The 139,785-nt window shown below is 42.4% G+C and overlaps 13 protein-coding genes across 17 annotated transcripts; 7 read left to right on the forward strand and 6 right to left on the reverse strand.

The window, feature by feature from the left end:
• The first annotated feature begins 5,694 nt into the window (after nucleotides 1-5,694).
• Nucleotides 5,695-9,873, forward strand: LOC308412954 (complement factor H-related protein 1-like). The gene is made up of 8 exons (XM_080907685.1): nucleotides 5,695-6,388; nucleotides 6,482-6,658; nucleotides 7,559-7,738; nucleotides 7,820-7,996; nucleotides 8,426-8,512; nucleotides 8,674-8,715; nucleotides 8,836-8,997; nucleotides 9,086-9,873. The coding sequence occupies exons 1-8, from the start codon at nucleotides 6,334-6,336 to the stop codon at nucleotides 9,352-9,354; spliced, it is 1,149 nt and encodes a 382-aa protein (XP_080763811.1). The 5' UTR covers nucleotides 5,695-6,333; the 3' UTR covers nucleotides 9,355-9,873.
• An 11,570-nt stretch (nucleotides 9,874-21,443) lies between these two features.
• LOC308413051 (complement factor H-related protein 2-like) lies at nucleotides 21,444-31,267 on the forward strand (the record flags this gene model as incomplete). The annotated part of the gene is made up of 6 exons (XM_080907836.1): nucleotides 21,444-21,536; nucleotides 21,618-21,797; nucleotides 22,155-22,331; nucleotides 22,414-22,590; nucleotides 26,083-26,124; nucleotides 30,999-31,267. The coding sequence occupies exons 1-6, from the start codon at nucleotides 21,482-21,484 to the stop codon at nucleotides 31,265-31,267; spliced, it is 900 nt and encodes a 299-aa protein (XP_080763962.1). The 5' UTR covers nucleotides 21,444-21,481.
• Nucleotides 31,268-33,789: 2,522 nt separating this feature from the next.
• Nucleotides 33,790-43,975, reverse strand: zbtb41 (zinc finger and BTB domain containing 41). Its single transcript, XM_080906611.1, has 11 exons — nucleotides 43,688-43,975; nucleotides 41,934-43,175; nucleotides 40,804-41,011; nucleotides 39,602-39,671; nucleotides 37,882-38,029; nucleotides 37,418-37,547; nucleotides 37,190-37,285; nucleotides 36,914-37,020; nucleotides 36,673-36,778; nucleotides 36,438-36,526; nucleotides 33,790-35,821 (listed from the first exon to the last, which is right to left on the reverse strand). Exons 2-11 carry the CDS (start codon nucleotides 43,141-43,143, stop codon nucleotides 35,190-35,192), a joined length of 2,796 nt encoding a protein of 931 aa, XP_080762737.1. The 5' UTR covers nucleotides 43,144-43,175; nucleotides 43,688-43,975; the 3' UTR covers nucleotides 33,790-35,189.
• Nucleotides 43,976-45,115: 1,140 nt separating this feature from the next.
• LOC308412431 (protein crumbs homolog 1-like) lies at nucleotides 45,116-52,420 on the forward strand. The gene is made up of 8 exons (XM_080906784.1): nucleotides 45,116-45,249; nucleotides 45,491-46,462; nucleotides 47,631-48,181; nucleotides 48,312-48,477; nucleotides 50,151-51,060; nucleotides 51,145-51,186; nucleotides 51,297-51,419; nucleotides 51,538-52,420. Exons 1-8 carry the CDS (start codon nucleotides 45,201-45,203, stop codon nucleotides 51,788-51,790), a joined length of 3,066 nt encoding a protein of 1,021 aa, XP_080762910.1. The 5' UTR covers nucleotides 45,116-45,200; the 3' UTR covers nucleotides 51,791-52,420.
• Nucleotides 52,421-52,920: 500 nt separating this feature from the next.
• On the reverse strand, nucleotides 52,921-57,623 carry LOC308412432 (sentrin-specific protease 5-like). 3 transcript variants are annotated; one of them, XM_080906787.1, is made up of 12 exons: nucleotides 57,394-57,623; nucleotides 57,217-57,305; nucleotides 56,192-56,817; nucleotides 55,877-56,089; nucleotides 55,698-55,803; nucleotides 55,475-55,622; nucleotides 55,315-55,362; nucleotides 54,281-54,358; nucleotides 53,955-54,092; nucleotides 53,796-53,879; nucleotides 53,658-53,708; nucleotides 52,921-53,574 (listed from the first exon to the last, which is right to left on the reverse strand). In XM_080906787.1, the coding sequence occupies exons 3-12, from the start codon at nucleotides 56,556-56,558 to the stop codon at nucleotides 53,458-53,460; spliced, it is 1,350 nt and encodes a 449-aa protein (XP_080762913.1). In that variant the 5' UTR covers nucleotides 56,559-56,817; nucleotides 57,217-57,305; nucleotides 57,394-57,623; the 3' UTR covers nucleotides 52,921-53,457. The 3 variants fall into 3 exon arrangements, with proteins under 3 accessions (XP_080762913.1, XP_080762912.1, XP_080762911.1); XM_080906786.1 differs by having other exon boundaries at nucleotides 55,877-56,814; nucleotides 57,394-57,622; XM_080906785.1 differs by having other exon boundaries at nucleotides 55,877-56,817; nucleotides 57,394-57,622.
• Nucleotides 57,624-59,195: 1,572 nt separating this feature from the next.
• LOC308412599 (alpha-2-HS-glycoprotein-like) lies at nucleotides 59,196-61,269 on the forward strand (the record flags this gene model as incomplete). Its single annotated transcript, XM_080907085.1, has 7 exons — nucleotides 59,196-59,393; nucleotides 59,754-59,861; nucleotides 59,952-60,033; nucleotides 60,150-60,304; nucleotides 60,398-60,493; nucleotides 60,625-60,696; nucleotides 60,820-61,269. The coding sequence occupies 7 exons, from the start codon at nucleotides 59,196-59,198 to the stop codon at nucleotides 61,267-61,269; spliced, it is 1,161 nt and encodes a 386-aa protein (XP_080763211.1).
• A 1,247-nt stretch (nucleotides 61,270-62,516) lies between these two features.
• LOC308413052 (alpha-2-HS-glycoprotein-like) lies at nucleotides 62,517-64,924 on the forward strand (the record flags this gene model as incomplete). Its single annotated transcript, XM_080907837.1, has 7 exons — nucleotides 62,517-62,600; nucleotides 63,493-63,600; nucleotides 63,691-63,772; nucleotides 63,889-64,043; nucleotides 64,137-64,232; nucleotides 64,364-64,435; nucleotides 64,559-64,924. 7 exons carry the CDS (start codon nucleotides 62,517-62,519, stop codon nucleotides 64,922-64,924), a joined length of 963 nt encoding a protein of 320 aa, XP_080763963.1.
• Nucleotides 64,925-67,383: 2,459 nt separating this feature from the next.
• On the reverse strand, nucleotides 67,384-70,808 carry LOC308412600 (uncharacterized protein). The gene is made up of 7 exons (XM_080907086.1): nucleotides 69,349-70,808; nucleotides 69,018-69,185; nucleotides 68,816-68,937; nucleotides 68,574-68,739; nucleotides 68,139-68,254; nucleotides 67,932-68,067; nucleotides 67,384-67,521 (listed from the first exon to the last, which is right to left on the reverse strand). The coding sequence occupies exons 1-7, from the start codon at nucleotides 69,620-69,622 to the stop codon at nucleotides 67,508-67,510; spliced, it is 996 nt and encodes a 331-aa protein (XP_080763212.1). The 5' UTR covers nucleotides 69,623-70,808; the 3' UTR covers nucleotides 67,384-67,507.
• A 132-nt stretch (nucleotides 70,809-70,940) lies between these two features.
• Nucleotides 70,941-76,850, reverse strand: LOC308412601 (profilin-2-like). Of its 2 annotated transcripts, none has more exons than XM_080907087.1 (3): nucleotides 76,480-76,842; nucleotides 75,058-75,250; nucleotides 70,941-72,742 (listed from the first exon to the last, which is right to left on the reverse strand). In XM_080907087.1, exons 1-3 carry the CDS (start codon nucleotides 76,606-76,608, stop codon nucleotides 72,645-72,647), a joined length of 420 nt encoding a protein of 139 aa, XP_080763213.1. In that variant the 5' UTR covers nucleotides 76,609-76,842; the 3' UTR covers nucleotides 70,941-72,644. The 2 variants fall into 2 exon arrangements, with proteins under 2 accessions (XP_080763213.1, XP_080763214.1); XM_080907088.1 differs by lacking the exon at nucleotides 70,941-72,742 and adding an exon at nucleotides 72,749-73,067 and having other exon boundaries at nucleotides 76,480-76,850.
• A 3,126-nt stretch (nucleotides 76,851-79,976) lies between these two features.
• On the forward strand, nucleotides 79,977-103,173 carry LOC308412714 (TSC22 domain family protein 2-like). 2 transcript variants are annotated; one of them, XM_080907248.1, is made up of 3 exons: nucleotides 79,987-82,577; nucleotides 101,138-101,189; nucleotides 101,343-103,173. In XM_080907248.1, the coding sequence occupies exons 1-3, from the start codon at nucleotides 80,716-80,718 to the stop codon at nucleotides 101,700-101,702; spliced, it is 2,274 nt and encodes a 757-aa protein (XP_080763374.1). In that variant the 5' UTR covers nucleotides 79,987-80,715; the 3' UTR covers nucleotides 101,703-103,173. The 2 variants fall into 2 exon arrangements, with proteins under 2 accessions (XP_080763375.1, XP_080763374.1); XM_080907249.1 differs by lacking the exons at nucleotides 101,138-101,189; nucleotides 101,343-103,173 and adding an exon at nucleotides 100,840-101,128 and having other exon boundaries at nucleotides 79,977-82,577.
• Nucleotides 103,174-106,485: 3,312 nt separating this feature from the next.
• On the reverse strand, nucleotides 106,486-111,510 carry LOC308412872 (UAP56-interacting factor-like). Its single transcript, XM_080907519.1, has 9 exons — nucleotides 111,299-111,510; nucleotides 110,995-111,132; nucleotides 110,718-110,881; nucleotides 108,277-108,425; nucleotides 108,064-108,136; nucleotides 107,894-107,949; nucleotides 107,655-107,729; nucleotides 106,967-107,093; nucleotides 106,486-106,879 (listed from the first exon to the last, which is right to left on the reverse strand). The coding sequence occupies exons 1-9, from the start codon at nucleotides 111,369-111,371 to the stop codon at nucleotides 106,778-106,780; spliced, it is 957 nt and encodes a 318-aa protein (XP_080763645.1). The 5' UTR covers nucleotides 111,372-111,510; the 3' UTR covers nucleotides 106,486-106,777.
• Nucleotides 111,511-111,543: 33 nt separating this feature from the next.
• Nucleotides 111,544-116,680, forward strand: cpdp (CPD photolyase). Its single transcript, XM_080907518.1, has 10 exons — nucleotides 111,544-111,754; nucleotides 111,935-112,251; nucleotides 112,365-112,513; nucleotides 112,826-113,008; nucleotides 113,243-113,401; nucleotides 114,024-114,222; nucleotides 115,369-115,521; nucleotides 115,664-115,785; nucleotides 115,870-116,029; nucleotides 116,121-116,680. The coding sequence occupies exons 1-10, from the start codon at nucleotides 111,732-111,734 to the stop codon at nucleotides 116,267-116,269; spliced, it is 1,614 nt and encodes a 537-aa protein (XP_080763644.1). The 5' UTR covers nucleotides 111,544-111,731; the 3' UTR covers nucleotides 116,270-116,680.
• A 4,294-nt stretch (nucleotides 116,681-120,974) lies between these two features.
• Nucleotides 120,975-124,549, reverse strand: LOC308383843 (neuromedin-U receptor 1-like; the record flags this gene model as incomplete). The annotated part of the gene is made up of 3 exons (XM_080862001.1): nucleotides 120,975-121,300; nucleotides 121,535-121,768; nucleotides 123,853-124,549. 3 exons carry the CDS (start codon nucleotides 124,547-124,549, stop codon nucleotides 120,975-120,977), a joined length of 1,257 nt encoding a protein of 418 aa, XP_080718127.1.
• Between the last annotated feature and the right edge of the window lie 15,236 nt (nucleotides 124,550-139,785).

Below are 139,785 nucleotides of genomic sequence, written 5' to 3' on the forward strand. Positions count from 1 at the left end.
TAGGGCTTTGGAGTTGACGTCACACCACAGTGCATTGTGGGATCGCGGCGCCATGTCAGAAGGCCACAAATCAAAACAAACACACTGTGTTGGAAGCGGGACTGCCAGAACCTTGCTTAAAATCAACGCAAAAGACAAAGGGCTGTATCGCGACCGATTGCGCCCAGACGCCAAGAGATGGTACTTAGAAAAAATAGCATGCATCGGTAATGTGGACCCATATGAAATAAGGCAGTGGAGTGGAAACCCAGACAGCCTACCGCCGTTGTCCTATCCCGATATCTTCGCTTACCCGGTCTGTGGAGTCAGCGCATACACGGCGAATCATTTTCGGAATTATAAATTCCTGGAGACACACATCTAGTTCACAAACGGTTGGGTACAAGATTTGGCCGTTTTTAAGCCTCCATGTTGTGAGTACGTTGACCATATGACCAAGATACAGCCAGGTTGCCAGCTGTGCGTTGCCATGTAAATAGTTTGCATTTCATGTGTATGTACTTGCTAAGTACAGGTGAACAGATCTTGAATAAAAAAAATAAACATACTTTTCTGTTTCATATTTCATATGCTGGTTTGCCTGCAATAATGCCAAATAATAAGCTACTCCGTCAACATGACGTGATTCTATAGCATCACACATTACGGTGTTTTATCTAATTATCTATGACCTCAGCGCATTCAAAATACACTAAAAGCCTATTAAGAGAGATATGAATTTATTTAGAACTCATCGGAAAGAAAATGCTGCGAGCAAAACAACAAAATAATTTTAAAAAAGAAATGTTCATTTACCTGTTACTACCACACACCAAATCCGGTCATTGGTACTTGCTGGCTTGTGTAGCCACTAGGTAACAAAAGCTCAACACTGCCCCTAGCATCCTAGAGCACTTCTGTTGTCTTTTGTACGTGTTTTGAGTTTTTATGTGCTTCTGAGTTTGTACGTGTTTTGGAGTTTGTACGTGCTTCAGGGTTTGTACGTGCTTCAGAGTTCGTACGTGATTTTAAGTTTGTATGTGCTTTGTCTGTAGGGGCCACCGTAAATATACTTTTATTTATTCACTCCACATAAAATGTAATAAATAAATCATATAATACAAAAATCAACTATTCCCAGTTCAACTTTGAACTATTTAAATTTTCAGCTTTTTCCTTTTACAAATTTAAAGTGAAACAACACAAAACACTGCAAACCACAACACAATTAAATATAAATTATAATATGAAAACAAAAAGAACATGCATATTCTCTGTCATATGGACCTGCATAAATAAACTTTCTGAATCCTTTATCATCTGCAACTGAAAATAGTTGTGGATGATTACTATACCTTTCTAATGTGACGTTGTTGTCCCTGGCTCTTTCTCTGTCTCTCCCTCCTGCTCTGTTCCTGTGCTACTGAGTGTAACTACCGCCCCTCCCCCCTCTTCCCAGCGTAAAGCACAAGGCTCATGCTGAGGGAAAAAAGTGCGAGAGAGAGGGTGAGAGAAAGAAAAAAAAACAAAAACCCATGGCTCGCGATAAGGACCCGGCTCTAAGAGCCATTTCGTTCGCGACCGACCCATCACTAGTCAAAATCTCTATCGTTGGCCAAATTTATATCGTTTCTATCGTATATCGTTTATATTGCCCACCCCTACACTCATTGTGTAATTAGGATTGGCTTATGTGACAGTACATCACTGCAAGCGCCAGGCACAAAATGCACAAGAGGCTTACATGTATCTAAATCCAGATTTTATACCGAAATTTTGTTAACCATAATGAAAATATATACTCCTTAGCATAAATTAACCACTGGATGTAAAATAACATATACAAAAGAAAAAAATCTGAATCACATTTAGTGTTTTAATTCAGTGTCGCAATCATTCTATGACTGAGTAGTTTATAAATCCAGCAGTTAGCAGCACTAACTTCAGCTGCTTCAATTCATTGACATTTGCAAGCAATCCTTGATACACAGCATTTCAGTCAGGTTAAGGTCTGGACTTCCATTCTGTAGATTTGCTGCTGTGCTTGGGGTCATTATCCTGTTGCATGGTCTAACTTAGGAGAAGCTTTAGCTGTCAGACAGACGGCCTCAGGTTTGACGCTAGAAAACTTTGGCATACAGAGGAGTTCGTCAACTGCAAGGTGCCTCTCTCTTGTGGCTGCAGAACAAGCCCAAATCACCACCCTTAAACCAGCATGCTCTACATTTGGGTTGAAATATTTGGACTGTGTTTGATTTTTGCTGAAGGTACTGCTGTGCATTATGGCCAAACCTCCACTTTGGTCTCATCTGTTAAAAAGACGTTTCTCCAGACGTCTCCTTCAAGGGCCCAATCACTTGTGTGTGTGTCCGTCCCCAGCTACTCAAGCAGTTGGTTTAGTTCAGCTCTGGTTTCTAGCAGTCGTCACAACATGTCAAAAGTACTGTTCCAATGAGTGGTACAATCCCAAAACAGAGTTTTGCAACACCTTTTGATCATCTCTTACAGCATGTACCAGTTTTCTTGCTTTAGTTATGACTGAATCAGCAGTTGGGTGTTTCATAGCATCGTTCATTGTGAGTTGGAGTGTGCGGTAGGCACGGCTTTCTGTGGAACTTGCTGTTCATCCCATCTTCTTGCAGCTCAAGGTATTAAAAAAAAGAAAAACAGTTAACATTTAAAGATTATAACATTATGAATGTAGAAGCAACAGTCTAAAAATGTTATTCTATTTCCACTTGAGGTATTTATTTCATTAAATAAAAACTACTTGTTAAACTATGGTCATTAGTTCCAGTTTATTCCAGATTATGCTCCAGGTATCTTAAGTAAGCGGACCTGTAAGCGGCAGAGGAGAGCAGCTTGATGACATCATCACCCGGGGCAGAAGAGAGCAGGTTGCTGACATAAGCAGCTGATAAAGATCTGTGGCTATTCATAGTCCACCAAAGTAATTAAGTAATAAATTTTAAAAAAGGAAAAATTTGAAAATTCATGCCTTTTCAATATTTTCAATATTGAGTATATAGAAACTTTTTAGTGGGCCCAGAAAATATATGGGCTCAAAATGTGGTCATAAATATTTTGTACTTGTAAAAAAGATTTGTATGTGTAAAAAGAATTTGTGTGTGCGTAAAAAAGATTTGTGTGTGCGTAAAAAAGATTTGTATGTGTAAAAAAGATTTGTGTGTGCGTAAAAAAGATTTGTATGTGTAAAAAAGATTTGTGTGTGCGTAAAAAAGATTTGTGTGTGGACTTAGAAAAAAAAACCCTGCAAGTTACAAGTACGGATTTTGACCCTATTTTTCTTCCTTTCATCTGATTCGTCAATGTCATGTCAATCACAAATGTAACAATCCAATCAGAGAACAGATGGGTTTGGCTGTCGGAGGGGCGCTTTTTTGAACTGCAGGTCCTTGAAGGGTGATACAGTTTGAAGCTGGAGGATCGCTATATAAATATCTGATAGCAGCTAGGTCCCCTAACTTTCAGTAGCTGTTGAAAGGAAAAAGTTGTGGTATATCAGTGGTTAGAAATACCATTATTACTTTAGGATTAGTTTAACACAAAGTCAGGGTTGACCCAGGACCATTGCTGTGAGTCACAGTGCGCAGCATAAAAGTCCTTTCACATCGGACGCAGGATGTGCTGCTAATGCTAACTGCTAACTAAAAGCAAAGGATCCAGAATTTGTTACGCTGGCTGCTGGGCTCTGTGGGTTTTTGCAGCAGATCTACCTGTACTAGATGCACCTGCTCCTTGTCTTTTCTATCTCTGACTTTATGTCCTCTACAAGAGTTTGTTTTTTTTGCTAGTTCTTCAAATGTTCAATAAAAACATGTATGCTAATTCATAACGAAGAAAGCTTTGTAATGAAGACTGTCATTTCCAAAACACTGCCCGCCCCCACCCCGCGGTCCGGAAAACGCTGGGTTGGCATGTAAAAGGGCATTTATTCCCTTCAAAGACCTGCAGTTCAAAAAAAGCGCCCCTCGACAGCCAAACCCATCTGTTCTCTGATTGGATTGTTACATTTGTGATTGACATGACATTGACCAATCAGATGAAAGGAAGAAAAATAGGGTCAAAATCCGTACTTGTAACTTGCAGGGGGTTTTTTTCTAAGTCCACACACAAATCTTTTTTACACATACAAATCTTTTTTACGCTCACACAAATCTGTTTTACACATACAAATCTTTTTTACGCACACACAAATCTTTTTTACGCACACACAAATCTTTTTTACACACACAAATCTTTTTTACACATACAAATCTTTTTTACGCACACACAAATCTTTTTTACACACACAAATCTTTTTTACACATACAAATCTTTTTTACGCACACACAAATCTTTTTTACACATACAAATCTTTTTTACACATACAAATCTTTTTTACGCACACACAAATCTTTTTTACACATACAAATCTTTTTTACGCACACACAAATTCTTTTTACACATACAAATCTTTTTTACGCACACAAATCTTTTTTACACATACAAATCTTTTTTACACATACAAATCTTTTTTACGCTCACACAAATCTGTTTTACACATACAAATCTTTTTTACGCACACACAAATCTTTTTTACGCACACACAAATCTTTTTTACGCACACACAAATCTTTTTTACACACACAAATCTTTTTTACACATACAAATCTTTTTTACGCACACACAAATCTTTTTTACACACACAAATCTTTTTTACGCACACACAAATCTTTTTTACACACACAAATCTTTTTTACACATACAAATCTTTTTTACGCACACACAAATCTTTTTTACACATACAAATCTTTTTTACACATACAAATCTTTTTTACGCACACACAAATCTTTTTTACACATACAAATCTTTTTTACGCACACACAAATTCTTTTTACACATACAAATCTTTTTTACGCACACAAATCTTTTTTACACATACAAATCTTTTTTACACATACAAATCTTTTTTACAAGTACAAAATATTTATGACCACATTTTGAGCCCATAGAAATAGGACAATTTCTTTGAATTCACAGAAACGTTCTTGTTTTATAATTACTGCACAATCTGGGCAACGAGCTAATTTAATCAGCCAATTTTCTTTGGTCATTTTACACATTTATTTATTCCAATTTATGCTCAAAGAGTATCACTGAAATATTTATTTCATTACAGCAGCATTTTTTTATTATGTGGAAAAACTTAGTTGTACTGTTCAAATAGTCGTTTGTTTTTCTTTCTTACGACGTCTCAGTGCTTTGATTTTTAACTAAACTTATTTTCACCGATGGACAGTTTCACTGGTCGAGCCCACTTTAGATCAGTGGGCTATAGTGCCACACAATGTAAGATGAGTTTGACATCCCTGAATTAGACTCAAACACACTTCACAAGATTAATGTTGGATTCTTTTAATATGTAATACTGAATTTAATAAACACCGGCAGCCTTGCAGAGCACGCTGACAACAAACTAATAGTAATTAATAAAAATGATGCACAGGTTTTAAGACGCTGTAACAAAGCCTATATTCATCAGCATAGCGATGTGTCAGGATCTAACAATTTATATAAACTGCTGTCCTGTGATTCCCCTGAGATGTCACATTTATCCAGAGAAAGCTCCGAGCTCTCAGCCAGCTGTCAATAGAGTGAGAATAGTAGGAAACTAAAACTCATATGTAATTCATCCATTACTATTTTGTTTTTTTAAACAGCTGTCCTTTTACTTAATTTTACTTCAATCTACCCAACACATGTCCCTCAAAAGAAAATATAGAGAGCATGCAAGGATCAATAAGAACTGAATCTTTCACCGCAAAACAAATATCATGATAACAATATTACTGAACACAGTCAACATCCTTTTTGCTTGTTTTGTTTCTGGCTTTAGGATTCAGTCTTTGCTGAACGTCTGTGCGTTGACGTGGCTGCTGTTTGATGTTTCACAATGTTGAACTCTGATTACGGCTGTCCGGGAAGTCAGTTTGAAATCTGGACTGTAAATAACCTCATAGATTTTTGTACAAAAACATTATCTGACAAATGCAGGAGGAAAGAAATAAATACAAGCAGTTCCAACTGAGCGGTGTTTTCTTAACGTTCACTATGTGTACAAAATGTGTGTCTGCGTACTTTGTGTGCATTTGTCAGGACCCCAATTTAAGCTTTATACATTTATAAAATGTGCACGCAGTGTCTATTTGTGAATTGATTTCAACAGCAGCCAGAATTACTCAGCCGTTTGTTTACTGTTTCCCAACTTTTAGGCTTTGATGACTAATTATTAACTGGTTCAGAAGAACAAGGTTCTACTCTGCTCTGCTTTGTGAATTAATTCCTGCAAAATGTGTCTCAGGTCTCTTGGATTTGTCCTGATTTTATTTCCTGGAGTGCTTCTCGGTGAGGACATTTATTTATTTATTTGAAGTTGTTGGTTATATATCTAATGTGCGTTTTTATGGGGCTTGTTTGTTTGTTTTTATTGTATTTCAGCACAGCGCTGTGACGCTCCCAGGCTTCATGCTTATTTTATCCCCGAACAAGAGACTTACTCTGACAGAACCACGATCACTTATTCCTGTGATAACGGATATAAACCTGTAGTGGAGGGTTGGTGGGCAACCAGTACCTGTGAACATGGGCAATGGTCTCATGAACCACAATGCATAGGTAAGTGTTACATATATATGTCTATACTGGGAATGGTAAATGTGCTTAAAAACTTAAATAAATATATATATATTATTAAAAGATTGTGTAATCAGTTGTCTCAAAACATAAGAAATAAGCTAAAAATCAGACTGATCAGCAAATAAAGACAATGTTCAATCTTATGTCAGGATGGTGAAGCTTTCATTTTAACTCTAAAAAAGTTATAAACTAAATAAAAAATAATATTATGAGGTACAGGACATACAAATCAGAGTTTGGGACTCCTAATTCTCTTTGAATTAACCGTTCATGCAGGGACACATTTTGCTGTTTGTGGAGTTTTAAAGTTAAATACCACAAATCACAGAAGTCCAAGCCTGTCAAGAATCATTCTGCCACGAATAAAAGAAAATTGCATTTCTTCCAAGAAAATACGTGTTTGTTAGGTTTTTTGTTTTGTTTAGTTTTTGTCTGTTTGTTCTTTTTTTGTTGTTGTTTTGATTTGTTTTGTTTTGTTTTTTTCCCCTCCACTGTGATTAAGTTGTATTGTTGTTCATGTTGTATAAATAAGAAAACCAATAAAACATAAATTATAATTAAAAAGAAAATACATGTTGCTTGTCTTCATGGTTAAGATGGGAATTTGTCATTGATCGTGACTTTTATGAACACTTACACTAACCCTGAACCCCAACAGTTAATATTGTTAAACTGTTGATGGTGACTTTTGTCTGGTTTTCCTCAGATTTAAAGGAACAATTAAAAAAAACTTTCTTCCAGTAATTCCTTGAATTAACTCTTCACAACGTTTAATGCGACATGTTGCTGTTCGCAGTCAGAAAGTTTTAATTATGAATGTAAAAGTTACTCTGTGAAATCTCAAAGTGTTGATGGTGACTCTGGTCTGTTCTTCCACAGATGAAAGCAGCTGCCTTCCACCAACTATTCCCAATGGAAAGTACCCTAAAAACTCAAATGGCTGGTATGAGGATGGAAGTACACTAACGATAACATGTGATGGAGGATTTGAGCACCAAAACCAGATCAACACCACTACCTGTGGAAATGGAAAATGGTCCTCTGCACCAGTCTGTGAGAGTAAGTCTGCTACATGTTTGACTCCAGTTAGCTGTTCAACACTTTTTTTCTGCTTCTATTCATGACTTTTTATTTTTACAGGAAGTATGAGTGCATGCAGTGCACCTCCTAAAATCCCCCATGCAGTCATCATTCATGGATACCAGGAAGTGTTTGCAGCAGGTTCAGAAGTGCAGTATGAGTGTGAAGACAGATACACTGCACACACCGAGAAATCTGTTTGTATACAGGGAAACTGGACAGCAGTGCCAACATGCAGTAAGCTGACTGTTTAATGAGATCTGCATTTATGTATTTACTTTTTATGAATTGGCAATAATCCACAGTAAGTTTAAAAACAACTGATTACATGACACTTGTATCAGTGCACAAATGAATGAGAATGTTTAGTGAATGATCAGGTGGTCAGAAATATAATAAATAAAAAATAATAAGTAGTCTGCAATCAATCGAAGTTTACAGTCTACAAATGATGCACGTTTAAACAGGAAGTGGACTGTCAGTGTCTGTTTACAGTCTTTTCTGCTGTTCATAGTGAAATTTAATAAAATACAAAAAAAACAGATATTTAATACATATTACAGTGACTTTATCCTTTTATTTTTGGGTGTTTTTGAGCAGTAAAAGTTCTTGGATGCATATGTAGTGTGTGTAGAATATGTGATGTATTTTCTGTCTCTCTGACAGAGATTGAAACCAGACCAGGTGGTGAACATACTGAATCAACAGTTACAGAAACAGGAGACGGCAGTGTGATACAGCCAGGACATGGAGGTAGGTTATGATTTACATTATGTCTCAGTGGGGGTTAAAAGTTCTCTAGCATGAATACCTTGTTAACATAAAAATGACTGACAAACTTTATAAAATAATAATAGAGAAAATGTTCAAATTGGCCTAATCTCAAAGCAAAATAACTGTTTTGTATCTTTCAGGATCTTCAAATGAGAGAGACACACGTCTTCGTTATACAACAAGTAAATAAGTACATTATTTTCTCCTTGAATTTATTCATGCTGACCAATCAGAATGTTAAGTGCATTACCTCAGCGACAGTTTGGTATGTTTTCAGAAATATTCCTGCGTTTTCATTTCAGTTCAAAGTTGCGGAAACATCCCTGTTATTGAAAATGCTGTTGCTCAGCAAACTTCACGATACTATTTGATATACCAATGCCAACGTTTGTACAGATTAGTGGGTCCAGGAAGAGTGAAGTGTATCAGCAATGGCACGTGGTCAAACTTACCTGAGTGCAGAGGTATAAACACATCAATGATAATCATTTTTAAGGATCTCTTAAAGCGTTGGGGAGAAATTTTAATTTAATGGTTGTTTCTTGTGTCCAGCTAACTTCTGTGCTGTCAACACCAATGACAATCCTGCATACAAATCTGTGGGAACTGTGCACATAGAAAATGGTAAGGAAGAGAGAGTGGAGTGTGTGAAACCACACAGCTGGTCGTTTGAACATTATTCTACGGTTCGATGCATCAATGGAAGAGTGGAGGCAACTAACTGTAAGTATTACTGTAAACTCTCTATGTTTGAACGTGTCAGTCAGAAAAGTTTTCAGTGCTGTGTTGCCTACATGTTAACACGTTTTTATTACCTATAAGAAAGAAAACTTTGAAATAAATAAAACAACTGAACATGAATCGTTTTAATAACAACTACATTTTAAAAGCACTTAATGTCTCTGTGTGTCGTCATATCCAACCAAGCTTTTACAACTTTAAACTCCTTTAAACACACAGAAAAAAACTGCAGCAACTCTGCTGATTCACTGATTCGTTGTTGCCTTCATTACTTGTCACCAGAAGTACTGCACAGGCACCTGTCACACCTTGTAGTGTATGCTGCTGCCCTGACAGCTTCCCTTTCCCTGCACTAATGCCTGTGATGTGGAAATTATTAAAATGAGTAACAGATATACACAATAGATCTTATAGACCCAATGAATATGTATTTCTTTAACATACACAGGAAAGCTTTAAACAGAGTTTACTGTGTGATCACCTTTAACGAGGCTGATAAATATGTTGTTTACTTTGTGCCTCGTGTAAACACAGGGGACTATTTTGTAAACAAACATATCCACTTCTATAGAAACTTTGTAGAAACTTGTAGACATGTAGAAAACTGAACACACCTCATCTGCAAATGTTAAGTAATTGAAGTGTTCACACTGAGCTTCTGCATCACTGTTTACAGGTTGTAACAGGGTGGAACATGCAGTGGTGAGTGTTCCTCTTTAAAAGAATTGCTGTTATTGCTCTGATCTGTCATTTAAAGAGCTTTCATATGAAGAAACACATCTTGGTTTTTTGTTTGTTTGTTTTTTTGGTGGGGGGGGGGGGGGGGGTTCTTGTTTTTTGTTTTTACACTTGTAATTTATTCACAAAATATATTTTCTTCTAACCAGAGGTGCAAAACACAGCCGTAGCTGAGGATTTGATCACCACCTTGGAGCTTTTAAAGGAGACACCTGACATATGATCACATCATCACATCTTCATTGTCATCTTGAAGAGTGTGAGAGAAAATGATTTGTGTGCTCATATATGAAACAAACACCGGTGAACTGAATAAAGTCTCAGTATTTACTATCATTACTCCTGCTGCTCTTGATTTCAGGGTGTTCCTGTTCAGGGTGACAAGTTGCTGAAAGTTCTCACATGTGGTTTTCTTTTCTGGAGCCTCCAGACAGTCATACACCTACAAACTCACACATTTCTTTTTGCCGTTTGTTTGTTTTTGCAGTTTTGATTTATTGATCATGGCAAAAAGTTTGAGAAAAACTTCATCACTTTTTACTAGGGATGGGTACCGGTGTCCGGTGCCATGATGGCACCGGTTCTGACATAAACGGTAGTAACCAGACCGAAAAGCAGCGCACATTTCGGTGCTTTATTTCGGTGCTTTTTTTTCCTGAGCTGTGATACACTTTAGATTCTAGCCAATCATTTTACGTTTCCGAGGATAGTAGGCGGGGCCAGGTACGTACGTTCTGTTAGAGCAGAGCTACAGATTAAAAATGTCCAAGGCGAATCGGTCAAAAGTCTGGCTGTACTTCATAGCAAAATATGCAAACTCAGCAGCCTGCCACAAGTGCTTTAAGCTGATACTGTGATACTGTCAAAGGAGGTAACACCTCAAATCCGATGAAACACCTGGCGACGCATAGCGTTTTTTTTAAAAGCCCAGAAATGCGCCGTATTTGATAGCTTGCTGCGAGACCTCACACCGAGCACATCTACTGCGGGTGGGTTGCCTGTTATGCAACATCCCCCAAAAACACGAAGAGGAGAGTCCTGGCCCCTAGCCCTGCCAGTGTAGCAGAAATGATGACGGATGATGGTGGCAGCAGCCGTTCTTCTCTGCGTGAGTAGCTAATTTACGTTGAGTAGGCTAACCACGTTATTACATTAATGCATGTAAGGTGAACTAGCAAACATCATCATAGCTACATGCGGCTGTCCTCTTGTTTGATGGCAGATACTCCCTTCACCCTGGCTAAAAAGGCTAAAATGACCAAAGAAAAAGTGGAAAACAGTTAAACATGAGAGGTTTAGGACAAAGTTTGTGTTTTTTTCCATTGTTTAAGCGCTGCTCCCAGCCAAGAGTGATACCATATATGCCCCATAGCTGCAGAAAAGGCTAACATTGTTATATTTTTACAAAAAACAGCTGAACATGAGAGGTTTTTGGACCAATTTTGTGTTCTCCATTCTTTAAGCACCGGTTTGAGCACCGTTTAAGCACCGGCACCGTTTCAAAAGTACCGATTTGGCACCGGTATCGGATAAAACCTAAACGATACCCATCCCTACTTTTTACAAATGTGAAGAATGTTTAAACTATCGAATTGTCAAACAGTTCTGACCAAAGTTACGGGAAAAGCCTCATAAAAATAATAACTTTGTTTTTATTTCTTTACTGTTTTTAACCCTTTAAAGCCGGTCGGAGTGGGCACGCTCTGTTTTGCGTAACTATTTTTAAATCCTGGTAGCACTGCAACCACTTAAGCTAGCGCAATAATTTTTTTTCCATACATCCACGTGAAATACTATGAATACTTTCCAGATGCAGTGTATGTATGACCAACAAATTTTTAAAAAAAGCAGCCTAACACCCACAAAAGCAGATAGATCACTCATTACAGATTTTCCTTATTCAACTTATTCATAAGCTTCATAACAATGCCATGTGTTTACTTCCCCATCGTGCACAACCAGACGAGCCCAGACATATCTGACAGTTCGACACTTTACACTATTTCCTTTGCTTCCTTACCTGAGTGAGTCCTGAAGTGCATTTCCAGACTTGACTTTCACAGCAACTTTCTGCAGTATTTATTTATGCAGACAACAAAAGAAAACAACACTTGCCAAAGTTACAGGCTACTCTGGAAAGGAGAGAGAGAAGCCGGTGACAACAACAACACCACTCCACTAGAGAACAAGCCCGTGGTTTGTATAACATACTTCTGCCAGACTTTCTCTCCCAGATGAGCACTTCTGTAGTGGACTGTCAGGTTATCATGGCATCTAATGCACTTGCCACACTCCTCACACTGGTGTGCTTTCTCACCTGTAATAGAAATGGGTACAGTTAAAATACTGTTTTTAAGTGTTTTAACGCTGTACCATGTGACTGTGTGGAGGCAAAGCCACGAAAGTAACAAGTAAAACTAGAGAATAGCACTGCCGTCCCTTCCATGCTCACCAGAGTGTATTTTCTGATGTTGGGTCAGGTGATCGTGGCGTATGAAGGTTTTCCCACAAACATCACACTCATACCGCTCGTCATCATGGTGGACTCTGAGGTGAAGCCTGTCCAAGGAACATCCATCCATCCATCCATCTTCATCCGCTTTGTCCGGGGCCGGGTCGCGGGGGCAGCAGCCTAAGCAAAGAGGCCCAGACCTCCATCTCCCCAGCCACCTCCTCCAGCTTATCCGGGGGAATACCAAGGCGTTCCCAGGCCAGCCGAGAGATATAATCTCTCCAGCGTGTCCTGGGTCTGCCCCGGGGCCTCCTCCCGGTGGGACATGCCTGGAACACCTCACCCAGGAGGCGCCCAGGGGGCATCCTTGTCAGATGCCCGAACCACCTCAGCTGGCTCCTTTCGATGTGGAGCAGCAGCTGCTCTACTCTGAGCCCCTCCCGGATGGCCAAACTTCTCACCCTATCTCTAAGGGAGAGGCCAGCCACCCTTCGGAGGAAGCTCATTTCTGCCGCTTGTATCCGCGATCTCGTTCTTTCGGTCACTACCCACAGCTCGTGGCCATAGGTGAGGGTAGGGACGTAGATCGACCGGTAAATTGAGAGCTTCGCTTTTACACTCAGCTCCCTCTTCACCACGACGGACCGGTGCAGCGTCCGCATTACTGCAGCTGCAGCCCCAATCCGTCTGTCGATCTCCGGCTCCCTTCTCCCATCACTCGCGAACAAGACCCCGAGATACTTGAACTCCTCCACTTGGGGCAGGAGCTCATCCCCGACCCGGAGTGGGCACTCCACCCTTTTCCGGCTGAGAACCATGGCCTCAGATTTGGAGGTGCTGATCCTCATTCCCGCTGCTTCACACTCGGCTGCGAACCGTTCCAGTGCGAGCTGGAGGCCCTCACCCGATGAAGCCAACAGAACCACATCATCTGCAAAAATCAGAGATGAGATTCTGAGGCCACCAAAGCAAAAGCCCTCCGCCACTTGGCTGCGCCTAGAAATCCTGTCCATAAAAATTATGAACAGAACCGGAGACAAAGGGCAGCCCTGGCGGAGCCCATCACCCACCAGGAACGAGTCCGACTTATTGCCGGCAATGCGAACCAAGCTCTTGCAATGGTTGTATAGGGATCGAATGGCCCGTAGCAATGGGCCAGACACCCCATATTCCCGCAACACCTCCCACAGGACACCCCGAGGGACACGGTCGAATGCCTTCTCCAAGTCCACAAAACACATGTAGACTGGTTGGGCAAACTCCCATGCACCCTCAAGTATCCTGGAGAGGATAAAGAGCTGGTCCAGTGTTCCGCGACCAGGACGAAAACCGCATTGTTCCTCCTGTATCCGAGGTTCGACTAACGGACGAACTCTCCTTTCCAGCACCCTGGCATAGACTTTCCCAGGGAGGCTGAGGAGTGTGATCCCCCTGTAGTTGGAACACACCCTCCGGTCCCCTTTCTTAAAGATGGGGACCACCACCCCGGTCTGCCAGTCCACAGGTACTGCCCCTGATCTCCACGCAACATTGCAGAGGCGTGTCAACCAGGACAGCCCTACAACGTCCAGAGCCTTCAGGAACTCGGGGCGGACCTCATCAACACCAGGGGCTCTGCCACCAAGGAGTTGTTTAACTGCCTCAGTGACCTCGCCCCCGGAAATTGGCGGGTCATTCCCCTCATCCCCAGACTCTGCTTCCTCCTCGGAAGACGTGTCAGTGGGATTAAGGAGGTCCTCGAAGTATTCCTTCCACCGCCTGACAATTTTCTCAGTCGACGTCAGCAGCGCTCCACCAGCACTATACACAGTGCAGGTAGAGCACCGCTTTCCCCTCCTGAGACGTCTGACGGTTTGCCAGAATCTCTTCGAGGCAGTCCGAAAGTCTTTTTCCATGGCCTCTCCGAACTCCTCCCAAACCCAAGTTTTTGCTTCAGCCACTGCCCGAGCCGCTAATCAAGCCCGATAGGACTCCTTCTTCAGCCTGGTGGCTCCCTTCACCTCTGGTGTCCACCATTTGGTTCGGGGATTACCACCACGGCAGGCACCAACCACCTTGCGGCTGCAGCTCAATGCAGCAGCTTCGGCAATGGAGACGCTGAACATGGTCCATTCGGACTCAATGTCCCCAGTCTCCCTCGGAATGCTGTTGAAGCTCTGCCGGAGGTGTGCGTTGAAGATCTCGCGGACTGGGGCCTCTGCTAGACGTTCCCAGCACACCCTCACTACGCGTTTAGGTGCACCAGGTCTGTCCAGCGTCTTCCCCCGCCACCTGATCCAACTCACCACCAGGTGGTGATCAGTTGACAGCTCAGCCCCTCTCTTTACCCGAGTGTCCAGAACATATGGTCGCAGATCTGCTGATACGATTACAAAATCGATCATCGACCTACGGCCTAGAGCGTCCTGGTGCCACGTGCACTTATGGACACTCTTATGTTCGAACAGGGTGTTCGTTATGGCCAAACTGTGATTAGCACAGAAGTCCAATAACAGAGCACCGCTCGGGTTCAGATCAGGGAGGCCGTTCCTCCCAATCACGCCCCTCCAGGTCTCGCTGCCGTTACCCACGTGAGCATTGAAGTCTCCCAGCAGGACAACAGAGTCTCCAGGTGGAGCACCCTCCAGCACCCCCCCCCCCCCCCCCCCCAGGTACTCTAAGAAGGCTGGGTACTCTGAACTGCCACTCGGCGCATAAGCGCAGATGACAGTCAGGACCCGTTCCCCGACCCTAAGGCGCAGGGAACAAACCCTCTCGTCCACCGGGAAAAACCCCAACGTACCGGCAGCAAGCCGAGGGGATATTAGGATACCCACCCCAGCCCGCCGCCTCTCACCAGGGGCAACTCCAGACTGAGACAGAGTCCAGCCCCTCTCCAGGAGACTGGTTCCAGAGCCCAAGCCATGTGTAGAGGTGAGCCCGACTATATCTAGCCGGTACCTCTCAACCTCACGCACTAACTCAGGCTCCTTCCCCACCAGAGAGGTGACATTCCATGTCCCTATTGCCAGTCTTGGCAGCCGGGGGTCAGTCCTCCAGGGCCTCCGCTCCTGGCCGCCACCCGGCACACAATGCACCCGACCCCTATGGCGCCTCCTGCGGGTGGTGGGCCTGCGGGAGGATGGGCCCATGTCTCCTCTTCGGGCTGTGCCCGGCCGGGCCCCATGGACTAAGGCCCGGCCACCAGACGCTCGCCCTCGGGCACCCTCCCCGGGCCTGGCTCCAGGGCGGGGCCCCGGTAACCCTATCCCGGGCAGGGTAAACTGTTCCCTCGGTGTCCTTTTCATAAGGGTCTTATGAATCGCTCTTTGTCTGGTCCCTCACCCAGGGCCAATTTGCCATGGGAGACCCTACCAGGGGGCAAAAGCCCCCAGACAACATAGCCCCTGGGATCCCTGTGACACACAAACCCCTCCACCACGATAAGGTAGCGATTCAAGGAGGGGAACAGTTTAGCCAATATAGAGAACTATAGCTATAACTATAGCTATAAAAACGGCATATTAATAATTGAGAGTTTGAAACTTTTGTCATCATCAAGCCTCTCCAAAAGTCACTGGACTCACCTGTAGCAGCTGTCACTATGGAAACATCAGCCACAGATACCACAGAGGTCAGGTTTCTCTCCACCCTGAATCATCAAGTGCTCCTTTAAGGTTGTCATGTGATGAGAACATTTCCAGCCATGTTCCAGTTACTCTGGTATGATGATTTTATAAATGTTCAGTTTGGCGCACCTTAAAGTCTTCTTTCTGAAAAATGGGAAAAACACAGATTTTGCCAAATCCTTCCGCCTCATATGAATTTGGTAAAAACAAATGTTCTTACTATACACCTGGAAACATTTTTAGTTGCTAGGCAGCCACGCCAAACCTGTTGGGATGCTGTAAACTCAAGTAAAGGAGAATCTAACTGTGCTTTCTTATATTTTCCCTCATTTTCCCTGACATCTGTTTCTTAACAAAAACACAGAGCTTGTAGAGATCTAGCTGACAATCAGAGAATCTCTGATTTTAAATCAAACACACATTAACCAGAAAACCTGTGCTTCTACATGTTTGATGTTTCGTAATGGTGACCTCTGATTACAGCAATCCGGGAAGTCTCTTTGAAATCTGGGATCTGTAAACAACCTCATAGAATTTATCCAAAACATTTTCTGAGAAATTCAGGATCAAATGAATAAACATGGACTTTTTCTGCCATATAAAAGTGAAATACTGAAGTGTTTTCTTGACAATGACTGCGTCTCACGGTCAGAAGGACTAAATATTCACAGTAAATGAGACAACAGGAGTAAAAAAAATATGAGTCTTTGTGCATTCATTTGTCTTTATTTTAGTCCTGTCAAAATTAACGCATCTGGAGTGCAGAATGACTCAAAATTCCTGAAATGTTTCTGTCAACGCCTTTCGGGCAGTTTGTCCAAACAGAGTTACCTTCGCACATGCGCAAATGGGCAGTTGATCTGGTAGTGACGGGCAGCTGAACCAATCAGCTCAATATGGAAAATGATGAACACACATTGGCCCTCTCGATGGGAAATTTGAGTATTAAAAAAATAACAAGACGGAACAGTCGACCAACGTAAAGTATTATTATGCACATTGTGCAAGAAGGAATTTTCTTTTCACTAAAGCACCTCCAGCTTAAAATATCACATTGACGCAACGCATACGTTAGCCGGGGATGCTGCTAGGACTTTGGTTAACGCGTCACTCAGCTTGCTACAAACCACTCACGGAGCATCGGGGACTCAGTAAGTCTACCTCGGAAATATTGACTGACACAATTGCCAAGTGGATTGCAAGAAACTGCATGAATGATGCATTGAATGATATTTAATCGTGATTAATCAAAATGAATCCACAGTAACCCTGTGATGAATCTGATTAAACATTTGTTTGACAGCACTAATACATATTATATATTAGTGTAAACTAACCTATTAGTATATAGTTTTTTTGTTTTTGTTTTTAAAAGTTGTATTCCACAGGCGAGAACCTGTGCTACAGTTTTCTTTTATTGGTTTGGCGCAGTTTTCACAAGCAATTGGTACATTTTCAAAACTCTTAGTACTTATATCACAACAGATCATCAAAAGTGCTCCTTTTTCAAACATTTCAGCATATTTTCAATTGTGTCAGTACAATACACATAATGACAAAATATCCTTTTCACTACACAAAATAAGTGTTTCATCTAAATAAATGTTTCGTTCACAGTTACTGCCTTTCAAAATGTTATCACTATAAAATTTTTGATTTGCATCTCTTATTATTCAGTTTAATACATTTGTCTGTCATTTAATTCAACTGATCTTAATGTTTAATCAATGAATCATTCATTATGTCCATGGATTTTCAACTTGACTGATTGTTGTCTGGTCATTTGTAAGTTACACATAAGTTACACATTGCTGCAAGAGCTTTCAATCTAGAAACACTATAATTGCTAATTGTTTCCCCTTGATGATCACAATTAGTTACCATATAAGTAGAACTGTGTTTGAGACTTTGCACTGTTCAAATATGGAGCAGGATAGACTCGTAGGGAGAGGAAACCTTCATCGAAGAGGTGGTGGTGCTCCTCGACAGAGAGGTGGTCTTCAGAGAAATGTAGGCAGAAGACAACGCACCATCATCTCTAATGAAGTCCGGGCCATCATTGTTGACCATGTGGTTAACAGAGGCTTTACCATGGCTGAGGCTGCCAGGTTGGTACAGCCTAATTTACAAAGGTCAACTGTCAGCTCTATCATCAGAACTTTTTGCCAAGAAAACCGGTATGTCTGCTATAGCAACTTCACTTCTAAAATATAGTACTCTATTGTATAGATGAACAACATGTAATTGTCAGTTTACAGTAATGTAATTTGTAATACTTCAATATTCACAGTATATGATTGTCCTCAGAATTAACAGGAGACAACCTGGTGGTGGTCGCCCACGTGTTTTGACTGACCAACAGGAGTTGGCTGTGGTGGAAATGGTCAGGGCAAGGAATGACATGCGGCTAAAAAAACTAACTAAATTATCATTTTAGTGGGTGATGGAGCTGGACGCTGCTGTGAATCATCACAAGTATATTTTTGTTGATGCGGCCGGTTTCAATCTGGCAAAAACTAGACGCAGAGGACGTAATCCTCTATGCTGTTGCATGCTGGGGGAGCAGGCTGAGGGTCGCAGATGCCAACAGACTTAATAAACTGATCCGTAAGGCCAGCAATGTTGTGGGGATGGAGCTGGACTCCCTCAAGGTGGTGTCGGAGAGGCGGATGCTGTCCAAGATAAAGACAATGTTGGATAACACCTCCCACCCACTCCATGACATGTTGGTCAGTCACAGGAGCTCGTTCAGTGAGAGACTGAGATTACCGAAAAGCACCACTGAACGACACAGGAAATCATTCCTGCCTGTGGCCATCTCCCTGTACAACGCATCCACTTAACACACTGTTTGCTGCTACAACTACACATGTTTCTTTTCCAACTATTTATTTATAAGTGACTTATGTATGTATGTATGTATATATATGTATATATTGTACTATTCTTAGTTAGCGTATTGTCTGTCTTGTCTTAATGTTGGTTTAAAATGGAGCACTGTAACAAAAAATAATTTCCCCCAGGGATCAATAAAGTATTCTGATTCTGATTCTGATTCTGATTCTGATAACCTTATTGGACAAAGGGCTACCATCCAAGTCCCTGGACAACGTGGGGGAAACATCTCTATGTGTGCAACTATATCTGAAGATGGTGTGGTAGGCTGTAGACCAGTTCTAGGGTCATACAACACTGAACACCTGATAGTTTTTTTTTTTTAAATGAACTGGAGCAGGCCTGTCAGGGAGAAGACATTGTCTATGTTGTTGTGTGGGACAATGTCAGCTTCCACCATGCACAGCTGGTTCAGGAATGGTTTCAAACACATCCTCGCTTCATGACCCTCTATCTTCCACCATATTCCCCTTTCCTCAACCCAATTGAGGAATTCTTCTCTACATGGAGGTGGAAGGTGTATGATCGCCATCCCCATGAGCATGTCTCCCTTCTTCAAGCCATGTGTGAAGCTTGTGGTGATATAACTGCTGAGCAATGTCAAGCCTGGATTCGTCATGCCAGGAGATTTTTCCCACAGTGCCTGAACAACGAAGACATCCACTGTGATGTTGATGAAACTTTATGGCCCAATGTTAATGACCAGCTTGATTAATTGTGTAAAAGTGATTAAAAATAAATAAAAATATATTTTGCTTATGTAAATTACTTGGTTTTTTTCTCCCTTTTTCGTGTGTGTATAATTTTTTTTTTATGTCTGAACATAAGTGTAAAATTTTCTGTGTGAAGTTTTACAGTTCAGTTACACTCATTCATCACCAAGGACAATTTGAAACGCTTACCTTGTATTATTTGCTCCTGAATGAAATGATTGGTAAAAGTACTAAGTTGAAAAAAGATCTTACTGTTTTGTTTGGGTGATTAAAGCAAATGTTCTCAAAATATATCACAATGATCATATGTTCTGAAACAATGATTAAGTGGAATGAAAATATGTGCAAATACAATGAAATCATGACATCAGATTTGAAAGAATGACTAGTGGTGTTACAAATGTGATCAAATGTGAGTTTTGTACTGAGAGATTTGAAAATGCACACTTTAGTTATGAAAATAGTACCAACCAATTAAAAAAAACTGTAAAAGATTGAAGAAAACTATACAAATTCTCTTTGAATTTAAGCATACATTCTTTGTGTTTATTCTCCATTTACTTCATTAGTGCATGAATTTTAGTTACAAGTTTAAATATAAAGTTGAAGAAAATGTAATTGTGGCCAGGCTATTGATCAAGTAATTGCGATTAATTACAGAAAATTGTGGGATTAGTTTTTTTTAATTGGTTTGGTCTGTGAGAGCCAGAGATTTTCCTTGTTTGAGGTGACCAAATACTTATTTTCCACCCTAATTTACGAATAAATTCTTTACAAATCCTACCATGTGAATTCATGGATTTTTTTTTCACATTCTGTCTCTCACAGTTGAAGTGTACCTCTGGTGCAAATTACTGACCTCTGTCAACATTTTAAGTGGGGGAACTTGCACAATCGGTGGCTGACTAAATACTTTTTTGCCCCACTGTATATATATATATATATATATGTTTATATATATATATATATGTATGTATGTATGTATGTATGTATGTATATGTGTATGTATATATACACATATACACACACACACACACGAAAAAGGGAGAAAAAAAACAAGTCATTTACATAAGCACAATATATTTATTTTATTTTTATCACTTTTATACAATTAATCAAGCCGGTCATTAACATTGGGCCATAAGTTTTCATCAACATCCCAGTGGATGTCTTCATTGTTCAGGCACCGTGGGAAAAATCTCCTGGCAAGACGAATCTAGGCTTGACATTGCTCAGCAGTTATATCACCACAAGCTTCACACATGGCTTGAAGAAGGGAGACATGCTCATGGGGATGGCGATCATACACCTTCCACCTTAAACTGAATAATAAGAGATGCAAATCAAAAATTTTATAGTGATAACATTTTGAAAGGCAGTAACTGTGAACGAAACATTTATTTAGATGAAACACTTATTTTGTGTAGTGAAAAGGATATTTTGTCATTATGTGTATTGTACTAACACAATTGAAAATATGCTGAAATGTTTGAAAAAGGAGCACTTTTGATGATCTGTTGTGATATAAGTACTAAGAGTTTTGAAAATGTACCAATTGCTTGTGAAAACTGCGCCAAACCAATAAAAAAAACTCTAGTTACATTTTTTTAATCTATTCACAGCAATAGTTTATTTATACAACATGTCTGAGAAATATGGACCAGAGCCAGAGTTACTCAGCGCAATGTTTACTGTGTCCTGACTTCTTAGTTCTTTGGGGGAAATTCCCAACAATTATTAACTCGTCCAGCAGAACACGGCTCTTTACTCTGCCTTCACATCGTGCTTTCATTGCTGCAAAATGTGTCTCAGGACTCTTGGATTTGTCCTCGTTTTGTTTCCTGGATTGCTTCAAGGTAAGAAGATTCAATTCTGTTATAGTTTGTAAATGTGAGACTTATGTGGGATTTTAAACAATTTTCTTTATTGTACATCAGCACAGGGTTGTGATTCTCCCAGACTGGTTCATGGTAACTTTCTCCCCAGACAAGAGACTTACTCTGACAGAACCACGATCACTTATTCCTGTGATAACGGATATAAACCTGTAGTGGAGGGTTGGTGGGCAACCAGTACCTGTGAACGTGGGAAATGGTCTCATGAACCACAATGTATAGGTAGGTCAGTCCCGGGAATGGTGAATGTGCTTTAAAGCTTCAATATAAATTCTGTTCTTAAAAAATGTAATTAGTTTAGATTTGCTAATAAATAGACTCATCTGAGAAAAAGAACAATGAAATCTGATTGTTTCAGTAAATAAATATAAAAAGCAATAAAATCCAATTGCAGGATGGTGAAGTTTAATTTAATGTTTTTGTGCCAAGTGCAAAAAAATTTATTTATAGTAGTTTTAAAGAATTACAAATCAGGAATTTCAGTCTCCCACAAGGAAAAATAAAAAAATATCTTACAGTAATTCCTTGAAATAACTATTCACAAAGTGTTGATGGTGACTCTGGTCTGTTTTTCCTTAGATGAAAGCAGCTGCCTTCCACCAACTATTCCCAATGGAAAGTACCGGCTGGTATACGGCTGGTATGTGGATGGAAGTACACTAATGATAACATGCGATGGAGGATTTGAGCACCAAAACCAGTTCACCACCATTACCTGTGGAAATGGAAAATGGTCCTCTGCACCAGTCTGTGAGAGTAAGTCTGCTACATGTTTGACTCCAGTTAGCTGTTCAACACTTTTTTTTCTGCTTCTATTCATGACTTTTTATTTTTACAGGAAGTATGAGTGCATGCAGTGCACCTCCTAAAATCCCCCATGCAGTCATCATTCATGGATACCAGGAAGTGTTTGCAGCAGGTTCAGAAGTGCAGTATGAGTGTGAAGACGGATACACTGCACACACCGAGAAATCTGTTTGTATACAGAGAAACTGGACACCAGTGCCAACATGCAGTAAGCTGACTGTTTAATGAGATCTGCATTTATGTATTTACTTTTTCTTATTTGGCAATAATCCACAGTAAGTTTAAAAACAACTAATCACATGACACTTGAAGGAATATAGAACATAATCCAGGAAGTAAATGCACCAGTGCATGAATATGATTGGTGGAAATCATCAAGTGTTCAGAAAAATAATAAACATTTGAACTCTGTAGTCTGCAGATGCAGAATGTGTCATGTTTACATCCTGTTCTGCTGCTAATAATCAAAGTTTTAAAAAGTAAATATATAAATATAATCCTAAAACATTAAAAAAACAATAATTTCATTGAAAATTATCATAATTTTTTGAAAGACTGAAAGAGAAAACGTTGACATATTCTGAGTTTTTTAAATTAATGAAAACTTCTCAAAGCTATGACCTGGTTAGGGGCTCTGGTGGCTCTTAGATGGTGTTTTCCTTGTGGCTGCGTACAGAGGAGATGGGGGATGGTCTGTGCTGGCGGACGTTGGTTACTGGCCTGGTAGCCTGGCTGCCCCTGGGTGGGTTCAGGACAGGCGTGGAGGCTTGGGGGTCTGGGTGTGCTCCACCCCCGGGACTGGGGCTCTAGCTGGGCCTTGGGGGCTCGGGTCCTGGTAGTTGTGTTGCTGGGGTTGTGGGTGGGTGGGTGCATGGGGGTTATGCCCCGGTGAGGGGTCTGGGATGCGGGGCCTCCCTGCTACTGCAGATAAGGAGGTGGTCTGCTTGCCTCCACCCCAGAGAGAAGGGTTACATCTCCTGGGTATGGTTTGCCCCTCTGGGGGCAGGGGTACCCGGACCTGGGATATAGAGTATGTTTGGGGAGTGTGAATGTGTGTACAGTGTCTATTTGTGTCTGTCTCCACGTCGGGTGAGTGCCGAGTATTTGTTTGTGTATATGGGGGTGGGAATGCACGTTTGTGTCTGCGTGCGCCTGTTCATCTGTGTCTATATGTCAGCTTGGGTCTTAGACTCCACCTCTCTGGGAACATCTCAGGCTCTCCGAGGTATGGAGGCCTATCTCCCCTCACCACACTCCCTACCAGTGGCTGATGCCCTCAGACGTTGGTGTGTTGGTGGTTCTTGGTGTCTGGCGCTGGGAGCACACGTATGTACCAACTCACTCCTGGTGGCCGATTGGCGGGGCCTGGCACCTGTGACCCAGCTGGGCCTGAGGCTCGGTCCTCTCTGGCACAGCTGGCTGCCAGCAGAGCCCGCGTGCACATCACTGCAAGCCCCTCTGGCCTCTGCTCCGTGGCTGCTGGGTGACCTGTCGTTTGGGGCTCTCCTCAGCTCTTCCCAGGAGGGTGGCGCGGTTGCCCCCGTGGTGGTCCTCCTTGGGTCCTCGTACTCTGGGGCCTGGATCTCCTCCATACCTGCTTCATGCCCTGGGGGACGGGGCTGTGGCTCCCCACACTCTCTAGCAGATCATTACATGGAGAAACCTTTTGAATACAAATTCAAATTTCATTTGTCACACACACACACAACCATACACAGTATGACATGGGGGTGAAATGCTTGTAGCTGTACAATGCCCGACCATTAAATGACAGAAGAAAGTTTTACAATATTTACAATTTACAGTTTACTACAAAATTTACAAATTAACTTAGGAATTTACAGTAAAGAATGTGCAAATAGCAGAAGAGATTATAAAGATAAGGATTATAAATTATAGGAATTATAGGATTATAGGAAATGTGTGGTGGTGCGTGTGGTGACGTGTGTGAGAGTCCAGTCTTATAGTGACGTGTGTGGGAGAGTCCAGTCCTACACCTGGTTCAGGGCCCGAATAGCCTGGGGGAAGAAGCTCCTCCTCATTCTCTCTGTTTTGGCCTTAAGGGAGCGGAAGCGCTTCCCAGACCTCAACAGTGAGAAGAGTCCATTGTTGGGATGGGGGAGGTCCATCATAATCTTCCTAGCTTTGGACTTGCACCGCTTGGTGTAGATGGACAGCAGGTCAGGGAGCTCTGATTGAATGATGCGTTCTGCCGAGCGCACCACCCTTTGCAGATCTCGTCTGTCCTGCTTGGTGCTGTTCCCAAACCAGGTGCAGATGTTTGCCGTCAGGACGCTCTCGATGGTGCAGGAGTAGAAGTTCTTGAGCACCTTCAGTGGCAGATGGAAGTCTCTAAGTCTTCTGAGGAAGAAGAGACGCTGACGGGCTTTCTTAACCAGGGTGTTGATGTGGCAGGACCATGACAGGTCCTGAGTGATGTGGACACCCAGGTATCGGAAACTGTCCACTCTCTCCACTGGCGTGCCACTGATGATGAGGGGTTTGTAATTCCTCGCCTGCTTTGTAGTGAAGTCCACGATCAGCTCCTAAGTCTTGCTGATGTTTAGGAGGAGGTTATTCTCCTGGCACCAGGTCTCCAGGTTCCTAATCTCCTCCAGGTAGGCCATCTCGATGTTGTCGGAGACCAGGCCCACAACAGCAGTGTCGTCAGCAAACTTGACAATGGAGGTGGTGTCGGATGTGGCTACACAGTCATAAGTGTACAGTGAGTACAGCAGGGGGCTTAAAACACAGCCCTGAGGCACTCCAGTGCTGAGTGAGATGGAGGGGGAGACTTGTTTTCCCACCCTCACTGATTGGGGTCTGTCTGTGAGGAAGTTGAGGATCCACTGACACAGTGATGAGCTGAGTCCTAGATCCGTCAACTTGGTGAAAAGTTTAGAGGGAATTATTGTGTTGAATGCTGAACTGTAGTCCACGAACAGCATCCTAACATAATTCCCTCTGCCAGTGTCCAGGTGACTCAGGGATGTGTGGAGCAGGTGAGATATGGCATCGTCTGTGGAACGATTAGTCCGGTAAGCAAACTGAAGTGAGTCGATGGTGGCAGGAAGTGAAGAAGTGATGTGATCTCTCTACAAGCGTGCTGATCCACACAGGTGTGCACACAGGTGTACACACGGGTGTTCACAAACACAAACTACACCTTTCTTGGCTGCTACCTCAAAGCACATTGTGCACTGTCGATCTTGCGTACTGCACAATAACATGTAATATTTAGTATCTACTGTTAGCTAGTTTATTGTGATGGTGTTGTATTTATTATGTTGCTCTGTTTTGTTTGTTGTCTCTTCTGTTTTTTGTTTTTTATCTCCATACAGGTGATCCAGGTGTTTTGTTTGGTTTTTCTTTTTTTCTTCTTCCCCCCTTTCTCACCATCTCTTCTCTCCTCTATTTTTCTTTCTCTCTCTCTCTCTTTCTTTCATTCTCTCTCCCTGTCCTATCCCCCAGTCATGTCTGTCCCGTCTGTAACAACCGAAAATCAAATCAAATAAATACATAATTATAATAAAGGTCAGTCAAATGGACCAATATGGCAAAGCCATGATGATCCACTTGGTAAAGTAAATCCACTTGGCATCTTTCTTGGCCTTCAGACAACAATTCTGATAGTTAATGATCCAAATGGGACAGGCAAAAAGAAAGAAAGAAAGCAAAATAACTGTTTTGTATCTTTCAGGATCTTCAAATGAGGGAGACACACGTCTTCGTTATACAACAAGTAAATAAGTACATTATTTTCTCCTTGAATTTATTGATGCTGACAAATCAGAATGTTAAGTGCATTACGTATAAATGATGACACTGGACGCAGCGTGTTCGGGTGATGTGTTCCAACTTTACTCGTAACCCCGGAAGCTCCCCCCACACACAGCCTTATGGGAACAGTAGTCTACCGCTACACCTCCTCCTTCTAGCTAAAGACATACTTCATAACGTCTCAAACAGCTCACTAGAACAGAAATGGGGAACATCATGAAACATGAAAATTATACACATCCCTCATTTGTTCACTTACATTTAAACAAAACACATTATTGTAAACATCTCTGACAGCTTAACCCAGCTTTGAATAGGGCATGAATGGATAACTTCAGAGAATTACACATCCAGTCTTTCAGGAGGTCTCACCACTCGACCAGATCTGGTAATAGTCCCTGTTGGTCTGAGGTGGCTCCTATTTCTCCTCAGAAAACCCCTGTCTGTCTCTACCACATAGGATCTGGGAGCACTGGCAGGTCCAACTACTGCTCCGGTAGTTCCTTCCGTGGTAATCCACACTTTCTGTCCTGACGATAGTTCCGGAAGTGGTCTGACTCTATGTCTGCGGTTGTAGTGTTTTGCCTGCTCACGCCTCCCCTCCTCATCTTTTTTTCGAAAAGCCTGTAGGTCAGGCCACCTTGGCACCAGCTTTGCCACAGCCTGTGGCAGCGTGGTCCGCAGGTGTCTCCCCATAAGCAACTGCGCCGGCGAGAGCCCATGTTCCAGTGGGGTGGCCCTGTACGCTAGCAGTGCTTTGGTGTAGTCACAGTCCTTTTTCCACAAGTCTTTAATGGTACGAACAGCGCGTTCTGCCTCCCCGTTGGCTTGGGGGTACCTAGGGCTGCTCGTTTCATGTGCGAACTGGTACTCTTTGGCAAAGTGCTTGAACTGTTCTGATGAAAATTGTGGCCCGTTATCCGATACCACAGTCTCGGCAACACCATGTCTTGCAAAGGCTTCTTTTACAGCATTAATAGTGACCTCTGCAGTTGTGTGTCTCAGTTCAGCTATCTCAATGTACCTTGAGAAAAAATCAATAATCAGCAGGAAGTGTTTCTTTGACCACTCGAACAGATCCATGCCGACTTTTTGCCATGGGCGGTCGGGAACAGGAGTTGCCAGCATTGGTTCACGGCACTGTAACCTATGTTTTTGACATGTTTCGCACCTGTCTACCATTTGACGTATTTGGGTTGAGATGCCCGGCCACCACACAGACTCTTTTGCTCTGGCCCTGCATTTTGAAACGCCCTGGTGGCCTTCATGCAAATGTGACAAAACCTCCGCTCTCATTTGAGGTGGTATCACAAGTCTCTCCCCTTTCATGAGAAGACCATGGACTAGATTGAAGTCCATTCTGTATTGCCAGTATCCCTTTAACTCTGGATCTAGTTTACCTTTTTCTGGCCAGCCTGTCCCACATTGATACACCACCTTTCTACACAGGTCATCCATTTCCTGCGCCAACTTAATCTCCTCCAGCCTTTTATCTGTTGCTGGGAGATGGGAAACTACACCGTCCACGAAAACCTCCACCTCTTTTTCCAGCTGAAGATCCCCAGCAGAAGGAGGCCCTGCCAGCGGTGCTCGTGAGAGAGCATCAGCAGTGACAAGGTTTTTCCCTGGAACATGGACAATGGTGAAAGTAAAGCGCAGCAGCCTGAGGCGGAATCTCAGGATGCGTGGAGGCAGGTCATCCAGGCCTCTTGTGCTCAGAAGAGGGACCAGGGGTTTGTGATCTGTGATTAGAGTGAACTGTAAGCCCATGAGGTAAGATGACAGTCGTTCACACGCCCACGTTACAGCTAGTGCCTCCTTTTCTATCTGCGCGTAGCGTTTCTCTGTGTCTGTGAGACCTCTTGAGATATATGTGACCGGTCGCCAGGAGTTGTCAGACTGTTTCTGAGTGAGAACAGCCCCGACACCGTATGGCGATGCATCTGCAGCGACTCGTGTATCTGCTGAGTTGGAGTACTGAGCGAGCACTTCTGGAGAGCTTAATATCCCTTTTAGTCTCCTAAATGCTGTTTCCTGTGGCTCCGCCCATATCCAGTCATTTCTGTCTTTTAGCAGTTCCTTTAATGGTGTGGTGATTGTGGCTAATTGTGGCATAAACTTGGCAAGATAGTTGGCCATGCCCATGAGACGGCGCACATCTTCCACACTCTGAGGCTGCGGCAGCTGCTGGATTGCTGTTATCTTGTTGGGATCAGCCTCAATGCCTGTTGCTGACACTTTGTGTCCCACAAAGATTATTTGACTTTTAGCAAACTCACACTTCTCATTCAGAGTGAGACCCTCCTTATGAAACATTTGGAGCACACAGTGCAACCTCTGGTCGTGCTCCTGCCTGTCTCTGCCGTATACAAGCACATCATCGGCGTGACAAATCACCCCTTCAAAATCTTCCAGCATCTGTGACATTCGCCTTTGGAAATGTTCCGGCGCCGATGCAATGCCAAAAGGAAGGCGGTTGAACTGAAACCTTCCAAAAGGCGTGATGAAGGTAGTGAGTGGCCTTGACTCTGGCGTGAGCGGAATTTGCCAGAATCCAGACCGGGCGTCGAGCTTTGTGAACACTTTAGCATCTTTCATCATCGCTAGTGTTTGATCTACTGCTGGGAGGATGTGTCTTTCTCTTTTGACTACTGTGTTCAGGGGTGTGAGGTCCACACATATTCTGGGGGGCTTTCCTGCTGGTCTGGGGACCACTACCATGCCAGAACACCACTCTGTAGGCTCAGTGACTTTGGAGATAACACCCATTTCTTCCATTCTGTGCAGCTCATTTCTCACTGCATCTCTGAGGGGAAGAGGAACACGTCTTGGGGCAGATAGGGCTATTGGTACAGCTCCTTGCTCTATCTCAATGTGATAAGGCTCCCTCAGCACGCCTAAACCTTTAAAAACGTCTGGGTATGCTGCCCTGAAGTCTGTCACCGATTCCTCTACTGTGCTTACTCTGTACACAAGACCCAGAGCCTCACACGCTGGCCTGCTTAGCAGTGGCTGTACTAGACCTGACACAAGGTAGACGTCTTGAGAAACACTGCGCCCTTTTACTGCTAGCTGTGCCTCGAAGCAGCCTTTAACATTAAGTGGGTTACTGCCCGGCCCTAGTAACTTCTTTCTGGGTCTCTGCAGCTTACCATCCCTGTCTGGACTGTACAAACCCTCTGGAATAGATGTAACATCCGCCCCTGTGTCAAGTTTAAAATATACATTTTCCCCATTTAACTTGACCTTTTGCACCCAGGGCTGTGACCTCCCAGTCTCTACTTCACCCAAGAACACACAATCCTCGCTGTCTGCATCTTTCTGATTTTCTGTCACTTCGCGTAGTGCTGTAGCTTCACTACTGCGACAGACCGCAGCAAAGTGCCCTTTTTTCTGACATTTTCGACACTGTACCTCTTTGGCTGGACATTCTTTCCATGAGTGTTTGTTCTTGCGACCACAGCGGCCACATTCCTTTCCACTTTGTTTGATTGGCTTTTGTTCCTTCTTCTGCCACGTCTGCGTTTTCCCGCGTGTTGTATTTGTCCGTATTGTGTCCATGTTCAGTGTTTTCTCCACTGCCGCGCTGCTGTGAAGTATTGATTGTTGTTTCTTTACCGTTTCGCTCTGCCTAACTTTCTCAATGGCTTTAGCAAGAGTCAACTCTGAGTCCATTTGCAGCAGCTCGGACAGTCTTTTGTCTTTTATGCCAACTACAATTCTGTCCCTTATGAGTTCGTCTTTGAGTGCTCCAAATGCACAATTTTCTGCAAGTTTGTGCACAGCAGTGATGAACGACTCTGTACTTTCCCCTTCCTGTTGCCGTCTGGAGTTAAACTGTGCTCTTTCAAAAATTACGTTGTGTTTTCCTACGTAATGTTTGTCAAATGCCTCTTTGACAGTTGCATATTTCTTTTTATCTGCATCGCACAGTGGTAAAACTGCCAAAACATCATCAGCAGCGTCTCCCATAGCGTACAGGAGTGCATTAACTTGATACTCGTCTGATTTGTTATCAAGAGCAGTTGCAATGCGAAATCTTTCGAACCTTCTGATCCACTTTGGCCATTCGGCAGGATGAGAAAAGTCAAATGTTTCTGGGGGTGTTATTTGTACCGTGGTCGCCATCGTGACGTGTGGATCCCTGGCTTCCTCGCGTTCAGAATCCAAGCTTTCCGGTGCGCCGACCTCGTCTCCTCCTTCCGACATGTGAAGCTCGTGCTCGACCGCGCGCGCGCACGCGCCCTGTTGCTAGCGCCGGTCACAGCCTCGGCCACGCTTCACCTGCTTGCCGGTCTTGTTCGGGTTATCGATGCGAAAACTTCTCTCGCAGTTAACTGCACCGTACTGTACTCGAAAAAGAAGAAGAAGAAAAAAAAACTGTGGAGACCGCCGTTCGCACTTCTGACACCACGTATAAATGATGACACTGGACGCAGCGTGTTCGGGTGATGTGTTCCAACTTTACTCGTAACCCCGGAAGCTCCCCCCACACACAGCCTTATGGGAACAGTAGTCTACCGCTACACATTACCTCAGCGACAGTTTGGTATGTTTTCAGAAATATTCCTGCGTTTTCATTTCAGTTCAAAGTTGCGGAAACTTCCCTGTTATTGAAAATGCTGTTGCTCAGCAAACTTCACGATACTATTTGATATACCGATGCCAACGTTTGTACAGATTAGTGGGTCCAGGAAGAGTGAAGTGTATCAGCAGTGGCATGTGGTCAGACTTACCTGAGTGCAGAGGTATAAACACATCAATGATAATCATTTTTAAGGATCTCTTAAAGCGTTGGGGAGAAATTTAAATTTAATGGTTGTTTCTTGTGTCCAGCTAACTTCTGTGCTGTCAACACCGATGACAATCCTGCATACAAATCTGTGGGAACTGTGCACATAGAAAATGGTGAGGAAGAGAGAGTGGAGTGTGTGAAACCACACAGCTGGTCGTTTGAACATTATTCTAAGGTTCGATGCATCAATGGAAGAGTGGAGGCAACTAACTGTAAGTATTACTGTAAACTCTCTATGTTTGAACGTGTCAGTCAGAAAAGTTTTCAGTGCTGTGTTGCCTACATGTTAACACGTTTTTATTACCTATAAGAAAGAAAACTTTTTAATAAATAAAACAACTGAATATGAATCGTTTTAATAACAACTACATTTTAAAAGATCTGAGCACTTAATGTCTCTGTGTGTCGTCATATCCAACCAAGCTTTTACAACTTTAAACTCCTTTAAACACAGAAAAAAACTGCAGCAACTCTGCTGATTCACTGATTCGTTGTTTCTACCTTAATTTGTTGTCACCAGAAGTACTGCACAGGCACCTGTCACACCTTGTAGTGTATGCTGCCGCCCTGACAGCTTCCCTTTCCCTGAACTAATGCCTGTGATGTGGAAATTATTAAAATGACTAACACATATTTTTTCCTATCTGCTTTTAAACCTGAAATTATCCCTGGCATTTCCACTTGGCAATTTCTAGTGGAATCACAATAGATCTTATAGACTCTATTAATATGTATCTCTTTAATCAGAATCAGAAATACTTTATTAATCCTGAAGGAAATTATGGGTTACAGCAGGCAGCGTGCTGGTTGGCATGCGCACTCACAAAGGAACCCTCCGACCAAACATACTTACACAACATCACATTGGGGAGATAGGTCAGAGCGGTAGGCTGATAAGAAAAATAACGAAAATACACAACATGAAGTAAGAGGAGGACATAAAAGCTCCACCCAGACTGAGCTCCTGAGGGGAGAACAGTTTGAGAACAGAAAAAAACACCTCAGCACAAAAGCACATGAATTGTAATACACCATAGAAGCACATGGCAAGCAACAGGGGTGGGTAAGGGGTGAGAGTAAGCCAGTGTAGACAGCGCATCAGGTCCTGCAGCATGCGCTGGGCCCAGACCCGCCGTCTGACCTCGGCCTTGGAGATAAGCATCCGAAGTCGTTTGGAATACAAGATGCGGGACACGGGATGGGGACGAAGAGTCTAAACAGAGTCTGTTATCAGAGAGAGTGTTTTTGATGTTCAGCTCCAGCTGTGAGGCCACAGCTGGCACCGATATGGTAGACGCATGAAATGATGGTGGTTTCCTTTAGTGCAAACAACTGCATGTCCGTCACTGGTCTCTCAATCTCCCGTTGGAGAGCCGTGAGCTTCTCAGAGATGTTATCAATTTTGCGCTCAAAGAGCATACTCTAAGTGCCCACAACAGCATCAAGCTTCTCTTGATCTTATCCATGCTGCGTTTGATGAGCACATTTTGAGAAGTCACAACTTGTGCCACGGTTTCAATCACAGCGGGCAGCCTTGTGGGGCTTTGATCAGCCATTTCCGCTTTCTTCAATTTCCGATAAGCTAGGGCCAAGCCAGCTCCGATCAGCAAGAACCCCGTTATCATGCTTCCGAAAAGGTAGATGTCTTCAATGTCCTCAATCGACAGTCCCGCCAGGCACACGACCCTCTAGTTCCTCCACCCATCCATCGTGTATCCGGCGGGGAACGTCCCTCCAGGACACTCGGGCTCACCCGAGCCCAGGCTTCTCATTGAAAGGAGAGTGTGAATTGCATTTAGGGACCAGTTGATCAAATCTATAATTCCTCTTTAAGGTTTTAACATATGCAGAAAGGCTTTAAACAGAGTTTACTGTGTGATCACCTTTAATGAGGCTGATAAATATGTTGTTTACTTTGTGCCTCGTGTAAACACAGGGGACTATTTAGTAAACAACCATATCCACTTCTATAGAAACTTCTGCCTCATGCAGTGATTTTAACAGTATCCCAGTAAAGTCGATTAAACAAAATATTAAACCTGATAAAAACTGTCAGCAGCTTGTAGACATGTAGAAAACTGAACACACCTCATCTGCAAATGTTAAGTAACTGAAGTGTTCACACTGAGCTTCTGCATCACTGTTTACAGGTTGTAACAGGGTGGAGCATGCAGTGGTGAGTGTTCCTCTTTAAAAGAAATGCTGTTATTGCTCTGATCTGTCATTTAAAGATGCTTAAATGCAGAATCACAACTTGATTTTTTTACACTCGTAATTTATTCATAAAACATATTTTCTTCTAACCAGAGGTGCAAAGCACAGCTGTAGCTGAGGATTTCCTCACCACCCTGGAGCTTTTAGAGGAGACGCCTGACATATGATCACATCATCATTTTCATCTTTGAGAGTGTGAGAGAAAATGGTTTGTGTGCTCATATATGAAACAAAAACACAGCTGAACTGAATAAAGTCTCCTCCTCATAAAGACTCCTGCTGCTCTTTACTGTTCTTGTTTTTAGTGTTTATATCTGAAGAGCATCGATTTAAAATCAATCAGTTCTCGTTATAGGAAGTTATAGGAAACAGTAAAGAAATGAGAAGAAGTAATCCTTCTTCTTCTTTTCTTTACTGTTTAAAAACACAATTATTTCCCAAATATCAAAACAAGTGTATTATTAAGATTATTGCACATTTCATTACACTCATATGCAGTGAATCTTTTTCAACATTCACCTACGGTAATGTTATAAAAACCACGCTGTTGCCTTCCTGTTAACACACACCTGAATGCTCTAGACCTGCAAAAAGCCAAAACCTCTGCTTTGATAGATGTACTTCACAGAACCACATAGTGCTCTGAAGACTCTTTTTTTCACATGACTGTACAGCATTGAAAACACAAAAACATTGCATATGTACAGGTTTTAGTGCGGTTTATGCTCCCACCCAGAATAGGTCTTTTTCTGGGAAGGTAAATGGTAAATGGCCTGTATTTGTATAGCGCTTTTTAAATATGCAAGGAAGGCCTTGCATATTTCAACAGGACAACACTAAACTGCATCCTGCACCATCTTTACAGCATCACTTTGTAGTGCAGGAGTCTGGGTGCTGAATTTGCCTGCAGTTTAACTGAAGGGAAATATTTGAGACAAAACCAAAGACAAAGACGCAACACAGCTAGAATCTTATATCAGACAAATCTCCCAGAGGTTCCAGCTGCTGGTCTCCTCGGGTTCCCAGATGTTTACGGACATCCGAGGAACTGAAGGAGGTCAGGGGTATATTTGCACCAACCAGGTGATTTCCAAAGAGATATTAACTGAAAACTTATCTTTAAAAAGACTTGTCTGTTGGTGAGTCTTCATCTGTAAAAGAAATGCAGTGTATGCCTAATTATTGCCCTCAAATAAAGAGTCATTATATGTTATTCATTGTACACTTGTTTTACTTTATTTAACAAGCTTGAAATTTGTTCATGAAACATCTCAACTTAAAACCAGATGTGTAACTAAAGCTAAACAACAAAGGTTATTCACACCTACAGCTGTTCAAGCTCACAAGTGGCTGAAAGCTCTCCCTTTCACCTACATTACTCTAAATCATAAAACTACATCAAGTTTTTAAAAAGAAATCATTGTGCTTGTTTTTGACAAATTGCACACATGTATACTGCAGTCACAGTTTAGAATTCCTCTAACCACCAGCGATTATTATTTTTATTAGAAGTTTATTGTGTATTTGGTGAACCAGCATTAATTATTAGAAGTTAGAACCGGCAAACTGTTTGTACTAAAAATAATTACATGATTTGTCTATCAAAAATCTCATCATTCATTTTAAAATGAATCCGTTAAAAATGACAGTGACCGTGCTAATAAAAACTCTGATATGAAACGGTAAACACTTCAGTAACAGCAAAAAATCCTGCCTAGACTTGGACTTGCTAAAGTAATGTTTAAAAATGTTTCATTATTACCAGAATGTCTTTTTTTAAGTTTAAATTAAATTTACAGGTTTTTATCTTAAACATGTCACACAAATCCATCAAAATCTGGTTGGATTTATTTTTTTTGTCCTAAGTTTAGATGGCACGTGAGTCTGACTGCGAGTCACCGCCATGTTAAAATACAAACACACTGCAGAGGTGACTACGTCTTTGGTTCTCCCTACATGATTTCTGTGCCAAGTTTGTTGCGCTTTGCCTTTAAGCTCCAGTTTTTTGCCAAGGAGCGTCAGTGGGCATGATCAGAGGTGGCCAAGTTCTGCACAGAGGAAGATGAATCGAGTCCAAGCAGCGTTCCCAGGTAGGACTGCTCTCGGTGGTCCAGCATCTGATCCGACCTCACGGGGTGGACGATGTTGCCCGGTTGAGGTGTGAGGGTGTACTTCTCTAAGAAGGCCATGTCCGTAGCCTGGTAGCCAGAGTTTTGCTGCTGTCCTTGAGTCTGCAAGCTAATGACTGTGTGAGTCTGTGAGGAGTGAGGTGGAGGCCTGTGAATGGTCAAGTCGCCCTGCGCTCCTCCAGCCATCTGGATGGGAACTAAAGTGACGGGAACGCACACGTTTGTAGGAGCGGGGCTGGTTTGGTGGCTCGACTTGGGCTCGGCATGGTACGTCTTTGAGCTTTCCTCAAAAGTAACCGACACTATTTTTTCTTCACCGATCGAGCTGAGGGGCTGCTCGGCAAAGCGCGTGCTGTGCACGTGGTCGACGTGGTACTTGAGCTTGTCTTTTCTTTTAAAAGTGGCGCTGCAGTGGGGACAGTTAAAGGGACGGACGTCTGAGTGAATCACCATGTGCTTCGTCAAAGTCTTCTTGATCCGAAATGTCTGATGGCACTCGGGACATCTGTGCGGTTTCTCACCTGTTACACATAACACAGAAAGACAGACATTCACGTCTACGGCACCTTTAATTTAATAATAATCATCTTCTGTCCTGATGGACCCTGCATCAGAACACTGACTGTCAGGCTTTCAAGACCCCCCGACTGTTTGTAGAGGCGTCTTTTGTTATCACTTCTCCAAACCCAAAAAGTCTTTATTTCATGGTTCTTCTAAATGTTGTCTACTCGACACAGCTCATACAAATGAAACTGTTAAACAACAAATGCACAGCTGTCAGCAACAGTTAGTGGTCTTGTTATAGTTTCTGCATCCAGGAGTCTGCTCAGATCTGTTTGTGTCAAAGTGACTTAAGTTTTATCATGAGACGGTGAGGGCGGAGCTTACAGACACATCCACGGGGCTTAAAGTGAGATTCAAAGAACAAGAATGACTACTCATCCAGATATCTGTGTCTGCATCCAAAACAGAATATAATCTCCAGTTGAAGCTGCTCATGTTTAAAGGATTCAGTTTATAAAAAAAGAATAAAACAAGCCTAAAAACACTCATTAAAGATCCACTTCTTTTCTGTTCTCATACAGGAAGTATTTTCATGCAAATGTAGACTTTCCACTAACTCATTTGCTTCCTTACCTGAGTGAGTCCTAAAGTGCATTTCTAGACTTGACTTTCCTTTAAATTCTTTCTTGCAGACCTCACACTGATGCACAGCAGTTTTATACCTGAGAGGAAAAAAATCTGTCATTAACACACAAAGGGAACGTTTACCAAACCTCCAGGCTACTCTGTAAAGGAGATGCAGAGAGAAGCAAGTGACAACAACAACACCACTGCACTAGAGAACCAGCCCGTGGTTTGTATAACATACTTCTGCCAGACTTTCTCTCCCAGATGAACACTTCTGTAGTGGACTGTCAGGTGATCATGGCGTCTGAAGCACTTGCCACACTCCTCACACTGGTGTGCTTTCTCACCTGTAATAGAAATGGGTACAGTTAAAATACTGTTTTAAGTGTTTTACGCTGTACCATGTGACTCTGTGCGGAGAAAAAGCCACAAAAGTAACAAGTAAAACTAGAGAATAGCGCTGCCGTCCCTTCCATGCTCACCAGAGTGTATTTTCTGATGTTTGGTCAGGTGATCGTGGCGTATGAAGGTTTTCCCACAAACATCACACTCATATCGCTTGTCATCATGGTGGACTCTGAGGTGAAGCCTGTCCAAGGAACAGTTTTCTCATTAAAGACAAGTCTACTATGAAGTTATGTTCATAAGGTCATAAGATACCTTTATTAGTCCCACAAGTGGGAAATTTCATAGTAGAAAGTTTGAAACTTTTGTGATCACCAACACCAAACGGCGTCTCCAAATCTCACAGGACCCACCTGTAGGAGCTGCCGTGACGGAAACTTTGGCCACAAATACTACAGAGGTGAGGTTTCTCTCCACTGTGGATCCTCAAATGCTCCTTTAGGGTTGTCCTGTGATGTGGAAACTCAAATATGATCATCTATGACTATTTTTTTAAATAAATAATCATTGCCGTATAACATAGTGCACTCCCACATAAAAACGGGCCATGTGGGAAATGTAACAGGCACAGACAGGTGTACCTTTCTCTAACTGATTTCCCACAAACCAAGCAGGTCCACTTTCTTTTGCCTCCATGTGTGCACTCGATGTGCCTCTTCCTGTTGCCGGTGTCATTAAACTGACGACCACAGATCTCACAGGGGAAAGGACCTGAAAATGAGGCAGGACGAAATCGAGTAGATCAATTGCTACTTCAATATGGGTTACAAAAGTACACCCTGGCACATTCAGATAACCATTCACTCTCACATGAACAAATACAGTCAATTTAGAATCACTAACTTAACCTAAACTAACCCGTCTGCATGTCTTTGGACTATGAGACGAAGTTGAAGCACCTGGAGAAAAACGTTAAAGGTTTGGATTTAATATAGTCTGAAAACATGAAAAACAAAAACTTTATCTCCTGAATATTCTCTATTTAAATACTTATCTGAGATTCAAAAATACGTTTAAATATATAAGTGAAAAAAATAGTTCTCACCTAAGTGGAACTTCTCTTGGTGTTTCAGCCTGGCAAACCTGGATTTAAAGTATTCATCACAGAAGGAGCATTTAAAAGGCCGGTCTTGGCTGTGCAGGATCATGTGCTCCTCCAGATGAGGTTTGCGAGTGAAGGTCTTGAAACAGATCTGATGCAGAGAGTTCAAAGGTTACAGGTAGGATTAATTCATCATTACAGCCCATATAAAAGTCATGGGTGTAAACACTGGTTATTTCACAGATATACTAATATAAAGAGTTTCTTTAAATATTGACACAGGAAAACATTGATCAATGAGCTTAATCCATTATTATAACTTTACCACAAGACCACAAACTATCCAGTTTAGCCTACAGCTGCCATCCTGTATAAACTCTGAGCAATAAATTATTATCATTTAGTCTCTTATAAAAGACATTTCACAATAAGTTGTGTAACATGTAAATTTCCATTTTAACAAATGTTACTTGCTGAACAGTCCTTGTCTTTGAAAATAATCTGTCACCTTCCTCTCCTCTCCTTCTTACATCTTTCTCCATTTCTCAGATTAAAACGATCACACACTAACTTTTTTCTCTTCAAACACAACAACTGTTGGAGCAGCAAACAAGAGAGACTGTGTGGCAAACGGCACAGACACTTTGTGTTTGGTGACACCTGTTGAGCTGTCTGAAAAGCTGCATTTGAAATGACATGCCACATAAAAAAATGTATGAATTAAAAAACAAATCATCTTTGTTGATCCTCACTCCTCCTCCGTAGGCCTAGCAGAAGGCTTGAAAATAAGTACTGTAACTTTATTGACATTTGCATGCATGAATGCATGACAGAGACGAGAAAGGAAAACGTGTTCAAAGAGTTTGCAAGTGGGACCACAGTGGTTGTGCGTTCTGGTCTGATCAGTATCTTACCACATCAGCTGCAGACTGCAGAATGAAAAATTAACTCATTTGATAAAGGGAGGGAGAACCTTCAGTTTTCAGGCCCCTCTTCTGTGGAACCAGCTTCCAGTTTGGATTCGGGAGACAGACACGATCTCTACTTTTAAGATTAGGCTTAAAACTTTCCTTTCTGCTAAAGCATATAGTTAGGGCTGGACCAGGTGACCCTGAATCCTCCCTTAGTTATTCTGCAATAGGTGTAGGCTGCCGGGGATTCCCATGATGCAGCTGCTTCTTCAGCCACCTTTCTCACTTACTATGCGTTAACAGACCTCTCTCCACTGAATCATACTTGTTATTAACCTCTGTCTCTCTTCCACAGCATGTCTTTATCTTGTCTTCCTTCTCTCACCCCAACCAGTCGCAGCAGATGGCCGCCCCTCTCTGAGCCTGGTTCTGCCGGAGGTTTCTTCCTGTTAAAAGGGAGTTTTTCCTTCCCGCTGTCGCCAAAGTGCTTGCTCATAGGGGGTCATATGATTGTTGGGTTTTTCTCTGTATGTGTTATTGTAGGTTCTTGCACCTTGAGGCGACTGTTGTTGTGATTTGGTGCTGTATCAAATAAATTGAATTGAACTAATATTATTGTTGATTCCACAGACTATCAGTTAAAAAGATAAAGTTCTTAAAAAGTATTTAATTTGATAATAACTGATTGTTTGATTGACTGAGTCTTGGAAATATATTATAAAAAATGGATGTGGGCTCATCAGGAGAAATACATTTGCTAACATCACTGTCAATAACATAAATATTTCTTCAAAACTGAAACCAGTCCTCACAGCACATTTCCAGCTTTCACTCTTCCTCTTCCTTTTGGTAAGAAACTCTTGGATGTGGTCTGGATGAAACCTGACAGGAAAGAGAAGATACTTCATTACACAGCGCAACAGCACAGCAGCAGCTCAGCTGATGTTGGTGTTGTGTGATGTTTGTGCTGCACAAATGACTTAACTATAATATCCGACCTGCACTGGCTCCCTATTAAATTTCGTATTGATTTTAAAATCTTATTGCTCACTTTTAAAATCATAAGTAACACCGCGCCCAGCTATCTTACGGATCTCCTCAGCTTTTATATCCCTGGGAGAGCGCTTAGATCAGCAGGCCAAATGCTCCTGGTGTGACCTAGATCTCGGCTCAAGACCAGAGGTGACCGCGCATTCGCCACTGTCGCACTCTACCTCTGGAATAACCTCCCCCTAGCTATTCGGGCGTCTGATTCAATTCAATCTTTTAAATCTCGATTAAAAACTTATTTGTTTAGTCTTGCTTTCCCCGCCTCCTAGAGCCCACATTTTTAGTGTACTGGAACTTATCTTTATCACTTTGTTATGCAGACTTCACTGGTGCCTACTATGCCTGGTGTATTATTGGTTAGTTATGTCACCCGCCTGTTAGTATATTTTATTTGTATTTTCATATTTGTATTTATTATTGCTCTTAACTCATTCTGTGAAGCACTTTGGCATACCTGTGGTTTTTTAAATGTGCTATATAAATCAAATTGTATTGTATTGTATAATATCTTAACTAGAATTTAAGTAGAGCCAGAGTTTTACAAATATGAGCGCTATAGTGCTGGTGACACTGCTTCAATCATTTTAATTGTATATTAAATCCAATAACACGGAAACTGAACATGTAAAATGATAGACTGCCAATCTCAGACTCTTCACTGGATTTATTTTTAACTATTAGTGTATATGAATTATCATTCACTGCACTGCACACACCATATACACTGTATGTACATGGATGCAGTGTTATAGCTTTTCTTTTTTGTACAAAGCAAAGCCTAAATACCTCCCACACATGTATGCCGATATCTTGAGCTGGTGATGATTTGCAACCAGAGCGACAGGGAGTGGTCCAAACATACTATACTTGCACATTTACATCCATTTTCTTACCCTGGCATCAATCATCCCATGAACATTATGTGAATTTATTACAATACCAAAGTAAAATGGCCATCTCTCACCTCCTGACGTGCTTGGCCAGGGTTTTCTTGCTGGCATGGAGTTTGTTGCAGAAGGGACATTTGTGCTCCTTTTTCTGGAACGGGACGTCGCTGGCGTGCTTCTTCTTGTGTACAGTCAGGTTAGACTTGGTGGAGTAACGCTGCAGACAGATGTCACACTGGAAAGGTTTCTCGCCTGTGTGCACTCGAGTGTGGCTCTCATATTTCCCTGGAAATATGATTTATACTGTATTAGGAACACATCTGGGTCATAAGATAAACACACACTACAGACGTACCTCTACAAGAAAAAAACCCTTTACACTTACAATACAAACACAGCAATGCCTTTTAGAGGCACTCTCTAAAGACACTTTAGAGGCCACAAAAAAATCTATTTATAAACAATGGCCATGTAAGTTTGGATTTTTTTTCCTTTAATAATAAGCACCTTCATTTAGAAACTCTTGTATTTACTTGTGTTATCTTTGTCTAATATTTACATTTGTTTAATGATCTGAAACATTTAAGTGTGACAAACATACCAAAAAACAGGAAATCAGTAAGGGGTTAAATCAGTTGAATAGTCTTCCACACTAGTTGTGTTATCACAAATCCTGCTTTCCTTGGTTAAACAGAATCTAATATTAAACACTTGCTGAACATTACAAACTTACTGTATTATAAATATTATGAAACAGAAGGAACCATGGCCAGGAGATGAGACTCGTATGAAAATGTAGACAAAAAAGAAGACCCTTCGTATGACATAACTTGTTTTACTGTCTAACAGGTTAACCGTGTTAATGGTGTATATATATTTTTTTTTTACCCATGAAATTATGGGGGGTGAAATGCTGCAATAAAATTTAAAAAGTGCAAACTACAACTCAACTCTATTAACTTTTAGGGTTACAAAGCGCTGATAAATAAACAAAAAGTTTTACAAAATCAATTTTGACTGATCTTCTATGGAATGACCCTCAAATCTTAGGCTGTGGTAATTCATGATGAGCATTTATAGCTATTATATGTGTGTGCCGACCAAACACTGAATGACATTACAAAAAATAATTATCTCTGGTCTTATCTGTTAACCATGTAAGATAAGAATAACACTAATAATCTAGATCTTATTCCGTGGTTCCCACCTGCACGGTCAAACGTCTTTTCACATTTGGGGCACTTGAGGATCTTCTTGCTGGAGTTCTGTATGATGACTGGAGCCAGACCTTCAGGATACACTGGACTCTGGTTAGAGCTTCCTGCTGCTGCTCCAACATGCATCTCCACCCTGTCAGCAGCCTGCTGCTCTGTCCTCTGTAGATCTGAATTCTGCAGATCTGCACGGCTCTCTGCCTCATCAGCTGTCTCAGCAATAATAGCGGCATTTGCGTCTCCTCTCTCTTCCTCCTCCTCTTCCATATCCATTACATCGTCACCCTGAACTGGTTTAGATGCCTTATTCACATCCAGCTTGGCTGTCACATTCACTTCCCCTTTTCCTTCCAGTCTGTTTTTGTTGTGCTGCCTTGATGATGCAGTGCTTTGTTTTTCCTTGGGAGCACTGCTACTGTACTCACCATCATTTCTTTTATACTTAGTAGGTGTTCTCCTCCTACGAGCTGATCTCCGTGTGGTAGCACTTCCCTGACCTGTCGTCTTTTCTTCCTCATTTGAGGCCTCCTGATGTACATCAGTGTGTACACTCTCAGCCAATTGACCCTGATTGGAGTTATCATGACCGAACAGGTTTCCTTGAACATCAGCTGGACTGTTGATCTCTGTATCAGCTCCTGGCGAGTTATTGGAGGTAGTTTCCACTTTATGAGAAGCTATTGTCTCAACCTGGGTTTGTATTACACTTACAGGTTGTACTTCACCGTCTTTACATAACAGCTTTAATATATCCATCATGTCCAGGAATCGGGCCGCTTCAGTTAGAGCTGGGAGTGCTGTCTCTGCAACAACACACTCAGCGGTGTACAAGAAGCTGAGCAGGTGCTGGAAAACAGAGTCCTCCACGTGCTCCAGAGTCACATGAGTTTTAGCAGAAGGATTCTTGGACAGCTCAGCATGGAAATAGCTGCTCCCATGGGCCAAAACCACCTTGTGAGCACTGTAGGTCTTCCCACCTACAGACACAAACACATCGCAGAACTTCTGCCGGCTCCGGTCCTCATTCAAGAAATTGAGGAGGTTGTTACTGTGCTGTGACATGATCAGATGTCTCATTTGTGGGGCTGACTCCTGTAACGTTTCAGAGTTTGTTGGGATGTTGGATGGAGGTACACCGTCACCACTGGCACTGGCCTGCCTGCCACGTCTGGGACGGAGCATAGTGCTAGGCTTTTTCGTCATTAATGTGTCTGCAGGTCTACAAGGAATCCCTCCTGGAGAGAAGAGGAATGTCATCAGAGCTGGGACTGAACATGTATAGCTGCTGACTACTTGGTTTTTTATTCAGATTTCACAGGAGCACGTTAGTCAAGAGGTTCCACAAATGGTTTGGTATGTAAGTGCAACACAGTGCAGCAAAGCTGACTGTAAAAGGAGACTGTAGTCATACATATGCATAACCACACATAAAAAGATGCTAAGAGATTTCTCGTGCTAATGCGAAACACAAAACTGCTATTCGTTATAAACAATGCATTCAACACAATAAAGGCCTCAGTGGCCTTAAATGTGAAATTAAGCTAACTTAACTCTGCTGCTAATCTAAATTGTTAACTGCCAGGACAGGGGCATTTACATATTCGCTCCCCACCTCAAGGACCCCTAACATTGTGTTATCGGAGTGACGGGCGGGCCCCCCTCCGAGGAGAGTGTTGACAAACGACCTCTGATGTTACCCTGCAAACTATCATTTCATACGCACTCGTATTTTAACCAAACGTCTTACCTAAGAGTTGCGGGACACGTTTACAAGGCACCGCGTACCCCCAGCTTGAATAAGAAATGTGAGAAATAAACGAAGGAATAATAATTTCCTGGATATTTGTAACGCCCCACCAGACACCGAAACAAGCCGTTTGCTCATTGGCTGCTTCAGCTTTTGTTCTCTAACGGTCCATTTTTATCCGCGTAAACACAAGCAGCAGAGAAATAAACCTCAACAATTACGACAGTTCATGCCCGTGTTACTTCATTTTCTATATAATACATGAAAAGTCAAAGACGAAATAAACAAAGGCTGGGGTGTTTTTTGTCGATTATCATCGTGAGCTCATAACACGACGGCATCATGGGTAATGTAGTCCAACAGCTAATGGCATATTGGCTTTCTTTTTTTTCTACTTTCCAACTACATTTATCTGACAGCTAACATTTAAGATTTTTTTTAAACCGTTGAAAACATATAAATGCAGTATTTTGTTTTTAAAAATGTAAAAATTCCCAGCCAATTGCAACAAAAATATAATATAAAGTAATATTGGAGGAATCGTGGTGAGATGGTCGGCACTGTTGACCCACAGCAAGAAGGCCCCTGGATGTGAATCCACAATTAGGCTGTGGCCCCTCCAGATGGAAGAAGTTACAGAGTCACCCACCTCCTGCAGGGCAATTTGGTTGTACTGTATATTTAAATTTGAAGTACATTGTTAGCACTGTACTTCTGAATTCACTAAAGTGAATGCATGGCAATACGGAGTATTTTGGTAATATTTTCAGTGAATGAGTTTAAGGGTTCAAAACCCTCATCATAGGGTGGAGTCCTAGGTTTATCAGCCTGAGCCAGACCAATGGTAAAATAAGCAACACAAACAGAGCATCAAGCCCATTAGTTGTACCAGAGACCAAAGTGAATGCTCTTAGAGTTAAATGAATTGTGGTTACGTCAGAGGCATTTAAATGACAAAGATGCTTCCCAGATTAGAAACACTGGCCTCAGTTTGCCTCATTCAAAGACTGGAGCCTTGATCCAACCCACTGCAGCCAAACTGCACTCAACCTGCAGTGCATATGTGTGTGCACGTGCACACATCCATTTGCGTTAGTGTCCATGTTTCAGGACATGTGCATAAAAGTGAATGGAAGGACTGCTTACCTCTACATAAACTTAATTCTCAAACTGAATTTCAGTTGTGCCCAAACTCTGGCACCTCTGGCATCGCCATCCCTTACATAAGAGGACATTAGAGTTCTGTCCAGGGAACATGCTTGAAGTTGTTCAGATTAGCCTCTTGGGTGCACCCCTCCCTTCCCCAACACGTTTAACGTGTAAGACATTGTAAGTGCATTAGCTTAATCCCTCCTATCTGGCGTGCAGCGATCCATGCATTTCAGTGAACGCACACAAACAGTGGTCCTCAGGCAGTGAAGATGGAGGTGCACATGCAAGTATTTTCACCTGTGTTTGATCCAAAATAACAAACCTGCCAAATATTGAACAGTTTGTAGGATTGTAAGGGACAATGTTGAGATTCAGCGTGTATTTGTGCATGCTGTGGTTGCTTTTTGCAGGTAAATATAACTTGTGTGTTGTTGTCACAGGTCAATATTAGAGTCATTAGTATGTTTTTCTGCTCTCGTTCTCACCTCGTAATTGGCATATTTGAAGTGAAGTGAAGTGTACTGAAGTTTGTACAGCTGATTTTTTTTTGTATGTTTAAAATTAATTCATTTGTGTAGACGCTTTACGTGCCTCTCTGTTTACACAAATATATGTATAAAAAGTTATAATGAACTATAATCTGTTCTCTAGACACCGTCTCCAGCGAGGACATCAGTGGATGTGAACAGCAGCCATGCCAAAACGGTGGTGTATGTGAGAGCCACAATGGAGGATTCAGATGCCTTTGCGCCTCTCAGAGCCAAAACGGGCAGCTGTATGGTGGACAGAATTGCACAGTTGCACTTACAGGCTGTAATGAGAACCAGTGTGAGAATGGAGGAGTGTGTTCTCCCTTATTTGTGAACGATCACCACAGTTACACATGCATCTGCCCTGCTGGCTTCATGAGCCCTAAATGCCAGACTCCTACTGTTTTCTCATTTGAGTCCAGAGGCTATGTGTACATACAGATGCCGCTCCTAGACCAAGAAGCTCCTCTTAACGTCACCTTCAGCTTCAGGACGGAACAACTGGTTGGCACCCTCTTACAACGCAGGGTGGACGATCTGCTCTTCAGCATCGAGCTGATGCACGGGCATCTCTGCCTCCTCAGCCTGAGAGGCCAAGGCTCCAGCACATTGGTTCAAGAGCTTCCAGGATATTTGTCTGACAGCAAGTGGCACACAGTGGAAGCATCTCTGGGTGGCGTGGTCAGTCTCATCAGGCTGCTATGCACTGAAGGAAGCTGCACCAGAGAGTCCAATGCTGAAGTCCAGCTGCTTGAACAGGCCTCCTCTCTCCCTGAGCCCGAAGCAGTTCGTCACAGCCTCTTCATTGGAGCAATCAGTGGGAACTGGACACTGGGCAGGGCAGTGGAGGAAACAGACTACCCTCCTGCTTTTCTGGGCTGCTTCAGAGATGTGTTTGTAGACTCACGGCTGTTATTGCCGGTTATAGCGCCAGAAGGTTCACACATCCAGGCGAACATCACTGTGGGGTGCAGCGACAAAGACAAGTGTGACGACAGCCCGTGTCAGAACCGAGGCCGCTGTGTTAGCCAAGGCTGGAGGGGTTACCTTTGTGAGTGCCACAGGCCATATGAGGGAAACAACTGTGCAGAGGGTAAGACTTACATATACATTAACATCATTGCAAGCTGTGTAAATTTTTTAATTAGATTCTCAAATAAACTCAAATTGCTTGTTAGTTCCCAGTTTTTCTTCCTATTTGCTCCGCCATCCACAAAAACCTTGTCTGTCCCCGCCTACTGTTCAGGGCTTCTCCTGTGTTTGTTTCCTTACCTGCAACATCAAATACTGCATAAAGTCATGGCATTAAAAAGCTCTGCATCCAGTGTTTTGTTGACCTGTCTCTCCATCCCAGCCTCCTCCCTACATAGTCTTTTTATTTCTTTAGGTACAGAACCTCAAAAAACAAATTTTCTTTCCCACAATGAAACACAGCAATGGAGGTCCTCTTTAACAAATGGCTGTTTCAGTCTGAGGTTATAACTTTTAAAAAATATGTAGGTTTTGTGAGCAAAAGCCTTTTTTGGCCTTGTGCAACTTTTGGTTTAATAGATGTGGTGCGATTTCCATTGAACCACACCCATTAGCGCTAACCTGATCTCTGTTAGGTAACATTTCTGAATCCTGAATAACATTTAATTTAGCTGATGACAAATTATTGGAGATACCCTTTAAATATAGGTGCACTGGTTCAAGTTCAAGCTCAGCCTGAGTCATCTTGCTGCTCAAGTGTCAGTGGTGAGCTGTGAAGAGAAGCACCCTGCAGGATAAAATTAGTCGGCAGACGTTAAAGGAGCTTACGGAGCTGGTAGAAATAGCAGACTGTCAAGTCAAACAGCCATGCTTTTAGAACATACACCTGCATCGAGGATTAAAAAAACGTGGTGTTCAGTAATTGACCGGGAATGCCTTCAGTTTGCCAGATCAGGGAGTCTTATGGACTTGTGTCTTCTTTGGTTGCCAAACTGAGGAGCTCCTCCTTGTAATGACCCGCGAGCCTTCTTCATTGTAAAAACCTTTTACTGAAACAATAACTCGTTTAGTTCCCATAACACTGACAACTGTACAATAATCATGGCATTCTTTTGCTTAAAAATGAGATTAGAGATTATTTGGTGTTAGATAAGACGATACATCTTTTTATCACTTACATAAAGACTGGAGATGCTGCACATTTTTGATTTTACTGGGATTGTACATGTAAGACTTTACTGCTCCTGTTAAGTAAATTATGAATTTCTCTCTTTCTCGTGCTTATACAGAGTACATCACAGCCAGGTTTGGAAACAAAGACCTCGAGAGCTATGCTGTGTTCTCATTGGATGATGACCCAGGTGATACTGTGATCATATCCATGTTCATCCGCACCAGACAGTCCAGTGGTCTGCTCCTTATCATGACTAACACCACAAGCCAGTACCTCCGCCTGTGGTTGGAAGCGGGTATGATCAAAGTTCAGGTCAACAACTTTGAGACCCTGGTCGGTCGGGCTGTGATCAATGACGGCCATTTCCACCTGGTGACTCTGAAACTGGAAGGAGTGGTAGCCACCTTGTTCCAGTCAGCCCAAAGCCAGGGCTTTATACCCATCAGGCTCATCCAGGTCCATCCTGGGGATATGGTTTATGTCGGGGGGCTACCAGACTCAAGGGCATCGGCTTCTTTTGGCGGGTACTTCAAGGGATGCATCCAGGATCTGAGGATTAACAACAAAAGACTGCAGTTCTATCCAATATCAACTCCGGTAGAATCGTACAACCTGGAACAACTCATCAGCGTTGCAGAAGGATGCAGCAGCGACAACGCCTGTGCTGTGAGTTATGGCAGTGCTGCCATATCGATAACGCTGTTGTGCATGAGCTGCTACCCCTTGCGACCCTGGTGTCTGCACTAACACTGAAAGAGTGCTTTATAATTAATTGATACTGTCTTCTCTGCATTAGGTGAACCCCTGTCTTAACGGGGGAGTGTGTTACTCCATGTGGGATGATTTCATTTGCAACTGCCCCCCCAACACTGCAGGGCGGCGCTGTGAGGAGGTGAAATGGTGCGAGCTGTCTCCCTGCCCAGCTGCTGCAATGTGTCAGCCCCTCTCTCAGGGTTTTGAATGTAAGTAACCTGATAACAGGTTCCAGTCATGCATAATGCATGTCCTGAAAGTACATCATCAGGGAGGAATAAAGACTCTTTAAGAATTCATTTCCCATTCATGGCACATGCAAGCATTTGGAAGAATTTACAAGTAATGTGCAAGCGAACTGACATCCACTGAAGACATCATCAGCACTGCACGTCCCTTTAGGGGACTCAATGGTGCACACACAGTTTTAATTACAGCACTGTTGATTACAGCAGGGAACACAGTAGAGGCAGGGATCCTGCATGGGATTCCTCTAAGGCGTGGTAATCCCTGGTCAGATTAACTCTGCTGCCACATGGCTGTGGTAGTTTATGATGACATGTCTTCCTGGAGCAGTCACATGTTCACAGAGGGGAGGGGGAAAACAGTAGCTTTTTAAACAGTTTTTGAGCTAATTTGCTGTTTAAATAAAAACAAACGGTAAGGACAGTGGGGTTATTTCACACTGGATGTTTTTGGAATTATGTTTTCGTTGAAGTTATTAAGGCTCAGTCAGAATAAAGTGGAATCATCTCCTTCTGTACGCCAGTACAAATCAGTTTCCGCTGAGGCAGAGTTGGTATGTTTGTATTTGCTATGCTGCCAGGCTACTGTCAAGTGTGGTTGAACTTACAGAGTCCTGAAAAAAGACATTAGCTTAATTAAACTCTAACCTTGTGACTACACTAGGAACTTCCCGCTCACAGGGTGCACTTTGTAAAAGCAGACCAGACTGTTTTTTTATTAAACATGAGCAGTATGCAGTTCTTAAAGAAACTGGTTTAACGCTTTATAATACAGCGTGCAACTCAGCATGTAATTCCCCTGTAATTTAATGGAATGTCAGTGGTTTTTTTTATTTGATATTACAATGTAATTATAATAACCTACACATTCATAAAGGTAGGAATACTAGAATAATGCTTTTAGAGGACGCAAATAAATAATTGTTGTAAATAAATTGAATAAGTCTGTAAGTAATTTTTAGTAATTAGTAAGTAACTTTACATAGTGCCACAATTCTGGGTATTTTACAGGAAAGGGGATAAGTCATACTCTAAGTAATTGCTGCTCTAAGTGCAGCATAATTTCTTGGTAATTTGACAGTAAAACCAATAACATGTCCCAATCTTACATTGTAAGTAGACTGTAGTTTTAAGGGTATTTTATGGAGTGGATTAGCCTTGACTAACCTCAAGGTACTTTACGGGGTTTGAGACACTCCTTTTGAGAGATGTGAACAGTGATTTTGAAAGAAAGAAAATTAAATTCACATAGGCCTGCAAATTTAGATGGCATTTATTTTTTGTTTTAGCATTTGTAAGGGAGAAAAGTTCTTCTCACATCTATATTGGATAACTGAAAAGGAAAAAGGACAATCGAGTAATACAAAATCTACTGTGTACATGTGTTAAAAATAAAGGAAATTGGGAAAAGATTAATTTGCTCTATAATATGGCCCACGCCCCAAAATGTAGAGCATATTTACAATGGGTTGTGTCAAACTTTCAGCCACAGGGAGGACTAAGAGCAATGTGGTATTAGGTTACTCTTCAAGACCTGAAAACATGAGTCTTTAATGTTCAGGGGGGACTGTAGTCTGTATGGGTGTGATGCTTTGAGACTGCAACAAGTAAGCTGCTCCTCCCTGTCTCTGCTACAGGCTTGTCTAATGTGACATTTCGGCTTGGAAGCAGCATTCCACAGTACCGGAGCAATGGAAAGATTAAGCGCAGCCTGACCAGTGTCTCCCTCAGCTTCCGCTCAAGACGGCTTGCTGCCACATTACTGCATGCACACAAGGACTCAAACTACCTGACGGTCTCTCTCCTGAACTCTCATGTGGTCATGGATCTCCAGGTTGGGGGTGACAAGGACAACGTGTCTATTCAAAGCCAGACTCAGTTCAGTGATGGAAAGTGGCACACTGTGAAGCTCAGCTTGGAAACCCAGGCATCGACCTCCAGTTGGATCATGGTCGTGGATGGAGGAAAGGAGGCCATTAGCATGCCCAAAACAGCTGTGGGTGACCTGGAGTTTCTCAGCAAGGAAGCGGACATCTTCCTGGGTGGTCTAAGCCTGAATGCTGGAGTGGATCTGTCTGGCTGTCTGGGTCCTGTCGAGATTGGGGGGCTTCTTCTCCCTTTCCACCCCGATACAGAGCTGAACCTGCCCAGACCTCAGGAGGAGCAGTTTTTGAGGATAAACAGCAATGCTCCCCTGCTGTACGGCTGCTGGGGAGCCAGTGTTTGCACACCTAACCCTTGCAGGAACGAGGGTGTCTGCGAGGACCTGTTTGACCTGCATCAGTGCACGTGTTCCTCCGAGTGGACGGGCCACCTGTGTCAAGACTCGACAGACCCCTGCATCTCCGGGCCCTGTCTCTACGGCAACTGTGTCAGCCTACCTGGAGGGTATAAGTGTGCGTGTGAGCAGGGGTACAGCGGCGAGCAATGTGAGGTAGAAGTCGATATGTGTGAAAAAAGCAATTGCAGCCACGGCGCCACGTGCCTCAAAGGCTTCCAGACGTACTCCTGTCTATGCCCTCAAAATATGACCGGCCAGTACTGCGAGTGAGTTCCTCAAGAGTTGATTTCAGTGTCACCAGACATAGCAATGTCACCAGTTGTGCTGATTTGCAAACTTCTCTATTACAGCGAGAAACTCCCTGAAATCCCATGGTACATCGAGACCAATCCGTAAGTGCTTTTACATCAAATTCAACACACTTCACTTAACCAAGTAAACAACAAATCAACCATTTCTGAATTAAACAGTGTTTACTTTCTCTCTTCTGATGTTTGCCCAGACTTCCTCGGTTGCCCGTGTCTACATGCACGGGTACACGGTGGAACTACAGCTGCTTTAATGGAGGAAGCTGCTCCGAGGCTGATGATGCTTGTTACTGCCTGCCTGGCTTCGCGGGACAATGGTATGACATGCATAATGATAGTTAATTTGCACGCAACTTGTGATTTTAAAAGTCCATTTCAGTGCAGCTACTGCCCCCAGGTGGCCAAAAACAGAACTTTTTTAAATTTTCCTTTCAGGTGTGAGAAGGACGTGGATGAATGTGCCTCTGACCCCTGTATGAACGGAGGTTTCTGTGTCAACTATGTGAACAGTTTTGAGTGCGTGTGCGACATGAATTACTCGGGGATTCACTGCCAAATAGACGTCAGCGACTTCTACTTGTACCTCTTCCTGGGCCTGTGGCAGAACCTCTTCCAGCTCGTGTCCTACCTCGTGATTCGTCTCGACGACGAGCCAGAAATTGAGTGGGGGTTCCAGATCAACGATTAGACCCTCTTTATGATGAATAAAATCAGACCTAGCTCGATGTGAAGGGTTAATCAGTCACAACAGCACATCTACTGGAGGAGATCTGCAACATCTTTGGGCTGTATGAATCAGTTTTATCTCTTCCTGTGGGAACATACACGTCCACAGACATTGCGAGCAAATATATCTACCTACATAGTCTCCGTGGTAAGGGGAAACTGTTCTCCTTTGTGGCCTCTTGTGATTTAGGTTGATAAACCAGGTGTATCTGCATTAATCTACATAATACCTGCAGTATTTAAGTGGTCCGTGTTGCAGATACACAGCTCTTGGTTTCAGTGTGCACTCGTAAACATGAGACTTTTATGAATGTTTGAATTTTTTATGAAGACAATTTTTTTTAAATCTCAGCTTTACAACGAGCTGCTAACGAGGAACAGTGGCTGTTGATATACGTTATGTATTCGTGTAATGTATTGACAGGGTCAGCAATAGAGATGTGTCTGTTGTGAACAGGTTTATTTGGTTATGTTGAACAATACATACTCCATCGTGTTTTTGACAGTGTGTGAATCTGGTTCTAATACTGAAAACTACACTTTAGAGAGCTCTTTGTGTGCCTTAAATATCCACTTTTTGATCTGTGCGACAGCTTTTGTAACTGTTCCTCGCATAGTTATAATCAAGTGGATGAAACTGAAATTACAATATATGTATCTAAGACGTATTTACAAATATTTATGTAACGTAATATAAAATAAGTTGTCCTGCATACAGTATCTGATCTTGAAAGGGAACCCATTATGCTTTTCCTTCATTTCTCAAACATAGCATCTACAATTGTAGATGCTCATGTTAAACATGGATAGAGACTGAACTGGTGAGGTCAGCAAATGCAAACGTGAGTTAAACACTCACTTTTAAGCATTTTTTTTTCTACTTTTGGCACTGTGTGATGTGACATGCCTAATATGACTATCAGGCACACCTGAGGGGCTGCAAAAGGTCCAATATGTGATTTAAAAAAAAAAGGATCATACTGAAATATGAATCATGCAAACCTACTCTGAGTCACAGGAAAAAAACATGTAGATGGAAATGAGCATTAAAGGTCTCTTTTAGGAGAAACAAATATAAATAAATGTGAAATGTTTGGAAAATGACAGTTTTTATTTAAATCCTTTGTATACATATTGCTCATCTGAAACAGGCACATTCAAGAAAACACTACTTCAATTCACTCATCTGGTGATAACAGGTCAAATCTGATGCTAACAATGGTGCCAATAAGATTCACAGAAACATAGTAGCTGCCAAACGGACACAGGACAGGACAGACTCCGTATGGCTCCAGGTAAGTCCACTCGTCTTCTCCTCTCAAAGACATGCTTGATTAAATACTGATCATATGCAGTAGTTACCAAAATGGATGAAAATGTGACCTGACGAGTGAATTATATTTTGCAGCAGGGATCGTATTTTCACATTATATACATAATGTAAGGCCGCTGTGGAGCTGCTACCACAATCACACCCTACACGATGTTGTCTGTGAAGGTTCTCAGTCATCCTTGGACCAGGTCATCGTAGTCCAAGGAGCTTGGAAAGAAAAGCATCTGGACTTCTTTAAGTTGCTTAATATGTTATTTTTATACCAAAACACATCCATCCAACAAGTTAATGACTCATCAGTCCTGTTCATGGAGCTTACAGTCGCAGAGCTCTTTGTAGATCCTCTTTCGTATCTTTGGTATGTCTTTTTGTGAGAAGTGGAGGGGTCTTGTCAGAGCAAGGCATCTAGAATACTGTAAAAGAGCAATATCATGTAGTGAGCAAGCAACAGAAACAAATCTGAAACGATCATGCACGCGAACAAAGTCGCACATACCTCCAGAACAAAAACTCCGCAGTCGTTCTCGTTGGTCTGCTGCGGGACTTTCTGCGAGGAGCAGCAGGGGGAGACAGCACATCGTGTCAGTGAGAGCGAGCGTTCAAACAGGTAACAGTTTAAACCAGGACGACGTACCTCATCGAACGCCACCGTCCAACCGCTTTCAAAAGCAGTTTGCTTCTTTTCTTTTGCTTCGGTCATCAAGTATTTCAGGATGTTCTGTTGAGAGGAAAACGTTTAGATAGAAAAAGTATTTTGTCAAAGTAACTGCGTGTACGTGAAGTGTGTAATTACCCTTCCAACTTTCTGGAGCCCGTTCCCTTGAGAGTCATAAAGGCAGATTTTCTTTTGGACGATGTCGGCAGTCACCAAACACCAGTGAACCTCCAGATGGATAGGCACCAAAAGAAGTCTCTTAGAAAACAAATCCACCTGGACGAGACACACGAGATCACAGCCACCCATCCCACCCACTCCTTAGTTCTTTAGAGACTTTTTTCATACTTTTCATTGCATAGAAATAAAAGTTATGTTAGTTCTTTTTGCTTCTGGGAGAAACATGGCAATAGAAAGCTGCATGACTAACAAGGGTATCACATCATTTCCATCTAAGAGCTCACCTGCTTCGTCCATCGCTTAACACCATCATATCCTTTGGTCATCAGCTGCCGGTGGAAGAAACTGTTGAGAAAATGGACCTAAAAGCGAAGACAAACAGAAATCATCAGTTTATAACAATTAAAAATACGTAGATTTAAAAGTTCTAGGATCAAACATCGCTTTCAAGTAATAGGATAAATATTGGAACGATATCTACAGTATTGTCTCATATTGGGGTACCAGTACTCCTAGGGGTAGTCCACAGCACTACATGGGCTACTAGCAAGGAACCTGGGGCCTACTGCACCAGCATAAGGTCTAACTGTAGGTCTGTGGATTTCATCTCCATATCTAACAGCACTCAACGCAGCACTGGCTAACAAGCTGAGCCATGTTTGACGCTCAGAGGCTATTCGTCACCAGAGCATCACTGACCGACTGCCTAACCAATCATCCTGGCTGATGCTGCAGAGAGTATCATGTTTGGATGATATCTTCAGACTCAGGTCTGCTACACAAGTTCAGTGAATCTGCTCTCATGTGTGAAAAGCGACGGGTGCCAGTGGTCGACTTGCCCGTTCTGGTGATCTGTGGCACCGAAAGCCAGTCGAGCTGCACGAAGATCATCTGTGAGCTCCAACTAAAGGACATTAGGTTCTCATGTCCTTTAGCCCCACATTAGGTTCCAGCTGCTCTCCTCATAGAGAGCAGCTGGAAGTCATTTTGTGGGGCTCCTGCTCCTCCTTGTACAGAGGAGCAGAAACTGTTCCTGAAACTGGCTTGATTCCCTCTCCAGCTCTCCTCCTCCTCCATGCCTGCCTGCCCGGCAGGGTGACAGCAATACTCTGTCAGCCTTTTACAGCGGAGGGGTAAGAAGCATTTTAAACAGTCTGGAGTAAATAAACTGACCTCGTTAAATAATATAGAAATACATACAGCCTTATAGTCCCTTTATTGAAAAACTCAGGTAGGTGAAATCTTTCCTCGCTTAGCGTTCCGATGCAAGAAAAATTCCAGCATTTTTAGAGCTTCATTTAGAGCTTTGTTTAATTACCTTGTGATGGGAAGAATCCATGATCAGTTCCCCGTACATGTTCATAACCTTCAACAGAAACAACAAATGCGTACACACACCCGTTACATTGATCTTAAACATTCACACTCCAGTGAATCCAGTAAAGCATGGCGTGTTTGGTGTTATAGATGATGCTAACCTGGTCGTTGAGCCAGTTCTGATCTGCCAGCGTCAACAAATCGTCCAGAGTCAACGTGTGTTTCTTGTAGACCACCTGAAAAGACCGGACGGGCTTCTGGAGGATCGCAGCTCGGTATCTGGTAACCTCAGAGAGGACTGTGTTTTTCCTGAACAGACACAAACAGGCAACGCTCAGAAAGCTCCCACTTACTCTTTACCACAACAACAGAATTCTGATTTACCTGTCACTTAAACCAGTGTAAAACTTCCCCTTGAGATGCCTCAAGACGTCGTTCTTACGTAATGGGATTAAGCTTCCATATTTCATGTAGAAGTCATCAAGAAACTCTGGAGAAACACAGAAACTCTTAACAAACGGCCCAGAGAAGAAAGTTGCACCAAATGTTAACGATGCACATACCGTGGATGTCCTTCGTCAGTGCGTTCAGGCTGACATCAGTGTGAGGGGATACTGTTTTTTTACTACTGATGGTCTCATCAGTATCTGTGACTGTACTCTGGTCCTGGCCTGGAGTACCAGCAGTCTGTGCTGATGGGCTGCCGACCTCGAGTCTTTGTGCAGGAGTTGTTCCTGGTACCCTGCTCTGTGTGACGTCTTCACATGTGTAACTGTCTGCATTTAATGAAGATTGGATACTATGACAGTGTCTTAAAGGCTCTCTAATTTCACCAATGTGTACCAAAGTTTCTCCTGTAATGGTTTCACCATCAGTACCTGCAGCAGCATCTGTGTTCACATCCTGGTTCTGTCTTTTAAGGGGATCCTCTGAACCTCCAGTATCACATCCAAGAGCTGACACAAGGACTGATGTTTTTGCTGCATTCAGCGCGTGGTACGCTTTCCTTTTATTTTTTTGTGTCTTTAAACTGAGGCCAGGGCCCGAGCCAAAGCGTTTTTTAGCTCTAAATATCCCAAAGTGGCACTTCTCTCTCCACTTCCTCCACATCCAAAGCTGTAGTTTACAGTACAAGCGCCTCTTGGCTCGCCTGGACATGTGAGAGACCCCATTGATTAAAGAAATGGATCCCTTCCTCCTCTTCAAGTATTTCGCTTTGCTCCGCTGGCTCTGTGCTCGGTGCATTTGGCAGAGAGTGAAGAACGCTTTCCGGAGAGCCAAGTGTGAGCGAGGCGGCTCAAATGTAGCAGCATTTAGCAACAAACCAACACACAGAGCTACATGGTTTCCGGGCCATGATCCAGCCGCTGTTAGATGAGACAATTTCACCTTGAAGTGGAAAGGTGAAATAACATGAGGTCTGAAGAATTCACAATTTGACACGATCCTCACAGCTTACTTAGGGGTCCCTGTCCTGGCTTTGGTTTCACAGTCTGACCATCTGCTGCGACACAGAACAAAAGTTTGATTACACATGAGCCTCACTTTGATGAAAAAGGATTTCATAAATAGATCTGATCCTACGGTGAACCGATCAGTGGCTGAACGCTGGTAAATTCTTCTCAGGTAGAGAAGAATTTTAGTAGCAGGCTGCTACTAACAATGTGCATATGGACTAATTACTTACTGCTTCTTTTACCAAGGCAAATGATCTGAACAGGTCTTCCATCACAGTTGTTGCTTTTGCACTTGCATCAGCTCTTTATACTGAGAAGGAGGCCTTTTTCAGAAGTTGTCAGAGGTCTGAGAGTTACAGACCTGCCTGCAGGTGCGCGTGTGCAGCACATGTCCCCACATAGAAAGACACACATTTTTATTTTTACAAGCAATATTATTTTGTTACCTCCAGGCTGTCGGAGCGGGTACAGGTCGCTGTTTTGCCCGCCTTGAATTGCTTTCTTCCAGACACGTGTTTCCAATCACAGACCCTTGCTAAAAAAAAAAAAAAAAAAAAAGCCGGCGATGTTTAAAGACACCCAACAATTGCCTGCAACAAACGAGGAGCTAGCCACACACTCACGTAGCCTCGCAGTTTCCCCCTCGTTTGGCTCAATGAAACCTCGAAGCGGAGAAAGCTCTTCGCGGACACGTCCTGTCTGTGTGTGCGTTCACATAAATCAGAGCGTTTTTTATTCAGAACACGGCGTTTGGAGCTAAAACTCTTTAGCTTACTTAGCATTCAGGTTAGCCGATGCAAGATTGGATCACGCAGACGGACGCAACGTGAGCGACGTCTTGCTGTGATTGGTTGTTAGACTTCGGCTTCATCCAATCCGTTGACCGTTAACAGTCACATGTAGTCACGTGCCCCTCTCATCCTGACCAATCAAAACACGATCTTCTTCTTTAGACGTCCGTTTAGTTACATTAAAGTGTGTCACTGCCCCCTGCAGGCCCTCTCTGTGCGTTCAGGGATTTTATTTTATAGAAATTTTATAGAAACAAGTGTTACAACAAATCTTGATAACCCGGGTAAATATACCGTATCTTCAACTTCAACTTATACATCCCTTTACTTTGCAAAATAAGACCACAATAAGTTCTTCTTTCTAGTTTCCATTACTCTCAACACTCTTACCCCTTATGCTTTTTCATCCATCATCCATTTCTGTTTTGTCTTTAAAGTTGATCTTGCAATATCATTAAAACACCAGTCAAAGAAATCATGTCTCATTAATAAATACAAAGCTACAGAAACATCAGAATAAAAAATGTCTTGTTTGCCTTCCAACCTTCTGCAGTCATTGACTATTAAACAATTCCAGAATCCACAAAACTAAACATGAAAATGATAAGCCAAACAAAAACATTATGGACTTCCCTGCAGTCTCTGCACGTAGCAGAGGCTGCAGGAAGTCTTTTAAAAATGAAGTCTCTGCCACAAGATTTCAATTTTAAAAGCAGTTGGGAAAAATCTAAACTATTTTCAGGAGAAGCCAAACAAACTTGGGAGGTTGTTCTTGTGGCAGGCTGCTACTAACAATGTAGCCTAAAGATACAGTTTAAAGGGCTCATTCAAAGCTAAATCTAAAGAAATGGCCGTGGCTCGAGACGTTTGCATGGTACTGTAACATATCTGTGATTTAATGCTGAATGGAAGTGACCGTGTGTTTTTACTAAAGTTATTAAACCTCAAAGCTTTGTGAAGTATTCTAGAGGGAATGGAAAGACTCTGCGGCGGTCCTCAGTCTGCACTTTATTGCTCATTTGAGAAAACATTTGAAATCTTCTCATCAGTATCTCTGTTTGCGGCCTGCTGCTGACCTTGAGTGACACTGGTGTAATAAGCAGATGGTCGCTGTCCCCCCCAAAACCTGGCAAACATCCTGTTTTTTTTCTTTTTTTTAGTATCATTGAGCAAGTCCGCAGATCCCTGCTGACAGTGGGGCCCAGCTCTGTAGATGACCAGCGTGACCTCTGTTGAGGGAGACAGCTGGTTACACAATACGAGTGAACCCAAAGATCTTCTCACATGTAATATTTGATATATATTCACGGCAGACATAGAGACAGGTGTCAGTATATGTTGCAGGAGTGTGACACTAAAACTGATTTGAACTAAAGGCTGCTCGTCCCACGCTAGACTTTGTGAGTTTCCATTTGCTTTGGCAGTTATCCTTTAAAAAAAAAAAAAAAAAAAAAAAAAAGAGCAGCACCATGTGACGCAAGAGTCAGGAGGGATGAACATGGTGTTTAACTTGGCTCTGTTTTCATGTTTAAAGTACAGGATATATAAGCAGCGACCTGCACCAGCTCTGCCTCTCATCTTTACCAGCATCTGCTCGTCTGTGATACCTTATTTTTGTTGCATTTCACACAGAAATGAATCTCCTGAGCTTCACTGTGGTGCTGGGACTGTTGGTGGGGACATGGGCTCAACCCATCGTGCGAAGGCCTCTGTGCGACTCCCCCGAGGCGGAGGAGGCTGCTCTGGTGGCGCAGGATTACCTCAACGCCCAGCACCATCATGGCTACAAGTATGTACTGAACCAGATCGACGACATCAAGGTCTACGCGAAGGTAAGTCAGCAGGTGGAGGTGCTGTTTAGTTACATACAGAAATGTGTGAACACAGTAGAAAAGAATAACGTTTACTGGGCAGAGAAGAAGGATAAACACTAAGTGTAGCAGTCCATACTGCATCATGTTATAGACAGTTTTGTTTATGGTGCCCCTCTCTTTCTAACTTTTTAGGACATTTTCAGACTAAATCAAAAGCAGCTATGTGCTCTATTTTTGCTAATAGGAGCTCTTATATGTTCACCTGCATCTGGAATAATATATACAGCAGAATTTAGTCAATTACCATCTTATGCACTACATTTTTTAAAAGTAATGTAACAATTGTGCAGTGATTTGTATATATTTTTGCTTTTTTAGCCAGACGGAGATGAATACGACATGGAAGTTGACCTGCTGGAGACAGACTGTCACGTGTTGGACCCACTGCCTCTTGCCAACTGCACAGTCAGGCCCAAAGTACAGACGGTGAGACGCAGAAGCTCTCAGGCTTCGACTCCTGTAATTCAGTCGATATTAGTTCTGATCAACCTACTTTGATTCTTCGTTCTCTTCCAGGCGGTAGAAGGAGACTGTGATGTGGTGCTGAAGAAGGTTGGCGGTGTTCTGAAGGTCATTGCATTCAAGTGCAAATCAGAGGGTAAAGATCACAGATGCTGCTCTCATCCAAATGATTACAAAGAACAAACCACAGCAGTGTCCATACATACTGCATGTGTCAATAACCTGTATGTGACTTTCCTGCTCGACTTGTAGTATCCACAGAGGATTTGTGTTTGGGCTGTCCCAGCCTCCTTCCCCTCAATAACACCGATGCGCTGGACTTTGTTCATGCCTCTCTGACAACCTTCAACAACATGACTGTGAACACGACACATGTTCTTCTCGAGGTTGGAAGGTTGTCATCACAGGTCAGACAGTCAGGATACTTTTTACCAGATGTAACACAGCTGCATGCTTTAACCTGCAGCTGTCAGTTCATCAGTGCTGTTTAATACTCTCAGGTTGTGTCTGGTGGGCCCATCTTCATAACAGAATATGTGGTTGTTGAGGGAAACTGCACCGAGGATCCCTGCGTGCCTCTCAACGATGCCATGGCTGTGAGTACACAGTAGTAAAAGCACTCAGTTTGTTTTCAGGCCTGTTCAGCTGATCTGAGATGGAGAAATGTTCAATCAGGTCACCAGATGTTGAAAGTGAACAAAACTGAGAGCTGTGCCTCTCTCTCCAGGCTCGTGGGATTTGTACAGCCAAAGGTACAATCGCCCAGCACAGTGTGGACTGCAAGATGTTCTCCACTCTGGTAAAATACTGCATCTGACTTCTAATATGTTCTGATTCATGAAGACAAAACAACATTCACCATCTAACGTTCACATAGAAAACATTAAGAACTGTTTTTCTCTCACTGATGTCATTTTTTTAGATTCCCATTGTAGATGCCAACAGCACTGCAGCTGCAGACCCCGTCCTACCACCAGTGGTTCATGTGCACACACACGGCCTGTCACACAAGCACGGCCACAGCCACCACAAACTGACTGCTCTCCACAACCCCCATCAAAACGTCCTGTTATCTGCAGAGTCAGCAGAATCAGATGAAGTTGTACCTGTCGTCCCTGCTGCTGCTGCTCCAGCTGCAGATCCAGCTCCAGCTGCAGATCCAGCTCCAGCTGCAGACCCTGCTCTCGCTGCAGATCCTGCCCTTGCTGCAGATTCTGACTCAGCTGGAGAATCTTTATTGAAGGAAAGCTCACCTAACTTGAAGAAGAGAGATGTATCTGCTGCAGCTGCTGCCGTGGTTGATGCTCCTGCTGTTCAAACAGGACCAGTTACTCTCGTGCCAGTCTGCCCAGGAAGAGTCAGGTTCTTCTAAGTGTCCAAGTCTCACAGACTCTATACTTGCTTTCATTTGTAGCAGAGCACCTTTGATACATTAGCCATTTCCAGTAGATGTAACAAAACACCAACCAATGAGAAATAATTCATTGTTTTAAACTGTCAAATCAGACAAGCTTCTCTGTCAAATTGTCTGTAAAGATGTTGAATAAATCTCAAGTGAATTTACAGGGTTAATGAGGACACACTGATCATTTGTACTGTAGTTCTTGCCGTCATTCTGCAAAGTCCTCTAGAACGATTTCAAAAGTCCACAGTGCTGTTTGCCTGTTGTGTTGACTCATGCCAACGACCCTCCTGTGAACCGGCTGACATTTCTGATACAGCCATGAGCAACAGCAGCTTTTCCTCTGCACATCCATGCTCACCACAACTCAACATTTCAGAAATGAATGAAAACACCAGGATACTCATACATCCAAGTATGAAAGAGTTCACACTTCATAATCATAAGAGGCTATTTAAAGATTTCAATGTGAAAATGTTGATAAGATATTTTATCCCATCGACCTGAGTTTCTCAGGTTACAGACAGACAAACATACAGGTCAATGCTGGTGAATATGGGCAAAGTCTATTAGTGAATTTACAAGAATGGATCAATATTCAGAAAGCTGCAGTTCATGGTAAAGGACAAATTAGGTAGACAGCCTCAAAAATGCTGTGAACCCTCTGAGTCTAAAAAGCGATATGATGCCCCCACGGGCTAAACTGATAAGAGAAGCAGCCAAATAAAGAAAAAGTTGTCCTTGGTTACCCACACACGAAGAGATAAGATGATTTTTATACCCAGCTGCTCTAACACCCACTTTCCAGATGTTTTAGACAGTTGTTTTGAACCCATAAACATCAAATTCTCAGCTTAAAAAAAATTAAAGCACAATTTTGGTTACTGAGCCCGTAATGAGGCATTCACAAGAGTCCAAACAGTAAGGTTGTGATGTTGGTCAGTATCCTCCGGACCCTCATTTAGTTTCCTTTAATTTATATGGAAAACCTGGAAGTTGTGGGGCAGCCACCTTGAAAGGTTTGAAGCTTGATGAGGATCAAGTGAAATAGTGGGTTTATACTCACTTTTGCTCAGTGTTACTGTTTGCCCTCTATTTCCAGAGTGTACAACCCATCCTGAACAGAAATATACATGTTTTTTCCTCTTAAAGGCAGAGAATCAAACAGATATGCACACCGTATCGTTTCCTATAGACAGGTTGAATAATGAGCAGAGATGACCACACCTTCAGGATGTCCGACTGTGCTGAAAGCACATCTGTTTGAGGCCAGAGTTCATGGCTCCCAGCTACCGCTCACTGTAAACTTCAACCTATTAAACAGTAACTTTCCACTTAATAGAATTTACTGGATTCTTAGAGTCACCCTTTTCCAAATCAAAAATCATTTAGATGTCAAAGGAAGCTTTCATACTGAAAACACATGCACTGCTCCTCAATTTCCACAGCTAATGATATAACAGCTCGTTAGACTGAATATATTCACTTTTCTTTATTGTTTATACTGAGCACTGCTGTTAACAGAGGACGACTCATTTTAATCACTGCAACATTTAAATGTTTGTAACAAATTGTGGCTCAGGCCATTGTACAAGTCTACATGAATTAAATGAGTAAATTAATTAGCTTTAAATGATGAACTGGGACAGAGTACACAGACAAGTGACACAAAACTGAAACAAACGTGTCCGATCATGAGAAAAACTTCCCTCATGAATCCTGTAACAGAAAATATGACTGAACAGAAGGTTTTGCTTCTGTCCTGCAGATGTCTTCCTGCGACACCGCTGAGGCTGGCCTTAAGACTTTTATTGCACATGTTGTGACATAAAAAAAAGAGGGACACGAGTCCTTTAATGGGAGTAAGATGTAAGGTGACATGCACAGCATAAGAGCCTAACATAACTTAGTCTTTGTAAAAGTCATGCAGAGTTTGAAAAAGGAGTTGCAGCAGAATCCAGGTAATGTTTATGTACGGTACTTAGTGCTGGTCTTAAACATGAAACAGGACTTTTTTTTTTAAATGGGGAGACGAGGGAAATTAAATTTAGCTTTAATTTTGGAGACGGGAGGTCCACTTTGCTTTTATGAGTATATACAGCAGAATTTAGTCAATTACCATCTTATGCACTACATTTTTTAAAAGTAATGTAACAATTGTGCAGTGATTTGTATATATTTTTGCTTTTTTAGCCAGACGGAGATGAATACGACATGGAAGTTGACCTGCTGGAGACAGACTGTCACGTGTTGGACCCGCTGCCTCTTGCCAACTGCACAGTCAGGCCCAAAGTACAGACGGTGAGACGCAGAAGCTCTCAGGCTTCGACTCCTGTAATTCAGTCGATATTAGTTCTGATCAACCTACTTTGATTCTTCGTTCTCTTCCAGGCGGTAGAAGGAGACTGTGATGTGGTGCTGAAGAAGGTTGGCGGTGTTCTGAAGGTCATTGCATTCAAGTGCAAATCAGAGGGTAAAGATCACAGATGCTGCTCTCATCCAAATGATTACAAAGAACAAACCACAGCAGTGTCCATACATACTGCATGTGTCAATAACCTGTATGTGACTTTCCTGCTCGACTTGTAGTATCCACAGAGGATTTGTGTTTGGGCTGTCCCAGCCTCCTTCCCCTCAATAACACCGATGCGCTGGACTTTGTTCATGCCTCTCTGACAACCTTCAACAACATGACTGTGAACACGACACATGTTCTTCTCGAGGTTGGAAGGTTGTCATCACAGGTCAGACAGTCAGGATACTTTTTACCAGATGTAACACAGCTGCATGCTTTAACCTGCAGCTGTCAGTTCATCAGTGCTGTTTAATACTCTCAGGTTGTGTCTGGTGGGCCCATCTTCATAACAGAATATGTGGTTGTTGAGGGAAACTGCACCGAGGATCCCTGCGTGCCTCTCAGCGATGCCATGGCTGTGAGTACACAGTAGTAAAAGCACTCAGTTTGTTTTCAGGCCTGTTCAGCTGATCTGAGATGGAGAAATGTTCAATCAGGTCACCAGATGTTGAAAATGAACAAAACTGAGAGCTGTGCCTCTCTCTCCAGGCTCGTGGGATTTGTACAGCCAAAGGTACAATCGCCCAGCACAGTGTGGACTGCAAGATGTTCTCCACTCTGGTAAAATACTGCATCTGACTTCTAATATGTTCTGCTTCATGAAGACAAAACAACATTCACCATCTAACGTTCACACAGAAAACATTAAGAACTGTTTTTCTCTCACTGATGTCATTTTTTTAGATTCCCATTGTAGATGCCAACAGCACTGCAGCTGCAGACCCCGTCCTACCACCAGTGGTTCATGTGCACACACACGGCCTGTCACACAAGCACGGCCACAGCCACCACAAACTGACTGCTCTCCACAACCCCCATCAAAACGTCCTGTTATCTGCAGAGTCAGCTGAAGTTGTACCTGTCGTCCCTGCTGCTGCTGCTCCAGCTGCAGATTATGATTCAGCTGGAGAATCTTTGACGAGTAAGGAGCCTCCTCTTTTCTTCAGGAAGAGAGATGTATCTGCTGCCATCATGGTTGATGCTCCTGCTGTTCAAACAGGACCAGTTTCTCTCGTGCCAGTCTGCCCAGGAAGAGTCAGATTCTTCTAAGTGTTCAAGTCCCACAGACTCTATACTTGCTTTCATTTGTAGCAGAGCACCTTTGATATGTGAGCCATGTCCAGTAGTGGCAGTAGGAATAATTTGCTTTAAACTGTCGAATCAGACAATCATCTGTGTAAAACTGAATGTAATGCTGATCATTAAATCTTCAGTAAATGTGTTTATAAATCAAAACAATCGACTATGTCAGTACATTTACAGGCCTAGTGAGCACACTTATATGTACCATGATGCATTCAGTCATCCCTGCAAAGTCTTTCAGAACAAGTGCAGAAGTTTACAGTGCATTCAATCCTGCTGTGAACCCGCTGACACTTCTCATACAGTCATGGAAGAAGAACACACACACACACACGCGCTTTTTAAAGATTTCATTACACAGTATATTTTACTGACAAACATTGTGTGCTAAAACAAATGAGAGCAGTGGAACACTTGATTTTCAAGTTCACCACACAAGCACTCATCCACCCACCCCCAGGCAACTGTTTATGAATGGGCAAATTCCATTTATTGCATTTACAAGAACGGATCAATGCATATCATGCTAAAGCACAAACAAGCTGGACAAACAGGTTCAAAAAAGGCTGTGTACCTTCCAAGTGTAAGAAGCGGATATTATGGCCCCACTGGGTAAACTGATAGCAAAAGCAGCCAAACAGAGGTCGTCCGTCATGACCTACGTCACAGCAGATATGAATTCTATGCCCTTCTGCCCAACACACACTCCAGAAAAAAAAAAAGTTCAAAGCACACGTTTTGGGTAGTTGCACCATTTATTCACATTGCTAGAAATTGCTGCTTTCATGCTTCCAACTTCAATGCTTCTTCTGAAGGAGTTCAAGAGACATTCGTACGAGTCCAAACAACAAGGGTAAGGAGTTCAACACCTGCCTCAGCTACACACTACCACCAGCTTAGTGATCAGCTTCTCAGCCCCATCCTTGAAACATCTTTTGAGCATTATGGGGTGGAAACCTGTTGCTGGAGCCTAAAGGAGTCGAGAAGTCTTTAAAGGATTCGTGGAATTTTAGCTTTAACTGTGCTGCACCTAAAGGTGGCTTGTAGAGGGGAAATATAAGTGGAGGGCCATCCGTAGTAGGAGAAAGGAATGGCAGACCGGAATTGTTAATGTCATCATTATCCTCATTTTCATTATCATAATCATCACCATGGTTAGCATTACCAGGCGAGGGAGTGGGAATACCTTCCTCAAGCCACTTGGAGAGTTGTTCATTTCCCTGCAGGGGCTTAAAATTCAGTGGAGCCTTAAGTTTACCATTCTGCTTTTTTGCAAGATTTTGGGTCATAAAATTTAAATCAACAGTCGGATCTCTGTAAAGCTCAGAGGAATCCACGAAGCTGTTGGGCTCCCTGCCTGGTAGTTCACGCTGTAGCAGCACATAATTCCCAGAATAGAAATTTAGAGTCTGCTCATGTTTGGAGTTTGAGTCACTTATGAATGGTTTTAAATTGTTCGGGAACACAGAGTTGTTATAAGTGGATACAGGAGCGTGCTGAAGCCTATCGAAAGGAACCATAAAATTATCAAGTTCCTCTCCAGGTGATTTATTGTGTTGCTGCTGTGAATTTGGGTTGTTAGACATAAAATTAGGCCACGTTGGACGGTTCAAGTTCCCAGTCAATAGTTGACCGCGGTTCAGTGGTTCATGATTTGCAGTCCAACTTGGATCATTTCCTCGTGGTGTAGTAGGGTTGCCATCTGGTGGCTGTAAATATAATTGCTCCACATTTTGATCTGGAAAGGGGTGCAGTGAGAGGGGCACAGAGGTGTAAGATGAGGCAGATTGTGCTGCTTCAGTCGGCTGTTGAGGAAGTCTTGCAGAACCCACGCCAAACTCAAAATATGAAGCTGTAGGTGGAAATGAAAGATCTGGAAACAAGTGAGGCACATCTGCACAACTGCCAACTCTAGCTGGAGTAATATGGAGAAGCTGATAAAAAGTCATTTGTGTACAGCAGTTAGACAAGGAGCACACAGGTTGCATATATGCAGAGCTGAGCTGAGGATCTTGCGGGGCTGTATAACTATTGATAGTTAGTGGAATTGCAGATTCAGGATGTTTTTGGTCACTGGGTTTAGCAGCACCCTGTGGCTGCAAATAGGTAGCAGAGGGTAATGTCACAGGCTGTAGCAGCTGGAGCTGCTGTGGGTAATAGAGCTGGTTAAGTAGGTGATGCATCTGACCCTGTGGATATCTGAGAAGAGGTGGTGTGCTTTGGACTGGATTTTCCTCATTTGTTCCAGCTGGTGTCTCAGATATTTGACAAAGTTTGTACACTTGTCCCAAAAGACTTTCAGCTGCTGATGCCAAAGCAGCATTTGGATTTCTGGCAGGCTGATTTTCAGGGCACAAGTACATTTGCTGGTGTACCTGACGCTGAGGGGCTTCAGGCTGTGGTGGCTGAGGAACAGTGGACGGGTTTGTAGCAGGCTGTGCTTTGGGCTTTGGTTGGGGGTAGAAGTGATAGAGGTGGGAAAGTTGGTTCTGTGCTTTGGGTTCTGCTTCCTCTGGTTTTTCAGGTAATTTGTGATATGGTGGATGATCTTCAGATGCTGAAGGCTGTGAGTAAAAAGAAAATGAATATGGGGGTTTTTTGTCTTGACTCTCGGGTTGGCTTGCAGGAGGTTCCTGAAGGAGACTAGGCCGTGGGTTGATTGGGCTGGGAAGCAAATGTTCTTCAAACTGACCTGCTGGTGGTTTAGTTATTAGTGACAGTGTAGGGGCAGGTGGCTGAGAATAAAAAGGGGGAAAATGTTGCCATCTTTTCCCTGCATCAGTTTGGACAACTGGAGATGAAGCAGGTCTAGGATTCACTGCGGGTGCAGCAGGTGTATTGACCAGACTTGCAGAGTAAAAGAAAGTGGGGTGGAAAGGACGATCCGTATCTTCTGGCCACTGATTCAGCATATCTGAGTTCTGAGGAAGAACCGCTTGATGAGGATCATGAGGAAAAGTCGACGCATACACACCTTTGCTCGGCGTTTCATTCTGCCAATCGGGATCCTTTGCTGGGTTTTCTGTGAATTCAGGCTGAGCTGGTAATTGTGACGGACAGGAAATTGTTGTTTCTCCATCTCCAGCAACTTCCAGAGTATACAACCCATCCTGAACAGAAATACAAGTTATCTTTCTTCCTAAGAAAGGGAGAAAAATCAAAACAAACATGCACAACATACCTTTTTCTCTAGGCAGGGCGCATAATGAGCAGAGATGACCACACCTTCAGGATGTTCGACTGTGCTGAAGCCACATCTGTTTGAGGCCACGGTTAGTGGCTCCCATTTACCGTTCACTGCAAAATAAATGGCAGGCAGGAACTCACCTTAGGTTTCCTACTCCTAAAGTCATCTTTTGGCAAACTAAGCTATCATTTAGAAAATATAGAAAGCCACATAGAAAGCTAAAAAGTTTAGACAAAAAACAAAACACACACACTGGAGTTTGGACCATCAGTTAACCTTAAGAGAATCTAAAATACATGAAAATTAAGTGGTTGTCATAGTCACACAGGGTTTGGAAAAAGTATTTGTAGGCCAGTTTAGCCAACATGTCATGTCTTTAGTGCTGGTTTAAAAACAAAAACAGAGACATGATGAGGACCAAAAACTCACACTTAACTTTAATATTGGAGACGGGCAGGGTCCACTCCGTTTTTACGAGCATGTCCGCAGTATTGCAGGTGACCATCGGAGGATTCAGTGACAGCGAGCCCATGAAAGGGCACGACATCCTCACTGGTATGCCCCACCAAAGCAGTGGGAGAACATAAGTGTCCTCCTGAAAGCAGCAAGGAAGCTATTATACATAAGCACGTGGTTAAAATGTGCAGTGCCTTCAGATCACAGTGACCCACCTGGAGAGCGACGAAGCAACCATCATAGGGTGCGACTAGGACCAGATCTCGTCGTGTCGAGCTGATGGTGTAACCGCAGCTCGAAGGTAACTTGGACAGGGGCAAAGGAGACAAATGGCTTCCTGGGGGAGACGTTCAGCAGGAGGAGGGTGTAAAAAGCATTACATGGAACTACTACGCAGACCTTAACATAACTACTTACCCCTGTCCACGAAAAGCAGAGATCCAGGGGTAGAAGCAGCATCATGAACCTGAAGCGTCATGGAGTCTAGCGTACATTCAACCTTTGGTTCCATCTTAAGGAGTCGTTCCATTGCCTCCAGGTCGAGACCACCATATTGTCCATCTGGTTGTTTAGCTTCCTCCCAGGCTTTCAAAAGTAGGGTTTGAAATTAGTTTTAGAAGGTATGCAGTCGTTTACTAGAGGCCCTAAAACACTATGAACACAAAATCCTTTACAAGCATAAGAGACCAAATGTTGGATTTATTACTTTTAAAAGCCATGGCTCACTTTCAATTTTAACTTTACGTACCCACGTCTGCCTGGTAATCTGTTTCAACATCCCTGGTGTTGTTTGTGGTCTTGTTTCTGTTGGGTTTAGGACTTCGCAGCAGCTTTTGCCCAATTGAAAGTTTTCCATGATGCTGATGACCTTTAGCTCCACTTTGACTAAGCGTTGAGTTTCCACCTAGTTCATCCAGGGCTTTAAGCCTCGTCAGTGTTGCGCATTGACAAAGTGAAGCAGAAAACAAAAAGAGCCCAAAATACAGTGAGCCATTAACACCCCTGCTCTCTCTACACGCCATTGGAACAGAGGAAAAAGCACTGCCCCAGGACTGTACCACAAAAACTGATCAGTCCTCTTAGCATGTAGTGCTAAACCTGGTCTTAATTTTGACTAATCAAACACCTAACCACAGCAGCTGGTGCCAATGGCGCAGTTAAGAGCAGGAGGTAGTCTGTGGCTCTGACAAGACAACAAGATTTACAACAAGTTACCCTGCTGCCATTTTTCTAACAGAACTTTTTTGCTGCTCAGTTTTCCTTCGGCTGAATGATGCTATACAGATTATATTTTATGGTAATATAATTCTTCTACAGCTTGTTTAGTGGCCAATTTTCAGACTTTTTGTTGCTTCATTTTGTGTGAAACATCTTTGAAACTTTTTTAAAAGAAAAATTGAATAAAATCTCAAATCAAAACTCCACTGCAATAATAAATCACATATGGATTGTGTTGCTGTCCGTGTCTCCTTTATTCTGGTCAAAGTGTGGGTAGTGTGGGTTTGGTGGGCAAGCAGCAGCTGTACTAAACTCAATACTAAGCAGTCAAACACTGTTTAGAACCACAAATTTTACTGAAATCTAGCGCTCGTCCCGAGTTTCCAAATTTGAGTCCCACTCTGAGGAAATGTGCCTGATATGGTGCATATCTAAAATCTAGTGTGTTTCTTTAGTGTAGCAAAAACACATGCAGCTAGTCTTTATACAAGACAATGATGTCGTGAGACTTTTTTTTTTTGCCAGTGAGAAAATGAGTAAAGACATGACTGATTTTGTCTCAGAGATTTAGAGCTGTGTAGCCAGTTTATCCTTCCTGTCTAGCATGTTTTCTTTCCTTTGGTTTGATTAGGAACTGGTCTGAAAGTAAGACAGATTATCACCCAAATCCCATTTAGATCAACACTTTATTTTATTGTTTTAACCTTAAAAGTTTGTCCTTAGCTACTGAAAATACCAAAGCAGCCCGAGCAGATCAAAGCGATTTCCCTTTGATGGCAGCCTGCAATTTATTAAAACTCTGTAATTCCTACAGATTTTAGTCATTAAACACTTCAGCAAGTTTATTTCTGGGATTTGGCAAGACTCGAGTGCATTCTCCTATTAAAGAGTGGAATGTGATAATTCACACATTAAGTGTAGCAGTAGCGTTCTCCTGTTTGATCATAAGATCTAGGTCAGTGTTTTCCCAATCAGAGTATGTACTGTTGCTAATTCAGTGTATCATTAGCACAATAAATTCAAACTGCCCCAGTTACAGCTATAATCACTAAAACTCCTGATTTACTCCATTAAACAAAGATTGAAGTGATGAGGCAACAGACTGGACATACTGGCTTTCCCTCTGGTTGGAATAATGTTTATTTGATCTGTCTGTAAACAAGACGTCTCATCGATGCATGGCATTTGAAACAGCAGATTTTGTGGCAGAAGGAAACTTCCCACTCAAAGAAAAGTGGACAAAATATTCCAAACTTTTTTCCCCCCCGTCGTTTAATTCTGTACATATTCCACAAAGTCTGGAGATTACTGATGCCAAAATATCCCTTAGGAAAAGTGCCATTAAAAGTTACTTCTTGCTGGGGCAGCAGTTTAAAAATCCAACTTGTGGTAGCAACAGATCATCAGATATTGATTTTTTTTTTTTTTATGGCACAGAATACACAGTTATTCTCAGAAAAAAAAAAATTCACAAGACAACTTACAAATGTTCTTATTCCAACCAACACCATTTTCAATATGTTTAGTGTACACAGCATCTTTTTTTTTTCTTTTAAATATACTTCTACGTACCGTACTATGACAATTTGTGAATACACCTTTGATGACTAAAGCACAAGGCAAATAATCCCAAGGCGCTGGAGCCCAGCAGCCTCAGTTTACAGTCAAAATGCATTCATACTGTAGTACAATGACATTTCAGTTTCATCGGTTAATGAACAAGAAGTTAGCGACAAATCAATTAGTGATGAGAAGTTTAAGTAGTGTTGAAGTCTAAAGAAGCAGTTACATGTTTTACAGTCATCTCAAGTAGTCGTCTTAATGATTTACAGTCAACAGGTGATGCCAACAATCATCCATCAGAATAAGCTGAAGGAGCTCTGATAACCCTTTTATATTGACAATTGGTCCAAAGGGAGGGAGACTTGTGGGGGAGAGGGGTGTGTATGCATGTAGTGATTTTACAGCAAAATTTACAGATAGCAGGAGATGACAGACGTCTCAGCTGGCACAGAGGTGGAATGTCTGCAGAGACTCCCGAAATATAGTGAAGTGAGACGACGACCTCAGTAATGGGTGACCTTACACAACAGCCCAACACCACATCGTTAACTTTTAAGACCACATTCAGGTACAACAGCAAAGAAAAGCATGTGATGGAGGGTTGAAGAAGTTGTGCGGCGAGGGCGGCGAATCGGTACACACATACAGGACTTTAGAGGAAGTTTGTCATTTCTTTAATGGAAGCAGATGAGAAGATGGTTTTGGCTGGAATACGGCGCTAGGACAGAGGAGGGAGCCGGGCTGGGATCCAAGTGTTACAGAGAGTATGCATGCAACTTTTAAATGCCAACATGCTGATTTAAAAAAAAAAAAAAAAAAAAAAAAACACAGCATCTTTTAGTAATGCTCAAAAGAAGGGGAAAGAAAATGCGTAATTATGCACCTTCACATGTGTACTTCCTGTTCAAATACTAGCCACTTGCTGCAGTGAATGTTATAGAAGGCGAGTCCAAATTTGTTGAACGCTTTTATTACACTTTGCGATCATATTTGATGCACACTTGTGGTTAACATTTCAATGAACATGCCATTACTGTAGTGTCAGAAACATCAGAAGTACAATGTTTAAGTGGGGAACATTAAAAAAAAAATAAAAATAAATAAAGAGGGTGGTGTTGGGAGGGTTAAGCAAACAAAAGGTTGTGTATAAAAGTAGACTGGATAGGAAGTAACACTGTATGCCACCTAATCCTGGAAGTAGTGTCAACACAATACGGTGAGTGGTAGTGAGCTGCTAAGGTGACGAACGGGTGGAGAGGTTGCTTAATATCCAGACTTCCTCAGGTACTCAGCCATTGCATGTGCTTTCTTGTTAAGATTTCCACCATGGACCGCCTCCTTTCCCATGACTATAACCAATACTGGAGCACACAAGGAAAAAAAGAGAAATGAACAGAATTGAAGAGTCTCCCTCCCCCTACAGGATGGATGGGGGAGGGGGGAACAAAGGTGACACAGCATCTTACCACTCTTCATTGCTATTAAAAGTTTCCAAGACATTTGACTGCTTTCAGGAGAAATCTTAACAGCAATATTTCTTTTCTCTTCTTTATGTCCCTCAAATTTTAGCTAAGTGAGCTTGAAATCATTAAAACCCTGAATCCCTCAAGTATTTTGCCATTGAGTAAGCCTTCTTATTCAATCCGCCTCCATGGACCCCTTCTTTGCCCATTACAAGAACCAAAACTGGAAAAGAGAAGAGATAGAAAAGAGACAGTTAAGAAAAAGAGGTAAGAGAAAAGCAGTAAGAGTGTTTTCCCCACACACAGGTTCTACTTGGGCGGGCCGCTCAGGTATATTAACAGCTACCTAAATGTGCCTGATAAATGTTTTTGTTCAATTTTATTTTCCTCATTGAGTCAGACGTCATCTCTGATCAAGTTAACACTAGAAAAATTTCTGCACTCTTATTTTGAAAGGTCAGTTGCTGATAACCAGCAAGCACTGACCATTTCTCTTCGCACGTTTTCTCTGCTGCAGCTTTCACCTGCTGCTCAGTGGATGTGCTTTTGAAGATCCACTGTGAGCTGGAGGTTCACACCTGCCAGAACCTGCAGCAGGTGGAGAACTGGTTTATGTGGCGCTACACCGAGCTCACTGAGGCTGCAGGGAATAATAAGGGCTACCAGCTACAGTCTAAAAACTATGGAGTCATAGTTCAACTGCAGTATGAGACTCACTGAAGATACAGCTGATGACATTGCTTAAAAAAAAAAAAAGCAAAAAAGCAAAAACCCTTGGGTCAAAGTGCAGACCCAAGTTGCATAGAAAATGCTTATAATTTATTATTTAAGACAGCTCCTCCCACTTTTACACACACACTTATCTCCCGCCACAAGTGGAGCACAAGTATGTGGGAAACACTATTAGAAATGTGACATCTAAGGATATTCAACTGAAGTGCAGTTTTATTATTAGCATTATTCATGTTGCTACTTGACACAATACAGCCTCTACACATGTCCTGTGTCACTGAACCATTGATTCAAATCTGCCAAATTCATTAACCATAATTTCTAGTTCTGTTAAAGACAAAACAGTTACGGATGAGTGAGCAGTTTCCTGCACAGCCCTCGTCTTCAGTGCACTTTTAAATATTGGTGTGTTTTGCACTGACAAACTGCAGGAAGACCAGTGCACTTGATTAGACCCATTTTCTCAGCTTCTGCTGACCTCTGCGTTTACCAACAAACCAGATGTGATTCGCCCAAGAGATTTAGGACAGAATCGCTCCTTTTTTGAGGGTCCTGGCTCTTTCTGCTAAAGAAAGATAATACCAAAAAAGAAAGACACTAATCAAGGTGCACTGTACCTTCCATACAGTTAAGACTGTAGCACCTCCATGCATGTGCTGTTGAATCAAATGTGTGCATTATTTCTTTGACTCTTCAAGTGAGGAACAACATGCAGAGAAGTAGAATAACAGGTGGAAATAGCTCGTGCTTAGGGAAAGAAGAAAAAAAACCCAAAAAGAACAATACAACTTATAGCTGAGGACAAAACAGTAAATGAAAACAGAATCTGGTTTTCATTGCAACCAGTGTTTCTCACCTTAGCACCAGGTTACAGTCATTTTTAAACAAATCATTTTCAAGTGAGAACTGATTTAAAAGTATTTAAATGTTTTGGATGTGTGCAATTAGCGCGCACGCGCGCGCACACGCGCACACAGGCAAATTGAAAGAAGCGGGGATATCGTGGCTTATAAAGCTGTACTAATCTTGTAATAAATGCAAACACTAGAGTAACCGTAACTTGAGTCAAAGATACTAAAACCATGTGTTTGAGGCCTACAAAAGATTTAAATCATCAAAATAACACAATTTTCTGCCAACACAAAACTTGTTTCTTCACTAATGTTAAACTATTTCAGTAGTTTTGGCCATCCTGTATCATTTGACCTTTATAGAACAAATGACTAATTAAGAATATAAACTATTAATGAAATACTGGGAAAAATATAACTTTGTGCATCCTGTAGATCTTATTCTGGCTCAGGTGTGGATTACAACCATAGCAATGAGATAAGGAAGTGATGTCATGCTGCAAGAGAATGAGCCTGACAAATCTAATTTAAGACATTGCTCATACCCATGTGTTTATGGGAAACAGTAGTGTCTTAGCCTAAGTATGCATTCTGATAGCTGCAAAAAGCTAACCCATAATACGCCTTTACCTTTGCCGGCTCTTCCCACAGAGATATTGTATGTAGGTTCTCCTCCTTGGCTCTTTGTCCTGATGTCCATTGTCCAGTCGCCCTCATCCTGGAGGCTGTCTCTGAGGACTGAACACTTCTTTGAGCCCAGAGTGAGACCGCTGGTGTAAAAGGTCTCCCTGTCCTTACCGATAAGGACGTCTATTTCCTGAGACTGAGGAGAGAGAGAGGGGCAAACAAAAAAAAGAGACACACAAAGCAACAGGATTGAGGCGATATTAGTCACATGCCCAAGAAGTAGATGTGGTTCCAGTGACATGGCAAGCATAATCCCATTTCAAATAACACAGTATTATTAGGTAGATCAACTTTAATGCATGACTTTTATGCACACATGAATTCCGCACAATAATAATTGAGGGCTATTTTAAAAGAATTGCACATGTCTTGACTTTTGGGGATTCATTTCCATCCTTGTAAACACTGTTTTATAATTCTTTTGTGAGAATTGGGTGATTTTTTTGCAAAGACATATTCCAATTCTGTTCTGGGTGTCAGACAAAATGATAGAGGCCTCAATTATCTAATATTTTAGAAAGGCACAGAGAAAAACAAAAGGTATATTATTAATAGTAGCATTCTGGCACCGGTCACGTGTGACAAAACAGCGGCATTAGGAATTACAGACTAGCATCAAGGGAAAGGACCGCGTTGAAACCCATTCTCTGAATCCTAACACGCCCTGTCCCCAAACCAGGCGATAATATGATCGGGATCCTCTGCCTGCAGGGACTAGCGGAAGTAAAGCGGCGTCTATGCACCGGTCTACCGCTCAAGCAATCCCAATGAATGAACTGAAAACGCTCATTCCCTATTAAAAGACGAGCATTTATAATTGCACTCGTTTCTTGCTCGCACTGATAACACTGCGGATTTACCCCAGGCTGAACCAAACACCACACATTAGCTTTTAAAAGCACCCGGAGCCGGTAAAGCAGCAGCTTAAAGTTAGCTAATCAAAGCAAGCGTGCACACAAAAGCATGCACGCTCCCTTCAATCAGACACAGTCTACTCGCTGGTCTTAAATTAGCTAAGTGTTGTTTTACCCGGGTTCCCTCACCCCTTTATTTTGATTATTACAAGACAGCACGCCATAATCATCTATTTGTGTGTGAAAGCCATTATACGAGAAGCCTTCTCTGAACCACATGAGGTCTAATCCCAACGTTTCCTTAGCTAGAAAAAGCCGACACAGGCCACTGGTGAGCTAGCCAGCTAGCCCATAAGCTAGCTCGGCACCGTTAGCTCGTTAGTCGCTCAGATCCTGCGAGGTAACGGTTTCTGCGCTCCTCTGGCTGGTGAACGTCTGCGTGACAGATAACATTACTGCCAAACGAAACCACACTCTCACACCCCCAAACGAGCTCGTTTTGACTTCTTACCGTGATATTGTTGAATGTACCACCGGCATGTGCTGCCCAAACATATTTGGCGTCCATATAACCAACAATGGCGCTATCCTGACAGCTGCCATCGGCCATCAGGTTTTCCACGTAGCTTTGCCAAGACATTTTCAAGAAACTGATGATATAAATATATTTAATTTAAAAAACTACACCTATTTTTTAGTGTTGTCGCCAAATAAGAGGCAAGACAGAATGAAAGAAAGCCCGCAGACTAATTTAGAGTCTCCAATCTAACCCACACTTCGACGTTGAGCAACGCGAAGGCTGGGGCAGCAAAGAAAGCCAGGGCAGTGAGGCAGCGGCTGGGTGTAGTCCGTATCAGATCACTCCGCACAATGAGCTCCCTGGCGCTTTTATGGCAGCAGGCGGCGGAATAAAGAGGGACTTATCAGCTCAGCCAACAGTCAAGTCTGAGGGACTGCCGGGGTGGAGATTTACTGATTCTTCCATTAACTTCAAGTGTTTTCATGTTGTATGGATGACATGACAAAGAGCGTCAGACCAGACACCGTGTGGGCTTTTACCCGCAGTACACAAAAACAACACGCACTGAGATGCACGTGTCTGATGGATTTCGCGATTATTTTCTCACCTAACGATCCTTCATATTATTGCTACTTAAAATCTGCATTCACCGGCCACTTTGTTAGGTACACCTGTTCATCTGCAAGTAATTGCAAGTATCTTATCAGCCAATCACATAGCAGCAACTCAATGCATTGTAAATATGGTCGAGACGACATGCTGAAATTCAAACCGAGCATCAGAATGATGAAGAAAGGTGATTTAAGTGACTTTGAACGTGGCGTGGTTGTTTGTCTCTGTATTTCAGGAAAAAAATATCGGGGTTTGGGTTAGGGTGAAAATGCCTTGTTGATTTCAAAGGTCGGAGGATAATGGCTAGACTGCTTTGAGGTGATAGAAAGGGAATAATAACCCAAAAAGGCCATTCATTATGTTCATTATTCATAATTCATTATATTCTGAACACACAACACTTTGACCTTGAAGCAGATGGGCTACAGCAGCAGCCAAAGGGTGCCACTTCTGTCAGCTAAGAACAGGAAACTGAGGCTCCAGTCAACAAGATACTGGAAAATGTTTCCTGGTGAGTCTCAGTTTCTGCTCCAACATTCTGATGTAGGGTTAAAAAAAAAACAAAAAACAAGAAAGCATGGCTCCATCCTGCATCATATCAATGGTTCAGACTAGTAGTGGTGGTGTAATGGTGAGGGGGATGTTTTCTAGGCACACTTTAGGTCCCTTAGTACCAACTGTGCATCGTTTAAACACCACAGCCTGCCTGTTGTTGAATGTGTCCATCCTTTTTTGACTACAGTGCATTCATCTTCTGGTTGCTTCCAAGAAAGATCATCTCAAATTGCTTACTTGAACATACTAAGTTCACTGTACTCAAATAATCCCCACATCACCAGATCTTAGTCAAATCAAGCACCTTTGGATGTGCTCATGAACGTGCAGCCAACAAATCTGCAGTAACTGTGTGATGTTGTCATGTCAATATGGGCCAAAATCTCTCAGGAATGTTTTAAACACCCTATTGAATCCAAGGGATGAAGAATTAAGGCAGATCGGAAGGCAAAAAGGAAGTCCAACCTGGTACTAGCAAGTGATGACTACTGAGAGATATAAACCAGTCTCCCCTAAGAAATCTGATTATCTGAGATAAGCAACCCGTATATTTATTATCTGTGTTCTGCTTGGGGTCCTGGAGACAAACTCAGAAGCCCAAGACTGCTTAACATTATCTTATCAGCTTGGAACTTTTCATGACATCATTTTAGATTCTTTTATGTGATTAATATAAAAAATGTGCTCAGACTCTAGCTAACACAAATATATGGAAAATTAGAATTATGTTTGGGAATTACAGTGGAACGCCTTTTGCTCATACTTATATACATTACCACATCTATTTGATCAAATATGCTGTCCCAGTTGGACAAATCATTGCACTCGCTTTAAAAAGGTTCAGGATTATGAGATTAGTACTGTTTTTACTTACACTATTTGAAGCATAGCTTTGTTTGTCTCAGACTAAAAAAAGACAATTTCTGCATTTAAAATATGCTTTTTCTTTAAAAACAAAAGTCATCATTCTTGACTACTTAAACATTAGATGATGCTCATACTGCCTTTTTTGCCTTGTCATCCTAACAGCAGCATGAATGTCACATTAACAAGTATTTAACCTTACATCCTTTTCACTGCGTCTAAATGTTTTTAAACAAGATCAACAAAACAAATAAATGTGATTATTCTACAGTCCATTGTAAAAGTGATGACCAGTAGTTCACTATGTCCATTTCAGACACCCCATCCTCCCCCTTCTTATCAAAATCAGGCCCAGATCGTTCCACTTGGTATATAAGTCACTGTGTTGGAGACAGTGCAAGCTAAACCTAATCTTTTCTATTTTGGACCCAGTTAAACAGTTTTAATCACAGACATGTACACTGTTTGAAACTGCAGGGTTTTTTTTTTTTTTATCACACCACTGTTATTATTATAGCGGACGTAAAACAACCATTACTTGATATAAGCTAAATGAAACGGTGAAGGGTTCAAGGTTCACCCAAAATCACCAAAAAAGGAAAGGGAAGGACCTCTTTGAATTCAAAACTCATTCTTGGCCACCGGGGGCAGTGTTCTCTATGATTTGGGAAGCCTCGTGGTCTGTGAGAAAAAACATGTTTCGCTGGTTTCAGAGCACGTCTTTTTCCTTTCGGTGCTTTTGAGAGATATCCTGTAAAGTTCCTGTAAAATTGAAACAGGAAGCATTCTGGTTAATTCTTAATTAGATAGTTTCTATTTTTTTTATTTGCTCATATATGTTACAGGTATGCATATTTTGTCGTATTGCTCCATAACACATTTAAACAGAATACTGGGTGGATTTAGTTTGTTATTGCAGCTGATCATCAAATAAGGCATTTTATACCTCATGCTACCTGATATAATAGCCCAGTAACAGCTAATTAAGGCAAGGTGTAACTAAAAAAAAAAGAAAGAAATAAACTTTACAGCGATAAGAAAAGAGTATTTTGCTCTGAGGGGCAGGCGGTAGCAAACAAGCAAGAGTGTTTGGGAGTGTTTTATCAAGACATCCATCTATTGTGATTTATATAAATCTGACTAATCGCATAATCAGCTAGACTGATAATGAGGAAATTATGAGCTAATTACGTTTCACAGTTTTCCAAAGTCCAAAGTAATCGGTCAAATAGATCCGTTGTCTGAATAGTGACAAATAGAATATAAAAGGTTAAATAGTCATTAGAGTAGCACTACCCCGACAACAATTTCAGGGTAGTGCTACTCTAATGAGTAGTCTAAAAAATGTCTAAAACATTTCTTTTTACTCTTTCTGTGCGTGCAGTTGTGAACGTATTTGTTTTTGTTTTTTTCCGAAGGCCCGTGAAGGCATCATTAGGATGGATTCTCAAAAGCCTGGTACGTAAACGTCTTTTGCGCTCACTACCTACCCACGATGCAGCGCGGTCGCACACAACATAGCCATCTTGTCAGGAGTGACTGAGTGAGGGAGGCAACTGTAGACGCTGTTTAGAATATCATTTGGGTTTTTTTTATTAACGCGTCATATTTAAGAGCCCCTTTCTCCCTCAACCGTAGTCAGCGACGGAGTGAGTGTCGACAACGAATGACTTTGAGCTGGTGAAGCGAGAGGCTACGCAGCGCCGCTTTCAGAAGGATGTCTCACATACTTGTTCCGACGTAGGGGGAGTGTGCAGCAGCCAGTTGGCTTGAATTGTTAGCTAGCTCAGTGAGTGGAGGGCTACGGGCCCTCCTCAGCTTAAAGTAGCCCCTACAGCTGGGCAGCCCACTCTGCGACAACGGCCGCTCGACAACTGGACAACCGGGACATTAGCGGGCCGAAAGCCGCGGATCGGTCACCGCACGGGCTGTTGGTAATCGTGTCTGAAGCCCTGCTGCTGGACAAGACGACACGAAGTGTGGCATTGCGTTATGAGCTCTTGAAACGCAACAGGAGTCCGAGAGAGGAAGAGGATGGCGCAGATACATCTTGATTACAGTTAGGTAGGCTAAAAAGAAAACTAGCTCCAGGTCTGCTGCTTATTATGCTCTAAGCTTTTAAAAGCTGCAGCCAGCTCGCCCCTTTTTGACTGAGGATAAACATAGCCATACGGGACTTGGATTCAGGCTGTCAATATGTCGAAAATGCCGGCCAAGAAAAAGAGCTGCTTTCAGATCACAAGTGTGACTCAGGCCCAGGTGGCGGCTGTAGGTGCCGCCGACGACACGGAGAGTCTGGACGATCCAGACGAGTCACGGACTGAGGACGTGTCGTCGGAAATCTACGACATGCCACGGGCTGATTATGAGCCTGCGTGTGACATAAGTTCATCCGAAGAAGCTCTGAATAATGTTGTGGAGACAGAGGCGGTCGGAGTGATGCCACCATCAAGCGTACCTCATGCCAGTCAGCTGTCAGCGCTGTCAAGCAACCCCTCTGGGGATTTCAGAAAAGTGGGAGTGTCTGGTTCGAGTCAAGGTGGTCAGCAAGCACCGGGGATTGGCGCTGGGGCTGGTTTACCCCTTATCACTCAGGCTGGGCCAGTGCAGCAGCAGCAGCCTGCTTCTGCAGCCAGCGCTGGGCCAGCGAGTGCGTCAGTGAACACATCCCAACCTGCTGCAGTGCCCAGTTCAGCTCCACCTCCTGCCACCTCCACGGTGAGTTGCTCCTCGCGGTTCAGGGTCATTAAACTTGATCATGGTACTGGAGAACCGTTTCGGCGAGGCAGGTGGACGTGCACGGAGTTTTATGAGAAGGACTCTGAGAGCTCTGTTGTTGGTCGGACTGTGGATAGCATGAGACATGCCAACACAGCACTGGACCCTGCTGCAGACAGAGACAGTGGGCTCGGGCTTACAGGAGGATCTGCCGCAACCTCAACAACGCCCTCGAGTCATGGCTTGGGCTCCATGGCGGACTCTTCTCTCTCTTCTAGTCGTGTGCACTCGGTGGAGGCGCAGCCACCGCAGCAGCAAATCCACCATCAAAACTACAGCGCCCGCCAACAAGGTGTGAGTGGGTCGGTTACGCACAGTTCTTTCTCCAGGCCTACGGCTGTTCCGGCTCAGCCAGCAGTGGCAGGTCTGCAGCCTCTTGTTCCACAGAACCTGCTGCCTGTCGAGCAAAACGGCCCACCTCAATCCGGTGTCCTCATACAGAAGTCTCCCATCATGCCTCTCTCTGTCCAACCAAGTCCTTACCCTCCTCAGCAGCAGCAGCAGCAGCAGCAACAACAGCTTCCTGTGGGCCAGCACCTGGCCGGCCAATCACCTGGACTGATGCAGAACCAGGCAGAGTACTATCAGCAGCACCACTCTGCACCCCTGCCACCAGGGCTTGCCTCAGGCCAGCCCCACCCAGTGTCCAGCCAGGGACAAGGACCCACTTCGGTGATGCCTACAGCCTCTGGAGGGGCATCTGCGCCAAGTCAGGCTGTAGATGTTCTTGGAGCAGCAGTAGGAGGAGTACTTCTACCTGCTGGACAGCCAGCTCCAACTGTCTTGCAGCAGCAGACTGTAGGGATGGGAGCTGCTGGAGGCCCCGTATTGGTTGGTGGATCTGCTCTGAAGCAGCAGACTGTGAATCTTTATGCCACCGCTGGACAGCCTCAACCCCACGGCCACCCTCCATCCTCTGGTGTACAAAACGTGCCTGCCATTGCAGTGAGTTCCAGTGTGCCCCCCACTGTGCCCACTGTTGTGCCCATTGCCTCCAGTGCAGCAAAGCCAAATGTGACAACCCCGAGTTTGCCTCCAGGTCAGATAGCCCACAGCAACACTGCAGGGGCTTTGGGGCCACAGGGCCTCCCAGTGACTGCATTTGGTCAGGTGGAAGCTGGTGGTGGGAGGAAGTCAGATGGAATCATCAACATACAGTCTCCAGTTGTCTCTGTGAAGGAACCAGCTAAGCCCTTCATGCCTGAGAGCCTGCAGCTCACCACTCCGACTGTCAACAGCATATTTGCAATCCACATACCTGTCGACGGGGAGGAGGACAGGTAATATATTTCCAAGTCTTTATATTAATATCCCTATCCCTGTTAAGCTTCACATCATCACTGCTGATCCTCTCTAAAACTACCCGTAATGAACACCGCTCAAAAAATCACAATGACCATGCAAGGACTAAACATGCTTAATTTAGTCCACAGCAGGGGAGAAGTTTGTCACACGTTTAGCCATTTGCAGAAAGATGAAAAGCCGTAACAAACAGCAGCACTGTGTGCTTGTTAATACGGACAGGGTTTTCCCCGTAGTTTCAGGGAGGTATTGAGGAAGGGGAGTATGACGAGGAAGAGAGTAGTGGCACACAGGAAGGAAATATGTTTGCTGTTTTAATATTGGGGCCTAAAGCAGTCAGTGGAGTGTAGCACACTTCCCCAGCACAAGAAACAACTTGTTAAATACACATGGCTCCTGTATCACAGTGACTCTGTGACTCCTTGTGTGTAAGGGTGTGTGTGTACGTGTGAGTCTCCAGCTTTTACTCCAGCTATCACCCTCTAGGACAGTGTGTGAGGTGATGGCCTTGGCTGCAAACCTCACAGATGTTTTGCTGGTTGCTACTATGTGTAAGGTTAGTTCAGTGTTCAGTTAGCCAGGCTAACTGAGGCTGCACTGCACATGTACAGCAGATTTTATTAAGTCAGGTCCTGTTTTAGAAAATCCGTTCTGATACAAACATAATGAAGAGTATTTTATTTTTTAAATGTATTTTGGGGGGGCATTGCTACAGTTAGCCCCACCAGGTACTGCTCACTAAAAATGTTTAGAGAAGTTTTGGGCATTTACATTGTTAAATTTGTGATGTGGTGTCACATAAGGAGTCTCTTTGTAAGCAAATGTCATCTACAAAAGATATCACAATTGCGCATGATTTGATTTGTGAACTAAAAAATAGGAGTATGTGAAGTTTGCATCTCTTCCAGAAATGATCTTTCTCTCAGTAGTAGATGGCACACATGAGCGGAAATGATTTAAAGCCTGAAATCTCTCAGTGGTTTCCATTTACAGTCTTAGAGATGTACCAGAATGTAGACCAGACAGGATACGCAGCCTGCAGAGCACTGGCACTACTTTCTTTCTTCCTCTCGAGCTGTATGTTGAAGTGTCAGTTTGTAATGTGCACTTCAAGGAAGTTTAAAGTGCTTCGATGACTTCTGTCATTTCTGTGACTGGCTTTTATTTTGTTTTATTTTTTAAAAATCCTTTATTTGTTTACATTTTGGCACTTATAAATCATTTTTGAATTATTTATGGATGTTATTTCTAAATGGACATCGGAGATTATCTTACTAGATACTGATGAGTCTGTGTCACACAATAACATAAATACATTTGCACAGATATCACTCATGACATCGAGAACAATTTATTTTTTTGATGCAAATGATTGCAATTGGACTCAAAAAGCCTTCCAAACACTTTAGCTGCAACTATGAGAAATACATGTCAGCTTTTGACTCATATAAGCATGTCCAACCAGCAAGCCAAATCATACAACTTAAGCTTTGTTTTATCAGTTTCACGCAGTATCTCTGCAGTATGTGTCCATCCTGAAAGTCTTTCGCACCATGAGAGGGAGATGAGCTTCGCAGGTTTATATTCAGCTCTTCACTTGATCTGTTTAAGTTGTAATGACCACAAGCCAGTTATTTTGAGTGCACTTTTTTAATATCAGGTGACATTTCAAAGGTTATTAATGTCTGTGATAATGTCACTCTCTTCGGGCGCTAGATTTTTGGAGCACCTATAGTTTGCTTGTGAGAAGACCGAGCTCCCGGGGTGATAAGAGCGGGGGTCTCTTACGACAGCCAAGCACTATCAGACACTGAGCAGTAGTTTTTCCACTGTGCCCCTGTTTTGCCGATAAGAGACCTCACAAAGGGGCGTGTCAACCAACTGTGCGTTGTCACGCAATGGCCCCTTTCTTTTGCAATGCAAGTTTAGGCTAAATTACCCTGTTCTGTTTAGAGCCTTTGGACAGGAGCAAACATACATGTTTCATAGTAAGGGTTCACACTCATCTGTAAGTCATTCAAAACACCGGCTAGCGTACTGCTCTCTGTTGGTGTGGTCAGCATGCTGTCTGCCCCTCTGACTGACAGAAGAGGCATCACAGTTGCTCACGTACAGATGAAGTGTTGAATGACATTCCTTTACTGCAGCAACTGAGTTAAGCACAGAAGAGGAGGAAGAAGTTGCGTACTGAAACCTGCTGTGCCTCTCTTTAGTAGGCATTTTAGCTATGCCTGGCACACCTCCCCGTAGCTTTAAAAAAAAAAAAACAACATGTTTCCATTCTTAATTTCTACATTTCTACTGCACTGTTTGTTTCTCTCCATACTCATGTGTCAAACAACAAGAAAATTCATGCTCATTAAACTTTCTCTTTTTTTCTGTAGACACAAATTAGGCTTTTTATTGCCAAATAAACAGACTGTAGCATAAGTGTGAAAAAAGTGAGACCTTTCCCGACTCTCTTGGTTGACTCACCCCGTGGAGTGCCTGCTGTATGAGGTATTTTGGACAGATTTTTGCACAAAACTCACTCCCTAGTGCCTATCCTCAGTGCTTTCTCTTCCTCTCCCAGCAGTAACAGTGAGCAGCGCTAGCTAATGGTAGCTCAGAAATGATAAGGCCACTATGGAATAAGTCATTCATTTCAACAAAAGGCAGGGTGTAACTGTCCAGTTACAGTGCCAATTCACATCAATCGCTTCTGCAATGCACTTTATTTAGTAAGATCCTACAATATTACAAAAACCCAACAATCAGACGACCCCCTGTTAGCACTTGCCGAAAGTGGGAAGTAGGGCTGTGCGATATGAACAAAATCTCATATCCCGATATAAGAATTCTATCGTCCTGATAACGATATAAATCACTAAAATGTAACATTTTCTGTAAATTCTGTGAATCTCGGGCAGCTCGACTTGCGGGAAGTGTTTCCAGCTGCGCGTCATGTAGCTGGAGTCGAGTGTTTTAACCGATGCATGAAACTCGACATTTTTAGACATAAGTTGTAACGGCCGACGTTTTCTTTGTGAGTATTTATTACACAGCGTGCTGCAGGGAAAAGCCTGTTCTAACGTTTGAGTCTAAGGTTTGTTTTTTAGCACCTGACGGCTCTTTTTTTTTTTTACTTCTCATCTGTAAATAATCTGCTCTTTCACGTGATTCAGTTTATTTTGAAAAGTCTCAACAGGATCTTGTGCTTTATTGTGAAAGGTTTATGTGGAACATAAACAAGCGGACACGCGATGGCGTTACCGTCGTTGTTGCTAACCACAACGCATAAAAACAGGCGCTTGTCCTTCAATAGTGTGGTTATATTAAATATAAGAGAGAGAGAACTTTAAGAAATTAATATAGCCACTACAGTGAGCATCAAAACGATGAAAAAATATTGCCGTAAACAGTTTATTTTGCGACACCACGAAACAAACGATAGTGTAAAATGAAACGATAGACGTTTTTATATCGTCATCCGATATATATCGTTATATCGAACAGCCCTAGTGGGAAGGAAAATTTCCCTTTGAAACAGGAAGAAATCTCTGGCGAAACCAGGCTCGAGCAGGGGAAGCCATCCAGCCCAACCAGTTGAGGGTTAGGGGAAAGAAGAGCAAAACAAGACTAAGACATTCACAAGGTGGTTTTCAGTATAGTAACGTATACTTCTTTGTGACTAATGTCACACTGGGGATTGACAGCAACTATTCACCAACTGGTCATGGAGTACACACGTTCGTTTAGGTACAGGTGGTTACCAGGGGGCACTGATTGACCTCTAGGTCAGCATGACTGGGGCTTAGCAGTCAGTTTCACTGTGACTATAATCGGGGACTACACGTCTTTCCTGACCTGTAGTTACCACTGATTGTTGATCGGTTTGATTGGGGCCTTAGCCATCTTAATATATCCATTTGTACTAGATATGTGTAACATGTATACAAAAGTTCAGGGTCTTTTGTATGTATGATTTTTATGCATGCAGTTCATTAAAGGTTTTATTAGTAATGGCAGCTTTCTTTCTTATGCTGAGTGTTAATATCAAGTGTCTTAATAACACCTCCCAATAAAACATGCATTACATAGTATTTATTGCATCTTTTAAAGGGTTATAGACTTCATAGTGCAGAAACTGGAAAGACTCTTACATTTGTCCATAGCTTCCTTCCCCCATTTAGTTTTGCTCACAAGTAATTAAAATAAAACAATGGCTATATATACTCGAGACTGAAGATGCTGTTCTCATTTTTAGAATATGGTTTTCTCAGCTTAATGTTTCCCAGATGGCTTCAACAACCGAAGGCATAAAACAACATTTCTGGATTGCCATAATGTCTTTGCCGTACTCACAGAGGGGGGGATGGCTGCTATTTTGCAAACTCATCATAAATGTATTGCAACTGAAGTCTGTATGTAATTGAGCCTCATGCTGGGGGGGCATGGTTTATTGTCCTCACATAACGGGAGCTTATGTAAGATCAGACTCCTTAGGAGGTAGGAGAGAGGAGGGGAGTCCAGGTTTGCGATATAGTTACTGCCACAGTGAATTGAGAGACTGTGCTCGTGTGGGTGGATAAGAGGTGTGTCTTTAAGGGGATGGCTGGACTCCATGAGCGCTTGCGTATGTGTGCACAAGTATCCATGCTGGGGGTGGACGTGGATAAGAACTGCTTATTCATTTTTAGTCATAGTGGAAGTGGTAGCTCTGTGTGTGAGAGTGAGTGTGACACAGAGACAGCATGTACCACAGGGTCTTTCCCTCCCATCGCTGACCTCTCCTCTAACTGCTGTATCCTGTTTTCAGTCACAGTCGCTCACACTGCTCTCCACCTTCTATTCATTTTATATTCCTTAGCTGACTCCCTGCTTCCGCACTGGGGCTCCCTGGTCATATCATATGACATTTGGTGGGTACATTTTATCCACAGTGCTTCACTGAGGTACAAGTCAACACTTAAAAAAAAAAAAAAAAGTGGCTTTGATTAGAATGAAAGTTTTTAATCTGCCTTTCGGCTGTAATACCCTTTGAGCTGCACAGCAGCGAGCAGTAGATCTACAAGTATCTTTATTTGCATTTAACAGCAATGTAATACTCTCTTTTTCTGGCTGTAAATATTGAAATGGAGCCTCAACCTTAGGTGTGTGTTTCTGTGTGCACTAGTCAAGTTGTTCTTCCTCTATGACCCCAGCCTAATCTCAGCCTTTGAGTTATTTTTATAAAAGAAGGGTGTATTGTTCTAGTTTGACCGGCACTATTAGTCAGTATGTCTGTAGGCTTTGCTGCAGTCATCCACCCCTCCACCCCAGGTGTAGAGGCTAGGGCTGAACGATTATGGAAAATAATCTAATTGCGATTTTTTTGCCCCAATATTGCGATTGCGATGCGATATGCGATTATTTTTTTTAAAGGTCTTTGTCTTCTGTATTATTAAACAAAGACAAGCAATACATCATATAGTATGGCCAATACTATATTACATTAATTTTAAACTGTTCTTTCCTGGAAGACAGACCTCTGTTATGATGACATGAGGTGATGCATGAATTGATGACTGACATTTTTATTTAACTTCTTCAATCACAACAGTATATTTGAACATACACAATAGTTTATTTTTAGCTTACAAACATCTGAGCATAAAGTGCTGACAAGGAACCCTGGTGTAAACATTAAAATGAAAGTCAGTACAATGTGCAGATTGCAGAAATATACATAAAAAAAATCAGTGGCTTTACCACACTCAGTTTTTCGACATCTGTGAACTACTAGACAGTCATTAAATTAAAAAATAATATTAAATAAATAAAACTAATAAATAAAAAATACACACATCTTACTGATCTCTGCAGTCAGTAACATTACACATAAAGTGCAAACATAATAGCAATTGTATAAACACACACACAAACACGCCTTTAAAGTTTAAAGGCGTGAAATTGGACGGTCTAGCCTTCTGATTAGCGTCACCGCTGTCTCGGTGGAGTTTAATAAACTCGGCCGTCTGCTTCTTGCTATCTAAAATATAACCAGACACTGGTGTAAATTCTCGACTGTCTCATACTTCTGTTTAATAAGTTTTCTGTTTGACGTTTAGTCAGCTGTGTGAAAACCAAGGAGGAACCCACCCGGGGGATTAATAAAGTTTTATTTTATCTAATCTAATAACTTTAATCTCAGCCAAACCGATTTACTCACGAACAAACAAAACACTGAAAAAAAGCCCAACAATAACATTTTTAGGTTGTCTAAGTGACTTATATATTACGTTTAACCCGAGCAGCGAAACTCCGCGGTGATCTGAAAATGATGTGCCGGGAGTTGTGCCGTTCTCGGCCGCATCAGTAACCCTCGAGCTCCCGGCTAGCTGTCGAGCTGGTGGGTAGCAGACGCCTCTGAAAACGTCGAAGCACTTTTGCAAATATGGGATATCTTGATAAACCGAGCAGATATTTGATGTTTACACAACTACTTTCTCGCCTGAAAATATGTTAAAAGTTTATTTTGTGACCCAGAAAGATTAGTATGAGTAATTTTAAAACTTAGTAGCGGCCGCCATTGCTGGAAACTGGAGTTTGGCTGGGCCGCGCTATGAATTCTGGGATATGGTAGTAATTTGGACAGCCTTCGGCACGTCGCTGTGACGTAATCGGTCTACAAATGCGGCCTCAGGAGGATGCAGCCCATGAATTTGGACATGTCCAGAGTATAATCGCAGCCTTTGCGGTTAGAAAATTGCACTTGATCATGTCGCGATATTATCGCAAATGCGATATATCGTTCAGCCCTAGTAGAGGCTCAGAATCCATGTTGACAGGTTGTGTTTTTGTTTCTTTTTTTCTTTGAGACCAGTGGGATTATCTGAAATAATGCAACGGTCTTCTTATGTCAGTCTCACCGGTGTAGAAAGAAGGCTAGCATGTGACTCGGGCGTCCAAAATGTCAGTTTTATGTGTGCAGCCATTAGAGAAGCAGGCATGTACGGATTAAAAAGAACTGATAAGATTGGAGGGGTTGTGTATTTTGGACTCAGTTTTTAATTTGCATCCCACCTGAAGCTCTTCATTTTTCTCACAAGCAGAACAGCTTCACCAAGTTGGTCCGGTGTTTAACTGGGGATGTGCTGTACTGTGTTATAGATAAGCTTAGCTCACAGTGTTCTTTTTATCTTGCTTGTGGAAAGCAAAACATTAACAAGTGACACAATAATTGAAAAAGTCTTTAAGCAGTTTTGTTCTTTGGTCAGTTAAATACCAGCTTCTTTTAGCCCAAGTCTTTTAATCTACACATATATCTATTCACTGCTGCTGTCAGTTATTTTCCACTACATGCAATTTAGTTTTCATGTTTTCCTGTGCCTGCATGGGCTTCCTCTGGGTGCTCTGTCTCTCGGCTGTGGAAGGAAACCATACTTGTTGGGTTAATTGGTGATTCTAAAGTGTGTGTAAGCTTGTCTCTCTCTATGATTGGCAACCTGTCCAGGCTGTACCCCGCCTCTCAAACCCAAGCTGAATAAGTGGTTCAGAAACTGGATACATGAACTGTACAATCCACTTTAAGATCTACGCATGTGGGATATGTTTAGATACTCCTAAGGCTCCATCTAATACCAGGAACTAGACTCTGGAACTAAAAGTTGTTTTATTTTTTAATGTGCTATTTCCTCGCATCTCTAAAAGTAGCTTGATAAAAGCAGATTTAAAAGTGTTCGGTTACTCTTGGGGAGTGCCCTAAAAGGAGCGACAAGATCAAAAAAATGCAACTACCTAGTTTTGCTATGCTAAACATGAGGTTATAAATTAGTTTGAACGCTAAAATCCAGGTTTCCAGTCTCCTCTGGTAGCTCTGCTGTAATCGTGCAGTTGCTCTGGGTCCTTCTTGCTCTCCATCTCCCTTGACTACAACCTAAAACCTGCTGAAAGAAATCTCACGAGGCCACTGAAATCTAAATAGTTTTGACCTACTTGTGCTGTGTGGCAGATATATGGATTTTTCTGAAAACCTGATTCCTCATGTGCACCAACAATGACAGCTTTCAACAGCCCCTTATAGCCTCTCCCTCTTCTTTGTGCACAACTTGCCTCCAGATTACTCTACCTGTCCAGTTAGTACCAACACTACCAGTTTGTTAGTGATCCCTCAGCCCCCTTTTTATAAACTCAAACACTCTCTATCCATCCAATGGCCATGTTTTTGATGGAGGGTAGAAAGGGGATGATTTGCACTGCAAACAGAAGAGCAAACTTCCCCACCTTTGTAAAACTCTGTAGCTCATTTGGCCCCGGTTTGAAGTTTCGGTGCTTCTGCTGTGAGGGGGACCTTGAGTGAACCATGCCGCCTCTGCAACACCTTGACTGGAGAGGAAAATATCTAGGTTGACACCTTTTTGTAGTCTTCGTGTTTCCCTCTCACACTTTTGCTCTTTGATATTTTCTCCTCCTGCACTTCTGCATGCTCTCGCTCTCCAACTCAAGCTTCCTACCCCGCTCCCACTTTGCTTCATCACTTAAGGCTGTTGTGGGTTTTTCACATGCTCAGCTACTTAGCAAGGTTATTAAGAGGTTCAACACCGTGACCTAAACCTGCAAACCACTGGTTTGCAGAAACAAGGGGGGGGGGGGAGAGATAAAAATAAATAAATAAATAAATAAATAAATAAAGAATGCACGTGTCATGCCCCAGCTTAATGTGTGACATCAACCAGCAAAAATGCATCCAGGAGTTATTTTCAGATTATTTTCTGCTGCCTGGTCATACATTAGCTTTAGGGTCGTCTCGAGCAAAGCCTGAGCATGTGCAACCTTCTTTTTTTCAATCAGGTAACCTTGTGGGATCTCAGAGAGTGGTTAAAAAAGAGGGGGGGTATTTTCATTGTGTGTGCACATCTGTTGGGTTATGTGTTCCCTCCTTTTGTATGACACACACACACTCTGGATTTTGGGGTTTATGGAGGAGGCCGCATGTTCTCAGCTGCTGAACACGGTGACTGTCTGGTTTACAAAGAGCAGCTTTCATAAAGGGATATTGACATGTTGCCTTTTAGACTGACAAAGACAGCCTTTGAGAGTCGAGAGTTTGCTACTTGAAGACAGAGAATGATGACTCTTCTGGTTCTTACCTCATTCATCAAGAGGCTACCCAACTCCAAGTCATCTGACCTTGTTGATTTCAGTCGATATAGGACTTGTGCAGAGCTTTAGCCTTGAAAAACTGAGGTTTTCCTGTGGAGGCGTGCCTGGCACACGTGTGTGGGTGTGTGTGTACAGAGATTTGCAGGCCACAAAGTAATATTAAGCAGAGCCAGAGCTAGTGAGAGTGTTAAGTCATGAGGTAATGTGACAAAGGCAGTTTGTGCCAGAAATTTCTAGGAAAAGAGCCTTGGCTGCTATAATATCCACACACATGCTGTAAATCTACACTTTACTGTGCGTGTGTGTGCACGTGCAGTCAGTGCGCATTTGTGTTAGTGTGAATGTGAGAAAGAAGCAGTCTTAAAATGCACAGACTGAGAGTGAATGAAGTATATCTGTGTGTCTGTGTGTTGGGATTGGGGGGGGGGGGGTACGGGGATTTCCTTTGCCTTCCCCTCATGCATGTGTTGTTAGAACACAGTGTACTTGTAGCTAGTTACCAGGAATATGGGGGGTAGAGTGAAATTGAATAATGTGATTGTATTTGACTCAAATTAACCAGGAATTGATCAGGAAAAAGATCCAGCTTCATCCTCATCAATACCAATATTTGATCATGTAAAAAAAAAAATCAATATTCTGTCATATCAGCCGATTATTTATTTATTTATTTATTTATTTATTTATTTAAAGACACAAACTGTTAACAGGTTCTTCTAAAAATTGCCCACCTCTGCTCAGTTACAGTCGTTTTTGTGGCATTTCAAACACGTCTTGACATGAGGAAATTTGTAGAGTGCCCCCTGGTGGGCTGTCTGTGCAGTATCCATACGCCTGGCATGATTGAAGGGTGTTTCTCGCATCTCTTTTTTTGCTTTTTAAATGTTCATTTATTGGCCATTGTAAATGCAGATACAGATAACATCAGCCCAGCAATAAAGCAGTTGTGCTCGTGTATTTGTGTGTCTATAAAATTTGTTGTTGTTTTTTTGTTTTTTTCTAAGGTTCTTAAAAACATTTTTTAAAGGTCTTCCCACCAGCAGAATTTGAAAACTGCTTTCTAGTGTCATTAGGCATAAATACCACTCTGTTCACTGGGAATCCCTGCCATTCTTGGAAGATGCTCACCATTCCCGTCACATCTACTCTCCTACGGCTGCATTGCTAAAGATAAATTGGCCAAACGTTTGGTGTCTGTCAATATCCTCCATTTGGAAAGATACTGGCCTGTTAGCAACTGCAAGGACATTTATCAGTGTCAGTTGCAGATTGTGTCACGTTAATTTTACACTGGATATATGTTCAAAGATAATGTGAGAAGAAGCTAAGCAACTAACAGATATTTATTTAAATTAACATTTTAGCATTTTGCACTTCCCTTATTTCTGATCTGCAGCGTAGCAAGTAGTCATGTGTTTCTTCTGTTTTTGTTTGTCAGTGGTAGTTGGCAGAAAACATTTGAGTGCATTCTGGCAATAGAAACTGCATTGTCAGATTTTTATTGGCTCAGAATCGTCTCCAGGAGATGATTATGTAAGCAAGGATAGTCTGCTTAATGTCTGTTCTGTTCTGCTTGCCTAAATGAAGCCCCGATTTAAAAAAGGCTATTTAAAAATGCTAATTTTACTAATTAAACCAAAACCTTTGTTATATATCATCAAGGAAAAGCATATATATTTTTGAACTAGAAGTAGTTGCGCAAGTCATTTGAGTTTAAAATATATGAAATATTCTTACCATCCCTCGTCTGCACATGCACAATTCTGCAGTGACGTTCAAATATCCAAGACAAATGATATTTACGTGTGTGTGTGTGTGTGTGTGTGTGTGTGTGTGTGAGTACAAGTTGAGGGTGAAATCAGGGAGTACAACTGAGTGATCAGCATGTTGACGGTTAAAAGCTGGAGGGAGGTCCTTAATGTGTTTGAAGCTGTCCCCACCTTTGAACATAACTTCCTGTGTTTAATTGAAGACCTCAGACCTTTGCTTTACTCTCTTTGAATCTTCCCATTAAGACTAAGAGCCTTAACTCTAGTCATGTTTACTGCTAGAGAGTTTTGAAGATGTGTGAGAAAGCATTTGTAGGAGTCAAACTTGAGTCTGTTTTCACTGTCGCAGCTCTTCACTCTGTCTCTTCTCTCTTCCCTGAATGCGGTTGACACAGGAATCCCTCCAAGGCTTTCTACCAGGCCTTCCAGTCTGGCAGCAGATTAAGAGACTCAAAGGCGCACATTGATAGGTACAGTACTGGATTGGTCCGGGCAGGCCTGCAAGAGTGTAACATTGTGTGTGCAGTGTTCAGTAGCAGCGAGCTTTGCTTTTTCCACGTGCATGGATTGAGTTTGGAAACGAAGCCTGGCTGCAAGGGCAGGATTAGCCAGTAGATTTCTCAACCGGCATCTCTTCGCTCTGTTATTTATTTATTTTTCCCACTGCTTCTCACTAGCAAATTAACGCAGTCTCTTTTTAAGATGTCATATATTGTGTGTGTGTGTCACTTAAAAATGTGGTTTGTTTACTGCCTGGGTGTTATTTTCATAGGTTTGGCCACCAACAATAATATATAATAATGGAACAGAGTCCAATAGGGCAGGCGAGCGATCGGTTAATCGGATTATAAACAAGTTTAACTCGTTGATTTAAAAAAAATATTGTTAAACTATCTGACCAGTATTTTCAGTGCTACACTGATGAATTGTTTGATTATAAATCTGTTGACCAATAAAAGGTCTTCATGGGGAACGTTGAAATTTTTCAGTCGGCCACTATTAATCCAACAGCTGACTGTGTTTCGTAGTGCAAACTCTAGGATAGTCTGGTAGTGTACACAGTTGTTGATCACAGGAATGGAGATGTCCACACTGTAGCCTTCTTCTGTAATGCTAAAGAGCAATATTGTGCTCTCAAACATCAAATACATCTAACAGCGCTTGACACTTCTAAATGTCATTCTGGTTTAAGTATTGTGAAGTGACAACAAAGAACATGAAACAACTCGATCAGAGCAGTTCTGCAGACTGATAGGACTTTTAAGCTGATGTTCATGGTTTAAACATGCATACAGTTCCGTGTAAAGCAGTAAACTGGTCTGGTGGCTCAGAGATGACTCGAAGTTCAGCGAAGTTTATTTTATTTTTTTTTAATTCTTAGAAAGTGCCTCAAACTATGAAAACAATCCATTGAAAATACTTTAAACTTGTTGTTTCAGCTTTAAAGTGGCTAAAAGAGGCGTGAAGAGTGTGTGCATGCTCTCTGCAACACTGGAGTTAAATATGAGTAAAGCCAGGTTTCTAGTGCGCTCTTTCTGCACTCTTTCCTGCCAAATGGTTTTTATTCACGGTTACATTTTAAATTCATCATGAAATGATTCATTTCCTACATGACAGCGAGGTAAGTAGATGGCGTAGCGAGACAATCGGAGGGGCGAACATTTTTCTGATGCCATTTACAAAAATGAAAAGAGAAGCACATGAAACCATATCTCAGTGACAGGAAATGAAACTGTTTTAGAGAAATATACAGCTGACACACAACCAGCCGCTGAGGAACTACTCGTTCACACACATGTACGCACACACACACTTTCATGCGCGTGCATATACAGTAATGTCAGCCCTTTTGGCGCCTTAGCTGCTTTGATTTAAATTTGAAAAGATAGATCAGCGTTGTGGTGGTGTTATCCAGAGTGTGACGCTGCGTGGCGTGCACGTGATTTCTACTCTTGGCTGAAGGCAGCAGCAGTGTAAGATGGCACAAATGTTTCGCCCCATGCATTCTTTTTTTTTTTTTTTTTTTTTTTTTTCTTTCTTCTTTTGGAGCGCCGTTGTTGTGGGTACATTGTCCCATCAAGGACTGCTTTTGTTTCCTTGGATGCAAAGATAACCAAAGTTTTGTTTGATAGATTTGGGCGATGGCCGTTTGACACGTGATCCGACTCTTTTATACGGTTGGTTTGGGATGATGTGTGAGGCGACCAGATGAAGGCGGAGAAAGTGAAAAATTAATATCCTGAAGGTCTTTTTTTTTTCTTTCTTCACCCGTGTGTTGGAAATGATGTTCCAGATGACACCCATCCGCTGGAATAAGACCACATGGGCTGCTATATCATAGCATCATTCCTGCATTTCTTTTTGTATAGAAGTGAAACCATCAGTTTCATGTTTGTTTACAGAGAACTGTGCCTCATCTATACTTCCCTAACATATGCAACCCTACCATAACTCTGCTTTGTACTTTAAAGGGCCGTTTACATATGAAGCACTCAGGCCAAAGACAGTCAGCAACATAATTTAGGAGGGTTCAGAGTAAACTTCTTAACTTCTTGGCAAGTGATTGACGTGACTACCAATGACCGCGATTGACATATGAGGGGGTGGTAGAGGGTTACCCAGCCAACCAGAGCCTTTTGTCAGCTACTGACCAGTCGTAAGGGCGATGGTGGAAATGCTTCCTGTGTGGAGGCCTGTTTAACCTGAAAAACCTCCTCAAAGTAGATCTACATCAGTTGTATAGGAAATTCACCCATTTGATCATCTCCATGGGTCACATGTTCCCAACAGAAGAACGCATGTAGGGTCGCCTCTGTCTCCTGCCAGGTTTTTCATTTTGTTTACTTTTTTCTTTAATATATTTTTATATTTCCAGAAGAATCTGTTTTAGAAGAGCTTAAAGGCATGGCACCTATTGACCCCTGTCAGACCTGTGGGTGTATTATACAGATATTAGGGTAAACACACTGATACATTTGACAATATCAGCCTTGTTGAGTTATCAGCAAATAGAACGACATTTACAGATAAAGAGAGCAACAAAAACTTGATGTCTTAAAAAGGAAAACGTCTCGTCAGCTGTCAATTTTTTTTTTTTTTTTTTTTTTTTTTTAAATATCAGACCTGGTTCAGAATATTTACAGTTCCTGGTATCATTATCCATTCATGACCCAATATGTGTTCATTTATTTTTGCATGCTGCCAAAATCGATCAACACATTTAAAAATGTCGTTAACCACCAAGTCAAATAAAGCCCGTCAGCTTTCTTGGGTAATAAATATATACTGCTGCTTCATAATTACACCAAAGCCACGCTCGAGTTTTGAGGCTTGCTGTTTGGTTATAATTATAGCACTTCCTCATTTTGTTCTCTGTGGCGGACTGCCTTCCTACAGACACAGCTGTCTAATGTAACTGTGGAAGTTCACAGGTCTGTGATAAAAATGAAAGTAAATATTTGTGTGGTTGCAGTACCAAGCTGCTTAGAAAGAGAACACAGATTTCCCCCTTTAAATTGGGGGCGTCTTGGGGGCATGACACGAGAATATTGTCCCGTGCACCTGTTGTCCTTGGGCACATGATCAGCCTCGCCTTCACCTCCCAAGCTCTAAACTTGTATCATCATGTCTCTTTTTTTTTTCTTTTTTTTTTGCTAATGTTGCTGAAGGAAACTTAGTGGTCTTAAATATGGCAGCAGTTCTTTCAGGGAGAAGGAATGACAACTATTTGATGTGCAGATGACTTATGCATGCCCGCCGCTCCACTTGCCCTGGTACTAGTGTAAACCTCTCTAGCTCTAATGGACTTTTTAATGGCATTCCTGTTTTACAGCTAGCACTGTAAGGGAAGCTGCAAACTTCTGCCGGGAGCTTATAAACTTCAGTCCTGTTGGTGTAGAAGGTGAAGTTTATAGGAGCGATCGGTTGTATAATCAGCGGCAGAGTAAGTTCAGACCCTCATCTGAGCCCAGCCTTTAGGCCTCCGGGATTTGACCCCACATACATCAGCGGTCGTACAGTGCTCGCTTTGTAATGCTGTCAAAACGGAGGAGGCGGCTCCGCCGAGCATTTAACGTGATTTGGTTCAAAGTCAGGCGCTCAGACTAGTTCTTGGCTTTCACAGGAGCTCTAGAGACTTAAACAAGATCATGTGTATCAGCAGAGCTCGTACCAGTGCTCCAAAACACTACTGATAGTGCAGTTCCCAAAAACCAAAAATCCCCTCCCTCCCTCAGTGCCAGTTGTTCTTGGAAGTTTTACTTCGAATACCAGATGGTCTCCTAATATGGTTTTGACTTGTTGTGAGTGTTTTGTTTTTTTTTTTGTTTAGTTTTTATACATGCCTGCTTCAGTCTGTATGTCCAGTCATAGTCGAGAGGAGCTGCCCAAATCATCATGACTTAATAGAATCATATTTACCCACTTGTTCTGACAGACTCTTAATAAAGGTTGATTGTATTATTGTTTTCCAGTCTCCATAGTTACAGTTTGCTGGCTTGTCACATGTTTCCCCTGACAGTGCACATGTGGTTTTTTAGAGTTTTTCCGGCCGTTTTATTCTCTGATTTGATTACAATAGTCTCAACCCAGCTCTCTGAAACCAGCTGGAGGAAACCCCAGGAGAAAATGCTTCATACCCCCCTGCTTTAATTACAATGAGGTCATTTAAAGGCACTACAGAGGAGTATCACATTTAACCTTGGATGACAGTAGAGCTGAAACCAGGCTGGAAGTTAATCTGCAGCAGTTTTGATAGAATTTGCACAATATGGCTCCCTCCATTAACAATTGTTCTGCCATGTGAGTTGTCACATGAGGGTTGGACCCAGGTTTCCACCCTAACTGTAGATTTATCCAGAAAATATGGAAATTTACTGTATCCTGTATAATCCACAAAGCGTCTGGCCTTAGCTGTGAACATCTGTCATCGTTTTCCTGTCTCATCCCCGTCACATTTACAGTTTTTTCACATCAGTTTTATCAACTTGACTTGCTTTTCTTTTAAGAGATTATATCGGCTCTTCTTATTTTGTCTTTGGCTGGTCCAATTGAAATCCTGCCGTTCGTCTTTCTCAAAAGTAGAACTTCATGCGTGGGTATAAGCAAACTTTGGGCTCTAACAGATTCAAACAAGCCTGTATTTATACATGTGCAGCTGCAGAGTGTGATCCTGTTATTAGCAGAGCATGTTTTTGTTTGCTGTACTATCTGAAAACCACTGGTGAAGCAACAAGGGTGTAACCCAGCGAGTCCATTAAGGCTCAGTATTTTATAGACTGAGAGATTCCTCTAGGCACAGGCCTATTGAAAACTCCTGTTAGGGAGGAAAGCTATAGGAGGTCCTGAGTGCGGCACCACGTCTAAATTAAAGACACGTTTGGTACTGGGTGAAGCTGATGTTATTTTCCTTGTTTAAAGTGTTTTGCTTGTATAAGCACTCATGGTGGGGGTCACATAATGTCTGAGGGAACGACATAAAGAGACGTTAATGAGCGAGTGCTGAATTTTATTTCGTGAAGTGATGGGCGTGATCTGCGCCTCTAGCCATGATTGCACCATGTGCATCTTGTTCATAACATCTGCATTTTTTTTTATTTATTTTTTTCCCCCGTCATTGTGTGACATGCTGGCTTGGAAGTGGTGTTTGACATTATCATATCTGGCAGTGACCAGAGGTAGGAGTGGAGGACAGGGGTGTGAGTGACGGTGTTTCCCAGCAGCAGGAGTATGGGGAACATTCCTTCCACAGTTCAGCCTGCTGATAAAGATCATCCGAGTCTTTCTGCCGGCCTCTCACACCCACACTAGTTACATGTAGAGGAACAGAACAACAGTAGGAGTCTACATGTATTTGAAGGCACCTTAGTACCGCGTGGTGGCAATGATTTTTTTCATAGCTTTTTGTTGCAGGTGTAAATCTGCATCTTATTACAGCTGAACTGATCCTTTTGTTTGTTTATGAGATCAGGAATCTTACTAAGACACTAAGTGATAATTAAAAATGAAAACACTGCTATAATAAGATTTTTCACCAAAGTACAGAGTTAGAAGATATGCAGCTGGACAGCTAAGCTCATCATGTCCCCCTGATGGAGAAAGTATGTAATAACATCTTACTGATTTCTTAAAGTGCTAATTTCTACTTTCTGTATTTATATTGTTTGACTCAGCTAGAGCAGGTTTGCATGTTTTAGTTTCACCATTTTCAGCTCCTCTTAAGGATGAGGCCAACTTTGATTGGTTCCCTCCCACAAACAGCCAGACCTGTTTATGCCTCTGACATGGCACAAAGCTCACCTCATTATTAGAAACTTTAAACATCATTAACTGAATATATAAGAAATAGAAATAAATTCCTTATTTGGTTACTTATTCTTATCACTGATCACCGGGATAACTTCAGTGATAGTAATGTCTGTAAATCAATCCACAGTTAAATAATTCAGCGATATTTCGAATGTTCTCAATAAACCAGTATATATGTTTACTCCCATGAGCAAGATGGAAGATATTAAACAAAGTTAATGGAACAAATGTGGATGGGGGAGGTGAATCCCAGAGGAAAACTGGGTTATTGTGCAGCTGTTGCACATATTCTGCAGACACAGCATATGCCTGCTTATAGCTGCCTCTGTAACATTTGGATGTAACAGTGGGGGATAATTGGTTTGATCAGCAAGTATAGCTTGCAGTGGATCAAAATTATATTTTAAAGCACGTTCCACCTCGGCCATTTAACTTGCACTTGTAGCCCTGCCGAGCACAGTCGCTGCACTTATCAGTCACTATGAAGTCATCAGAGCCAGAAATAATTTCAGACATGTGTCCCCACCTCCTTCAGCTCCTCGCACTTCTCCTCCCATCGGCTCGTGTTTCATTATTCTAAATGCGGTCACAGTTGCCCAGCTAAACCGCCTCCGGTAGGCACCGATGACCTTCTGTGCGCTGCTACCGGTGGAGCTCCAGCAGCGCCATGCCGTGCACGTTTTCCTACAAACCACCGGGCTGCCCTGGGGACCCGACCCGGCTCGCGAGCTGCGATCCGCTGCCCTCCTACCGCACACGCCGCACGTAAGAGTGCCGCTCCTCCTCCCCGCGTGGTTGTAGCTGTGTCTTCACGTTGTAATGGATTTACAGGAGTCAGACCAAATAGCGCTTAATCATAGCTACACATTGATGTGAATCTGGGTGCATGAATATTTGTTTCCAGCGGTGGGGTTAGCTGGCAGCTGCCTTTGGAGATTTATCCGCACGGTCCAGTCATCATGGCTGTTAAACAAACGGATGCATCATTCAAACAAACTTGAGCCTGTTGCCGGGGCCCGGTCTCGTGTCATTTCTCCTGTAGGAGGCCAGGCGTAGATGTGAGAGTGGTGACTGGTGCTTTTGTGTGATCTGACCTAGATGCCTGAGGCGCCTTGTTTGACTGGTCGACCACCAATGTGTCATCTGGTTTCGCTTTTTATCTGGGGTTCTGCTTTATTTCAAGTTGGATTAGTATTTTTGTCCATTTCAATAGAAGTCAGTATTTTCCATGTTTCCGATGTGTTTGGGAACACAAAAGCAGGAAGAAGTCAAATATAGAAAGTAATCATGATGCGATTGTTTGTGTAACTGTACTTTATCTGTCTTTTCTTTTTTTGCAGTGCCTCTGGAACCAATGTTGTTGCCATTGATAATAAAATTGAACAGGCTATGGTGAGTATTCATTTTACCACTAATCATATATGCGTCTCTTTTAAATGAAAAGCTTAGGAATGAGTTCAATGTAGAGAGTGTATACATGTAATAAGACAATGGCTCCTACCACTGGTTAGTTCCCACTTCATGTTTCCCTCTGCTCTCCTTCAGGACCTGGTGAAAAGCCATCTGATGTATGCAGTGCGCGAAGAGGTGGAGGTCTTAAAGGAGCAGATCAAGGAGCTGTACGAGAGGAACTCTGTGTTGGAGAGGGAGAACGCCGTGCTGAAATCTCTGGCCAACAGCGAGCAGCTATCTCAGCTGTCCACCCAGTCGACCAGCAGCTCGGGCGCCGCGGCTTCCCAACCAGGACTCAGCCAGCCTCAGCAGCAAGCCCAGCCGCCGCTTCAAGTTCAGCCTCCATCGCAGTCGCACCCCCAGCTTCAGCACCACCCCCAACCCCAGCAGCTCCAGACTCAGCCGCAGCTCGATCCCAGCCAACAACTGCAACCCAACGTCACCTCTGCTTGAAAGCGCATCAAAAACCAACAAAAGAAAAGCAGAACAGCATCTTCTCTACAACTTATTACAATTAGTGTATGTGAACTTCTTAGCCACCAGCTTGACCACAAAGAGTACAGTGCTTCTGTGCGAGTGTGAGTGTGTGTGTGTGTGTGTGTGTGTGTGTGTGTCTGAGTGAGGAAGCAAGACTGTGAATTGGTGTTAGAATGTGTGCGTGTATGCATCTGTACTGTGGGCCTTTCCAGTGTTAATGCAATCATCAAGAGTGCAACAGACGGACTGAGACAAAGTGTTCAGAGTAGAGTTGGGGAAGGTTGAGGGTTTTTTGTTTTGTCTTTTTGGTTCTTTTGTTTTTTCCATTTTGGCTGTATTCCCAGATTGGTTAACAGCTGGGCTTGTAGAGAGGATGTCTTTTCTTGGACCGGGCCCGAGCCAAACCAACCTGTGACCTGACCCGAAACCAGTAGTTGTTGTTGTGGAAAGCGAGGGGTTTGCCGGACAGACGGGGAGTGATTGTCAAAAAGAGAGCGATTATTTTTTTAAATGAGATAATTGAAGGGGAGGGGTATTTTTAGCCTTGCCGTTTCATGTTGTAAAGAAAAAACTGGGAGTGTTTTTTTTTTTTTTTGTTTTTTTTTGTTTTTTTTTTGTTTGTTTTTTTTATTTGTTTTTTTTATTTGTCTCCTCCTCCTACTCCTTCTTCCTCGGAGCGCCACGCCGCTGCCGTTACTAAGTCCAACTCTTGCATCACTCTTTTGAGTTCTACTGTTAAGTGTTTTTATTTATTACAGGGCTGCTATTTTTCATAAATGAACAATTTAAACAACAAAACCTATTTAACAGGAGCCCAACGACTTGTTTCCTCTCTTGCTTTTTTTCCCCAGTGTTTGAACAGATTGGCCACACATCCCAGACAACAGCTTTATATATTTGTGAAATGCCGACAAACAGAGAAAAATTCTGACAAATGTTTAACACTAACCCAGATTTTTAAGGCTGCAACTGCCAGTTCGTAGCTCAGTCCAGATCCAGTTTGAGTGTATATTTTTGTATAGCATGATGGACTTTTACCCACCGATATCAAATCTTAAGGCCTCCGGTGAAAATTTGATAGGCAAAGGTGAATTAGTATTGCCACGTCCCCTCACTCACTCACATTTTAGTTCTCCATTGGTTTTCCTGAAACGGGGTAGGTGGGTGGGGGCACGGGCACGGTGGCAGTAGTGAAAACATGTACTTTGTAACCAAAGATCCAAAGCTGTGTAAATGTATTTTGAAATGCACACACACCTTTTTCTTTTCTTTTTTTTTTTCCTTTTTTCCCTTGGTTCTCATTTGTTACTTCCTCCTTCACAGAATATTTTTGTTGCTGTTCAGCATGTTCTGCATGATCTGTAATCTTCAAACCACTTTCTTACCTCATTTTTATTCAGCACTCTTATTGTAAGATAGTCTGTGAACAGTGTAAATGGGGACGTGGGAGAGGGTGGGGGGGGGGGGGGGGTAATGATGCGCAACAGCGAGCGGAGTAAAATAACCTAGTGTTACCGACACTAGTCACAGCAAAATGAAGTGAGCCATGTTTTGTTCGTTTAAATGGTGTTTGAATTTCATATGCCAATAGTTTTGTTACATTGCAAAATTTTAATGTATTTAAATAAAAGCAATATTCAGATTCCAAACATGTCTCACCTTTTTGTTCAAAAGTTTAGTGTTTCTGTGTTTGTATGAATAAACAATCTTTTGAATGTGTCCCCAAGTGCAGTCACAAAAACCATCAAGCGCTACGATGAAACTGGCTCACACTAGGACCTACCAGGAGAGGAAGACCAAGAATCACCTCTGCTGCTGAGGATGCATTCATCTGGGTCACCAGCCTCACAAATCGCAAGTTAACAGCACAGATTAGAGCCCAGATAAATGCCACACAGAGTTCTAGTAGCAGACACATCTGTACAGCAGCTGTTCAGCAGAGACTGAGTGAATCAGGCCTTTATTCAATTCAATTTTATTTATATAGCACCAAATCACAACAGTTGCCTCAAGGCGCTTTCTATTTTACAGTAGATCGTACAATAATAGATTCAGAAAAAACCCAACAATCATATGACCCCCTATGAGAAAGCACTTTGGCGACAGTGGGAAGGAAAAACTCCCTTTTAACAGGAAGAAACCTCCGGCAGAACCAGGCTCAGGGAGGGGCGGCCATCTGCTGCGACCGGTTGGGATGAGAGAAGGAAGACAGGATAAAGACATGCTGTGGAAGAGAGACAGATTAATAACAGGTATGATTCAATGCAGAGAGGTCTGTTAACACATCATGAGTTATAAAGGTGACTGGAAAGGAAAAACTCAATGCATCATGGGAATCCCCCTGCAGCCTACGTCTATTGCAGCATAACTAAGGGAGGATTCAGGGTCACCTGGTCCAGCCCTAACTATATGCTTTAGCAAAAAGGAAAGTTTTAAGCCTAATCTTAAAAGTAGAGATAGTGTCTGTCTCCAGAATCCAAACTGGAAGCTGGTTCCACAGAAGAGGGGCCTGAAAACTGAAGGCTCTCCCTCCCATTCCACTGTTAAATACTCTAGGAACAACAAGTAGGCCTGCAGAGCGAGAGCGAAGTGCTCTAATAGGGTGATATGGTACTACAAGGTCATTAAGATAGGATGGGGCCTGATTATTTAAGACCTTGTATGTGAGGAGCAGGATTTTGAATTCAATTCTGGATTTAACAGGAAGCCAATGAAGGGAAGCCAAAACAGGAGAAATCTGCTCTCTTTCTAGTCCATGTCAGCACTCTTGCTGCAGCATTTTGGATTAGCTGAAGAATTTTCAGTGAGTTTTTAGGACATCCTGATAATAATGAATTACAGTCGTCCAGCCTGGAAGTAATAAATGCATGAACTAGTTTTTCAGCGTCACTCTTAGACAGGATATTTCTAACTTTAGAGATGTTGCGCAAATGGAAGAAAGCAGTCTTACATATTTGTTTAATATGTGCATTGAAGGACATATCCTGGTCAAAAATGACTCCAAGGTTCCTCACAGTGTTACTGGGGGCCAAGGTAATGCCACCCAGAGTAAGAATCTGGTTGGATACCATATTTCTAAGATTTTCAGGGCCGAGTAAAAACAAATGGTCAAAGAGCTGCTGAGAAACCACTACTAAGGAAAAGGAACAAGCAGAAGAGATTTGTTTGGGCCGAGAAACACAAGGAATGGTCACTGGACCAGTGGAAATCTGTGCTTTGGAAATTAGTCCAAATTTAAAATCTTTGGTTCCACCCACCATGTCATTGTGCAATGTAGAAAAGGTGAATAGATATTCTCTACATGCACGGTTCCCATCGTGAAGCATGGAGGAGGTGGTGTGATGGTGCTTTGCTGTTGGGGGATTTCTTCAAAATTAAAGACACACTGAACCAGCATGGCTACCACAGCGTCCTGCAGTGACATGCCATCTCATCCGGTTTGCATTTAGTTTGACCATCATTTATTTCTCAACAGGACACTGACCCCAAACACACCTCCAGGCTGTGTAAGGGCTATTTGACCAAGAAGGAGAGTGACTGAGTGCTGCGCCGTATGGCCTGGCCTCCACAGTCACATGACCTAAACCTAATCAAGATGGTTTGGCATGAGCTGGACTGCAGAATGAAGGCAAAAGAGCCAACAAGTGCTCAGCATCTCTGGGCACTCCAGTAAGACTGTTGGAAAACCATTTCAGGCAATGACCTCATGAAGCTCATCAAGAGAATGATGTTCTTTTTGGGGCTTTTAAAAAGATTTTGTAATGTGGTAAATGTTGCAAAAGTGTATTATCCCGGTTGGTTATAGTTTTTTTCAAACCAAACTGCTAAAAAAAAAAATCCTTGAAAATTAACACAAATATTAAACTAGAATTATTATAGTAAAAAGTCCATTACCAATGTTTTTCAAGTCCTTTCAGTGGGCGTGCATGTTCACCAAAGAAATAAAAACAAAGCAAAAACCTGTCACATGCACAACTTGACAAAATACCTTAACCCAAAGTTAGAATGTGAGTGGTAAAGGTCTGAGGTGTTTTCTTCCCACTCATCCACCAACTGGACACGGCAGATGGCTGCAGCTTCACGAGCCTGGTTCTGCCGGAGGTTTCCTTTCTGGTAAAAGTGAATTCTTCCTTCCTTCCTGTCAACATGTACTTACTCACCTGGTTGTTAGGGTTTCTGCTGCTATTGTACCATCTTGAAGTATTTGCAGTATACAAATAAAATTGGGAACTGCACTGTAATAGTTCCCAAACCTGTCCAAATGTGAGCAGGTTCACTAATGACCTCCACCAGCATCATGTTGGCGAAAGAGTTAAATAAATCAGGACTTTAACTCATATATGTCATATGATGGTCCAGTTCTCTGCTTTATGCTACCTCACCGACTTCCTTATGCATTTAAGCAACGGCTTCAACTTCACTGGTCAGTTGTAGATATGAGTTAGATATGAGTAGTTATGGCAACAACAGCTACAATTTCTGAAGCAAGAACACCAACACAATGATATCAGGGAGTCTTGTCGGGCATTAGTGTGCTACCCACCAATCAGAAGCTGTAATAGTCTTTAAAGAGAAACCCATTTATTTAAAGAAACATTACAAAACAACTCTCAAAAATGTCAAAAAAGGTGAAGAGAACATACGTGCCATTCTAGCAAATGCATAGAGGTCCATTCTGAAAAGAAATACTCTGAAGCCAACTTTGATTAGTGTCAAATGTCCCAAGACCAAATGGGGGGGGGGGGGGGGGGGGGGGGGGGGGGGGGGGCTCAGTCATTTCCAGTACAGAACATCCACAACACAAACAGCTGAGGACAATGATATGAACAATGATTGGGGGCTTCTTTTACAACAAACTCTTTCATACTCAAGTCCTCACAGTTGTGCACATCATCCTTGTTTGTCCTGTGGCTTTTTGCCTTCCCTCCAATTAGCAGAGCGAGGCATTGGGGTCTGCACTGTCCGCTCCATCAGAGAGGTGGGGTTCGCCGTGTGAGTCTGAGCAGGACAGAGGAGCGTTTGAGTATCATCTGTGTCTTCCTTCCAGTCAGCTAACCAACAGTGACGAATCTGCTGCCTTTACTGCTCTGAGCTGTGGCAGAGCGTCGGTCTTTTAGGATGCGGAATCGCTCGTTCAGAGTCATCGACGTTTGCTGTGGGGAGAAAGGTCCGAGGTTACAACACTGGAATGAAAACTGTCCTATATCTGTGGATTAGACGACACTCAAGCACACTCTCACCGGTTTTCCAACACTGTTGATGTCAAACTGCAGAGGCACTCCTTTTGGTATCTTCTTCTCCACAGTTTCCATCTTCACGGGGGCAACACTGGCAGCAGGGGGATGCAGGGTCCAAGCTGTTGGGGGCCTAAGTACAAGGCACAAAGACAGTCAGACAAAAGGAAGAACTACCTTCTGTCGACAGGAGGACATCCTTCAGCAAGGGGAAAGACACAAACAAATAGTGCAAACTAGATACTACAGGAGAGTGGGTGACATTTAATAATGGCATAGAGACATATAGGAAGAGAAAAGAGGTGGAGTTGAGGAGAAAAGCTCAGTGCATCATGGAAAGTCGCCCAGAGGCACCTGATCCAGCCCTTAGGCTTTACCAAAAAGGCAAGTTTAAACTTAAAGTACTGTCTGGCTCCTAAATCCAAACTGGGAGCTGGTTCCACAGCAGAGGTGATAGCTGAAGGCTCTGCCTCCTATTCTACTTTTGGAAACCATGAGCAAGCCTAAAGGGAAGGATTTGAAACTCAGTCATGGATTAAACCAGAGCCAATAGAGCGAAGCTATTCCCCATTAATACTCTTGCTGCAGCGTTTTGGATCGTCTGAAGTTCTTCCACAGCAAGCGAAAACCCTCATTTCATTCACAGCGAGGTCTAAAATCAGTGTGTACTGCAGAGATCCTGCTGAGTACTCACTCAGGCTGTGTCCTGGCTGTGGGGTTGTCTATTGAAACAGTCAGGATTCCACTGCTGGCTGTCGATGTGCGCCACCTGTTGGACAAATGGAAAAGGTGCCTCGTGTTACACAAACAGACACAGACCCCAAAAACGGACAACAACGGTGCCCTTTCCCTTCTAAATGATTCACATCCTCAGTGCGAGTTCCTCTTCCTCACATATGAACATACAACGCAGGTTGTCAGAAGTATACTCACTGCCGTGTTCTGACTGGAGGTGTGCGGGGAGTTGGCTTCTGCACTTGGGCTTGTACCTGTTAAAACACATGAAGCACAAGCAGAATGAGAAGAGTCCACATGGCCACGAAGACCAGCTTCACTGCTGGTTTGATTTAGACAACAAACACACTACGTAACCTCTCAGATACCTTGAGTCCCCTGCGAAAAAGAAACGTGGCCTGTCGTGCTTCCCTCTGAGTCTGCTGGACAGGCGGCAGCGGTCTGGCATTAACAGAGCACAAATAAAATAAAATAAAAATCTAGCTGTGTAAACTATGTAGGTGAATCAAAGCTGAATAACATCGGTCTCTCCTCCTCTAGAGCTGAAATCATAATGAGTGATAAAAAGCAAACATTCTCACCGTCGCCGCAGTTGAAAAGGCCTCCTGACTGACGGGGCGTTTGGGCCTCTCTGTTGATCTGGCTGCCTGTACAGCCGCCTCTGTACCTCTGGCTTCCTGTACTGGGTTTCAGTGCGCTGAAAGAAGGGCCTTGTTTTCTGTCTTGTTTTCTGAAAAAAGACGTGAACGGCATGAACTTTCAAGTACAGCAGACTTACTCAAAGGAGGAATTATTTACAGCGAGACACTAGTTGTTAGTAAGCGATTCTGTGTAACATCAGGTGGAAAAAGTTCGCTAAAATATGGGACTGCTTTTTCACTTCAGAAGATGATACTATCCTGAAAATAGTTTTTTATTAAGGGGAAAAGCTATCCAAACCTTCCTGCCCTTGTGTGAAAAAGTAATGGGCTTTCAGGGACCAAAATATCACGTGGAAGGTTTTAGTCTAAAAAACTAACACAGTATTTCATTAAGAACATCATACTAACAGTCAAACATGGCGGTGGTAGTGTGACCGTCTCAGACTGCTTTGCTACTTTAGTGCATGGATGACTTAATGCAACTGATGGAACCAGGAATTCTGCTTTCAATTAGGTCAGGGGTGGGCAACTCTAGGCCTCAAATGCCTGTATCCTGCAGGTTTTAGATATCACCCTGGGTCATCATACCCAAATCAAATGATTAGTTCATCACCAGGCCTCTGTAGAACTGCAAGACATGTTGAGGAGGTAATTTAGCCATTAAAATTAGCTGTGTTAAATCAAGGACATGTCTAAAACCTACAGGACACTGGTCCTCGAGGCCTGGAGCTGCCTACCCCTGACTTAGGTTCTGCAGCAGGACAGTGATCGGAAAGATACCAGAAAGTTCCACCTCTGAATGGCTCGAAAAATCATTCTCAGTGTACTGGCATCCTCAAATCTGGACTGAAATCAGACTGAGAAGCTCTGGCACGACCTTAAATGGGCTGTTCTGGCTCAAAGACCCTCCAATGTGGTTAAATATAAAAAAACGTAAAAACCTACAAAGAGCCACAGCGATGTGAAAGACTCATTACCAGTGATCACAAACATTTGATTGTAGATTTTGCTTCCAATGGTGGCACAACCAGTTATTAGGTTTAAGGGCCAATTACTTTTTCCACACACGAGCCAGTTAGTTTTTTTTCCCTTAACAAATAATCATCATTTTAAAGCTGCATTTTGTATTCACTCAGGTTATCTGTCTAATATTAAAATGTGTTTGATTATCTAATTTAAGTGTAACAAAAATGGGGAGGGGGGGGGGAATCAGGAAGGGTGCCAATACTTTGTCTGTGCATGTCAAATGAGGTGTTTATTTGTTGAATTTCACTATGAAAGAGATCAGATTTGGATGTATTTTTTCACCAGGATTTTGGTAATTAATTGTGACTCAAAAAGAATATTTCTTTCTCCATTTGATCTTAATATACGTGCTCTGTTTGTAAACTTTCTGTTTGACAAAAGCATAATATAAGAAAGATTGTTAACTTTAACCTTCCATATTTTCATTATCGGGAACCAAATTATATCCTTGATTCATGTCTGCACTCCCAGAGCTCCAACATAAAGTGTCTGGTCTCACACATGGGGACACTTTGTGAAAAGTAGGCAGTTTCCTTCACATTTAGGTTTTTGGCCCACACTGGGGACCACACAGCATCCTGATTTCATGGAGGTTGTGGTAGAAAGTAGTAGTACTTAGCAGAAATTTAATTTTGCATGTGTACATATTGTAAAGCGATGCTAACGCAGGAACTTCTCTGACTTTTGTATACCTTAAAACAGGCAAAATGATTTCTACCAATCGATGCAGCGATCATGTGAAATAACTAAAATGAACTAAAACATTTCTGAACTTTCAAAGTGTGCTACCTCCTGAGCACGATATCCCTCGTGAGAAACACTCTGGAACAGCATTTAAACAGGTCAAACAACCACAGGGGACACGGCTAACGAAGAAAGTTTGACGTTCCTGGACAACATGCAAGAGATGCTGATGTCTGTTGCCAGGCGACAAGATTGGGAAAAATAGCTACCTCTGGTTGTGATGAAAGTGGGCCTACTGGTACATTCAACAAGCTATACTGACTTTAGGAAAACATAATAAATGGAACCAAATTTTAAGAGATTTATATATTTTTGTCCACTTTAGAAGTACTTTGAATATGATTTACAACTAATACTAGCAGGACTTAAGTTGATGAATTATTCCAACATTGCTTTATGAAGGTGTAGCGTCATTTTCCAGCATGGCTCCATTAAAGCTGTATGTGTTCCAGGTCTGGTTTCTCAGTGTTTTGCCCCCTAATAAGGCCTCAAAAGCTGGAGTGATTCCCACGCTTTAATAAAACCACAATACGTCTGCGCTTGCCAGTTAAGATGGCAGGGCAGTATTATGGACTATAGCTCATGTCTCCTCCAGTGCAGTCCTCCAGTACCTGGTTGAATGCTGATCTGTTCAGTGTGCCGGCTCGCTTCAGCAGAGCCGCTGGTCTCCTGGCCGCCAGTCCCGTGATGACCCCCTGACCCCGTCTCCGAGCCACTATTGGTGGGACCTTTCTGTTTCTCAATTTGGGACCTCCTCCTCGGGGAATGCCACCTCCTGGTAAGTATTGGAATAGCGACATTAGATAAACACACTTGTTTCAACTGGGGTGAAAAAGAGAAGCATACCTATGAAGCTAATAATAACTGAGAAAACGTAAGCGAACACACCTCTCTGGGCTGGTCCTGCAGTCCTCTGTGAAACTCCCTTTCCTTGGATTAAGCGGCCTTTCTTCTTCACTGGTCGGAGGTTCACATTGGCCTGTCTCCTTAACTGTTGCTCTTTTTTGTTCAGCCGAATAATGTCATCTGTTAAAATCATCACACGAGCAGTGATCAACATCTGCGAGCCCTCTGACAAGTGCTGCCTGTCTAGCCTAGCTAGCTACTGGCGACCTCCCAGTAGTTAGGTGCTAGTAATATTAGCTTGCAATCTATTTTAGTAACGTTGCTCATAGCTGTGTGAGGGCCTTACCCAAGGACATGTCGACTTTATCCGGTATAGGTGTCCTTTTCCCTCGGTCTGCTGTGAAATCCCCCATGCTCATACTTCAAACCACAGCGAAAAACCCAAGTGGACACAGAAATGTAGTTAGCAGCCGTGCTAGCTATCCGCTCCTTTCCTGTATACGCTAGAACAGACACAAACCGCCTCTGCCGCGCATGCCCCGTGAAGACGTGACAGACATGCACTGTGGGAAGTGTATTTCAATTCAATGAAAACACAGCGTTACAAAACCCGGACCAGCGCGCTCATGTAAGTGGTTGTGTAAGAGAAAACGCCGCGGGTTTCAGACGCCTGGCTGCTGCTGTCACGACGGCTACTCAGTCTGTTGTTTATTCGTTTAATTTCACGTTTTGTTGTCCACTCGAGCGGAGCCTGCATCAGTTGAAGCTTCCCACCCTGTATGCTGCACTGTGTTTGGAGGAGGTATGTGTCCGTAGAAGGAATCACTATAAACACGTTTAATTGAGCTTCCCCGTTGACTCAGTTCTTGTAGTTTGCAGTGTCGCTTTGTTCATAGAAAGTTTTCCAGTCTGTAACTGTTTTGCTCACATCTGCAAAAACTCTGAATTTTGAGTTTCGCTGTTTCTATTCGATTTCCTGCAGGCCCAGCAGCCCCGCACTCTTCTTCCTGACCAGTTTCTTCAGCTGCCAGCCCACCATGTCAGGCACGAAACGCAAGGCATCTTCTGCAACGGCTGGAAAGGATCACCGTGCCAAGCAGCAGAAGCTGGCTCCCGTCAAGCAGGAGAAGAAGGAGAAAGTTGGGGGCTGGCTGCAAAGTCTTGTGCAGCTGCAGAGATCAGAAAAGAAAGACGTGAAGTTCAACAAAAAGCGCCTGCGTTTTCTATCTGATACTGAAAAGATAAAGCAGGGCTCTGAGGGTGTCCTCTACTGGATGTTAAGAGATCAGAGAGTACAAGGTGACCCATCAAAGCAGAGCCAGCAGTGCAGCAATGGCGCAGCCTCTGTTTGGTTTGCATTTTCTCACTGTCTCTTCTCATGACGTATGTGCGCATTCCCTCTGTGTGTTTAGATAACTGGGCACTGATCCATGCCCAGCGGCTCGCTGTGAAGGAGAACCTCCCTCTGCATGTCTGTTTCTGTTTGGTAGTGCCCAAATCAGAGCTGTCTACTCTGAGACATTACAGCTTCATGCTGAAGGGGCTGGAAGAAGTTGCAAAGGTACAAACATCAAAATGAACATATAGTGAATATAATACTATTCTTTTAAAGTAAATACTGCACGGGTGGGAGCTCTCTGAGTGCTTCTTGTTTTACATGTGTAATTTAAAATGCATTGTTTTATAAACAGAGCTTAATAAAAGGATCTTTGTGATAGAAACTTGTATCTATTGTTATATGAGAAATATTTCGTATATTAGTTGTGCAGTACTACACCAGACCAGAGGAATCGCTCTTGTTTGAGTCTAGTTGTAGTTGCAGGTACATCATCAGTGAACCAGCCTCACTCTTGCTCTTCTGCCCATATAACAGGAATGTGAACAGTTAAACGTCCAGTTCCACTTGCTGCACGGCGCTCCGGAGAAAGTTCTCCCCGGCTTTGTGTCCGACCACAGCTTTGGGGCCGTGGTGACAGACTTCTCTCCTATCAGAGAGCCGCTGCAGTGGTTGGAGGATGTCAAAAAGAAACTTTCCAAAGACATTCCCTTCATACAGGTATGAAAAAAAACCCTCACTTTCTGAAATCCAATTTGCAGGAGGTGTGTGCTGATAGGATGCTCTGTATCCTGCTTATTGTCTGTCCCCAGGCTGTTTTCTCTCTTTATTTGTTCCCCTGATTCCAAAGTAATAGGTATGAAAACTGATGCAGCAGACCTCATTCTCATTTCATGCGTATTGACTTTGTTTTTCCTGTCATTATTTCTTGAACACTCTATTTTCCTTTTATAGGTTGATGCCCACAATATTGTTCCCTGCTGGGTAGCTTCACCTAAACAGGAGTACTCCGCTCGGACGATCAGAGGAAAAATTACCAATCTGTTACCAGAGTTCCTCACTGATTTTCCCCTGGTAGACGCACACCCACACACTGCTACGAGAACCGCCAAAGTAAGCGCTCGAGAAACAGTGAAGTGAATAAATGTTGAATGTACTGAGAATAAAAGCGGCGTATATAATTTATAGTGAGTTCAAAGACTTTTGGATCAGTTGGTAAACAATTACAATTTATCTTCTAGAGGTCATGAAATTATTCATTGCTTTGGGGTTGTTGTTCTAAAATCAATTGCGAGGCAAGTAAGCTGTCAGGGAGGCTCATCGACCGGGAGCCTGGAAGTCGAGCTGCTGCCAGAAAGCACACACTTTTACCCTTCAACTCTATCCTCACTTCCACACATTATTTATTGATGACTCGGTATAAACTGGAATTTTTTTTAACTGTCCAAAAGTTAAAGCTCTCTTTCCCCTTGTAGTAGTTATTAAAGCTGCAGGGGTATGTGCTTTTGCTCCAGGGTTGAGATTGATATGCTACACACAGTTTGACTCCACCCCCCCCCCCCCCCCCCCCCCCCCCACTTGATATTTTTCTAGCTGGATAAAAAAAAAAAAAAAGAAGAATTTTCTCCTTTGCTTTTGAAGTTGTCAGATCTCTGTAGCACCACTGTATATGTTTAAACTCATCCCTCTCAGCTGCGACTGATCTTTTCTCCTTTCTCGCTTCTTTACCTCACAGGGAGTAGACTGGGACAAAACCCTAGCCTCCCTGGATGTTGACAGAAATGTAAAAGAGCCAGAATGGGCCAAGCCGGGCACCAAAGCAGGGATGGACATGCTGGAGTCCTTCATTGATGTACGACTTAAACTGTTTGGCAGCCAACGCAACGACCCAAACGCTCCCGCCCTGAGCCAGCTTTCCCCCTGGCTCCGCTTTGGTCAGTATTCTGTGTAAAACTCTGAATTTAAAAAAAGAGTTTTCTTAAGGACATGACTCTCTAATATTATTCATATGCTCTAGTTGATTAGTCCTGCCAATTCTGCTTTTGTCCTGCACTTGTCCAGTTTCTTCAAAATGTCTTAAGGACACACTGCACAAGATATGACTAGTTTGGAGCTAAAAGCTTTTTAGGAATCATGTTGCTGGTGCAAAAATACTATTTTTTTTATGCCTGTCAAACAATGACAGAATTGGCATATTTTTTGTAGATTTAACAAAATAAATGGGAACAAATGTGTTTTCTGACAGGCTGCTAGTTGCAAAGTGCCTAAAGATACAATTTAAAGTTGGTTCCTTACTAAGTTGTCTGTTATGCGCAGACCAAACACTGGTTCATCCCTTGAGTTAGGAGGCTTTTTTATTCTTGAGTGAGTCACAGTCAGTGTTAAGTGGCTTAACAAAGCAGTCCTCAGGACTAAAAACGAGTAAGATAAAAAGAAAAGAGAAACTTTGAAAGAACTTCAGAAAACTTAGAGAACTTTTGCACAGGACCACTTTAAAAATAACAAGAAAGTCTGGCTACTTGGAAGCAAAATATGAATACATGACAGGTGGCTTAAGACTTTAGTGCAGTACATCTGGAGAAGAATCCTTAATAGCATCTTGGTGTTCTGTTCAGTCTGTTCGTCGCGCAATAACTGCTGTAATCCTCTTCAAGAAAAACTTGACTGCCTTCTTTGTAGATCTCCTTGAGACTTTTGATAATGTGGGTGAGTTCAGAGTGTTGCTTTTATAGATGGTTTAAAATTATGTCCCTAAATGATAAAAGTGTCCTACACACTTCCCATATGACCTCCCCCTTGAGTTCATTGCTTAAGACAGCAGTTATACTCACAACTTTTATTGGTCCGGTTATCTCGGACATCCAGAAGGCATCAGCACGCCTGTGTTTTGAATATTAATGCCTTTCCTTCACGGCTCCGCAGACACTGAACATCTTTACAAGTTCAAAGAGAGCAACCGTGGCACCACATCACAGAACAGTTTAGCTCTGAAAGATTGCCGCACGTTCTCTGAACCGGGAAAGACATTTTAATTGCTTCTCCTCTCCATATCTGCCTTTTTGTCTTCCTGGTCCTTTTAGGCCAGATTTCGGCCCAGCGTGTGGCTTGGCAGGTTCAGCGCAACGGGAAGAATGCAAGTCAGTCCGTACCGGCCTTCATCGAAGAGCTGGTGGTGCGTCGAGAGCTGACTGACAACTTCTGTTTCTACAACAAGAAATACGACAGCGTGGAGGGTCAGTGGAGACCTCATTAAAATTGCATCCTGTCGATTGCTGTGACGTCAGTCGGATGGATCGCAAGCAAATTTCGTTGAATAGAAGTTATTCAGCTTCACAAGTGTTTTTGTTTAAATATATTTGTGTCTGCGTCTCATAGGTGCGTATGAGTGGGCTCAGAAGACCTTAAAAGACCATGCCAAAGACGAGAGGCCGTATCTCTACACGCGTGAGCAGCTGGAGAAAGCAAAGACTCATGACAAGCTGTGGAACGCAGCTCAGGTACAACGTTCAGTCTAAAATGAAATGTTTGAACACATTCGGTCCATGTTGTGCTTTTTCTAACTGCTGCATCACCACCATTAGTACCAGATGGTTACAGAGGGGAAGATGCATGGTTTCTTGAGGATGTACTGGGCCAAAAAGATCCTGGAGTGGACTTCTTCCCCAGAGGAGGCGCTCTCCATCGCTCTGTACCTAAACGATCGCTACGAGCTGGATGGTCAAGACCCTAACGGCTTTGTCGGTAAGAACGGATTTATTTTGACTTATTTGATCAAATATGCATTCGTTTTCTCCCACACTCTCACACACTCTGCTGCATTTTGGTCTCGTAGGTTGTATGTGGTCTATTTGCGGCATCCATGACCAGGGCTGGGCGGAGAGAGCCGTATTCGGGAAGATCCGCTACATGAACTACAAAGGCTGCCTTCGGAAGTTTAACGTGGCTCAGTTTGAGAGAAAGTACTGTCCTAAAAGTCTTTGAAGCACGATATGTTTGGAAGGATGCGTTAAAAGCGCTCGACAGCGTGGATCTCTTACACCTTGGCCTCAGGGACATTTTTTTCTTGTTACAGCCTTTCTGGTTTTTTTGTTCTGTTCTTCACAGCTTGTTTTGTTCAAAACATTCGCTCTATTCTTGCTTGCGTCGACACTTTTACTAAATATTCAGATGTGTTCATGCATAATAAAACTGTAGGCTGTTTGTGGCATTTTAAAGTGAGCTTTAGAGAAAGCACTTTGGGCTTTGTTAATATAAAAGCACCATAAAAACAATCACATTACTACCGTCGTTCGGTTTTTAATACAAGTTTGAAGTCATTTTCTGTCCACTTGTATCATTTCCAACTCTCTCACTGTTATTTCTTTAAACTTGAAATAAAGCGTGTTTCTTTAACAGACTGAACTGCTCTTTACTCAAAAGCATACTCCCACCCACAGTGACTGAGACGTAATTTAATTTGAATCCAACTCTTTCACCATTTAGCCAAGGTTTTCAGTAATGCTGCCTACAGCTATGTTTGATGAGAGGCTTTCCCCATAATCTAATCAAACCGGTCAATATGTGTTTTGTTTTTGGGTTTTTTTGTAAACACATCTAGCATAAACTGTCAGCAAACAGATGGAAAAATAATGCTCTAGACTAGAGAACCTCACATGATCCAAAGTGAATCTAAATGAAAAGTGTTAATATTCTCATGTTTGCAGCCACTGGGTTTCATCACAGCCCTAAATGTGCTTTTATTGAGCTCAGATGTAATTAAACAGAACCAAAACCCATTCTATCCAGCCTAATTAACTGCACTCCTCAGTAGTGGATAAAAACAGCCCACATAGGTAATGACGTGCTTAACACCAAGTCACAAATTGGCATATGAAAGCTCGTCCTTGCGATGGCCTCTTTTGTTGTGCTCAGTTCATTTCAGGGGAGAGAGATACTTCACCTGTTTTTCCTCATTTAATTAAAATGAGCTCAGAGAAGTAGACTTTTACAGGTTACAGTCATAAAGGATATACTCTCACTGCTAAACTTTATAAGGCATGCCTATTCTGCTGCTTGCTTGTAGTGCAAACATCCAATCAGCCAATCGCATGGCAGTAACTCAACACGTTTAAGTATGTAGACATGGTTAAGATGACCTGCTGAGCATCAGATTGGGAAAAAAATGGTGATTTAAAAGAGGCACAGTCGTTGGCGTCAGCAGTTTTACTCGGGGATATGATGAAACAGGTTTCCATTATGGATACGCAGCTGACAAATCTGCAGCAAATGTGTGATGCTGTCATGTCGACATGAAGCAGAATCTCAGAGGAATGTTTCCCGTGTCTTGCTGAATCCATGGCGCAAACAATTATGGAAGTTCGGAAGGTAAAAGGGGGTCCAATCAGATACTAGCAAAGTGTACCTAATGAAGTGGCTAGTGATAGTGTGGTTATATGACAGCGAGTAGGGCTGTGAGTCACGTTAACAGCTGCAGAGATGGGAGTTATTTTCCTAGAGTAAATGGCTTGATTGATCTAAACAATTTCATTGGTATCTAATTATCTCCTGAATGACTGACCTTGTCTAAACTTCTGGCAGGATTATCACTGCTGATATTTGATATATAAATATGCTGCTGACTATCACAGAATTATAAGGAAACATTTTCAAAACATTTAACCACACACATTTTTTGTGCTAGTGCTGCTCTAGTGACCTTCAGTAGCGTTTTCACACGATCGCCTCAAAAAAAGGCTAACGAGGCTGACAAGCCCTTTTAGCCTCATAATAAGATTAACAGACAGCCCACATGGACACCTCAGCATGGATTCTCCAAGTCTCTACTAATCTCCACTGAAGCTCTAAATCTAAAACCTTCTCTAGGTGTTCATTTGAGCGAGGTCATACGTCATCACATAAAGATCGGATAGCAAATGTGCCCTCTTGATGATCACCAGGTGGGTCAATCCCTGGTCTAGCCAACTAGTCAACCCGGTGAATTGTTGCTGATAAGCCTCAGCCTTAAAAAACTGCATTGCTATCCAAAGAGATCCTAGCATGATTACAAGTATTAATACACAGTGATGGGCGAATAGTGTTGGTCATTTGGACAGATGGAGTGTTTGCAAATGGCTCAGTCAGTCACGGTTGTTCGACTGATAGAAGCCTGCTGGAAAGTCTTTGCAACTGGATTAAGTACCTTAAACCTGACAGCTATCTTGCTTCATTCTACTGCTTAGTAAATGCAAATCCTCCTTGAGCTGACCCCGGCGCTGGCGTACTAAGGTGTCGCTTCATTGTGCTCTGGCCTCTCCTCAACACATCAGGTCAATGACACTTGGAGTAACGTTTTTCTCAACTGTTATTAATGTAAGAGAGACCTTTGAGTTTGAGACAGCCCATCTGTGTCAGTCCCCATTCTCACAATATACTTAACCTCATCTCATTATGAAGCACTTCACATCATCCTCTTGGCAGGAAATCATATCTCCACTTCCATATCCTTCTTGTCTCTGATACTGCTCTGCGCCTTGACATTATCTCCTGTCCTAGTACATTTCCAATTATCACTTTGCTATTAAAAGAGGACTGAGTGGCACTGTAGCCTTTAAGTTTCCATCTCTCCTCATCTTCTACTGTAATAGAAGTGGCCTTTAAGTTTACCGTTGTTGCAGAGCCAATTAGATTTCTAAGCTCAAACTCGTAACTCACTACCGTTTGTTATTTTGGGAGCTCTTGTCGTGTCAGGATGATGGATATAAATTACCTTTTCAAAGTTCCGTGTCTGTTGAGTTTGATCGGATGATTAGTGTCCCTCACCAGTCTTCCTTCCCAGAACTCCCACTGAGCATCGCATGAACTTTCTATTGTTTCCAATTCTTGGGCCTCGTGACTTTCATCGTGAGGATGATTCCATATTTCTGTGAGTGAAAATGAAACACATTGAATTTCTAATTTCTGTGATCTGTCCTTTAATGTCTTAATTTAAAAAAAATCTTTCAAAGGTAAATGATGTTGCCTGCCTCGAAGTGTCACATTAAAGTCCCACAGGAGTCAATCATTACCCTGGTCTTGAGTGTCTGTAATTATTTGGGCGACGCTGTGATGTACCCTTTTTTTAATGGGCCAATTTGCATAGCCAGTGCGTAAACGCTGCATTTTGTTATGTTGATGGAAGCTGTGGGTAGAGGGCCCTTCATCTGTGCTGGTGTGGCACACTGATAACGCTGTTTCATTCCAAAGCGATTTGTCAGTATTGAACAGATGGCTCATCTTTGTCTGCTTTCACATCCTGCTTCATCTAATCATTCATTAATTCTTTGTTCCATATTATTGACCCGGTGACATCATCTTTCCTCCTAGCTTCTACCCCTCATCATCATCTTCTCCATGTATACAAATGAGTTTTTTCCTCCGCGCTGTGCGTCACCTAAAGTTGAGATGAGACATCCTGTCGGAAGGTTCTCGTGGCTTTCGGCACGCCTCGTTATTGTTCACCCCGACACTTTTACTGCGATGTATACACAGAAGACCTTTGCCTCCCGGGGCCGGTTGCACTATAGGAATCCAAAGAAGACAAGACTCGGTGTGATCTTTTCTTTCTGAGTGGGCCTGCTGACACATCTTACAAGCAGCACTGATATTCAAAATCAGGTCTGTTTTAATGGTGCACACCATAAAAAGATATTGTAAACATGTCATATGTACACATTGTGCATCAAAAAGTAATTAAAGCAATAGGTAAACAATAGCACCGCTTACCAGCAAAGCAGAAAATGAATGGGACTGAGCAATAACCATATGTCAAATTATGCTGCAGTGAAAACTTAAGCAATATGTAGAGTTACTAGTCATGTACATTGTATACAAGTCCATAATATACGTATCAATATATGTGGAACCTCTGTGGCAACTGCTACATAATATCAATGATTCTTTAGTATTTTCAGAATATAATGTAAATACTTGTGTCATGATTAGCGTCCGTAGTGGTTATAAATATCAAACCGTTTCATGTACACTTCGTTGGCTTTCATTCACAGACAAATGTATTCAGTGTTACTGCTGCTAGGAGTGTGTTAATGGGCTGTAGAGCAGCATGTAGGCAAGCCTGGAAATATTATTCATTGCATTACACAGTATGTATGTAATAAATACATTCACATCCATTTCCAATAGAAAGCGTTTACTTTTGATGCATTTGATGGGATGCCAATGCATAAAAATGCTGCTGCATCATCTATGTGGCAGTGCAGTAACCTCAGTGTGCGGTCTTGTTGGTCTTCACTCTGAATGTAATTTCAGTCATTGTTCTTTTTACACTCTGGGACTTGTTGATAAAAATGATTATAGAGTAAAAGCATGCAGGAGGGAAATATGCTTGTTTTCTCTTAAGGTGAGGCGCCTCAGGAACCACCTTTTAGCTCATCCGGCTGAAGGACCGTCTATTTCTGTCCATCCACAGTTCACAAGACCTGCTGCTCCCCCTACAGTATTTGTCAGATTTTAGTGTAATATTTGTAGTTTTTTGGGCAATAGCCTGTGAATTGTGTTCATTGTGAGTCATATCAGCTGCTAAGACACAGATTCTGGTTGTGTTCGAGATCTATATGAATGCAGGAACATCGTTTTCCATAATGTTAGTGGTGCTTGGTGCAGAACTCTTGTTTATTCAGTTTTTCCTTTACTTCCTTTGTCTCCTAAAGGCTCAAAAGGCTCCAGAAGTCATTTTGTTACTTTGGGATGTTTTTTCACGCAGGGTGCTGCGTTGAGTCATCTGGAAGCTCCTCGAGTGTTCTCTCCAGCTGTTAGAGTAGCAGGTAATGTGGCTAAACATTTCTCTGAACCTGGTGGACATGAGGTTGTAGAGGATGGGGTTGACGGCGGAGCTCAGGTAGAAGAGAACTCCAGAGATGACGTGGACATGCTCGAAGATCCTGCGGTGCTGCTCGTATGATATGTTGATGTAGCTCCACATCAAGCGATCGATGTGGAAGGGAGCCCAACACAGGCCAAAGACAACCACCAGCACACCTAGAGCAGATGGAACAATGGATGTGATTCATGGGGCACATAAATTTTGTTTTGGGACACCAGTAAAGTCTTTAATGGCAGATGACTAGTTAAACAAAATATTGTAAATAATCTTAAAATAATGAATTTAAACACAAACATTTCAGAAATGTTGACTATGGGGTCTTGATTTTTGTAGGGTTAGGGTTGTTGCCAATTTAATTTAGAATAAAAATATAGTAAAATAACACCTACATAGCATTTTGGTTACTTGCACATTTCGTTTGCTCAGCCTCTGATTGTGGGAGCTGGAGATACTTTCAGAACCGAAGCCACAGTTAGTATCCACCGTGGTCAGCACCCTCTCCCTGCGCAGCCTCAAGCCAATGAGCAGGTAGAGAACGCTAATGATCAGCATGGGGAGCAGGAAGAAGACCAGCGTGGAGATCAGGATGATTAAGTTGTACATCCAGATGGGTTTGACCAGATCTGAGGATATATATAAGATAGGATAGCAAGAGAAACAGAATAAATCTGAGCAGTGCAAATAAAAATGTCTAACGCAGACTTTAACCTGGCAGCTGTCTTCAAGGTTTCTCATGTGACATCACGTACACAGTACTTGTTGCTAGAGAAAAATATTTGTTTCCCGACTAGTTGGAAGTGTTTCCTGGAGGTTGCTTGCTCTGGCTGGGTGAAATCCAGACAAAGACGGTGCTGCATCAAAGACCTCTGAGAGATTGCTTTGATTTCTAGCAGATTCTAACTGCTGCCTGTAGTTTTTCATGTTTCTTTGCAGACGCTTGTTAACCGCTACTCAAGCTGGAGTAAAACTTGAAAAACTGAGACACAAACATGAAAATGGAGTAGGTTCACCTTTAGATTAAAGGTTGAGCCTCAGCACTGCAGTCAACATGCTTCAAAATGCATCATTTTTACTTTGAAGGCAAATGGTCTTCATTTTCAGTTTGTGCCACCGTTTTTGCAGATTACCTACACCTCAGAGAGTAGCTGGCCAGTGCATCACTTCCATGCAAACTTTGGGTGATCACAGCAATAAGACAGCGACCGAAGCAATCGTGAGGAGGGTTTTGTGAACTGTTCGAAGAAGATGTATTTTCCCCTAGTGATGGAGACTGGGCTTTAGCAGGCATTTTCCTAGCAACCTCCAGCAACTAGTGGGGGAGTACTCAATTTTCTTTCACTACCGGTGGTTGGCACAGTCACAACCTGGTCTCTAAGCCCGTGTGACTGGGTCCTATATCATTTTCTCCATTGTCACTATGGCTATCACATCCAAAATGGCCAACAAGTTCATGTCATATGATTAGCAATCTGTAAAATGCTATTAGCATAAAGTAATGGTTGCTCGTGGACATGTCTGAACCTGTCCTACCTTCGTTTTGCTCTAGGCCAAATTATTTCAAGTAGAAAGAAGACGTCTAAAGCAAATTCTCTTCTATCTGTCTGTTGTATATTCAAAACGGCAACTTCATACAATGCTTCAGCTTGATTCCCCGAATATTATCCAGAGCTCATGCTTGAAAATGATTATAGATCACAATTCCAGGTATAACATTACTTTTAACTGTTAATTTGCTAGCTGGGACCACATCCTCATTTAGGTTTGACAGTGTTTCTAGAAGATAATAGCAGATGGTCTGAGCATAAATTGAAGGTGCGGTTTGGGAAAGGCCTCAGAGGGGACTGACGGCGGCTCCTGGGTCAGGCAGATCCCCATGTTTTAATGAGAAATGAATTAATTGAAAAAGGGAGGGAGGATGGGACATGAAAACAAGAATGAATAGCTTGTAGTGCTCAGGAGGTCAGATGTATGGAGGTGTGGTCCTGCTCCTTAAATTCAGGTAAATTATTTCCAATACGCAGTCAGGTTTCTGGGTTTTGTTTTGTTTTTTTACCCAAACTATAACCATGAAAATGTCTGGTAACAGTCTGTTAGAAAAACCACTACTTTGTTCCAGACTGAAATATTGCAAGAGCTATAACGTAGATTGCCTCTTGCAATATTAAAGCTACTTTCAGCTGCTCTCTTAGTCATAAAGGGTCATAACAGCAGGTTGTTCTCCATATTTGATTTAGCAGTTATATGCCAGATACCCTTCCTGACACAACCCCCTAGGGATTTGTGGTCTCATAATCTGGCAAGCCAGGTTAATACTGCTGCTACCAAAGTGTAGTATCACGTACTGTATTCAGTGTACTGGGACGAACTTTACAGTAGTGATCCCAGACAAGATTTACTGATATTGCTCAGGACTTGAGTAAAGTGTTTCAACAGTGATTAAATGATTAATCACTGTTACAGATGGCATCCAGTTATCTATGTGCAGCTCAGGAAGGTTCGCTTTTTCTATCGAGCACCATCACCAAGCCCAACACTTTGGTTTATGAATGAAAACCATTGGTTTTTGACATCTTACTGTACTGAGTGGTAAAGAGTAACCCTTATACCTGCTTTAAATCAGCAGGTGAACACGCTTACATTACCAGAGAGCTTCTAGCATATCTGCAGACCGTATAAAGTAAAACTAAAATATAAATTCTGTACATACGGCAGATAGCAGATCGGGGAAACTGTCGACCAAACTGTGGCGGCAGCACTTCGATCCCATGCAGACTGGTGTTTGGCAAAGCGCACAGCATGGACAGCCCCCACAACATGAGGATGACCCTCTTAACGTGAGCACGTGTGGTCAAATGCTTGACTTTGAGGGGGTGCACCACCGCCACGTAGCGCTCCACGCTGAGTGCAGTGACATTGAGGATGGAAGCAAAGCAGACAGTTTCAAATAGGAAGGTTTTAAAATAGCATCCCCCTTCTCCGAGCAGGAAGGGGTAGTTCTGCCACATCTCGTAGATCTCTAACGGCATCCCCAGAAGCAGCACCAGCAGGTCGGACGCAGCCAGGCTCAGCAAGTAGTAATTGGTTGGCGTTTGCATCACCCTGTAGCGTAAAATGACCGCACAGGTCAGGGAATTGCCCAGGACACCCACGATGAAGATGGTGAGGTAAGTGACACAGACAGGGAGAAACATGGGGGATTTTGATTCCCCCAGATTTTTGGATAGGTACTTGTCTTCAGTCAAGCAAAGCTTTTCTTCCAGATCTTCTTGAGTGGCGTTCGTCAACACCCAGGAGATATTCATTCCACACACCACAGCAGAATCGGGGCATCCTAAGTCACTGAGTTCTCTGTCACCAGTTAAAATGGCTGCAAGAGAGTTGAAGGTGCAGTTAGGTATCGGCATCGTGGTGACTGGACAGCAGGTTCCTCAACTAATATAAACCTGATGGAAAAAGAAAAAGGAGACAGTGTGAATTTTAAAGGATTCCTTAAACACTCATGCGTCAGAAAAGGGTGAAGGCTCTTTAAGCTGCAGCCTTATTCACAACGTGGTTCGACAAAGCAGATGGATCTGCATATTTGATTTGACATATTGTTACACCAGATGCCCTTCCTGACACAACCCTCCCAGAGATTTGTAGCTCCTTCTGTTCTAAAAGGATCTTTTATATGTTAGGTGAGCGCAGTATCCGCTACACTATGGAGCCAGTCAGGAATCTGTAAAAGTAGAAAGTAGGAAGTTTGATATTTAACATCTGATGGGATCAACTAGTGTTGTGATTTTAAAAAAATCTGAATTAAAAATGCAAACAGTTCATAATTAACGGTTGTTGAAGTGAAATAATACATTCATCTATGAGGCAGGGAAATGATACTGAAGATGCTGCTCCTTTGTATCTTGAGAACTATAGGATCCTGCTGTTTGAAGCTTGGCAATTAGCTTTATATATAAGACGTAGCCCCCATGATATCATGTATCAGTCAGTGCGCTGCAGTTTTGGCCAAGAACTACATGTCATCAGCTAATATTAGCTGCGTTCATAGTGTGGCACATTAGTAACAGATGTAAATAGAATAATAGCAGAAATTCCCTCACTGAAGTTGGAGTGCAGACTTTCTTTAACTATCTCTTCGACAGCACAACTGCACTGTGAATCCTTTTATCTGTCAGCGACTTCAATTAACTGAGGTGACACCAAGCAGACAGCTAGATGATAGCTGCCTGTCGCTCACTCACGCATAATCACATGTAATTTTAGACTTCAGTATAATTAAGACATCTAATTTAAAAACAATCCCCCCAAAGTAGTCTCATGGCATTACAGGTTGGCTTCAGCCCAGGCAGCTGTTGCTGGAGAATAAATGTAGGCATACCTTGTCCTTGGCTACTGTAATGTCCAACCTTGACATGATAAAATTTCAAGCCTCTGATTTAAAAAAGAAGAAGAAGCTTAGGTTCAAGTACAAAAGAAAGAAGTAAGCTCAGTGACTTTTTAATATTAATATAACTTTGATTGGATGTTTGCATCCTATGTGTTTTGTATCTCTACATAAAGAAAAGACAGTTGTTGGCTTTCATCTATAGCAACTAGCAGCAGCCCAATCAGTTCACTGAATCCCTGATATGATAAGAATGTTCAGCACATGCTTTCTAATTATCTTTAATATGTTTAATATCCTCTCTGGTCCTCTCGACAAAAATTGATTTTACGATTAACAGCACTGTCACAATATTGCCCTGTTAGAAATTTATGTTCAGCAGAATACAGACGCCAGGGAGGCTGTTTAGATGTGTTTAGGCTGTGTTTGGATTCCCCCACGGGGATTTCTATATCGTTGTAACAGGCAGCGGAGTTGTTAAGATAACTTCAAATGAGGTACAAACAAAAAGGACAAACACTCACCTGCAGTTTGTGGTCTTTATACTCTTCTTATCTACAGGATTCGCAAGAGCTGAAGAAATGAGGGAAGATGGGTGATTGTCATGTTTCTCTGCATCCTGGACTTTTTTCTGACACTTTATCTTGACCGCCTTGGTGCCTTAGTGCGTCACAACTGGCTCGGCTTCCCGTATTTGATGGCTGGTGTTCAGCCCGCCTCTCTCTCTCTCTCTCTCTCCATCTCTCTTTATCCCTGGAGTATCTTCTCGCGTCCATCCATCACTACATGCTTTATCTTTCTCCTCCAATTCAACTTGTTTTCATCTTTTCTTCTCATCTTACTCTCGACACCGTGATACACACTTTCATGAACCTAGCCTGCACAGACACTACCTGCCTTGTGATCCTGCATTATATTGCTTTCACAGATATTGCACCGGTGAGAAAATTAAAGGTGAGATTGCTTTGACCCTAAAGCCTGCGAGCTGAGTACAGGTATGTGTGGTGTATGTGTGTGTGTGGGTGTGCTCCCGTTTCCACTCATTTCAAATCAAAGATAAAACAAACACTCTTTTTCATTAGTAGAATCGGCAGCAACTGGCGAGGTGCACATCTGGAAACAAGAAAAAAAGGCTGTAAAAATATGAAATTTTGGGTTTTTCCATCAGAAAAGACGAAAAAGCTTTTGTTTTGATTTGTGCAACAGCTTTTTCTTAAATACTTTTTGCAATTTTGAAAAAAAAAACCCCCAAAAAATGTTAAAGAACCTACAGTCTGCAGAAGGCAAATGTGAATGTCTTGGATGTACCTCGGTGATCGATAATTGTGACGTGCGTGTTGGCATGACTGCTTTGCCGTTGATGTTCATGTCCCTCACACGATGAATCATAACTACTTTGCTAATCTCTAATCTTTTTTCCCATCAGTGTATTAAGATTTAAACTGATCCAGAATGTTGGTTTTTGCTATATTTTAGCTGTAAGATGTTCCCACAGTTGTGTCCATTTGCATAGTTATTTGTCTATGCAAATGTGTTCGTCCAAAAACCCACATAGTTTGACTGTGCATTGGTCAAATGATGATTGATTGATGAGTGGGCCGGAACAAGGAATGGAGCAACAGTGGAGTTCACCAGGAACACGAGAAACAGGGGCTGCACTGGACACGTTTTATTGTTTCAACTTTTTGTAGTTTATCATTTCACTCTGGGTGGTGGACCACCTAAAACACAAGCAAGAGTGGCCCACCTTCCAGTTGTACCTCATACCTTTGGCACTGCCTCCATCTGGCAACAGGCGCTCTCTGCAGGAAGATGAGCAGTCTGCAGCACCCCACGGTCTACCAACGCATTGCCAATGTTCAGCCCATTAGGACTCCGAAATGCTTCTGCTGTGCTTCTAAAACAGACACGTTGTAACTGTTTGCTGTCACCAGGGGTCAGTGTCACAAACAACCCATCTGTGGGTTACTCTTGTTTGTGGTGGTGTTGATCCAACATATTAACCACATGCCAGGGTGAATCAAAGACACACTTGCTTAATATTAGCACTTTAGCGCTATGCAGCTGTTAGCATTTAGCTTGAAATAACATACTAGTGTCACTAACAATATTGGGTGTAACTATTTACCATGCAGTGACAAACAAGGATTTTTATAGAAAGTGAAGAAGTCAACCTATCTCTTTAGAAAGACACGTAGGACCAGATTAAAACTTGCTACCCTCCAGTCAGTCTCCTGTCCAGTCCTGTGAAACATTACTGCTTTCAAATCACAGCTACTAATAAAAAAAAATGGCAACAGCTGACTGAAGAAATTTGCTTGAATAACAATCAGCCAAGTAAGCAGGAGATAGGAAAGAAATGACAGAAACGCCTACAACTACAACAACGTCTTGCTCTTTGCAAGCATCTGCACAGACAGCATGCTAATGCTAAGCAGGCAAAGAACCCAGAGTGATGATAAAGCTGATTGAATGCAGACCCCAACCAAACAGCCAGAACCTGAATTTCAACAGGTAACAAACGGATGAGCAGTCAGACTGCATCCTCTGTTTCTACCTGTTCATATTTCTAAAGTAGAATCACTGTGACAGCAACGTTATAGTCTCTTTGTGCTGGTTTTCATCTTTGCTTTGTGTTGTCGGCTTTGTGTTCATACCCAAATACTAAGACAAATATCATATGTGTCCTCATTAGGATAGGGATTTGTGTTGGACTGTAATACGAATCACGTTGTCTTGGTAATTATGAGACAATGTGTTTCAGGTAAGTTTACAGAGAAATGCAAAAGTAATGTAACGAGTAGTATAACACCTTACTTTCTCCTGGATTATTGTACAAAAAGGCAAGAATGCGATGGTAAAGTGCAAACTCTGTTCGACTTGACTATCACCATTTGTACCAATGCAGCTTTGAATGTTTCTAAGCAAAGGCAACATAACAGCCCAACCAAGAGTGATGCACGAGCAGAGTGCATGATGATCTTAACCAAGAAGTAAAAGCTTGATTGTCAGCAGGTAAGAAAATCATGGATGACAAGTGAGGTTTTACTGTTATGAGATTTTTCCTTGAAGTTCTCTTCTACTATCTCTGCTGTTAGCTTTGCCTTAAAATGTATATACAAAAACAAAGCTCTGATATATATGACCTCCTAATTAAGACTGAATGAAACCACAATGAGGAACTTTAAGCAAATTGCCAGTGAGACGTTTTCTCCTTAGGGATTCAGACAAAAACACTGTTGTTATATAGCAACACAGCGATCTTGTAAGCAACCAGTCACATAATCAATTACAGGAGAAAAACCTTTAAAGGCAAACCACTCCACTTCTTTCGTCAAGTACAGTTAATCGCAAGATAAACAGTAGTAGTACAAAGTACTTGTTGGATGATATTGCATTGTATTGCAGCAGCCTCAACCACCCACTTTTGTGGTACCCCCCCCCCCCCCCCCCCCCCCCCCCCACTGGCTCTGTTCCAGGAAATGAGAGCTGTGATTTTTTTCTTGCTGTGCCGCTTTCAGCGTGAACGTGTCCTCTCTGAACTGAGTAATTAGCGAGTCGTAACGAGGGATAAAATCAAAAACCCTGCATCTCTTTCTGCTAGACCAGTAATAAGTACAGTGGTCTGTAATGTACTATTAACATGTAGTACGGCATGTTTTTAACATCAGACCTCGAGCTTAATCCAAGCACTGCTTAATCAGCACAGTCTCGTTACACCTTATTTCATCACTCACTGCTATAGTATGAAAAACAGGGTTGATGTATTTTAACGTGGGTCCTTGATTTTAAGTGGCTTGTGGGAGTTTTTGTGTTTTGTCTTCCTGCATTAGGCTGAGGATATGTGAGTCATCAAGTGTGTTCTTGTGCTGTATCGGGAAGTGAAGTACTCCAGTTCTAAAGGCTGAGATGAGTGCTTTTATTACTGCAAACCAAAAGCCTCATTAGCCAGAAATCCAGGATTTAAGACTATTTTTGCATTTGTGCAGAGAAGAGAAACTATTCCGTACGTGAGGATTGTCTAGCTAATGCAGCAGCTCACTGAGAAACATCCTACACAATACATTTACAGACTAGCAAGGACGGAGACAGATAAATCATCAGCGATGCTTCTGTCAGAGAGCAGAAAATTTTGCCAGTTGAACACGATCGTATGACTGTGGCTTGCCCCCCTCCACTCCTCCTCGTAACCCTGCCTCCCTCTGCGATGGTGACTAATTCAATCATTGCTTTTAATCCTGATGCTGGAGTCCAACACTTTCACAGCAGGGAACCGATATGTCCCTGTTGGTGCCTCCTTTTAGCCAAGTGTTAATTTGGATTCTGTGACAGGGGGCCAGCAGCAAAATGTTTTAAATGAGAGTGGACTAAACTGTGACCACAAGAGTGAAAGTCATAATGAAAGCTGATGTGGTGAAGGATGGTTTCACAGACACTGAAAATCCCATTTTTCTGTTATATAGCCCCTGTCAGTGCATACAGATTTGGTCTTTCAGCTTGTCCCTGTTTTTCTTTGTTTTTGATATTCAAGGCTCAGTATTACTAGCCTCCATTGCTCAGTGAATAGCTAAATAGTGCTTTTATTTTGATCTACATGTGGGTACTTCCCTGTGGGGACTATAGACAGTTTAAAAGGCAGATGTAACTTTTGGGTCTGAAAAGTAAAGCTAAGAAGTGCCTTAAATTTACGTTTTTTTAAAGGCCCGGGGATGCAAACACTTTCATTCCAATAGGACTTACTTATGGGATGATGGCCTTCAGTCAACCCCTTTCTAATGAGTTTATTGCCTCAGACATCATTTATTCTATATGACTCCACTTTGTCCATTTTGAAAATGTTGGTCAGTCTAAGTGTCATTTTAGGGCAAGTAACCAGATTAAAAGTCAGACAGGACTAAAAATGCTTCATGTAAACATGCCAAACAGGACATTCGGACCCAATCACGCTCCTTTGGATCAAAAGTTCCTTCTGATAGGGACAAGTTGGTTATATCGATCAATAATCAGATTGGTTTGCATGGATACACTTCTGAAATGATCTCTACTGCACGTCTTTACGTTGACGTACTGTTTTTTGAAGCCATTTGAAAATGTATAACTGTAAGGTAACGTTTTCAGATATTTACATGGGCAAAAGTACAAAAGATACACTGAAAAAACATTAAAAATACATTAAAAGTCTGAATATAAAAATTAAAAGTACTCATATCATTTTTTAACTCACACTTTAAAATAAAACCAGCATTTTGTTTTTGTTACTGATGATAATAGAGCCCATCTGTTGCAGATCACGCTGCAGCTAATGATAATTTTCATTACAGTCTAATCTATTCTCAATTAACTGATTGCTTGGATTGTAAAACTTCAGAAAATGGTTTTAGATAACAAAGCGAGACCATTGCAGAGATACTTTGTCTAACAAGCAAGCCAAATCCCCAAATTGCACATCCAAAAAACTAAGGATAAAAATCTTAAACACAAAAAAGAGAAAGAGATCATTTTGAATTCATGTGTAATCAATCAGTGAAGCACCTCAGCTTTAATTCTCTTTGACCTGCAATCTTAAGCTCTATAAACTCTGAATACATCTTGTGGACAAACTAGTACAGTCATATAAATAAAGGATTAAAAAGTTGCCAACAAGACTTCCCTTTGAAATGAAGTGGAGTAGAGGTGTAAACACAAAACGGTAAACACTCCAATCCTTTGCTAGGGTGCAGAAGTGAAACAGTTCGCTTACCTTTCATATCCTATATATGCATAAACAGAAACTTATTTATCCAAGCATTCTGTCAGGTACGAATGTTCAGAAGAACTCAAAATTAGACAGGGAGCAAGTCGAGTTCATATGTTTCAGCACTGAGAAAACCGTGCGGCTCAATTAGCTCGTGCTTCAGCACCACCGCCCACAGACAGCTGCAGTAAGGTGCAAAAGGTGAATTGTTGTCTTTCTTACAAGAGAAAAACACAAGCATAGAATAGACACAGAATTAAAACATTATAAGGACTATTTAGGCAGAGTGTAGGCAGTGACAGACGCAGCTATCAGTCTGAAGCAGAGTGCTAATGTAGCGTAGCTAAACAGCCCAACACTGTCTACTGAGAGTGGACCTCTTATGTTGCCAAGGTGCTGACGGTAAAAATACCCAGAGAAACTTTACAAGCTAATGGGTGCCATCATGGTGGCTACGTCATTGTTTAGACTGCCAAAGGTGAGAAGTTTGAAGATGGTTAAAAAAAACAACACAATGAAACAAATTGACCGTCTCGCTAACATCGCTAAGAGGCTTTGGGCGTTAGCTGTGTGCTCTTTAGTGTTAATGCTGAGCTACTTTTGACTGCTCCCTTATTTCCCAAGAGGTGGCCACAGCAGAGGGACCTGCATATTTGTTTTGTCACATGTTTTTACGCCACATGCCATTCCTAACACAACTCTTCCATTTATCCAGTCTTGGGACTAGCACGGAAGTACGTTAGCTTGTGACCCTGTCAGGCTAGGTTTTTGGACCTTTTGTGAATGTGCTAGCCGTATCATGGATGCATCTTATCATGGTCAATGTTAAATGCTCAGCAGGATATTTAAGGAATAATCTTTGGTATATCAGCTAAGATCAGATTGGCTAAGTTCAAATCAACTCAGCTTTGCTAATGAGTTGACTCCAGCGCTACAATATTTTCCAACAGGCTGGGGCCTCTGAAAAGTAAACGAATAAATAAATAATATTTAATTACACAGTTCCCAGAAAGTGACAGTTGTAGGAAAATGCTTGGAAAAATACATGTTTTTTGTATTTAAAGCTGTTATAATTCTATTGTTAGAGGATTTCCAATGTGCATGCAGACACAGGAAGGCACTGATGAGGCTGTTAACAGCATTAGCCATCTGAGTCTTAAGCTTGTGGAAGACACAAACTCTATATGGGCCTGCTTTCTGTTGATTTTGGTTCAACCTTACCTGCTGCTTTTGATTAAACACAATCATTTTCAGTCTTTTTTATTTTTAAACTTTACCTCTTCTAATAGCAGATCTTATATACACTGTCCCAGCGCATCACAGTTTCAGCTCTAGTGGTTTATAGAAATTAGCATGTGAACATACCTGAATAAATATTTTTAAATTCTCTGATGACACTACTATCCCTCATGTGATAGCACGGCCAGTTCTACATCCCCCTCCTGTTATAAACTGTTGTAACGATAACCACCTCATTGTGAATGTGAAAAAAAGCGCAGCAAGTGTCTTAGTGCCCATAGTGACGGCATGTTTGCCTTGGAAGCCCATGCTGACAGTATGTGCCCCGGGCTAAAGTAGAGGTCTAACTTTTCTTGAGAAGCCTCACAGTGTATAATACTGAACAGAAATGGTTGCGTGTGTTCTGTCGGTCAGAGTGGGAGAGCCTAATCAGGTATGTGAAACATGCCTGGTATCATAACCTCTCAGCGCAGTTAAAATCTAGTTTTGTCCATCTCATCCAGACCACCGTCAAGGTCATAGAGAAGCCGGAATACCAATCCTTTAGATCTACATTATATACCAGCAGTCTGGGCTCAGGGGAGCAGAGAACATCCTGGCTGATCCATCCCATATTCCCTATTAAGAGTGTGAACTTTTACCCTCTGCAAGAAAATGTAGACTAAACTAAAATTGTGCTTCAGGGTTTTTAAAAATGTATTTGTACCTTCTTATATCAACTTGTTAAACATTATAACCCTGTTAAATGGATCGTGTATTAGTGCAGCTAAAAGTCTTTTTTGTTTTAATTTGGATGATTATAGCTCATTAAAATCAGGAATGCATTATAATGCATCATTAGAAGATTTAATTTTGAGTTTAAGTAAATTACAATTCAAGCGATACAAATCCATCTATCTCTTCGCCTAGTTCAGTACCTGCAACCACATTCATAAGACTGATGACTTGACAGTTTGTCCAGATGATTAATTATTATATATATAAACTCAAGGACAAGGATGGGAAGTGTCGAAGCATTAATGGAAATTTGACTGTAAGCGAAAAACAGTGTAGCAAAGGTGCACAAGCAACAGGGACGGCTGCAGTTTTAAGGAGACTGTCAACAGAAGTCGAAACAAGAACTCGGGAGAGCTTCACAAGGAGTGGACTGATGCTGGTGGTAAAAAAGTCCAGTCAACACTTCCACAGAGCAGATTTTAGAGCACTTGATGGTTCCATCTGCTCACAGGCTTCACGGAGATGCAGATTTCCTTTTCCAGCAGGACTTTAGAGGTCCCACAGTGCCAAGATGGCAACCATATGGTTTACTGACTGACGTATTACTGTGCTTAATTGGTCAGCCAACTCATCTGATGTGAGCTCCACGGAGAATCTATGGATCCATCCAAACCAAAAATACAGCCAAGCTGAAGGCTTCTGAATGCATGGATTACACTGGATCATGCTGCCTGATGTTGATTTAAGTTGCAATCTTCAACTTAATTTTTTAAAAATTTGATGTAGCTGAGTTTCTTCAGGGTTCAGGTTTTTTAGTCATCACATGCATATACAGGTATAACACACAGTGAAATGTAACAGTCATTGTAAAATGTAATATTGTATCACGAGGCATTGCCACAGCACCATCAGATCCCCTTGCATCGTATCACACCATCATTGTATGTAATAATATTGTAGCGTGTCCTTGTATCAGTCCCCACTGCTCACTGAACCTTTGTGCAGTAGGTGTGTGAAAGGATGGCCATGGCTCACGCCACGTTCTGATTTTAATGAAGCAGCCATATAAAATAAATCAATGTTTATACCTTAGCTGAACTCACAGAAGGCTGTATCTTCAGTCTCTCTGCATCCTTCTTGTATTTGGTAAAGCTGAGCAGAAGGGATTACCTCGTGGGGATTTATTCATGAGAGGCAGAGAACTGGATATATGACACTTTTTTCATTTTCTCTCTTTACCTTCTGCATCTCAGGTCCAGCCTTAGGTTCTAATCTGCATCACAGGCAGTGTTGCTTCAGAAAAACAAGAACAACAAAAAAACCCTCACAGCCTGTAGTAGGTTTTCCCGCTCACATTACATTCTGCCATGTAGTTTCCCCAGCTGTCACGCTGACAGGAACCTGCACCGTGTACCTGAAGAACAGCAAACATGCTGGAACAAACCCGATTTGTGATTCTGCCGCCGTTTGCATATCTCTGCTGTACAACGGCAGCGTGAAGTGTCGTACATAACGGTGTACACGGTGCAGTTGCTACTGCGAGGAACGTCAAGGCAAACCCTCGTGTGTGAGGCGACAGGGACGTGAAGGAGCCCGCGGTGGCTGATGGCAGCGCGCAGTGTGACATTTCCTCCGTGTCGCCGCGGTTTTGTTCGCAGCACCGAATTTAAATGGATATCAAGAGGATTTTTGTCAAGAGCATTTATTTCAACCTTAGGCAGCTTTTCCAAGGCTGTGCCAGTGGAGAGAGAAGAGAAAACAAAGTGAAGTAGTGTAGTGTCTCCAACTGACATGGTGGTTTAACCTGAATTTGAGTCATAACAACTGTGAACTCTGTACATAAAATAAACTGAGTGAGCTCTTCTTGTGCACGTTCATTTTAATGCAGTTATGACAGAGCTGCAGTTGCACTGAAATCGCTACCTTGGAAATCAAGTCAAAGGGTTCATTTTCTTGTTAAAAATGTCCTTTTCCATATTTAGCTGTATAGCACAGTAAATGCAGCTCCTTTTAAACAAATGTGAAAGTTAAGAGCACTCTGGGTGTTCTCTAATTGCATCTTTGCCGTGCATCTGCAACTGTGTGCGAGTTTAAGTACGTGTGTGTGGACTGTTCAATGAGCCGATGCATTAAAGAAAACAGCGGCGATGCTCTCTGTCTCTTAAATCCCAGCTGCGAGTTTGCACAGTCCCAGCAGCACACCTTCATCGCAGCGTCCACTGATGGAGACACGGTTGGAGAGGCGGCTGGAGCGTGCCCTGTTTCACACAGAGAGAAGTGGCTCCTCAGAGGCGCAGCTGCTGAGCAGAGCACGGAGAATAATGTGCACACAAAAAACAGGTTTGTGACTATTCTCAGGGCTTTGGGCTGTTTTGCACTGATTTAAATGGTTGTTCATATACAGCTGATTGTGAATGCCAGTGTACTGATAGCAAAGAGCTTAATCATGTCTTTTTTTTTCTTGTAAGACCCGATAGGACACACGGGGCTCTGGTTCCTACTTTTTCATTTTTTATGCTTTTCTTTGTTGCTTTGTTGCAATTCATTTAAACGTTGAAGGTAAAGATGAGAAGGAAGTTCAGAATTTTTGTCAACATTTTTGAAAAAGTTTTTTAACAACAGACGGGATTTTCAAAATTTCAAAATGACCAGGGTCAGTATTATTAGCCCCCTGAAAAACCATCCATTTTATTGAGCCATAGCACGAGCCACTGCTGTGCTTTTGCTTTGTAATGCTTGCAATTTCAAGTCAATTTCAAACTGTGGTTTATCTCCCAATTTACACACAGTATAAAACCTTTGGTGAGGATTTGAGCTTCACTTGAGAAAACATCACGACACATGCAAAAGACATCAATTTAAAGTTGAGAAAAAGAATTGTCGATGTTCACAAAGCAGGAAATGGATATTCAAAGTTATCACTGTGTTTCTAAGTGTCAAGAACTGGAGTGAGAAGTAGCATCGAGAAATTCAAAGAGCCAAACAGAACAGAACAAGCCCGGCAGAGGTAGGAAGTGAAAGATTTCAACGCCTCTGGAAAGAAAACTGGTGAGAGATGTGTCTGAAGACCCCAGAACAACTGCCAAGACACAAGTGCATGACTTAGCCAAGACAAACCAAGAGAAGACAATCACTGGGACCCACTTCTGGAGAAGAGGCAACTTCAAGCATCTTCATTTTGCACAACCTGGAGAATGAGTACACATACTCATGTGCTTTGAACAGATGAGATAAGACCGGAGCTTTTTGGCTGAAGAGATGCTGCTTATGTTTGAGTAAAGAACGGAGAGGCGTACAACCCGCAGGTGGAAGTTTTATGCTGTGGGGATTCTTCAGTGTGTCTGGATCTGGGATTTTCGTCAAAGTGGAGGGAATAAAGAAGAAGGGAAGATGTGTGGATACATTGAAAGAAAACCTCAAGCCATACTAAATGATGAACTTGGTCTGGGTCAACATCAGGAGGCCGAACAATTGTGTTCTCTTCTGTATTGTTGTGTTAAGCTAAAAAAAAAAGCACATTAAGAGCAAGTTAATATCCGAGAGCTGAGGGACGCATAAAGGTTTGTAAATCCATCATCAGAAGAAGCTGAAAAATGGTTTACTGGTTTGAGTAATTATGATGTGCAGCAGTTTATGATTTCAGAGATCACTAAAGTCCCTGTTGGACGTACAGTGCGTGGGGGGCTCAGGGCAGCGGTAGAGGATTTTTCTAACCAATAACAACAACGTGCAACAGAGTCATAAGCAACAACCACAATTCATTGCGCCTCACCTACAGTCAGTTATTACAGCTGATTCAATAAAGCTGGAGGATTCACGAGAGAGAGAATTAGTCAGAATTAGTGTGGTGTAACATCATACATTTCCCCCTAATGCACGTTGATAGCATCTTTAATTAAAGTCCCTTGCCTCCTGAACTTGTTTCAAACGCATCCAGTATTAAATGCAGGCTTTCTATTAAAATGTAGAACGCTCGAGTGAAACGGCACCACGAGCGCATTGTTATGGCTCTATTTTTCAAACTTTGGAAAGCTTCTCCAGAGCTACAGAAGATATCTGTTTTTAACAGGCCAACACTCCCTGCGAGGGGTAAATTGAACATCTTTCATGAACTCAGATTGGGAATTCTGCACAATCACTCAACGCTACCGGTTTCATAGCAAACATTACCATGTTGACCCAAAAGTATTATTTATAGACTGGTAGCTACATAAGACTAGGAGGGAAGTTCCAGGGAAGTGACGAAAGCTTTCCTCTTCGTGAGATTCTCCGGGTACTGGTTTTACTGGTTTCCCTTTTCACTTCTCTCAAAGCACAGCTCACATCTGCTTACATGACGAGAAGCACTTTGTAGTGTGTAAATGTTTCATAAAGAAGGCCGCCCGGCGATCGTGAGGCTCGCTGAAAAACAGCAACAACGCGAATTCTGCACGTCAGCCCAACAACAACAATAACAGGCATATTATAAATAATGCGTCCGCTTTCAAGCTGATGGGGCTGCTCGTCTGACAGTTAAATAAATTCGCTGCTGGCTCATTAAGCTGAGAGAAACCAGCGAAGAACACGTCGGAGGAAGAACACTGCGTGACAGTGAACAGGCCGATTCCAGGCTGACCTCACGTAACCCCGGCATCGCTCAGGATAAATGCTGGAGATAAATGACTCGGTGGGGCGAGACTGGTGGTGCGGTTCAGATATCTGTCTGCGTCAACAGCTCAGAACGGTGTAATCCATAATTATGTTTATCCCCTCTTCTGCAGAGGTTGTTAGACTTTATGTCATCGCTGCTGACTTAATGGAAAGGACAGCTGCAGCACTGCCTCCCCAAACTTGGGTGTAGGCTTTTTTTTAGGCTCAGCTGCAGTTTATATACAGTTTATAGTACATAGCAATGGTGCCAGCGATATCACTGCATTGTCAAACACTCTAAGGACTGTAAAGGAATTCTTCAAAGGTCTGTCCAGGATCACTTATAAGAGAGAGACGACCGGGCCGTTTGTGGGCCTGCCCGCTCCCATCTGTGCTAGAGCGGCATCGTAAAAGCTCGGGATAAACAACAGCATGATAAACTATGTGCTGACATCATTACAAATAATCACAGTGTGGGGAACAGCCAAACACATTTCCCGTTGCCAACAGGAGAAAATTGGATAAGACAGAACTCTGGTTAATATGGTAAAATGCTACGGCTCGGGTAACTACAGGGTTAATCTACACTTTGCTCCATCATATTGCAAAAATCTTCTTTTTAGAAAAAGCTCGGCATTCTTCTGCAAACTTCTCGGATCAGGGTTCAGCAGTCTTCAAATCCAGCCATCATATAACATTACGGCTTGTTTTTGAAGCTTTATTTATTAAAGTAAAGTGAAACTCTTGAGATTAATATGTTTGCAAGAGTGTCACCACAGGTGGGAGACGATCCTTGCAAGCAGGAGGAGAACATGCAGATTCCATTTAGGACTTCTTATAAATATGGCTGCGCTTCCAGTTTCTATGGAGGAACTTTACTGACCAGACAGAGAGAAACAAACAGCAATGAAAAACAGTCAAACGAATTCAAATGCATGGGAGTGGGGTGAGGGGCTTTCACGGTGAAGTGAAGGTTTCTAAAGCTTCATTTAACACTGGAGCTTTTTGAGTATGTATCAGAACCACTGAAATGTGGCTCCTGGGGTGGGGTTTGCTACTCCATCTTTCAGAGACAGCCTCCACCCTCTGGTTTGAGTCTTTATAGAGAGATTAATACTGGAGCAGGATAATGAGTAAAGTAAATATTTCCATGAACTACTCGAGGACCAAAGAGGACCCAGGAGTGGAGACAGCCTGAGATTTTCCTCCAGAGTCTCGCGACCTCAGCGTGACTGAACATTTCTGGGGGCACTTTAAGGAAGAGGAAGACGAGCAGACTCTTTGAAACATTGTCCAATGAGATAATGTGGGTAATGAGGGTTGAATAAACTTGCAGAGTCCCTGCAGCTCGAGTGGAGCTGCCATTAAAGCAAATAAGGAGGCAAACACATACTAATATCTCCATAAATTCATGCACATTTTCCAGACACTCAAATTAAGCTGATATTTAGTGTTTGATTTGTGTCATTTTTAGGGATAATTGCATTAGTCTAAGTGTGCCAGATTTAGCCAAATGGATAATTTTCAACTGGTGTCACCTGGTCTGGTGTTTAATTAGATCTTAAAACATCAGAAAGAAAGAAAAGCAGGGGAAAGGCAAGCATATAGCCACTGGATAATAAAGTTTTGTGACTACATGCAAAGGAATGGTGAGAGTCACTGAATCTGTATATCTTTACTGAAGTATGTTCCAAAAGTGGCACGCTTTTATTGTGAAAGATCTTGAACCAAAGGATGCTTTCTTCCTCATTAAACAAATACAAGCGTCGCCTCTTTTTCTGCATGTTGATCTATCGCCAACATTTCTCTGAAACTCATTCTTTGCAATTAAAAGATTTTGCAGTAAAGGGGAAACAATCCAAAATCGAAGCATCTGCACAGGTGGCCTCCAGTTCCATTATTCCATTGTATAAATCATTTTGTGAAGACGTTTAGAAAAA

The sequence above is a fragment of the Rhamphochromis sp. 'chilingali' genome (genome assembly GCF_963969265.1).
Source record: "Rhamphochromis sp. 'chilingali' genome assembly, chromosome: 16".
NCBI lineage: Eukaryota > Metazoa > Chordata > Actinopteri > Cichliformes > Cichlidae > Rhamphochromis > Rhamphochromis sp. 'chilingali'.

Excerpts from the sequence above, each read along its gene's own strand:
- LOC308412954 (XM_080907685.1), top strand. The coding sequence starts at position 6,334 with ATGTGTCTCAGGTCTCTTGGATTTGTCCTGATTTTATTTCCTGGAGTG. Across the intron at positions 6,659-7,558 it reads TCATGAACCACAATGCATAG|ATGAAAGCAGCTGCCTTCCA; the intron begins GTAAGTGTTACA and ends GTTCTTCCACAG. Across the intron at positions 8,716-8,835 it reads ACGTCTTCGTTATACAACAA|TTCAAAGTTGCGGAAACATC; the intron begins GTAAATAAGTAC and ends TTTTCATTTCAG.
- LOC308412431 (XM_080906784.1), top strand. The coding sequence starts at position 45,201 with ATGTTGAGATTCAGCGTGTATTTGTGCATGCTGTGGTTGCTTTTTGCA. Across the intron at positions 45,250-45,490 it reads GCTGTGGTTGCTTTTTGCAG|ACACCGTCTCCAGCGAGGAC; the intron begins GTAAATATAACT and ends TCTGTTCTCTAG. Across the intron at positions 51,061-51,144 it reads ATGACCGGCCAGTACTGCGA|CGAGAAACTCCCTGAAATCC; the intron begins GTGAGTTCCTCA and ends TCTCTATTACAG.
- LOC308412872 (XM_080907519.1), bottom strand. The coding sequence starts at position 111,371 with ATGAGCATGGGGGATTTCACAGCAGACCGAGGGAAAAGGACACCTATA. Across the intron at positions 111,133-111,298 it reads TAAAGTCGACATGTCCTTGG|ATGACATTATTCGGCTGAAC; the intron begins GTAAGGCCCTCA and ends TGATTTTAACAG. Across the intron at positions 107,730-107,893 it reads CCTCCAGTCAGAACACGGCA|GTGGCGCACATCGACAGCCA; the intron begins GTGAGTATACTT and ends TTTGTCCAACAG.
- cpdp (XM_080907518.1), top strand. The coding sequence starts at position 111,732 with ATGCTGCACTGTGTTTGGAGGAG. Across the intron at positions 113,402-114,023 it reads CTGCTACGAGAACCGCCAAA|GGAGTAGACTGGGACAAAAC; the intron begins GTAAGCGCTCGA and ends TTTACCTCACAG. Across the intron at positions 115,522-115,663 it reads GAAATACGACAGCGTGGAGG|GTGCGTATGAGTGGGCTCAG; the intron begins GTCAGTGGAGAC and ends TGCGTCTCATAG.
- LOC308412600 (XM_080907086.1), bottom strand. The coding sequence starts at position 69,622 with ATGGCGTGTAGAGAGAGCAGGGGTGTTAATGGCTCACTGTATTTTGGG. Across the intron at positions 68,255-68,573 it reads CTCCAATATTAAAGTTAAGT|TGAACGGTAAATGGGAGCCA; the intron begins GTGAGTTTTTGG and ends TTTATTTTGCAG. Across the intron at positions 68,068-68,138 it reads CGCCCTGCCTAGAGAAAAAG|GATGGGTTGTATACTCTGGA; the intron begins GTATGTTGTGCA and ends ATTTCTGTTCAG.
- LOC308412432 (XM_080906786.1), bottom strand. The coding sequence starts at position 56,558 with ATGCACCGAGCACAGAGCCAGCGGAGCAAAGCGAAATACTTGAAGAGG. Across the intron at positions 55,623-55,697 it reads TACACTGGTTTAAGTGACAG|GAAAAACACAGTCCTCTCTG; the intron begins GTAAATCAGAAT and ends GTGTCTGTTCAG. Across the intron at positions 54,359-55,314 it reads TGGATTCTTCCCATCACAAG|GTCCATTTTCTCAACAGTTT; the intron begins GTAATTAAACAA and ends CTTCGCTTTTAG.
- zbtb41 (XM_080906611.1), bottom strand. The coding sequence starts at position 43,143 with ATGACGAAAAAGCCTAGCACTATGCTCCGTCCCAGACGTGGCAGGCAG. Across the intron at positions 37,286-37,417 it reads GGGAAATCAGTTAGAGAAAG|GACAACCCTAAAGGAGCATT; the intron begins GTACACCTGTCT and ends TCCACATCACAG. Across the intron at positions 35,822-36,437 it reads GCACTTTAGGACTCACTCAG|GTGAGAAACCGCACAGATGT; the intron begins GTAAGGAAGCAA and ends TATGTGTAACAG.
- LOC308412714 (XM_080907248.1), top strand. The coding sequence starts at position 80,716 with ATGTCGAAAATGCCGGCCAAGAAAAAGAGCTGCTTTCAGATCACAAGT. Across the intron at positions 82,578-101,137 it reads GTCGACGGGGAGGAGGACAG|TGCCTCTGGAACCAATGTTG; the intron begins GTAATATATTTC and ends CTTTTTTTGCAG. Across the intron at positions 101,190-101,342 it reads ATAAAATTGAACAGGCTATG|GACCTGGTGAAAAGCCATCT; the intron begins GTGAGTATTCAT and ends GCTCTCCTTCAG.
- LOC308412601 (XM_080907087.1), bottom strand. The coding sequence starts at position 76,608 with ATGTCTTGGCAAAGCTACGTGGAAAACCTGATGGCCGATGGCAGCTGT. Across the intron at positions 75,251-76,479 it reads GTACATTCAACAATATCACG|TCTCAGGAAATAGACGTCCT; the intron begins GTAAGAAGTCAA and ends CTCTCTCCTCAG. Across the intron at positions 72,743-75,057 it reads TGTGGGAAGAGCCGGCAAAG|TATTGGTTATAGTCATGGGA; the intron begins GTAAAGGCGTAT and ends TGTGTGCTCCAG.